This window comes from Condylostylus longicornis, unplaced genomic scaffold (genome assembly GCF_029603195.1).
Source record: "Condylostylus longicornis isolate FDR11 unplaced genomic scaffold, ASM2960319v2 ptg000003l, whole genome shotgun sequence".
Taxonomy (NCBI): domain Eukaryota; kingdom Metazoa; phylum Arthropoda; class Insecta; order Diptera; family Dolichopodidae; genus Condylostylus; species Condylostylus longicornis.
In genome coordinates, this window is record NW_026577972.1 from 3434676 (window position 1) to 3578854 (window position 144179).

Genomic DNA, 144179 nt, shown 5'->3' on the forward strand with positions numbered 1-144179 from the left:
TTGCGCTATTTCACAGCCACCTGAGTTATGCAATAAATTTATGAGGTACATTTACAGCACAAATAATTAAGGAATTACAGGTAATTCAGAACAAGGCACTTAAAGTACTTTATAACTACAGTTGGCGGGAAAGTACAGAACTCATTCATGGAGAAAAAGCAATTCTTGGAGTCGATGTAAATTTAGTTTGCGTGTATTATTCATATTTCATTTCATTTGATTTTTCATTTTTATTTTTTTTGTATACTCGTATCTAATGAAAAATTTTCTTTCCTTTTTTTTTCTAATTTGTAATCAAAAAAAAAAGCTACTTAATTTCTAATTTTCCGCTGTAAATTTGGATTCCATTTAAGTTTTGTAAAAAAGTTTAAATTTTATTTTTTCTGTTTTTTTTCAACCTAAAATTAGATTATAATAATCAATAGTATAATTTAACTAAACTTGTAACTTTTGTACTATATGCAGCCAATTATGAGAAATTATTCTCTTGAGGCATTAATGAATAAATAAATAAATAAATAAATAAATAGATATCATGCACTAGCCCTATACTCCTTATAGGTGTGAAGAAGGAAAAAAAAAAAAAGCAACAACTAAAAAAGGTTTTGTGTTCTAACTTGCCATAATTTTCGTTTAATTGTTTAATTATAAATTTCTGGTAGTCTAGTTTTTAAAGTTTAAGTATTATTGTATTATTGCATTATTGTAATTTAAATATTTAATATTTAAATATGTTGTATACATGCATATGTACTTATATATGTAAAAGTTTTAGTTTTAAGCTGTTTTATATTATGTTTGAATTAAACATTAAATAAATAAAATAAAAAAATTGTTTCACAAGTTTTGTCTCTGATTTTTTTTCACAGTGTTATTCACTTACACTTCTCACAACCTAGATGTTTGCTGCTCGGGCGCCAATTAAATTTCTCTGGCGTCCACCTGGGTTCTGTCCTTTACCTTCACTTCTTTTATAATATTATTTTATCAGAAAATATTACTTTATTTTATTTTAATAAAAAAACACAATATTTTAGTTTAATTTTACAAACAAAAATTTTATTAGTTATCTCTTCTAATTATCAAATATTAATAATCAAATTTTATAAAATTTTAATTTTTATTAATGATCGCTCTACTTGCAATATCAGCATAATTGTTGTAGGTGCAACGTGACCGTTCAACGAATTTTTATGTAAACCAAATTTTAAGGTAGTTCACACCGAAAATTGCTGTGTTGACGATTTCGCAATTTTTAAATTAAAATTTTTTGGTGAAAGGTGATGGGTTAATATCTGAAAATATGTTCAACGTTAACTTATTCAAAGTGTCATGAAATTTATTGAATAAATTATATTAAATAGTATAGTCAGGGGGATGGCCCTCACTTGCAATAAAAAGCTTAACACCTAAGCTAGTTTTATCATCGTGGTAGACATTTTCCGCCCCGTCATGAAGATATGCAATTCAACATTCTCATGTACAGTCCGATCTCTGAAGCGCGGTAGTACATAAGTACTATCGCCATCTTCAATGAACCTTTGGTCATACGAACGATCAGAGGAGTCAGTGGATCTACAAAGTTAGTAGGCGGATGTGTTTTCAATTAGCGAGCATCGGGTAGGTTGTGCGTGTTGAGTATAGATATAGAAAATTGAGTGTTAGGTATGAATGCTTTACCCTGAATGAAATTTGGGTATTTGGTGTCATTACAACTATACAACTTGCGGCTAGTTTGTGGTGGTCACTGGGAATTTTGAAAAAGTAGGTTCGAACATCGAGGCAAAGGGTTGAGGGAAGACCTAGCAGCTGGTTGCTTAAAAGTCTTACGTAATTGCATCAGACTTTCTAAGCAAGATTTTTCATTTGAGCAATTAGCCTCAGCAACGACGAGCGTCCTGAAACTTGCAGGAGGGTCAGAACAGGTCAATTCATCCTGCAAAGATGCACCTTTGCCAAATGTTTGCTTGAAAATAGCAGGACATGGAGTTACTGTTGATCCCAGAAAAGACTCATAACTACATGGTTCGCTAGTCTGGCACCACGCATCCTTCGTGTTTAAACATATATAAGTCTGGTTGAACTTATCCTTATCAAACATCGACGCATAATTTGTTCTAGTCGCCCTTAAAAGAACTGATTGAATCCTTGAGAGATTCCATGCCTATGCTTTTAGAGTTCATAAGTTTTTGAAGTTTATCATTGAGGGAAAACCCCAGTCTTTTTTGTAACTCCTCTAGATCTATGGACGATGGCTGCTTCTTTCTAACTAGTTTACTTAAAGTACATTTCAGGGCTTCGTAGTCCTTGGCCATTTCATTGAAGCATGCCGAATTACTCCTAACCATGTCTATACATTTCGCAGCCAGTCCGATGTACTAATTTTTGCGCTTATTGAGGGATACATTAATTTCTTTGAATAAGTCGCTCAGTTTAGAATGATAGTTCATGCATCCTTCACACACAAAAAATTGCGCCAGGAAAGAGGAGTACCGCCCTCCAAGGGCACTGAAACAGATCCCATAAAGTCTTTTGATGCAAAATACATTGCAGGTAAACAACTCGCTTTTAGCGTCGGGTACAGAGCATATTGAACTATCACATCTTTAATTTAGATAGTATAACATTCACGTTTGCAAAAAAAAAAACTATTCCTATTAATTTTAAAGAAATTCCTATTAATATATTCTTACTATTTTGACCAAAGAGTTTTGGCAAACTATTAGAAAAAAGTTGTTGGTATTTTTGACAAGTTCGTGTACTCGTCGCATAATACTTCAAGTCGTTAGATTTTGTGTTGAATTCATAAAACAAATCTGACGAATTCGCTGAATAAAATACCAAACTGATACATTCGCTTGATTACTGGGCGAATTTACCATATTTAATAAATTAGTTGACATTGTCATAAATTTGATAAAAATTATAAATAAAAATACAAGAAAACATGCTACCTTCTTAAAAATAGTCGAAATTGTAAAATTAAGCTTTTTATTTAAAAATTGGACATGCAGAATTTTATACCACAACACAACATATCTTTTTGATTTGAAACATTTTTGATTCGTATCAGGAATAATGTCGAGAATCGAATAAAAATACTTCAAATTTATCAAGCCTATCATAAATTCTACTCATAGAATTCTAGGAATTACGAACTTAGCTACAACGGCGAATTTTGAATGACCACAAATTTCAGTTTTTCGAGTGTATTTTATTTTAACTGACAATTCTTTAATAAAACTTATATTTTTTTTAAAAATTTACAAAATTTATATTTTTTGTTGCTATTTGACAACTTTTATACAAAAAATTATTCTTCAAAAGTGGAGTGGAAAAATTTTTTTATTTTTTGTGAACTCATGGTCTTTTTTGAAAAATTTTTTAATTTTATATTTTTTATAAATTCCCGGTAGCGGTGCTAGAGGGAACTCAAACTAAAAAAAAAAATCTGATGTGGTCAGCACATAACCGACCGCAAAGTGTATTGTTCTAGTTAAGTGAAAATGTTACAAAATATTATAAAAATGTCTGTTAAATACTTCTTTCCAATTTTTAGGACATTAGTAAGCTTATAGTTAACATACTAAGAAAAATGTAAATTTGGCTCTTAGTAGAGTTTCGCTTTGTGCTACCCGAATTCCCTGAAATACTCGCCAGTTAGTTTCGGTAACAATCAGAACTCAAATATCAAATTTCAAGAACTTCCATCAATTTGTTCTGTGGATATGGTGAAAAATGTAAAATCGGCCCGCAAATCAGTTCTCGAGCCCTGATCTTTCCAAAAAAGTTATTTGTTCATTGCTTTAATATGAGGAATTCATATATTAAATTTCAATGAAATCGGTTGATTATTTCTCTTTATATACACAAAAGTGTATGTTTGGCCCGTAGTAAACGTCTAGTTGCCGATGCCTGATCTTTCCAAAAAATTTACATGTTCATTGTTTTAATACGGGGAATTCATATATTAAATTTCAATGAAATCGGTTGGTTATTTCTCTTTATATACACAAAAATGTATATTTGGCCCATAGTAAACGCCCAGTTGCTGATGTCTGATTTCTTCCAAAAGTTAGGAATTTTTGCGTATGATCGAGTAAAGCTTATATATGAAATTTCAAGTAAATCGGTTGAATACTTTCTTCAAAATGGTGAAAAATGTAAAATCGGCCCGCAAATCCGTTTTCGAGCCCTGATCTTTCCAAAAAATTTATATGTTCATTGTTTTAATACGAGGAGTTCATATATTAAATTTCAATGAAATCGGTTGATTTTTTCTCTTTATATACACAAAAATGTATATTTGGCCCGTAGTAAACGTCTAGTTGCCGATGCCTGATTTCTTCCAAAACATACGAATTTTTGCGGACGGTCGAGCTGAGCTTATATATAATATTTCAAGTAAATCGGTTGAATACTTTCTTCAAAATGTTCAAAAATGTAAAACAGGCCCGCTAAAAAGTACAGTTCCCGAGGCCTGATATATACCAAAAGTTGATCGATCCGTGCCATGGTGGAAACAAACTTACATATAAAATTTCATCAAAATCGGTTCAGCCGAACTTGAGATACACGCGTGCACACACAGACCGACAGACGGACAGACCGACAGACCGACAGACCGACAGACCGACAGGTTGCTAAAAATAGTTTATTTACACTTCCCCACTATGGAGAAGTACGTTCCCACCGAAAACTCGATATGCACAATTTGTTGCCATCACATAACCTACCTATTGTTTACACAATACGGTCGGTAAAAATAACTCAAAACTTGAAAATTTAAAAACGGACGTTCTTTTTAATTTGCTTGTTAAGTTATGCGTGGTTTTTCTTGATTTTATTTTATTCGAAGGAGAATCTTAGTAGTTCCGAATCGACAATAGACATTCGTAATTTCCCGAATTTCAGGGCTATGAATGGAGTTCATGTCATATTAGTAGATGTATCTCGTGGACAAAGTAGCTTTTTAGTTGTAATTCTTAGGGGCTAATAAAAAAAATAAACAATTTTTTTGTTTTTAAATTAACTACGAAATTTAATACAATTTCCAATTATTGAATAATTTTTTATTTTTTTTTTATTTTCTTTCTTATTTTTTGTTAATTTTTCCGTTTTATACATATAATTAAATATTTTAAATATAGATAATTTTTTTTATTGTTTTTTATTTTTTTGATTTCTTATTTAATTTTTTTTTTCCATTTTTATTTTTCAGAAAAAAAGAAAGAAGAACACAGTTAATCTTTTTTTTATCAAACATTGATATTTTTTTTTTTTTGAACATTAAATTATTAGGAAAGAAAAATCAAATTGAGAATAAATAAAAATTAACTTAAACGTGACTCGAAACTTCAATTTTTTACACTACAAATTATAATATAAAAAGTTGTACTATGAAAGTCGGAGATTTGTGGTTTGTAAATAAATGACAATTTGAATATTTCGTGAAATGAAACTTCTGAAGTCACTTTTACTTCACTTCGTGTCAAAACTGTTCACTTTTTACAATGCATTAGTTTTTCCAGATACCTAATTAAACCTCAATTGCCTTGAGTTTACTATATGTACTGTGAATATTACTAGGAAGAATATTATGGACTCTGTATTACCATTGTCGCAAAACGGTGAATGAAAGCAAAAATGAATGAAAAACCGACACCGAATTTTTTCTTCATATAAAATTGCAATTCACAATGGAAACTATTTTTGACAGTTCATCTTGTTTTTTGATGAAGACATCAAAAATGATAGGTTCACTATAACGTAAGTGACAAAAATAATGATAACAACTCCCTATTTGTATTTTCGAAGGGATTTTGATTTTTGCTACCTCTAAAGTTTTGAACTTAATATAGAAGCGATTATATATAGTAGAGAGTTGGTGCGATGGGGGTTGAGTATGAACTCAATAAATTGATCGTTATTCCACACAAATTACTAAGAATTTTGGAGTATGACGTATAATAAATAAAGAAATTTGAAATTCCACAAGTTTCACATGAATTGAAAAAGATCAGATTTAAAATTATGCCTTTATTGGCACACATTTATTTAGATTGGCATACAATTAAAATTTAAGAAGGTTTAAAATGTCCTTAGTATTCAAATTTCTAGTTAACAGTTAATAATTAGTATTTTTGAAAGAAAACAACCTTATTCTAATATGCAGAATTTTGAAAAAAAAATTGATAATTTAAATAGCACTATACAGTGACAACAAATTTTGGGGATTCTACATGTATGTTTCAATATTTTGCATAATATGTGAATTTAATATTGTTTTTGCGTCAATGTAACTGAGGTAGAATTTGGTTTTGAAAAAATTTATCCATGTACGTAAATTAAGCTATAATTTTTTAAGATGTGACTGTGTAAGCTTTTTTTGTTTTTTTTTTTTACTCCCAGACTAATTTATTACTAACAGACAATTAGTGTTTTTTTTCTACACAAAATAGTTTTATATTTTCAAGACATTAAATTTCTTTTTTTTTGTTTTTTAGGTTTTACTAAACTTTTCAAGCACAATATTAAATTTTTTAATAATTTCTTTTGTGAAATAAATGAGAATATAAATTTTAATTCACTTACAATGTTATGATATTTTTTTAGGTTTTCCTTTTTCTTTTTGTGAATACATAAAGCACAAATAATTAGTTTCAAAAAATATATTTTAAAATTGAAATTAAAAATTCATTGAAAATTTAAATTTTCAATTTTTTTTTTGGATCAATTACAAAAAATAATCTGACTTATTTTAAATATAACAATAAAGCGCAATTATGGAATACAAACAACAATACATTAACATTATTGTGATTTATTATGTATTTTTTTTTATAATATTAATTTGACATTTAGTTTTCGATGAAAGTAAATTTTTATTTATTTTATTTTATTTTTTGTTATGGAAGAATCAAAATTGAAAAGTATATAGTTTATTTAATAAAGTAAAATAGAATTACTTTTTTAATTATTTTTTTTAAATACTTAATTAAAATTAAACAAATTTTTATTAGTTAAAAGTACACATGCCGTTGTTGCACCGTTATTTATTTAAAAACGGTTTTTATGAACGCGACTTTTTCTTTATATTTTTATGACATAAATATGGTATTCTTAACTATTCAGTTCATAAAATTAGAACTGCAAAACTTCCAAAGTTACATGTACGAAAAAGCTTTTAATGTTTTACAGTTTTAACTTTAGAGAACTGCATTCCCAGAAAGACCCATGCATCAGTTGCGTTTTAGCAAAACATTAAAAATATATTTGGTCTAATTTTAAAAGAATTTTTAGTATAAAATAATATTTTAATTATATAAAATGTCTTAAGTTGATTTAAAAAAAATTCAAGCCAATGTTTTGTTAAAATATCATAGATGAAAAAAGCATGGTAGTATTACTTTATTATATTACTATTATTATTAATTATTACTTTATATTTATAATACAGTCGCAAATAGTCGCAGTACAGTTGAAACAGACAATTAATAAATGCATACTTTAAAAAACGAAAATTTAAAAATGTAAAATCAGTATTCAAATAAAAACAAAAAAACAATTTCTAATGTAGAATCAAAAGCCCTAATCGAGGCCAGAAATTTTATAAACTATAAACTATTTTTGTGACAATAAATTTTGCAGCATAGATTCGGTCGTCTTTGCATTTTAAAAATATTACATTCAAAAACGAGTGACGATAATTATTTTTTAGAATCAGATGACAATACTGATAGTGAGTTAAACTAAGTGTTTATTTGTATTATTTTTTGTATTTAGAAAAGATTATTTAAGTTTTATAAATAAATAGTGAAAATTCTTGGACATCACAAAAAATACAACTTTTAATTACAATATCAAATGGTGATTTATTTTAAGAGTCGAATATTAAAGTCATGTAACGACAGAGTTAGTTTTCAAACAGCAGTTGTTTTCAAAAAACATTTGATAGTCATGTGACATTTTTCAATAATATTTATGAGAATCACTTTTGTTCAATTTATGTGGCGATATGAGATGTAAAAGAAATTTTCACTCTTTTCTTTACTGCTGTAAAAAGTATGGACACTAACTTTGTAAAAAGATTTATTCGACAATCGAAGAAAAGTCAAAGTTTAGAGGAAAAAAAAAAAAACTGTGTAAAAAGTTGGTGTCTACAGTTTATTCAAATATCAAAAGATCAAAATATGGCAACTTTTTAGACCGTTTTACTAAATTTTATTACAGATACCTGAAATGAATTCCTTTGCATATTAGAATGTCTCTTAATATTTTCTTTTTATTATAGATATTTAAAATCATTTTCTCTGGATATTAGAATGCTCCTAACTATTTTAATATAAATTTTAAGTCTAGTTTAAGTTTTCGTAGAATACTTAAGTTTTATGAATTGGTTATTACTTTGAATTTATGTATATTTAATAATTCTCATTTTATTTTTGAGTTCTTTTCCTAAATAACAGTTTAAGTTGATAAAAACAAACTTTAATTATTATTATTATTTTAAATTAATCCCTGTGAAAAAAGTAAATAGTTTATAAATGGGAGTAAATAATTTATAAATTTATAATAGGTACATTTACTTCTACATATGCATGAAAATCCGTTTTGCGACTGTTTTTAATATTTGTTTAAAGTTTCAATAATAATTCTTCAATACTTTTGATGGTAAAAAAATTTACTTGTTCTAGTTTTTGTATGACTAAAAATATATACATACGTATATGTATATGTTACATATATTAAAAATGAATTAATACAATATTATTTTTGATAAATGAAAACATAAAAATAATAATGAAAGAATCAATGCATTCTTATATAATTATTTATATGTATATATGTAATATTATATACATGAGTGCGTATATGTTTGTTTATTAAATGAAATAGTATGTATAATTATAAAATATGTTTTAATATTTTATTCGATATCATGGAATCGTAATATTGCCCGTCCTGGTATCTCCGAAGCGCATAATTTTCTTACAACTTCAGGCGCTTGATCAGATGGAAACACAGAATATGGTGGGGGCTCAATCTGTTAATAAAAAGAAAAAATAAAAAAAAATAAATAAATTTTAAGTATATATAAAATCAATATGATATTAAAATTTATTTATTAGAACTAATTGCAATTATCTACAAGTGAAGATATTGAAGTTGAAAAACTGAAAAAAATTTTTTTCAAAATTATTTCTTTATGATTTTAGAAAAAAATCATAAAGAAATAATCATATTTTTTTGTTAAATTTTTATTTTTTGAAATGATATTTTTGTGCTAACTAATAATGAAATAAATATTGATTTTAGAGATGAACGCGCCTCTAAATAATTGTAAGGATAATGCCAAAAATAATGTTAATTATCAATAAGAAATGAATTTTAAGTGCTATTTCCTTAGATAATTCAATTAATTAGTATTTAAAGATTACTATTATCAAAATATATTGAACATGTTGGAGTTACTCTTGCACATGAACTTATTTTTTTATTCTACTAGAACTATTGTTTTAGAACTATTGTTTTAATTATATACTCTAAATTGTCACCGTACAAATTCCTATCAGTATTATAAAATACGTTATATTCAAAATACATAAATATATAAAAATCAATATGAGAATTAAATGTAAATATTTAAAAAATAAAAACTTTCATAATATACTCGTATTAAGAATTGCTGAATAAATTAAATGACAAGCTAACACATAAATGTTTAAAAAAACAAAAAATAAACTATGGAATATAAATTTAAATATAATTTTTTACCTTCTTGGAAGCAACTAATTTTACTAGCTCATGAAATTGTTCAATTGTACCATTTGATACAGCTGTTATTATTATTTTACTTTCTTGTGCAAGACGAGCAAATTTTGGTAATAGTTTTTCAGCAACCTCATCATTAATTAATACAGTGCCACCCTTTTCTAAACATTGCATTGATCTGTGTAAACTACGTGATGTTGTACCAAAATCAATAACTACATCAACTGGACCATCGCATGCATCTTTTGTTCTTTCAATTAATTGTTTTTCGTAGAGATCCTCATTCCACTGAACAACATTTATACTGTGTTTCATAGTATTATAAATAAAAAATAAACATATTTTGAATTTAATTAATTAAAATATTTTGCTAAACTTAAATGTATAGATATTTTTCCTGTTATACAGGGTGTCCGAGACTCAATTGTATTCCCGAAGCAGGGTACTAGAATGACATCCGATGAACAAAAAACAACTAGTGACATTTTTCTTTCTGGGCCCTTATTTTCGAGTTATATATTTATAAAATGTCACTAGTTGTTTTCAGTTCCTGTGAAGTTATTCTACCACCATGGTTTGGGATACCATAGAGTCCCGGACAGTTTGTTTATAGATTCAATATTGAAGCAATATTATTTGTGAAAGTTCAGTAATCTCTTCTAGTAAATGCATTTGTCAATGTATAAAATATCTCAAGATTAAATATTAAATGTAAATATTGCATATTAAATGTACTTAATTAAAAAAAAATAATTGAAAGAAAAGAGTATTTCATTATTTTCAACGGTAATTTTAAATTAAATTAATTTTTTAACCTTTTAACGAAACCTTTTAACGATTTTAGCATATGTGTTACTTTTATTTTTTTTTTAGATATATCTATGTGTGTATATGTAAGTAAGTAAGTAAGTAAGTAAATAAACTTTATTCATTCTAGTTACAATAGTAATACAATTATGTGCTTTTTTTAGAAATTTTCCACAAAAGTGCTTATTAGTTTCACGTTGTCTTTAGAATAGTTTCACTCTGTCCGTAGAGATGTTTCAAAATTTCTACATCCTTTAGGATATACAGCTAAAATTTTAAATATAAGTAGACTTTTAGTACAAACTTTCGAAATTTTTCAAACGTAAAAATGCGGTGGCTGTTTTTTTCTACTACGCCACAGCATTAGGGAACTTAAAAAAACAAAATATCCGTTAACATTAAGCGTTCTCTGTGTGAGATATTTAAAGTTTACACTTTTTTTTCAAAAACACACAAGTAATATACATATAGATGTTTTTTTTCCTAATAAATAACAATATAAAACTTAAAATAGCAAAAGCTCTTAAAAATAATTACAAAAAAGTAAATAACTAAAAAAGTAATGAGATTATTTTAAGATCTAATATTTTTTGAGTAATTTTTTTTAGAAATAACCCTAATTTGAAGAGATAATTTTTCTTTTACGAAAACTCGGTATGAACCTTATTTTGAGTTATGTCGCATATAATCGACATTATCCTTGACAATAAGCACTTTAAGCGAGGAGTTACGGCATACACATAAGACAACACGGTAATAATAAGACTTTATGTACATATGTAATCGGATTCTAGAATGTATACGAATAAAATTAGGTAATACTAATAATATTTATTATGTTATCATATCACTTATCACCAACAATCAGTTATGGGATGTTACAATATAGTATTTACAAATCCATTGTCAATTTAATATATTTAATAATACCGTATATGGTTCTCATGTCATTATTACGCTGTATAGGTATTTTATATAAATGAATGCATAAAATAAAGCTAGCTGGTACAATAAAATCATCCAAATTTATATATTTATCAAAAAACAAAAATATTCAAATTTATATTCTAAATCACAAAATTTCATATATAAGATATAGTTATATGGTAAAATTGATCCACTGAATTAGAATAAAAAAGTAATGCATATACCATACAATTTTTATACAAATGGTCATGTTCGAAATTTGCAAATTGTCAGGTAAACTTTTTTCTTTATTTTTCTTTATTTAACTTTTTTCTTGTTCTTATTATATATATAATATAGCTACTTCTCAGGCGTCATAAAGTACGGGTACTTCTGAAAGGGCTAGAGACGTGGGACAAAAGGCATTAGATAGGGTTTTGCTTCTAGGGTTTCAGAAAAATCTGAGATTGGAACTTTTTAGGCCCGAAATAGCTCTTCTTTAAGATTTTCTGAAAAAGTTTTTGTATAACAAAAGCACGTTATTCTTTTATATTTTATATTTTTAGAAACACAAACCAAGAAATTAACAATACGTTTTCGTTATTACTAGAAACACAAACCGACAAGTAAATAATATTTGTAAATATAATGATCTCACATATTTTTGGTTCGAAAAATCGAAACGTAAATAAATGTCAGCTTTTATCAAAGACATCCAATATTTTTTAGCATCTGAATATTAATGCTTCATTTGTTATTGCTTTAAATATTATGTTTCGTCAGCAAGCTTCAAATAATATATATACACAATTTATATATGTATGTACTTAAAATTTCATATTTATAGTTCGAGCGAAAAACTCTAAAATGCTTAATTCTAATACATTCATATGTACATATGTACATATATTATTTTGTTTATGCTTAAACCTTTTCCTTATTTGAAAAATTTAATTCTATATGTTCACCCACAGTTTTAAAAAAATAGGTGTACATTCATAATTATGTATGTACTTAAAATTTTATTTCTAATTGTTCCTAAAAAAAATTTATCAAGCGACATATCCTAAGCGACAATTTCCAAGTTTACCAAATTTTTTTTTTTTATTATTGTAAAAAAAACGAGGTACATTAATATTGACCAGGTGTACAGATATTGATTGCATCCTTCGAGCAATCATGCCGTCAAAAAAAGAAAAACAGATTGCATTCTTTTAAAAGATACAATCAGCGAAAAGCTCTGCAATCTAATTGACGATAGTGTTATATCAAAGAAACGCAAAATAAATGCGGAAGATAACTTCAAAAAAGAATTAATTAAACTTAAAAAAGAAAATGAGGAGCTAAAAGAATTATTAAAAAAGTTCTTGCCATCTACATAACAGAAAAATTCTAATGAAAATGAAAATTACTTTTCACCACTAATGGATTTAACCAACACAGAAGATGATATGACTGATGCGGATACTCTTGACAATATAAACAATAAATTAGACCCGTATAATCTAAAAAAACCTTCAAAAAGCAACAAAGAAAACAAAAAACAACTCAACACGAAACAAATATTTCACCCCACGTGGTATCATCAGACAGAACAAAACAAAATAACAAAAAAATGCCCCCTATAAATTTATTCAACACTGAAATCAATAAATTAAAAAATCTTATTAACAATAATTTAAATATGATATACTTTCTGGTTAAGGAGCACAATGATACACATGCTACTGTGCGCACATATAATATTGAAGAATTTAACAAAACACGAAATTAACTTCAATAAGCTGGTATTGATCACTACACCTTTACACCTAAACCGGAAAAAAAAATTACGTATGTATGTAATAAAAGGGCTGAATAATTTATATACTCGTACTACCCCTGAAGAAATATTACATCTGTTAAAAAATTGAGAAAATGAACGTACAAAATTTGAAAAAGTTACTCGTTTAACAACCAAATATTCCCTAAAAAATTATATTAAGCTACCACATCTGACCATTGGTGCAGTGGTTATGGCACCGGTCCTTTAACCGAAGGGTCTCGGGTTCAAACCCCGGTCAGGTCACTATAAAAATTATATTCAATATTATTATAACTTAATATACAATACTAATAAATATTATACAAGTAATTTTCAAATATTCGTAATATTCCATATTAAAAAAAACTAAGAAAAATAAACAGTAAATATTAATAACCTAAAATAATTAATATAAATAAAACTACGGCAGATATGAGAAATCATGCACTAGCCCTATGCTCCTTCTAGGAGTGAATAAGGAAAAAAAAAAAAAAAAAAACCACATTATATAGTCCAAGCTGCACCAGGCAGTTTGGTTAACGAAATAGAAAAAATACGTGGCATTGATTATCAAGCTGTACACTGGAAAAAAATACATAAACAAGACATATTACAATGTTTAAGATGCCAACGAACTGGACATTCAGCCGCTAATTGCTCTATGCAATTTCGTTGCGTAAAATGCGGAATAATCACCCAATTGGACAATGCAAAGTTACACCAAATGACCCAAGAGAAAAACTATGTTGCATCTTATGCGAAAATTATGGCCATCCCGCTTCTTACAGGAACTGTCCCGTACTTAAAAAGAAAATTGAAATCCGGCAAAAAATAGTTAAAAATATGCAGCAAAAAATTGTAAGTAAACACAATATGACACAAAATTTTATTAATAAGAACGTTTCATTTGCTAATACTATAAAATCCAACTTAATTAATGCTAACACTTCTACTCAGCATAAAAATAATTTTTTTAGTAATAATATCACTAACAATGATTTAAATAATAATGATGTATTAGATATAAAAAAAATTTTGTTAGATATTCATACAAATTTAATACGAATTTAATAATATTGAAAACATATTAAAAAAACATACAGAACAGATTATTTTTTGTTACAGTATGCTTGGAATGCCGTGTAACCAACAATATGACTAACCTAAAAATAATTTGATATCAATCAATATCAATTCTCTTATCTCCAACAACAAAAGACTTTCTCTTACCCACTTTCTCAATAATAATGAACCTGACCTTTTATGTGTAAGCGAGACAAAGCTAAAACAAAATAATAATGTTATTTTTGATAATTATGAGATGATTAGACGAGATCGGTGTCATAATAATGGAGGTGGAGTTGCCATATGTATAAAAACAACATTGAATACAAATCAATTATCAGAGAAATTTTTGACGAGTTCACATGTATTGAACCATGTGTACTATTTTTGGAATTGAGAATATGAGTTATATATAATAAAAATTTCGTATATAATAAAAAATTCGTGCAATTTTATCTATGAATTAAATAAAATTTTTGAAACATTAAATCTTGCCGATGAAAATAATTTTTTATAGTAAGTGGTGATTTCAATGCCAAGCACCGTAATTGGTGCAATTTGTACAATGATTCTAGAGGAATACAATTAAATAATTGGCTAAAAAACAAATGCATTCCGTACAGGTTACAATTGCACAATACAGATGGACCTACATCGACAAGGCCTGGCGCATACATTGACCTTATATTTAGCGATACAAGGGTAAATATAAAATATCCAAATGTTGATAATAAATTGGTAACAATACCTTATGATAGCGACCACAATGCCATTAAAATCGAATTTTCTTTAACAAATAATGATATACTCTTAAGAGAATTGCCAGATAACAATAACTTTATGTTTAAATGTGCAAATTGGAAAAAATTTAAAAGAAAATTAGATCAAAATTTTGAGCTACAAAATTCAAATGATTATAATTCTATATGTTCTATATTATAATTCTATATTTTGTCAACAAAATATTTGACAATTTTAATCTAATAGAGAAAATATTGAATACCACTTAGAAAAAATAGATAGTATAATTATAAAAACAATGGGTGAAATGGTCCCAAAAATGGAAATTCGAAATAATGTCGCTAAATATTATTCCACGACTCTAAAGAAACTGTTAAAGAAAAAAAGTAGTTTGATGAATGACATACACAAAACTAGAAAAAGAAATTTAAATTTCTTGCCACAACAAGTTCAGCTCCTAAAAATCCTTTTAAATAATGTTAATATTTTGATAAAAGAACAATTAAAAAATGAAACTAATAAATATTGGCAAAATAGACTTAGCAAAATATCACCAAAAAACTCTAACATGTTCCCAGAAATAAATAAAATATTTAAACCAAAAAACTTTTCAAACATAAATAATTTACATGTGGATTTTTGTGCAATTGTAACAGCTAACGATGTCGACCATATTATGTTAAAAAAAACTAATGATAACAAATATATTATAAAAAATCAGAAAGACATATACAATATACTTAGTTCATGCATTGAGAACACACATAAAACTACCGTGCCTAACAACAGTTTTCCTATAAGAGTAAAAAACATAATTAATGAATTTACAAATCGCAACAAAACAAGTAATGCATACACTCTCACCAACTTTAATGAAAATAATAAGGCTTCTCAGCAAAATGACACAAAAAGCTACTTCACAAATATAAAAAAGATCAAAAATATAACAAAAAACCTCGAAAATAAAACATTATTTGGAGCAAACGAAATTGCTAATATAGTAATAAAAAACTTAAGTAACAAGATCATAAATAAATATGTTATGTAATAATTTTTAACAATGCGCTTAATCGTATTTCCCAAGCCTGTGGAAAAAAACGCTAGTTATTTTGATTAAAAAGTCAGGTAAGGATCCAACCTATCCTAACAGCTACCGTCCAATAAGCTTGTTGCCAAGTATAAGCAAGATATACGAAATTATAGTCAATGAAAAAATCAAAAACTTCATCATCGAAAACAATATAATGCCTGAAAACCACTTTGGCTTTAGGCATAAGGATAGTACAACACATGCAATCACAAAAGTGACCTCTGACATATGTTGGTATATCAACGACGATTTTGCTGTTGGAAGTTGCCTCGTTGACCTAGAAAAAGCTTTTAACTCTGTGTGGATTGATGGTTTGATTTATAAGTTGCTAAAATTGCATTTTCCTAAACATTTCATAAGTTTAATACATAGTTTGACAAATAACAACATATTTTACATATCAAATAATAAAGAAAGCGTTTCTAATACAAAAAAACATATCCAATGACCTACAACAAGGAGCAGTGAATTCTCCAATATTGTTTTCGATCTATATATTGGAACTACTAGAATTATTAAACAGAACGAAAGGTGCAAACTATAGAGTTGCTTCTGCTGACGATATAATAATATATTCGGCAAACGATAAATTGCAAGATATACAATCAAACATTCAAAAAATGCTAAATATAAAGATTATGCTAAATATAGATTATTGTCAAATCTGGCTTCTCAAAATAAATTATGAAAAATGTCAAACGATTCCCTTTCGTAATAACTACGACCATTTAAACTCCAACTTAAAAAATAATTGGAAAAACTTTAAAATAAAGGGTCCAAATGACATAACAATAAAAAATGAAGAAACTGTAAAATATATCTAGGTGTTTACTTACAAAGAAATTTAAAATATATTGAGCATGTCAAAAAACACTAGAAAAGGGTAATAAGGTATTTTTCGCATGTCAGAGATTATTTTACTTGACACCAGGGTTAAAGTAATAGCTTACCAGAGTCTAGTAAGACCAACATTAACGTATGGCGTACCGGTGTGGTACAATATAAGTTCTAGCTTGATGGAAAAACTTAGGGCATTTGAGAGAAAGTGTGTAAGAGCATTTATTAATAAATCAAGAAAGCCGGAAACTGATTACAAATATTTTTACTCTAATAAATATTTGTGTGAAGTATCTAACATAAACAGGATCGATAGTTTTATAATAAAACTAATTCGAAAACATTATGAAAGAGCATTAAATACTTCAGAATAAGTTTTAATATCACATATATTCTACCACAATGACGAATACATTAAAAAGACGCTACTCACGGGGTTTATAGCCCCTGAGCATTTTATCTACTTAGATAAATATGGTTTTATCTAATTTTTTCTTCTATATCATTATAATTAAAAATTATTGATTATAGTCCGGCTAATATTAACGGAGAAAATCTTAAATATGATGTGAACATTCGGGTTAAAGACAAACTAACCCGGGGATTCTGGTAGTTAGACGAGTCATGACAGGTATTTTGTGAAGGGGGTTAAATAATGTTAGTTATTAACTAAAATTAGTTGTAAGATAGGTTAGGATAGGTTAAGTAATTTTATCTAAATAAAGAGTTAATTATTGTTTTTGCTTGCATATTTTCAATAATTTAAATATAACATTAAGTAAATCCTCAAAAAAGGAAATTATGTATAATATAATCGATAAGACCAACTATTTCATAAATTTAACAAAAAAAAAATTTCTATTTTAAATGTTAAAAAATAAAACTGAAATAAACCCTGTTTTTGTTAACTTTACACTACTTTAAGCTAAAATTAGAATTTTTTTAAATGCAATAAAAGAAAAGTTAAAACAAAAAAAAAAGACTTAGCACTTGTAGTGTTAAAAAATCTGCTACTCTCATAGCAAAACTATAAAAAATTTTAGTTCTCATAAAGTATTTTTTAAAATATGTCAACTCTTTTAGAATTTTATTCTTAAAAGAATTCCTTTATAAGTCTAGCAGTTAGGAACGGCCATTTTAGTATCGTCATTTTTCCTTATCTAAATTTCAACCGTAATGAGACTGAGAATTCTTTTTTTTGGAAAGAAGTTCAAAAGATGTTTATTGTACAGAAATTATTAAATTAAAATTAATGAAATGTAAAATTATAGTTTTATTTGAATATACTCGTAATAAAGCTTTAGTTAGAATTCATGCACATAGTATAATTATTTTTTGCTTAACAATTCTTAATTTTTAACGTTTATGTAAAAAAAAAGAAATACGTAAGATATTATAAAGTTAAAAAATATGCATAAAAATTTTTTAAATTTTAATTATTTTTAGTTGGAGGTGTTTTTTTTTGAAGTACAATATCAACTTTTATCAGTAAAATTTTAATGCCAGCAACTTTTTGATTTATAATCATGGCAAAAAAATTATTTTAATTTCCCATTTTTATAATTTTATAATATTAAATTTTTGAATACAAAATAATATTTGTTGATTACATATCATATACGTAAACATATGTATATTTTATTCATTTTTGTTAAAAAATAATTATTAAAAGCGGAATAGATATATTTTTTATAAAGTTCGAAGTAAGACCGATTAATTTATTCTAGAACGTATTGTTTTCTCTTTCTAGCAACACTATTATAAATGGCTTGTGAGAGTTTTCAGTACTCTCATACTGGTTTTGGTATGAGAGTTATATGCTTTAAAAACTCTTAATGGGAACTTAACTCTCATTATAAGAATTAATAACTCTAGTAATTGCACTCTTTTGTTCTTATAAAGATCTCACTAGGGTATTTTAGTGTTCTACAAGACTGAAATTACAAGGGTAATATTCTTAAAGAATTCCTAATATAGCTCTACAACAGTCTTATGAGATAAAAATTGTTTCTTGGGATGCACGAACGAAAAATTTTAAAATGTTCAATTATAATACATATTTGAATAAAAATATTACTTTTTTTATGCCTAAACCTTCTTTTTATTCGAAAAATTTATTTCTGTACTATTTACCCCAATGATTAAACAATTATGTGTTTACTATTTATTTCTATACATATGACAAACCACAGTTTTGAATATTATTAAATTCATATAGAAAGCTTAAAAAAAAATTAGTTAAGAAGCTTTAAAAAAAATATACATGCATGCTTATGTACTTAAAATTTTTTCAAACTATTATAACAATATTTTTTTGGAAATTTTCTTTCAAGCAGCGGTTCAATGACCTTCTGGTTATCAGACTATCGCGCTACCCACCAGGCTACGCATTACCTTGAATTTCCCTTTATAATTCTATATTGTATTCACATTTCGTATAACTTATTAAAAACCATCTTATTTTACATTATATATCTAGCTACTTCTCAGGTGTCAAAAAGTACGGGTACTTCTAGAGGGGTTAGAGACATGGGACAAAAAATATTAGATAGGGTTTTGCCTCTAGAATCCCAGAAAAAACATTAATTCCACCCACCCTCCCCCTACATCGCTCAAGATGATTTGTGACCGCTTTTTACAAAATGGTACTACATCCTGTAGGAGTAATTGTTTTTTTACTTTTGGTGCTATATATGTAAATTCATTTAAATACACTTTTGGAAGAAAATGTTATTCGATTGCACTAAACTTTTTTTAAACACGGTATTTCCAAAAAAATATTTAGAACGGAAACTCGGTGATATTGATTTGTAAGGGTAACGTTTTTTTAATTTCATATTTAAAATAAATAAAATTATCAATAAAAAATAAGTTCATCTGGGAAAACTCATTTTTCAGGGTTAGAACCTGGGATTTTTTGCATAAAAATCGCATGCTATACGCATTACCCTATATTATAGTATTAGTGTTAACTTTAGTAGTGTTAACTGATTATACTTTCACGCGTTTTATTCGCATTATAAAGTCCAAATACATATGTGCATGGATGCTAGTAGCGAATTATTTTATGCCTAAACAGTAATTGGTCGCCTAATGTGCTTATTGTCAAAGGTATTTTCCAATTTTATGCGATATAAGTCAAAGCGAGGTTCTAAAATAAATTACTCAAAAGATATTAGATCTCAAAGGAACTACTTATTTGTTTAATTATGAACTTTTTTGTATTTAGTTTTAAGAACTTTTCTTATTTTAAGTTTTATCTTATTATTTATAATATCCATATGACGTTATTGTGTTTAAATTAAATATAAAAACTGTTTTTTTTTTCCAGATTTAGTCACAGTTTTCTTTTTATGTAGCCAGATTTTTCAGATTTTTTGGCAAAATTTACCACATTTATTGTGAAACTGATATGGTAATGCTTCTTTCACTATTAGGCAAAAATATGTTTATCTGTTACTATTACCGTGTCTCATTTTTCTTTTTTTGATATAAACTTGTGAAGTACGATATTATAACATGTTAGTTAAATTTGAGTTGAAAACAGAACAATAGCCATTTTCCGCGGCAAAATGTCAAAATTCATATAGATGAGAATAGAATGAAATGGGAATAAATGGGAATATAGGATGAAGTGAAAATACCGCCACGGATTTTACCGTTTCCGTTAAAATATCTTAAAATCCCATTTGTTTCTTCTGTGTGCGGTTTTGTATGGAAAATACTAAACATTCGATGTTTGTTTTAAAATTTAAGTTCATGTTCATTTCAAGTTATTAATCATTTATATTACAGTTATTGACTACTGATGGTATATGGATGTAATTTTTTATATTATGGCAGTGAACGACTTATTACCTTATTAAAATTTTAAGTTTCCTTCTTCATTAAATTAAATATTTATGCACACATTATGCACACTTTGAGACCCATCCTGAACCGTGAGCATAAAAATAACCTTATTCAAATGTGAACATTTTTAAAACATTAATTTTTTAAAGTTAAATCACTAGAAAGATAAGTTAAATTTATTTTGAACAAGAAAAAACCTAACATTTTATAGCTTTTTTAATTATTTAGTTTCTATAAATTTAAGGATTTAACCTGTGATACAAAGACTTGTGGTAAGTTTTTTTGATTCGCTAACTTTTTAAAATGCTGCAATATACTTAATGTTTCAAAGTATGTATATACAGTGGTTTGGAGAACCGATTAAATAATCAGAAAAGTAAAATTACTTAAAAAAAATTTAACTTTCGATTGCACAAATACCAAAGACAGGTACCTTTGACGCCCTTAAACATGCTAGTATTATTTTAATATTTTACGAAAATTTCGCAAAAACTAGTGGTACATATGTACATACATGTGCATGTACGCTTATTTTTTTAAAGCTTCTTAACTAAATATAATATTCAAAACTGTGCATAGATATATAGCAATAAGTTTTAATAATTATAGAATAATGTGGGTAAACCTCTAGGAATAAATTTTTCAAACAAAGAAAAGGCTTAGACATAAAATAAATATGAATTTCATTCAAATATATGTATATGTACCGTCTCGTGAGATTCAACTTTGACGTGGTGAGGTGACTTATGTATGGCCACTGAACTCGATAGCAGTGTTGGCAGATCTGGTAGGTTCACCCATGCCGAATAGGTCGAGAGCGAGGTCTGAAAAACCAAGAGAATCTCAATGGACATGAACCAATGACACTGGCCTATCTTCAATAAGTCCCTCCCTTCAATCTAGTGGTGTTATTCGACTCGTGCGCAGTAGACTAGTTGGAAGCCGGGGGTTATACTGGTTGTCGCGAACCGAGTCTCCCTGATGCCAGGTCCCCTCAGGGAGTATTATGACCTTACTGCGTCATGCGACACATTTTTTTTTTAGACAGAACAAATTTTTGCCTTAAAAAATAAATTTAATAAAGTTGGGTCAAACCAATGGTTGTATTTTTCCCTTCAACAAGTGAAAATTCTGCTTTTAAATAAAGCAAAAATTAATATAAAGAGGGGTTAACATAATGCTCGATTTTAAGGGTTAATTGTGTGAGTTAAGAAAAATAATTATATTTTTTAATGTCATGGAATTTACCGCTAGCTTTTTATGTTTATAGAAATTTGAAAACGTTTGCGGTTTCGGAAATATAAGGCGCCAAAAACTCAAATTTTACAAATTTCAAGAGGCGATAACTTGAGAGGGGGTGGAGATGGAAAAAAATTTTCTTCTAACAAAATGAACTATTTGTTAATGTCTATAAGCCCCTAAAATTTCAAGCTTCTACAGGCTGGGGTCTAGAAGAAAAACGAAATCAAAAATTTGGAAAAAAAAGACTTTAGATAACGGTAAATTTGAACGGCCGTTTTGTTTTTCTAAAGTTTAACTATAGTATACCCTGCTAAGGGAAGCAAGCCGCTGCCTTTATGCGTTTGCAAAATTTCAAAAATGCTTTTGGTTTCATTGCAACAAATAGTTAAAAAGGCCATTTTTAGGGTTTTGGGGGGGTATAACTTCTAGAGCGAGGGGATAGGTAAAAATTTTGTTCTACGGAAATAAGTTTCTAGTAAAGATCTATGTACATACAAAATTTCAGCTTTCTATCTTGAAGGGTGTAGAAGTTTTGTAAACAGACACACGGACAGACAAACGGGCGGACGGACGGACGGACAGAGTGAAACTAATAAGCACTTTTCTTCAAAAATTTTTTGGAAAAGTGCTAAAAATTATGCAAAATAGAACTTATTAGTATAAATACTCTATATGAATATAAACAATGAAAAACTAAAACAAGAATTTGTTAAAATAAAAAAAAAGGTTACACTTAACTATAAATAAATAGAAGCTTTTGAACTGGGTCTTTCGTCAGTGAAAAGTCAAGTCTGAGTTTGTACTTGTTATATAAATGCAGCATTCTAATGACAGGTTAATGTTTGCAATAATTGGTCTTAAAAAAAGGAACCATGAAAAGATCAGGGGAACAAGACCTACAGTTAGAGTTAGCCACAATTTTACTTAAAATGTCGGGAGAGGTTAAGTCAGTTTTTATAAGCTGAAAAATGAATAACAAATCCACAACATCGCGTCTGTTGCCCATTGTGGGTAAATCAATTAACTTGAGCCTGTGTTCATAAGGTGGAAGAAAGATGTTTCAGGTCTTCCCAAGGAAGAAGGCGCCGTACGAACCTCGAAAAATTTTTTTGATTAGATAGACTCAATCCTATTAATATATAAATCGTAATAGGGTGACCATACTTGCGAAGCATATTCAAGATGTGGACGGACCAGGCATGTGTAAAGCGATTTTAAGATATAAGGATCATTAAACCCCTTTGGTCAGCGTTTAATGAAACCGAACATCGAGCTTGATCTGCATATGATATGAATGTAGTGGTTTTTAAATGATAACTTGTTATCAAAGCAAACACCTAGGTCCATTTTTGAATCAACTCGACTAAGAGCTTGGCCATTCAAAGTATAGATTGTTAAAATTGCTCGTCTTTGACTAGAGTAACACATTTATGCACATTTACTTACATTGATTTTTCGGTTATTACTTGAACACCACCCGTAAAAGCGATTATGATCTTAACATCACATCACATCATTTGCAGAGCTTTACTTTTTGAAAATTTTCAGGTTATCAACATATATTAATACCTCACTGTGCGTGAACATGGAAACAGCATCATTAATTGAAATTATGAACAGCAGTGGAACCAAGTGACTCCCTTAGGAGACTCCAGAAATAGACGAAAGAGGCGAAGAAATTGCTGAAAGGACTCCGTAAGTCCTGTTAGAGAGATATGATTTTATTTAGGCTAAGAAATTATCAGGGAATTTTAAAATAATAATGTCTTGTGGTTGACTGTAAAAGGTTTTGCTAAATTACGTTCGTCTGACACCCATTTTCCATATTATTTTGGAAAACTGTTGTGGCTTCCACTAGGTTAGTCACCGTGGATTTCTTTTTCAAAAAACCATGCTGACACCCACTATTGAATGGCATACAATGGAAATAAATGAAACTCAAAAACCTTAGGAATTGGCTTAGGAAAAACCTTAGGAACGGGGCTCATCAATATATGGTTGGTCGTCAATGCAATAAGAGAAAGATATCGAAGAATGATAAATATCAACGTTAACCAACGGATGTGGGACAGTTATAGGTAAATAATTATACCAATTGGAAGTAAAGGCTAGATCCAGTTCCTTCGATTGATGGTTTGTTATTCAGGATATTTCTTGCAAATTATTTAGATAAAAGGTATCTATAAAAGAAAACTCCAACTCACTAGAACAGTCAATTGGAATCAAAATAAATCCTCATCATGAGCAATTCACCCAATTTTCGGGACGTTAAAATCACCGAAAACAAAAGCCTCATTCTCCGGTTTAAGAAATTTTGCATATAACTCATTACTTGAATTAGGCTACGATTTCAAGATCATCGGAGTCTTGAATGTATATAATACTGGTTGATAACGATATTTTAACAGCGATTAATACCCCACCTCCCTTTGGTGTGTGTCCCTGTGAGAGAAGTCCATGTCGATCCTTTCTAAAAACAGAAAATAAAGAGTTGAATAATTCAAGATTATTGGACATGTAAGTTTCCGTTAGAGTATAAATGTCACAGTCAAGAAGAGAAGAGTTAAACAGAACGGTGTTGGTTTTAGCCCTTAGGTAACGAGCATTTTGATTGTACAGAGAAAGTTCTTCCACAGTCTTTGTCATACTATTTCCAAAAGCAGTTAATTGGACCGAGTTATTGGTGTTACGAAAGCTACTTGCACCATCTAGACAATTGGGCTGAGGTCGTTTGCAGTAAATCAATTCATGTGCTGTTCATATGGTCCCTAAATGTTTGTAAATTTTATCAACACTGGCAGCAGATATATTTAAAGCGTCATAAAATTTTTAAAAAAGTTATATAAAATAGTATAGTCAGAGCAAAGGCCGTCATTTTCAATAAAAGCCTTAACACCTAATTTAGTTTTACCATCGTGGTGGACATATATGCCAAGTACAATTTAACATTCTCATATAAAGCCCGATCTCTGCAGAGAGATAGTACATAAGTACTGTCGCCATATTCAACGGACCTTTTGGTCATACGAACGATCGGAGGAGTTAGCGGATGTACAAAGTTTGTAGGCGGATGTGTATGCAATAAGCGAGCGTTGGGTAGGTTGTGAGTGTTGGGTATAAAAATAGAAAATTGGATGTTAGCTGTGAATGTTTTACCCTGAATGAAATTAGCGTATTTGGTTCCATTGCCAATATTTTCGATCTGATTATTATTCGTATTGTTGCTATTGTCTTTCTCATTAATTTTAGCGTTATTATTATTATTGTTATCGAGATTTATGTCAGTATTACTATCATTATTATTATTATTATTATTACTATTATTATTTATTATATATTATTTATTATTAATTATTTATTATTTATCATTTATTATTTACTATCTATTACTTATTACTTATTATTTATTATTTATTATTTATTATTTATTTTTTATTATTTACTACTTATTATTTATTATTTATTACTTATTATTTATTATTTATTATTTATTATTTATTATTTATTATTTATTATTTATTATTTATTATTTATTATTTATTATTTATTATTTATTATTTATTATTTATTATTTATTATTTATTATTTAATATTTATTATTTATTTTTTATTATTTATTATTTATTTTTTACTAATTATTTTTTATTATTTATTATTTATTATTTTTTACTTATTATTTATTATTTATTATTTATTATTTATTATTTATTTATTATTAATTATTTATTATTTATTATTTATTATTTATTATTTTTTATTTATTATTTATTATTTATTACTTATTATTTATTACTTATTGTTTATTATTTATTATTTATTATTTACAATATATTATATATTATTTATTATTAATTATCTATTATTTTTTATTTATTATTTATTATTTATCATTTATTATGTACTTATTACTTATTATTTATTATTTATTACTTACTTTTTATTATTTATTATTTATTACTTATTTTTTATAATTTATTATTTATTATTTATCATCTATTATTTATTATTTATTATTTATTTTTTATTATTTACTATTTATTATTTTTTATTTATTATTTATTTTTTATTATTTATTATTTATTTTTTACTAATTATTTTTTATTATTTATTATTTATTATTTTTTACTTATTATTTATTATTTATTATTTATTATTTATTATTTATTTATTATTAATTATTTATTATTTATTATTTATTATTTATTATTTATTATTTATTATTTATCATTTATTATTTACTATTTATTACTTATTACTTATTATTTATTATTTATTTTTTATTATTTATTATTTATTTTTTATTATTTATTATTTATTATTAATTATCTATTATTTTTTATTTATTATTTATTAGTTATTATTTATTATTTATTATATATTATATATCATTTATTATTTATTATTTATTATCTATTATGTATTATTTATTATTTATTATTTTTTTATTATTTATTATGTATTATTTATTATTTATTATTTATTATATATTATTTATTATTTATTATTTAATATCTATTATTTATTATTTATTACTTTTTATTTATTATTTATTATTTATTATTTATTAATTATTATTTATTATTTACTATATATTATATATTATTTATTATTAATTATCTATTATTTTTTATTTATTATTTATTATTTATTATTTATTTATTATTTGTTGTTTATTATTTATAATTTAGTATTTATTATTTATTATTTATTTATTATTTATTATTTATTATTTACTATATATTATATATTATTTATTATTAATTATCTATTATTTTTTATTTATTATTTATTAGTTATTATTTATTATTTGTTATATATTATATATTATTTATTATTTATTATCTATTATGTATTATTTATTATTTATTATTTATTTATTATTTACTATATATTATTTATTATTTATTATATATTATTTATTATTTATTATTTAATATTTATTATTTATTATTTATTATTTATTATTTTTTATTTATTATTTATTTATTATTTATTATTTATTTTTTATTATTTATTATTTATTATTTATTATTTATTATTTATTATTTAGTATTTGTTATTTATAATTTATTATTTATTATTTATTATTTATTATTTATTATCTATTATTTATTATTATTTATTATTTATTATTTATTCTTTATTATTTATTATTTGTTGTTTATTATTTATAATTTAGTATTTATTAATTATTATTTATTATTTATTATTTACTATATATTATATATTATTTATTATTTATTATTAATTATCTATTATTTTTTATTTATTATTTGTTATTTATTATTTGTTATTTATTATTTATAATTTAGTATTTATTATTTATTATTTATTATTTATTTATTATTTATTATTTATTATTTATTATTTATTGTTTATTATTTATTATTTATTATTTACTATATATTATATATTATTTATTATTTACTATTTATTATTTCTTGTTTATTATTTGTAATTTAGTATTTATTATTTATTAATTATTATTTATTATTTGTGGTTTATTATTTATAATTTAGTATTTATTATTTATTATTTATTATTTATTTATTATTTATTATTTATTACTTATTGTTTATTATTTATTATTTACTATATATTATATATTATTTATTATTTATTATTAATTATCTATTATTTTTTATTTATTATTTATTGTTTATTAGTTATTATTTATTATTTATTATTGTATATATTATATATTATATATTATTTATTATTTATTATGTATTATTTATTATTTATTTATTATTTATTATATATTATTTATTATTTATTATATATTATTTATTATTTAATATTTATTATTCATTATTTATTATTTATTATTTATTATTTTTTATTTATTATTTATTATTTATTTATTATTTATTATTTATTATTTTTTTATTTATTATTTATTATTTATTGTTTATTATTTATTATTTATTATTTATTATTTGTTATTTATTATTTATTATTTATTACTTATTATTTTTAATTATTATTTACTATTTATTATTTACTATTATTTTTTATTTATAATTTATAATTTATTATTTATTATTTATTTGTTATTTATTATTTATTATTAATTATTTATTATTTATTATTTTTTATTTATTATTTAATATATATTATTAATTTTTTATTATTTTTTTTTTATTATTTATTTTTTATTATTTATAATTTATAATTTATTACTTATTTTTTTTTAATTATTATTTATTATTATTTATTATTTATAATTTAGTATTTATTTATTATTTATTATTTTTTATTTATTATTTGTTATATATTATTTATTATTTGTTATTTGTTATTTATATAGGGGGACAAAAGTTGGCATGGGCCCTAGTCAGTCTCACATTTTCCTAACATGTGAGGCTGAAAATGCTAGGAAATGCCCTCTGAAAACATCAGCTCTGCCAACAAATCCGACTCTCACCTCCTAGAAGGTAGGTAAAATAGTTATCTACCGGGTGTCTCCTGGGCAACTTACTTAGTAAGGCTGACGAGAGCGGGTGAAAGCGAGTACTCGGCGCTTAATCTGGGTTTCGTTGGTAAGGAAGCGCGCGGGCGGTAAATCCAGAAGCGACTGACCTAGAATAGGCGGCTCCCTGGTCTGCGTCTGATCCCTGAGGGACGGAAGTTTTTGAATCCTGGCAGTAGGTATAAAATGCAGAATTTAATCATTTGTGCAATGGACAAAACAAAAGGATTTAGTATCCCAGGTGGTAATTCATCTACGTTGGAGAATTCACCCTCTTCGGAGGTCGGCTCTACGGATTCTGGGGAGAGCCATTTATTGCATTTGATTGATCCGTTCAGGAGGAACGCGAAAACCCGGCGTTCACCACCTACATCTGATGTGCGGATTTTAGAAAAGAATGGAAATAAAGAAGGTGGACTACCGAACATTCAAGCTCCACAGACCAATAAGGGTATAAACATGAGTAAAGCTCAAGACAAAGAAAGTGATGATCAGAATGCATACACAAAAGGATTAGCCAACTGGAACAGCTCTGTGTGGCTTTGAAAAGCGAGGTTCTTCAACTGAGGGCTGAAAATGAGAAGCTAAAGAAAGAGAAGCATACGCAAATTACAAACAATAAGGCTAATGTGGGCAGTCATAAAGAAAAAGAGGCTGCGCCACGAGCAAAGCAGGTGAGGTCAGTCTTAGACGCCTACTCAACAGATGAGGAGGAACTCGCCAGAGAAACGGATTGGATCCTAAAACTAAAGAGGTCCAGTAAAAAAAGAAAAGCGGAATCGTCTCCGGAAGTGGTTCAGGTGACAACCAACGCTGAGAAAGCGGATGTTCCTGATTCTAAAAGTCGATGCAATGTCACGAAAAACTCTAGGCCGCATCCAGTAGTCATAAGTAATGTGGTTGACTATAATAAAATAGAGTCAACATTAAAAAATAAGCACATCAATTATAAGGTTAAAATGATGAACAACAATCAATTTAAGCTTATTGTAAATTCCGAAATGGACTCTTACCAGAGCCATGAATGGATCTGGACTAGAATGGCATACCTATGAAAACAAGCAGGCCAGACCAATAAAAGTCATGGTAAGAGGTCTTCACCCCAGTTGTAAACCAGAAGATATAAAGGAAGACCTAAGCTCTAGGGGTTACAAGATCTTAGATGTAACCAATAAAATTAAAAAAATGAAAGAAAATGGAAAAAACATTATTGTGCCTCTACCGCTGTTTATGTTAACATTCTCAAATGAAGAATAGATGAAAAAAATTTATGAAATCGATTACATAAACAGGATGAAAGTTAGGATAGAGGCACTTTGAAAGGATAGGACCATTCCGCAGTGTAAAAGGTGTCAAAGGTATACACAAAAATTTTGCCAGAGAGAACCGAATTGTGTTAAATGTGCAGGCAGGCACTTAACATCAGATTGCAGTAAGCCAAAGAGTACTGCAGCAAAGTGTTCCAATTGCTTGGAGGCCCACCCAGCAAACTATAGGGGTTGCCTTGTAGCTAAGGAACTGCAAAAACGTAGAAAATTAAACAGCAACAACAACCTGAAGAATTCTGAACGGCCACCGAGGAAATTCACCTCGAGAATAGTCTCAAAAGATGTAACATACAGGGACGTTCTCCAAACGAAAACTGATGACGGTGGCACGAGCAATAAAACAAGGGCCAGTGACGTGAATGTTTTGTATAAAATGCAAAATATGATGCAGAACATGCTAGATATGATGGACAAAATCTCTCAGAAATTGAGTATTTTAGAGAGCCAAGGGAAAAAATCGAATACCAAAGGACCTGGTAAATGATGGCACGAGGTAATTTTAAAATAGCAACATGGAATTGCAATGGTATTGCAAATAAAAAGGACATGCTTGAAGTTTTTCTGTATACACAGAATATAGACGTGTGCCTCGTAACTGAAACACATATGACCTTAAGAAGCAGGATTCGGTTTCCGGGTTATAGAATTTACAACTCGAACCATCCTGGAAATATAGCGAAGGGCGGAACGGCGATAATAATAAAAGAAATTTTATGCATTGCGATCTGCACCAGATGCATACCGAGGGAATGCAAATGATCCTTTTGATAAAACCAGATATAATCATGAATCGCAGCAACTAAGACGCTGTATTAGAAAATACAAAGAGGATTCGGTTGCTGATTATGTTCAAAATTTGACGGCGTGTGAGAAAACCAATTACTCACTGTGGAGGGCAACAAAGAAAATGAAGCAACCTAACAAACATCTCGCTCCTATTAAAAACAAAGATGGAACGTAGGCAAAAACTGACAAAGACAAGGCAAATGCGTTTGCGGATCATTTGGCCGATATATTCTGCCCGCATGACAGCCGGAGCGTGTATGAAAATGAGGAATCTGCTTTTGTTGGGGATAGCGTGACTATTCCAATTGTCAAGGAAAGAGAGGTCATAGAAGAAATTAGGACTCTTAAACCTAAAAAGGCCCCAGGATTTGACCCAATAACGGCCGATATTTTGAAAGAATTACCCAAAAGGGGTATAACGGTGCTTACACGCCTAATAAATGCGTGTATAAGGTTCAATTACGTGCCTGAAATTTGGAAAGTTGCAGAGATAATCATGCTGCACAAACCTGGCAAACCTATAGACAAGGCGACTTCTTACAGACCAATCTCATTGTTGCCTATGATTTCAAAACTGCTAGAGAAACTTTTATTGAGAAGACTCCAGCCTATAATTGAAAGTAAAAGGTTAATCCCGAATCATCAATTTGGTTTTCGCCGCAACCACTCAACGATAGATCAGATTCATAGAATAACTGACCTAATAGAAAATTCACTGGAAGAAAAAGCAGTATGTTCTATCATATTTTTGGACGTAGCCCAGGCCTTCGATGAGGTTTGGCATTGTAGATTAATAAAAAAACTTGGGCGATTACTACCAAGGCAGTATGTTGACCTACTCGAATCTTACCTGGCTAATAGGGTATTTCGAGTTAAACAGGAAGAGGAGTACTCTTCGCTTAGGGATATCAAGTCGGGGGTACCACAGTGGAGTATATTGGGCCCGATACTATACTTGCTATACACGTGTGATATTCCTGAATCGGAAGGAGTTACAACAGCTACATTTGCTGACGATACAGAAGTTATCGCAATAGGACGAAATGAAAATGAATCTACACAAAATTTGCAAAGGGCCAGTGATGAGATCTCAAAATGGACTAGAAAGTGGAATATAAAACTTAACGAGGTGAAATCAGTACACGTAAATTTCACTTATAGGAAAATTGACAATTCATTTTCGGTTCGAATAAATGGCGTCTTGATTCCGTCCGCAAACACAGCGAAGTATTTGGGAATGACGTTGGACGCGAAGCTCAGATGGAAGGAGCACATAAAGAAGAAGAGATCTCAACTAGAGGAGGAATACAGAAAGTTCGAATGGCTTTTGGGGAGGCGTTCCAAATTGACAATATACAACAAAGTTTTGATATATAATCAAATATTTAAGCCTGTCTGGGCTTACGGTATTCAGTTATGGGGCTGCACTGCGCAGACTCATATTCAATCTATTCAAAGATTTCAAAATAGGGTATTACGGGACATTGTAAACACCCCTTGGTATGTCCGTAATGCCGATATACACAGGGATCTCACGATCCTAAGTGTCACAGACGAAATTAAAAAGCAAGCAGCCAATCATAAAATGCGTTTATCCAATCATGTCAATATCGAGGCGGCTCGATTGGTTGACAATCAAAACTTTGTTAGGAGACTTAAACGCACGAGACCTCTCGAGTTAGTGTAGAGTTTTTTATCTGGAACAATGAGTACTTAGTACACTATTGTGCCAGATCAAAAGCTTGTAAATAATCAAAAAGGTTAGAGCAAAATTAATGGTTAATCGTTTTCGACTAGTTTTATAGTTTATTTTGAGGAGGGTGTTTTTTAGTGGATTAAAGTTCCACACTACTGCTTTTCGTCTGGCAGTGTCTTTCGAGATTTTTCACCCTTCCTCTCGGGAAAAAAAAAAAAAAAATTTATTATTTATTATTTATTATTAATTATTTATTATTTATTATTATTGTTATTATCGTTATTATTATTATTAATTTTTTTATTATTATTATCATTGTTACTATTATTATAATTATAATCGCTATTATAATAATTATAGTTATTATTATGATTAAAGTTATTTTTATTGTTACAATAAGTATTGGTACTGTTACTATTATTCTTATTATCTTTATTTTTAGCACTTTTACAAAAATTAAAAAAAAAGTGCTTTTTAGTTTCACCCTGTTTTTCGGTGCGTCCGTCTATCCGTGTGTCTGTTTACAAATCTTCTACATCCTTGAAGATAGAAAGCTGAAATTTTATGTGTGTGTATATAGATCTGTACTACAAACTCTTTACCGTGGAACAAAATTTTCCCCTATCTCTCTCCCTCTAACTGTTATACCCCCCCCCCCCCCCCAAAAACCCTAAAAATGATATATTTTAACCACTTATTGCAGTGAAACCATAAGCATTTCTTCTATTGCTGGCTTTTTCTATTGCGCCATACCATTTCTGGACTGTCGAAAAACAAAATGGCCATTAAAATTTACCGTTATCTAAAATCCGCTTTTCCCAAATTTTTGATACCGTTTTTCTTCTACACCGTACGTTACAAGAGTCTGAAATCTTAGATATTCATAAATAGTTTATTTCGTTACAAGAAATGTTTTTCCCATCTCCACCCCCTCTTAAGTTATCAGCTCTCGAAATTTGTAAAATTTGAATATTTGCCATCCTTTACACCACAAGTTTTTTCAAATTTGTATAAAAATTGAAAACTAGCGGTAAATTCCAGGCCATTAAAAAACATAATTATTTTTCCTAACTCTGGAGTGGAGTCTGGATTCCTGCCTTTCGTAGATCGAAGTAATTTATTTGCCGGCAAATTTATACACAGGCAGTTTTGTGATATTACTCAGCCCTTATTCGGACTTATCACCGCAATTGCGAGAAATGATATTAATATACCTAACCTACCTGAAGGTGTTCACTTCAAAGCGAGTATGATAATTATCGACTGTGCAGATCAGGAGACAGCGGAGTGGCTGATAGAACGAGCACCAGTGCTGGACAAATGGGATGGGCCCCCACTGCCCCAGAAGAGCGGGACAGGACTTAAGTAGAACGCTGGCGATTTTTCAGCCCCAGAACGAGGGAATTCACACCCGGGTCTGGAAACTCATGGGCCAGCGCGAGGACGGTGGTGGCCAGATCTTGAAAATCGGTGTTGAACACGCGTCAGGCGAGGCCATCAGACAGAGCGGTCATATTCTGAGGAGGGGGACTTCCATCGCTAACAACGATAGATGAGATGATTGAAGACCTGGAGCTTACCCTTCTCAGTCTGAAAGAGCCAACTCAAAAGGGAGATGCTCCGATAGCAGAAGATTCTCCTCTCGGCACCCAGGAGCGATGAAAGGCAAGGACACCATTGCTGACGGTATCCACCGTCCTGGGAAGGATGTTCACAAAACTACATCTGAGTATAGCTATGGTGCAAGAACCCTGGGTATATAGAGGACAAATGAAAGTCCTTTCCGGGAGACGAGACATTTGATATAGTTGTCCAAGCATACGCTGATAATATTGTTACCATCGCAAGATGGAAGTTTGAGAAGGCTCTTTGCGACATAGTGCAAAGAGGCCCGCGGGTAACACAGGCCTGGTGTGGTGCAGCAGTGTGGGGCTTTAATTCAATCATAGCAAGACGACCCTGGTGTCCTTTGCTAGGAGAATAAAGCTGGAGGATTTGCGCATTATACAGGTGTTCGGAGAGACAGTAGAAAGGAAAACGGAAGTAAAATACCTTGGTGTGATGTTTAACAGCGGGCTTCTTTTTTGCGTCTGCATCACTGTGGCTATGAAGACATATCCAACCACAGCAATGGAGGTAATTTTGGGACTAACACCACTGCATCTCGTTGTCGAGTTTGCGGCGAAGGCGGTCATTAAGGTCAGGAAAGAATGGGGTGGGAGTGGTCGGAAGAGGAGATCGGGAATGTCTCACCGGCCAGGCTCCGCTCATTCCAGAGATGACATGCTTAGAAGATTAAAATAAAACTGTATTGAAATAAAACTGAGTAGTACAAAACATCAAAAATGGTCAACATAATTTGTAATTCGTGCAGGAAAAAAATTACTTTAAAAAATTAGGCTGGAATACAGAACGATGCAGAGTTGCAAAATATACTACTGCAATCAATGTGCTTCAATGGACATTGATAGTATTAAGGAAATTGCGGCAGATGTGGAAAATATATGGTTTTTCCAAAATTGCAAAATAAACCGCCATAAAAGAAAATCTTTAAATATTACTGGAAATAGTGAAACACCAAAATCGGGTTCTGATTTTGGTGTTTCACTATTATCCAGAATTATAACGACTCTATCTCAAGTAAGTTGGATAAAATATTAAATTTTCAAGAAACATGTAAAATCGACATACAAAATTTGAAAAAGGAAGTTACTGACCTTAAGGCTTATATTGATAATTTTATTGATGAAGACTTAAATCTTACAAATGAGAACAACTTACTTTGATATAAAATGCGTAATAATGAAGTTGAAATACAGAAAATTAGACAAAATAAACTTATTTAAAACATTGAAATTCAGGGGATAGATGACTCGGTTGCAAAAAGTTCTGTAGCTTTTGTAATGAAGATAGTAAAAGAGGTGGATATTGATTTGAGTCATAATGATCTTAAATATGCTACAAGAACAGAAATAAAATATAAAAAATCAGGTGAACCAAGTAAAATTAATGTAAAATTTAAAGACTTAAAAGTAAAAATAATTTTTTGAAAGCTATAAAAACAAAAAAAAATAACTACAAAAATTTTTAACACACCAAATCATACACCGATCTACATTCATGAAAAATTGACAGGCTACTTTTTTTTATTATATAAAAAAGAAGGAATTATACAATATGTGTGGGTAAAAAATAGTTATTTAAATATTAACTATTAATAATTAATAAAAAAATCCTCAGAGGGCAAAATCATTAGGATTTTGCATGAAAAACAATTTAGTGATGTCACTTAAAATAGATATTGATGATATTATGTTTTCATTTGAAACCCATATAAAAATAAATATAAGTAATGTTAAGGAAATACAATTTGACGGAGATTTCTCGCTTAAAATTATGTACCTAAATATTAGAAGCCTTAAATATAAATTAGATAGTATAACTTACATATTAAATGCGTTAGAATCCACTATTCATATTCTATTTTTCACTGAGACTTGGGTACAGGAACAAAATAATGATACAATTAAAATTCCATACAACCCCCAGTATTTGCTAGCAGAAAGAATCGTATAAGTGGAGTGTATGTGCATTTGTACATGAAAATGTTGCATATAAATCACCAAATGCATGTTGTGACGAATACAATCGTTTTAGAAGCTTAAATATAATAAGTATCAGTGCAATATATAGACCACCGCAAAATTCAATTCACCAAATGAACAATTTCTTTGACCAATTAGAAGTACATATGGATTCACTGCCCACAAAAAATAGCTTAATTTTAGGAGATTTTAATTTTAATATTAGAGATGAAACCGATCGACATGTAAATGAGTTTAAAGCTAAAACTCACTCAAGTGACTTTACGTATATGATGAATGAAGTCACTAGATCAATAAGTAAAACATGTATTGACAATATTTTATTTAGAAACTTGAACTCTAATTACAACATATTTATCTTCAACCACGACTTATCAGACCATTTAGGAATACTACTAGAAACAAAAAATTTTAAGACGTGCAATATGAAAATAAACAAAACCAATACAATGACAATATTAAATTATAAAAACATAAAACAATCGTTGAATGACATTGTAAGTAAATTATCAAATCTTGACAAGGTTAACCCTGAAAAATTAATAACAAAACTGACATCTGTGATTAAAAAAGTAACTAAAGAGAGTATAATAACTAGAAAAATAAAAAATAAAACATTAAAATATTCTGCACTATGGATGGATAACGAATGTATAGAGTTAATTGAAAGAAAAAATTATTGGCACGACAAGCACAGAAAAAATCTTAACTCCATTACCATAAAAAATAAATATCGTTTCGGGTTACACAAATTAACGAGTTAAACTTGGCCATGACAACTTGGTCATTGTATACTCTGTCGTACATTATAAGAATTTAGAATTCAAAATTAACCAAGATAATAAAACGACAGCAAAATGGACGTAAATTCACATTAAATATTAATAAAACAAAATATATGCTAATAAAAGACTCTAACGACGCTTGTATAAAAGTTACATACAAAGGAAATATAATTGACAAAGTAGATACATATAAGTAATTACTTAGGAATCATTGTAGACTCCAAACTATCTTGGAAAAATCAAGTCGACAATCAGCTAAAAAAGCTAATAAAATTGCTGGATTATTTAAAATTATTGGAAACCGTATACCAGATATACACAAAAGGACGGTATATTACTCCATGCACCACAGTACAATTAACTACGCTATATACAAATCCGGGGGAACGTACATAATAAGTATATAGACTAACTACAAATATCACAAAATAAAGCAATAATAAACTTATTTGGCTATGAACGCAGAACATCTACTGCAATACCTTTATTCATAAAAGGAGCAAAATTAAATCTTTTTACAGGGACAGGGAATCTTTCCCTAGGGCATTGGGAAACGAGAAAGTATCGATTGGATGGGAACGCTGTAACGTTTTTGACGCTTTAAGAGTTCTTAGATGCCTCAAGTGTAAAGGGTTCAATCATAAAGCTAAAGAGTGTAAAAATGAAGAGACTTGCTTAAAATGTCTTGGCAATCATAAAACACCACAGTGCAAAAAAGATAAAGTCGAAAAATGCATCAATTGTACAACGGCAAATAAAAAACTTAACTTGAAACTTAACGAAATTCATGAAACCCTAAGCAAACTTTTCCCAATTTATCTTAATAAACTTAATGCTACCAAAAAGAAAATGGGTTATTAGCAATTACAGCAGCCGAGTGTAGATAATTATATGACTGCTCTTTCTAAAAGAAACGAATCCAACAACAACTTAACTAATGTCATAATGAAAGAACAACGTCTAACTTCAAGTCGACTTGAAGCTGATTCATCAACCTTAACTAATCTCAACGAGAAGCAACCAAATCTCACAGTAGGAAAAAAAGTTAATGGCAAAAAATTGAGAAAACACCTTTCGAAAATATGGAACAAACAAACAATATGGAACAAACGAGAGTTAATCATAAAAAGTAATAATAAAAATAATACCGAAAAGAAGACCACCATCAATTCCAATAAAAGTAGTTCTATTGAAAATAATAATAAAACTAATAATAATAAAAATATTGGCAATAATAATAACAATAATAATAATGATAAGAATCGTGATAAAAATAGTAATAAAAATAATAATAATGCCAATGAAGATTTTAATAACAATAATAATGGTGATAACAATAATAATAATAACAGTAGCAATAATAATAATAGCAATAATAATAATAGCAATAATAATAATAACAATTATAATAACAACAATAATAATAATAATAGTAATTACAATAACTGGGTTAAAGGAGAAATATTAAACCCATATGTAGATGTCGAAAAATCAACGAAAAGCCAAGTACGAAATGTTTTGATCCAATGTCTCCACCAATTGTAAAATTAACAAAATACAATATATAACAACGTTCGAACATTCCTTGCATATTTCCATGATCAAGACGATATTTGTTATGATGGTATGACACAAACCAGATTCAAAGTACTTATCGATCAAGAAGGCTTACCCACTGACGCGCAGGAACTGTGCAAAATATGATATAAATATCATGAGACAATAGGAGTCAAAGAGGAAAAGTCATAAAAGATCTGAAAATGTATAGACGCCACATCGATAATAAATACAGAGACTACCTCCAGAAAGTACGAGTGGATTGGCAAAACTATATGATAAGTATTCCATATTGTTGACACCTAAAAATATGAATCAAACAAGCAACCTTAATATTCTATACTTAAATATATGTAGTATTAGACAGAAAATTCTACAAATGTAGATATTGTTATCCTTACAGAAGTTTGGATATTTGAAAAGGAAATAAGCAGCTATAATATTCAAAATTTTTCCGCTATTTATAATTGTAGAAATGAATGAAGGGGTTATGGTACCGCTATTTTTGTAAATAAGAAATTGAATTACAACGAAGTTGAAAAAAATGAGAAATACTGTAATTGAAATTTTAAACACACAACCTAAAATTAAGATTGGTACTTTTTACAAAGCCCCTAGTGAAAACAATATTTTGTTTATTGAATATCTGGAAACAAAAATTGATCATTTTTCACAATGTATATTTTTTGCCATGTTAATATAAATATATTTGAGAAAACAAATACAGTTATCAAATATATAGATATGATTAAAACTTCTGGATACAATTTCATAAACAGAAAACATAGCAAATGGCAAACAGTATCTACCAACACATTAATCGATCATATTATGTCAAATACAAATGAGCAGCATCAAATTACATATAAGATTGAACATAATGACATATCCGACTATAAAACAGCTCTTGGAAGTTTAGAATTGAAAAAACACAAACTAAAGCCTTACAAAAACCTCTCATATATTAGAACGGACTATGTTAAAATGAAATAGTGAGTAATGAGCTGGCAGCTAAAAGTATCATGGAAGTTGAAGATTTAATTGCTATAAAACAAAAGGCGAAATAATATAATGCTACAACAAATATAATGAGATCAAGAAGCAATACATGGATTACTCCAACAATCATCAAGCAGTTAAAGATTAGACGCTCTTTATACACAGAACATAAAAAAGACCCTAGCAATTCAATAAAAAGGATAAGTATGTGAAAATGAAGAAGAAAGTGAGTAAACTCATTGTTGAAGCAAAGAAAAATCATATAAACCATTGCGTTGAAAAAGCTGGGAATGACAGCAGAAAACTATGGAAGGTTATAAATTACACAATAATAAATACCGACGATGAAAAAAACGACAGCATCTGTAACTTATTTAAGCCAAATGGTGATGTAACTAATTCCGACATATAAACTGCAACCCTTTTAAATAAATATTTCAATGAAATTGGTGAAATGATTATAAATAATAACAGCACTAATAATGCTCCAGATACTGTACGTAATACAATAAATCAAAAATTTGTATTTTTAGTATCAGTAACAGAAAATGAAATTGTTGGAATTGTTACAAATTTAAATAGTCATGCTGCACCAGGGTCGGGTAGAATAAAGGTTAATGATACCCAGCAACTAATACATATTATTAAGAAACCACTTTGCAATATGATAAATTCATGTCTCACTAATGGAACTTATCCTAAATGTTAGAAAAAGGCTGTAATTGTACCGATACACAAAGGTGGACAAAAGTCGGACTGTGGAAATTATAGACCAATACCATCGCTAAATGCAAAAAGTAAAGTATATGAAAAAGCAATCAATACAGGAATCCGAAATTTTGTAGAAACGACAATTGGCTTTGACGAAAATCAATATGGTTTCATAGAAGGAAGTGGTACTGATTCTGCTGTTTCGGTAACATTAGATCATGTTTACGAGGCTTTAGATAAAGGTATTTATGTGGCAGGAGTATTTATTGACTTAAGTAAAGCTTTTGATTTGGTTAATCACATTTATCTTCTAGACTTTCTTGATGATTTAGGAATTCGAGGTACAGCAAATAATTTATTTAGGAGCTATTTGTCGAATAGAACACATTGTGTGCGAATAAAAAATACGACAAGTGTTGAACTACTCATAAATACTGGCGTACCTCAAGGATCTCTACTGGTGCCACTTCTGTACTTTCTATATGTTATTAATCTTTCTAACTGTAATTTAGAATGAAAGTAGACTATATATGTTGATGATACAAACCTCATTGCAACAGCGAAAACCTTGAGAGAATTAGAAGATACTCTACATAAAGATATTGTAGCATAATGGATTGGCTTCATGAAAATGGCCTCTCTATGAATGCCAAAAAAACGTATTATATGGTATTTAAAAAGCCGAAAAAAATACCACGATATTACAATAAAAGCTGGAGATGTTGCAATTCAAAGAGTGGGATATATAAAATACCTTGGTATCTTTATAGATGAATATTTGAAGTAGGATGAGCATGTGAAACAATTAAAAAAAAGTATTATTCCAATCACCATGGCTATAAAAAGGGCAGGTGGTGTCGCTGTTAAAGCAGCTAAATTTATATATAACGGGCGCATATTGTCAAAAATATGTGCAGCTGGAGTCATTGTACCAAATTCCATGTCAGTCAAATGGATACTGCTATGTGCAAAACCTTAAAAACATTATATAATTTTAACTCGAGGCTGAATACTAAGGAATTATACATGAGAACAAATGAGCTAGATATAAATCAACTCATATACCTAGAGAAGTGTAAATATGTATACAAGATCATGAACAAGCAAATGAAATCAACATTATCACTCCCAACCAGAGGCACCGTACAGGACTATAACACCCGAAATAGGGGGCATCTAATAGTTTCTAAGGCGACGTCAACTATGAAATTAAATGGATTGAAATACAGTGCAATAAGGATGTACAACACCTTGCCAGATGAAATAAAAAATTGTAAAAAATTAAATGAATTTAAAAATAAGCTTAAAAAGCATTTAAAAAAATTTAGATATTAATGCACACATGTATATCTAACAAAATATAATAATAGAATATAAAAAAATATAATGTAATAAATTTAACTCTATGTATGTTAAATTAAAAAAGATTTTGGAGTAGTATAAAAAATTAGTTGTAAGATTAGTTTGTAGTTTTTAATTTCTTATACACAATTTTTATAAATTGCCTGAAATTAATTGATAAATAAATACGTAAATAAATAAATAAAAAAAACATGACATACTTCCTGTAAAACTGACAATTCAACAACTGCTAACAAATCATTTTCACAATATAATAAATAATAACGTAAACACGAATGTAAAGTTCAAATTTGTACCCGAAAGCCACAATTATAATAATCGTGCAGCAAATAACATACAACTAGAAACGTCGACTACAAGATTAAACGGTGAGGAAATGATATATAACTAATCAACGAAACTTTATAACGAGTTACCTGAAAATATGCGTCAAATGAATCCAGAGCAATTCAAAAAGTCAACAAAATATATTTACCTTAACAAAATTTAGAAATCTATTGATATATATACGAGTATGTATACAAATTTTTTTTTAACATTATTATGTAACAACATTTTAAAATAATCCTTCTTTAGTAAAATAATCTAATTTTTTGTTAATTGTAATTTAGTTCTATTATAGTACATTTTCATTTTATTTTTATTATGATATATGATTTTCTTTTATAAATCTTTTGTACTTTCCAGTTTAACTTAAAATTATATCTTTTTTCCGCTAATTAAAAAAATTTTCATAAAAAATGTATTATAAACAGACTCTGTACGAGCTTAATGCTCCTTTTGAGTACAATATTTCAAAATGAATAAAAAAAAATAAAAGAAGATAGATCTTCGAGAAAATTTTCACCCCGTTGCTGAGCGACAGAAGGAACTGAGATATATGTGTGTATAGAATTGAAAATTTTAAAATTTTTCGTCGAACAGTAAAAAATTAAAATTTAAGTACATACATACATACATAATTCGCTACCAGCAAGGCAAAACATCTTAAGTCGACTTAAGATGTTTTGGCTTGTCAGACGTTTTTGAACTTTTGAATACTAGATCTATATCTTGACTACTGACTCGGGTGTCTCTAGCTCCCTCCGTTTCTATTTTATGGACCTGGTAAAACCATCTTAAGTCCATATTGTTCAATTCTTCACAAGCCAAAATATCTTAAGTCGGACTTAAGATATTATGCCTTTTTTATTTTTATGCCTTTGATATTTTTTTAATTATACTAAAAAGGCAAATAATCTTAAGTTGACATAAGATGTTATACTTTTTACAAAACCATGAAATTTTACTTTCTTAAGTCAACTTAAGATGAAATTCACTTGTAAAAACTTTTAAAATACACCATTTGTCAAAAAGACAAATCATCTCAATTCTACTTGAGATGTTTTGCCTTTTCACGTTTCATTCAGTTTTCTTAAGTCGACTTAAGATCTTTTGTCTTCTGCATTTTTCGGAATTTCTTGGAATATGTTTGTGACTTAAGATAATATTACCACGTTACATTTCATATCTTATGTGAACTTGGTGTCATATTTCTGATATTAAATTGAATTATGTAGACTAATTATTGTCATAGCATTAAGTAACAATATTTTAACAGATAATATAAATATATTGTGCTTTCCTTTGTGTTTTTGTAAGTTTTTGCAGGTATCAAAAACTACTTTAATATAAAAATACAATTAGCTTACTATAGCTAATAAACTAACATATTAGTTTAAGCAATAGTTTACTATTTTACAATAGTTTCTTAATATTGTTAAAATATCCATGTCATTTCTTGTTTAAGAAAGAGGTAAGTTCGTTATTCACACAAAGCGTCTTCAAATTAAAAAAAACCCAGGATCATAAATGTTAAAAACCAACTTTGTTTTTATTTCATTCAACAATTTACTAAACCTTGCGTAGCTGTTTGTATTCTTAAAACTGGAACAGGTAATTTGTTTACATAAATTATTTAACATAACTGATAAAATCATCACCCCGTAGTTACATATGCCAAAATTAGGCAGTTTTAAATTCTCGCCTGTGCCTCTAACAGACATTAAGCGGTTTTATTTTGCAAACTGGCAGTTTATTAAAATAAACTAAAATTTATTCATTTTCCACTATTGTTTGAATGTTTATTTGAATATGTAAATACACTTTATATACAAAGGGACAACAAAATTTAACTCAATATCTTTTTGGGCAACGTTTACAAAACTAAGTAGGTATAAAAAGAAACAGAAGAAAGTATAATAAAATGCTAATGCGAATATATAAATGTGTGCTGATTCTCATATGCAAGTGTAATGCGTATTGTCATGTACATGCATATGCAGGTAATACACGACACTATAGAACATTGTAGTATACACGATGACTTCAAGTACCTACAATATAGCATTTGAGTTATACACAATTTTGTTGCAAATATTATTTAGTAGGTCTATATAGGTATACAAAAACTGTGAAAGAATTGATATTTTTTACTATTTACCTGCGATAAATGAGTCTTCAAAGAAAGTTTAACTAAATTTTGGCTTGAAATTCTTTTGAAGTTTAAAAAAAGGTGAGAAACTATGTATATTACTTTAGTAATATTTAATTTGAAGAAAAAAATTTCATGTACATTACTTTTTATTGAAAATATTATACATTTTTCTTAGTATGAAGTATGAGACAAAATTTGTAATAATTGTATGGAAATTGCTGGTAAAATCATCTTAAGTCTTAAAAAAGATCAAAAATGCAAAGTAAAAACATCTTAAGTCGACTTAAGAAGGCAAAAAATTATAAAACAGAAAAAGAAAATACATGTTAATTCGGGTAAAAACATCCTCAGTCAAAAAGAAATTTCAAAACCTGTTTTGCAATAACATCTTAAGTCCTTAAATCTTCAATTCAGCGAAAATCAGTAAAGCTAAAGAAACGGTTTATTAATCCAAAAAAGCGGTCCTCCATTTATTTTCTTTGCGTGTATTCAGAAATTCTCTGACCCTGATAGAATTTACGCAGCATTGAATTGAATCTTCTTTTCGTCATACTGAAAAGTGAGTAAAAACGACTTAAGATGTTATGCCTTGCTGGTAGCGAATAATGGATGCATATTTTTCTTAAAGCTTCCAACCGAAACATAATATTCAAAACAATAAAATTTCAAAACCCTATCTTATGCCTTTTGTCCAAAGTCTCCAGCCTTTTTAGAAGTACCCGCACTTTTACACACCTTAGAAGTAGCTATATATATAATGAAAAATTTCGTACTTTTCTAACAATTTTTTACAAAGTTAATCCTACTTAAAAGATTACTCTATAATACACATTCTCAATGATAAAAATATACCTTACATGGTCGAATGAGAAACATCTAGTGACATTTTGGTTTTTAGCGATCTCGTTTTGTGTTATATGGTCTCAAAACTGCAATTTCTGAATTTTGTTCAATTTGTACCCATGATTACTTCTTTTTAACAATGTATTAGTGCTGATACAGATTTTTACCGACCGTATTGTGTAAACAATAGGTAGGTTATGTGATGGCAACAAATTTTGCATATCGAGTTTTCGGTGGGAACGTACTTCTCCATAGTAGGGAAGTGTAAATAAACTATTTTAACCGTCTGTCGGTCTGTCGGTCTGTCGGTCTGTCGGTCTGTCAGTCTGTGTGTGCACGCGTGTATCTCAAGTTCGGCTGAACCGATTTTGATGAAATTTTATATGTAAGTTTGTTTCCACCATGGCACGGATCGATCAACTTTTGGTATATATCAGGCCTCGGGAACTGCACTTTTTAGCGGGCCTGTTTTACATTTTTGAACATTTTGAAGAAAATATTCAATCGATTTACTTGAAATTTTATATATAAGCTCAGTTCGACCGTCCGCAAAAATTCCTTTGTTTTGGAAGAAATCAGGCATCGGCAACTAGACGTTTACTACGGGCCAAATATACATTTTTGTGTATATAAAGAGAAATAATCAACCGATTTCATTGAAATTTAATATATGAACTCCTCGTATTAAAACAATGAACATATAAATGTTTTGGAAAGATCAGGGCTCGAAAACGGATTTGCGGACCGATTTTACATTTTTCACCATTTTGAAGAATGTATTCAACCGATTTACTTGAAATTTCATATATAAGCTTTGCTCGATCATATGCAAAAATTCCTAACTTTTGGAAGAAATCAGGCATCAGCAACTGGGTGTTTACTACGGGCCAAATATACATTTTTGTGTATATAAAGAGAAATAATCAACCGATTTCATTGAAATTTAATATATGAATTCCCCGTATTAAAACAATGAACATGTAAATTTTTTGGAAAGATCAGGCATCGGCAACTAGACGTTTACTACGGGCCAAACATACACTTTTGTGTATATAAAGAGAAATAATCAACCGATTTCATTGAAATTAAATATATGAATTCCTCATATTAAAGCAATGAACATATAATTTTTGTTGAAAGATCAGGGCTCGAGAACTGATTTGCGGGCCGATTTTACATTTTTCACCATATCCACAGAACAAATTGATGGAATTTCTTGAAATTTGATATTTGAGTTCTGGTTGTTACCGAAACTAACTGGCGAGCATTTCAGGGAATTCGGGTAGCGCAAAGCCAAACTCTACTAAGAGCCAAATTTACATTTTTCTAAGTATGTTAACTATAAGCTTACTAATGTCCTAAAAATTGGAAAGAAGTATTTAATAGACATTTTTATAATATTCTGTAACACTTTCACTTAACTAGACAATACACAATGCGGTTGGTTATGTGCTGACCACATCAGATTTTTTTTTGTTTGAGAGATATTTAAGAGGAAATTGAAAATTTTTCATAATTTTTTCCAATAAATTTTCCTTACGTCGCTATTTACTAATTATTAGGCGTTACTGACTTATCTTTTTTTTACAAGAAGTAGTGCTCTGTATTCTGACCTTTATTTTCATATAATAACACAATGTCTATTAAGTAAAAACCTGAGGTCAAAACATTAAAAAAATAACCAAAAATTTATTCTATAAACACAAACTAAATTTTTTTAAGTTTTTTTACTCAGAATTATGCATTTGTAATTTTTTTCATTTAAAGTAGAAGGTTTTATTTTGACCTTTATTACACTAATAATTATTTTCTTAAATTCTATTCTTGAAAATTATATATTTAATTATTTAAAGAAGTGTCTTCCTTTGAAAATTGAATAATTAGTAAAATTAATTTAAACCCCATCTGTGCAGAATCTCAAGTTCTCAAATCAATTTCAAATTCTTAATAATATTTACAAAAAATTTTTTTGTAAATAATAAAGAGAAAATAAAATTTTTCCAAATACACAAAACAAAATAAATGAATATACACTTTTTGATTTAATTTAGCATTTTTTAGGTACTTACTTTCCAATTTCTTGTGCCAATTTAATGCCTTCATCTTTTAAACTAGCAACAGTAATTTGAACACGATCTTTACAATCAGAATTACCAAAATGATATTTTGCGATACGACAAGCCCATAATGCTAAACCACCAGTACCAACAATTAATATTTTACATTTTGAATCTTTACCACGTTCTGATAATAATTTATTAATTATTTCCTGTGCAGATATAACAGCATTCATTGCTAATAATGCACCAGACGGTAACATTGCTGCAACACTTATTGGTAATGTATCTGGTATTGGTACAATGTATTTTAAATCGGGTACAACCATTAATTCAGCATAACCGCTTGGTGCATCTTCAAATGGATACACAACAACACGTTGATCAACTTTCAATTCATATTCATTAGTAATAACATCAGATCCAAGAGATTCAATTGTACCAGCTACCTCGAAACCAGGAAATAATGCACCATCTCGAACACCCGATATGTGACATGGTGATGAAGATGTTGTTGATGTGATTGAAGTTTGATGTTGCAAACCTATTGGTCCTGTATAGTCACTCAGATCTGATGATATAGATGAGATTGACGTTATAGATGATGAACGATTTCGGCGATAGCATGCACCAGCACATACAATTTTAATTCGTGCACCTTTTGGTGGTGTATCTGGTACAGGGACCGAAAAACTAAATACACAATCTTTGCTCTGAGTTGCCGGTGACTCAATTGATACTTGACGAATTAGTTTATTCATATCTGGTTTTTTGTCTGTATTACTGTAAACAGAATATTAAAAAAAGTTTGTAATTACCAAAATTTTTTAAGTGTTTTAAGTTATATCAAAGAAGTTATAATTACAAGATAGTTTAACACGAACAAAAAAATTTCATAATCGGGGACCAAACATTGGCAGAACATAAAGTATTACATGTAAAAACACTAACAAAAATAATTTACTCTCTGTGAGTTATGAGTAGAGGAGTATAATAATATAATATCTTTCTTTTTAGCACTTTTCCAAAAAAAATTTGAAAAAAAGTGCTCAATAGGTTTCACTCTGTCTTTCCGTTCATGTTACATGTTAACAAAACTTTTAAACTCTTGAAGATAGAAAGCTGAAATTTTATATGTACATAGATCTTTACAAGAAACTTATTTTCGTAAAAGAAAATATTTACCTATCTCTCCCCTTCTAGGAGTTGTAGCGCCTCAAAACCCTAAAAATTCCATTTTTTAACTATTTATTGCAGTGAAACCATAAGCATTTTTCTAATTTCGCAAACGCAGAAAGGCAGTGGCTTGGTTCTCCTATTCCGGCATATTATAGTTGAACTTTAAAAAAACAAAATGGCTATTCAAATTTTCAGTTATCTAAAATCCGTTTTTTCCAAATTTTTGAGGTCGTTTTTCTTCTAGACTCCAAGTTGTAGTTTGAATGTTTAGCAGCTTTTGAACACAAGTAAATAGTTTATTTCGTTAGAAGAATTTTTTTTTTCCATCTCAACCCCCTCTCAATGTATCGCCTATTGAAATTTTTAAAATTTGAATTTTTGACGCCTTATATTTCCGAAACCGTAAGCTTTTTCAAATTTCTATAAACGCAAGTAGCTAACGGTAAATTCCATGACATTCAAAAATATAATTATTTTTCTTAACTCACGCAATCGAGCATTATGTTAACCCCTCTTTATATTAATTTATGCTTTATTTCAAAGACTGCATAAATCGTTCATCCTAAATATATGCAATCCTAGAAATAGTTTCGGTTATGAATGAAAATAATTTTAATAGTTTGGTAGTTATACATAGACTGTATTTAAAAGCAGTATTTTCACTTGTTGAAGGGAAAAGTGCTACAAGACCAACCATTGGTTTGACCCAGCTTAATTTTTTTTTGCTTTTTACTAAGAATTTAAAAAACAATTGTAGAGCAAAAAATATATAAGTAATGGTGTTACAGACTGTACAAATGTGTAAGCAAATGTTTATTAGGTATAAAATGTATATCTGTTTTATATGTACACAAGTAAACATGATGTATGTAGTTATTTTGCTTTTAAAAATGTCAGTTGTATGTACTTATTGATATTTTCTTATATAGCAGTGTGCCTTTAACTGTATGTGCATATACTGCTATGTGTGCATGCTATTGCATGCCTGAAATAAGTAAAAAGCAAAAAAAACATTAAAATTGTGGAAGTTTTACGGTTTTTAATCTTTTTTTTAAGAATTACTTCAGGAATTTTATTGGCCTAAAGTGGCGTAACTTTTGACATTTTCATGCTACTCTGTTTAAAAATATTTATCAAAATAATTCAAATAGAAAAAAAAAAACAAAAACTGATTTTTTGATAATAAAAATTTTTTTAATTTTTCAAAATATGGAGCGAACTTTTGAATTAGACACAGTGTTACTTTTTAAGTCTTTTGTTATCCAGTAGCAGTTCATAAAAAGTAATTTCAAGATCTCTATGATGGCAACAAATTTTGCATATCGAGTTTTCGGTGCGAATGTACTTCTCCATAGTAGGGAAGTGTAAGTAAACTATTTTTAGCAACCTGTCGGTCTGTCGGTCTGTCGGTCTGTCGGTCTGTTGGTTTGTCGGTCTGTCGGTCTGTTGGTTTGTCGGTCTGTCGGTCTGTCGGTCTGTGTGTGCACGCGTGTATCTCAAGTTCTGTTGAACCGATTTTGATGAAATTTTATATGTAAGTTTATTTCCACCATGGCATGGATTGATCAACTTTTGGGATATATCAGGCCTCGGGAACTGGGATTTTTTAGCGGGCCTGTTTTACATTTTTGAACATTTTGAAGAAAGTATTAAACCGATTTACTTGAAATTTCATATATAAGCTTTTCTCGACCGTACGCGAAAATTCCTAACTTTTGAAAGAAATCAGTCATCAGCAACTGCACGTTTACTACGGGCCAAATATACATTTTTGCATATATAAAGAGAAATAATTTATCGATTTCATTGAAATTTAATATTTGAATTCCTTGTATCAAAACAATGAACATATAAATTTTTTGGAAAGGTCAGGGCTCGAAAACTAATTTGCGGGCCGATTTTACATTTTTCACCATATCTACGATGGAATTTTTGAAATTTAATATTTGAGTTCTGGTTAACTGGCGAGCATTTCTGGGAATTCCGGTAGCACAAAGCGAAACTCTACTAAGAGCCAAATTTACATTTTTCTAGGCAAGTTAACTATAAGCTTACTAATGTCCTAAAAATTGGAAAGAAGTATTTAAAAGACATTTTTATAATATTATGTAACCCTTTCACTTGACTAGACAATATACAATGCGGTCGGTTATGTGCTGAGCACATCAGATATTTTTTATTTTTATTTTGAGAAATAACCTTGTTTGGTTTGTTATTTTTTAGTTTTGATATGTTTATTGCCAATAACACGTTTTAATTGAGAATACTACGTTAATACTAATACGAAAGTAGTTACGCAGCATCGATATAAAATCATCTAAAAGTTTGGTGTGCAAATATTATGTTAACAATTCGAATCGTATGCGTATCACATTAAATCAGCTATGCTTTTTTTTTTGTGATTTTGTATTGATGCAAAGTTTTTGAAATGGAAACTAAGAAAAAAATAATTTATTATTTTAAATAAATAACTAATAAAGTTAATTATTTTTTGATAATATTAATTTCTAATAATGAATTAACTAAAAAAAGTAAAAATTGGACTGTATTAATATTTTTAAATGTTTTATTATATTAAAATTTCCTAAACTTAATACTTAATTTTATACTTTTAAACGAAACCTTTTCAAAATGGACACCAAAAGACATATGATTTAGAAAGTATTAAAACATCAGCATAACATCCGTAACTTTTTTTGCGTCGATGCTGTACCGATTCACATTTTTGATTACGTTCCGATTATACGAGTACCGCTACTCTTTGTTTTATCGCAATGTAATTCCATGAATAAAAGATCTTACTTGAAAAGAACTCTGTTAATCTTGCATATTTTCAGGGTTTTTAGAAAAAGCCCAAACATTGTATTATGAAGGATTTGACAACCTTAAATAGTTTTAATTTTCGAAAATTTCGGTAACGTACATAAGTTTGTAAAATCTTACATTTTAAAAATTTTAACCTTAGTTTGTGATTAAAAATCAATTGCATCGCTGGATCATTTTCATATTTCTTATGAAAAAGTTAAATTTGCACGCAAAAACCATGGCGGATTCGAATTTTTACTTTATAAACGCATCCTTTGGAACTAGAAAATTAATATTAATGTTTTATATATTTTTATATGAACATCACTCCTGCAATTAGAACACAATTGAACGCCTAGCTATTTTTTCGGTACGCCGTAAAGGTTCTGATAAATTTAAACTTGCAATAAGTCAAAGTACGTATACATTAAAAGATCCATAATTTTTTTGAATACTTAGTTCATATATAAAATAGAATTGCAGAATGCGTAAGTGCGGTCTGTCAAAATCGGTGAACAAAGAACTTCAACTAAATTTCAGGATTCTACTGTCAAAATAAGGAATTTCTGTACGACGCATAACGCGTCCATTTTATGGATAATTCCGAATAAATTAAATGTTTGCAATAAAATTGTGTATGGGAGCCACGGATGACGCTGCATATTTTTCAATTTTTAAATAACGGTTGCTTTGGTTCATTCATTTGCCATAATATATTACCAATAAGTGGAATTAGAGAACATAACCACAGAAAAAAAATTCATTACAAGATATTGTTTCATATTCCATTCCTCTGTATTTCCTTTGAGATATTATATAAACAATCCATTCTGAACGAATAAGAATTCTATGCAAAATATGTATTTCGAAAGAAGACTGAGTGATGCGGCAAGTTTTTACCAACCGCATTGTGTACGCAATAGGTAGATTATGTGATGGCAACAAATTTTGCTAATCGAGTTTTCGGTGGGAACGCACTTCTGCATAGCAGGAAAGTCTAATAAACTATTTTTGGCAATCTGTCGGTCTGTCGGTTTGTGTGTATTCGTTTATCTCAAGTTCGATTGAACTAATTTATTGATGAAATTTTATATGTAAGTTTATTTCGCAAGGCAATTTTCGTTTTGTCAGAAAACTGTAAACAATAGAAACAATATTTGAACAAATATTTTACAAACCGCAATATTTGCTTAGAAACAATTTTAACAATTTACTTTTAGTCGAGATTTCGCAGGTCTTAATGCAAAACCTTGTATTTGTAGTTTTAAATGTATTCTGCATAAAACAATGCGTTTTAATTTATAGTTCTTTAAACGCAGAGCTTTCTGTACGAAATACATTTGTAAATACTACTAAGCATAAAAATCAATACTACTTTGCAGCAACTGTTTTACCGACCGTATTGTGTAAACAATAGGTAGGTTATGTGATGGCAACAAATTTTGCATATCGAGTTTTCGGTGCGAATGCACTTCTCCATAGTAGGGAAGTGTAAGTAAACTATTTTTAGCAACCTGTCGGTCCGTCAGTCTGTCGGTTTGTCGGTCTGTCGGTCTGTCGGTCTGTGTGTGCACGCGTGTATCTCAAGTTCTGTTGAACCGATTTTGATGAAATTTTATATCTAAGTTTATTTCCACCATGGCATGGATTGATCAACTTTTGGGATATATCAGGCCTCGGGAACTGCACTTTTTAGGGGGCCTGTTTTACATTTTTGAACATTTTGAAGAAAGTATTCAACCGATTTACTTGAAATTTCATATACAAGCTTTTCTCGACCGTCCACGAAAATTCCTAACTTTTGAAAGAAATCAGGCATCAGCAACTGCACGTTTACTACGGGCCAAATATACATTTTTGCATATATAAAGAGAAATAATTTATCGATTTCATTCAAATTTAATATTTGAATTCCTCGTATTAAAACAATGTATGTACATATAAATTTTTGGAAAGATCAGGGCTCGGAAACTAATCTGAGGACCGGTTTTACATTTTTTACCATATCTACGAAACGAATTGATGGAATTCCTTGAAATTTGATATTTGACTTCTGGTTGTTACCGAGGCTTGAATTCGAGAAAATTTCATCAAAATCGGTTCAGCTGAACTTGAGATACACGCGTGCACGCACAGACAGACAGACCGACAAATCGATTATCGAGAAAATATTAAATTACAAGGAGATTGGTTAAAAAAGATTCAGTTTCAGAGTTCTGATACGTCCCAAAACTTAATCAATCCGTCTCACAGCCAAAATAAACTCACATATAAAATTTCATAAAAATCGGTTCAGTTATATTAATATTTAACGATTTTTATATTATAATAATATATAGGCCGGATACCTATATTATTATAATAATATATGGGAATAAAAACAAAAAATATGATAATAGCGCTTATGATTATTTTTGTAATAAAAAAGTAAAAATAAAAAAAAATATTACCAGAACACTGAAGAGTAGACAGCTGTCGTCATAATTTTGTTTTCTGTTAGTGATTTTTCTTCTTTTAGTTTAGGAACTACTAGTGTTATTTTGACTTTTTTTTTCGTTTTTATTTTCTTTCACAGCTAAAAATTTCATTTATGCTTTTTTTTAATGTATGATAAACAAATTAGTTTTATACTCATGTATTTGTTATTCATGAGATAAATATTTTAACTTTAAATTTACTTATCGAATATGAAAAACTTTATCTTTGTGTTTATTTTTTTTGTTATGATTTACAAATAACTAAGAATTTAAGTTCATTTATTATTCTATAAATAGTACGTCCACATGGGAAAGAGTTTAATAAATAAACAAAAAATAATAATAATATTGTTGGAACTTATATTAAATTTAATTGGAACTTACATTTTTAATAAATTGTTTTTTATTTTTTATTTTAATAACTGTATAAAATTTTTTTCGAGTTTACATCTATACTTATATTGACTTTATTATACTTTAATTAATCAATAGAGTCTTCAATTATTATTTATTTTAACTATAACAAATATTTTACAGTGATTTACATTGATGTGCAAAATATTCTATTATCTAATCATTATTAACTACATACCAGCAATAAATAAAAGCATTGTACCTTATTCTGATATTTGCTTGTATAATTATACCCGTACGAACGTATGTTCTATGGGTATACTACATTTGCCTAACCGTTTGTAACGCTAAGAAATAATGGTCTGAGATATGGATACGAGTGTATGTTTTTGATCAGCTTCGAATTCTGAGCCGACTTAGCTTAGTTTGTCCGTCCGTCCGAACGATAACTTAAAAAGCAATTGAGCTTAGTTCGCCTAATTTTCACAAATGATTTATTATAGTAAACGCCAGAACCCTATTTAAATAGCATATGATCGAAATAGTGGTTCGGCTGGCTGCCATAAAACTGAAAGTGATTCGGCTATATCTCAGAAACTATAAAAGCTGTGATATTGGAATTTCGCACAAGTAAATATATTAGTAGGGCCGATGTGTTTGAAACTGTAAAAGATGTGATATCAAAATTTCACACTAGCGAACTTGAAATTGCTTGGCTCGTTTCGGAAGCAGCCGTACAACTTCAATAGTAGTTTGACCATTTTGTAGAGATTATTAAAAACACTGAAATTTTGCATAAATTAATATGGAAATACAACAACTTAAATTTATAGTCAGTCTCATAGTCAGCTATGGCATCATTATTCGCACGTAGGATAACGAATTCGTACGGGTATCAAAGAGTTGACACGGGCAACTCTATTTTTTCTCGCTTTTTTCTAAAATTGTAAACCTGTACAATTATTAGATATTAGTAACGAACTAATTATCAATGTATCCTTAGTATTCGATTAAATTTAAGGAAAATTACGGCAACTTATCATCGGCATGGCTCCAGATAGAAAGTGAAGTAATCACCCAAGTGGTGTAAGAAAATAATATAAAGACGGGTCAAATCAACCCTCCAACAATTGAAAATACAGCTTTTAATGACAATGTGGTTATGTACAAATTACATTATTAAAATTTCTTTCATTCATATACGAAACTACTTTAAGGATTGCATACATTTGGGATGACTAATTCATAAAATCTTTGAAATAAAGCTAAAATTTAAATAAGAAATAGTTATATTTTTTAGTGGTATGAAATTATTGTTAGCTTTCTGCATTTATAGAAATTTGAAAAAGTTTGAAGTTTCGGAAATATAAGGTGCCGAAAATTCACATTTTACAAATTTCGAGGTGCGATAACTTCCTAGGGGGTGGAGTTAAAAAACAAATTTCTTCTAACGATAAAAACTATTCATAAGTGTATAAAAGCTGTTAAAATTTCAAACTTTTACAAACTGGAGTGTGATTTTTGAATTTCTAAAAATAATGTGATTACATTTTTTTGCTTTAATCAGATATACCAAAAGTCCACTTGTGACCAAAACTGATTTTACTACTATTTTTGTTGTTGATGCCATTTTTGGCTTTTTATTGTAGCGAAACTACAAAATTCTTCGAATTTTGCAAAGACAGAAAAATTGTGGTTGGTTTCTTCCACCGCGGTATGCCATATTTAAAGTTTAAAAAAACAAAATGGCCGTTAAAATTGATCATTATCTCTAATCCGCTTTCTTTCATTTATATATGAGACTCCTTCAAGAATTGATTACATTTGAAATGAACATTTTATGCAGTTTTTGAAATAAAACAAAAATTTAAAGAAGTGTTAACAAAACACTCGATTTTAAGAGTTAACCGCGTGAGCAAAGAAAAAAAATTACATTTTTTAGTGGCATGAAATTATTGTTAGCTTTCTGTATTTATAGATATTTAAAAAAGTTTGCAGTTTCGGAAATATAAGATGCCAAAAATTCACATTTTACAAATTTCGACAACTTGCTAGGGGATGGAAAAACAAATTTCATCTAACGAAATGAACTATTTATTAGTGCCAAAAGCTATTTGTAAAAATTTTAAACTTTTACAACCTAGAATCTAAAAGAAAAACGCCGTAAAAAATTTGAAAAAAAAAAAAAGGATTTTAGACAACGGTAAATTTTAACGGCCATTTTGTTTCAAGCCACTGTTCTGCGTTGGCAAAATTTTAAAAATTTTTATCGTTTCACTGCAGGAAATAGTAAAAGAGGCATTTTTAGGGTTTTGGCGGGTAAGAGTTTCAAAGGGAGGAGGGAAAGTAAGTAAAAATTTTCTTCAACGGAAATAAGTTTCTAGTAAAGATTTCGGCTTTCCATATTAAGGAGTATAGTTGTTTTTAAATAAATGACTAGGCGTGTCAAATAGAGCAGGCGAATCGAATGATATTTTATATTATGATCAGCGAATGCTTACATTTCCAGATCCAAAATGTTGCTACCGCAAGACATCAAAAAACCTACCAAAAATAATAAAGTTAATATCACACATATGTACATTGTTTTTGCTTTTTCGCAAGAACAACTGAATTTTTCTATCCTTTAGCAATTACAGGGTTGTTGTCCATTAATTTATTTAAATGCTCGAATTGTTTTGGTTTTCGCGCTTAAATTAATAATAACCAATCAATATTTTTTACAATAATTTGTAGAATTTTATGAACCTACTTTTCATGTTTAGATTTTTCTATTATATGCTGTAAATAAATGCTATAAATAAAAAAATCTGATGTGGTCAGCACATAACCGACCGCATTGTGTATTGTCTAGTTAAATGAAAGTGTTACAGAATATTATAAAAATGTCTGTTAAATACTTCTTTCCAATTTTTAGGACATTAGTAAGCTTATAGTTAACATACTTAGAAAAATGTAAATTTGGCTCTTAGTAGAGTTTCGCTTTGTGCTACCCGAATTCCCTGAAATGCTCGCCAGTTAGTTTCGGTAACAACCAGAACTCAAATATCAAATTTCAAGAAATTCCATCAATTTGTTCTGTGGATATGGTGAAAAATGTAAAATCGGCCCGCAAATCAGTTCTCGAGCCCTGATCTTTCCAAAAAAGTTATATGTTCATTGCTTTAATATGAGGAATTCATATATTAAATTTCAATGACATCGGTTGATTATTTCTCTTTATATACACAAAAGTGTATGTTTGGCCCGTAGTAAACGTCTAGTTGCCAATGCCTGATCTTTCCAAAAAATTTACATGTTCATTGTTTTAATACGGGGAATTCATATATTAAATTTCAATGAAATCGGTTGATTATTTCTCTTTATATACACAAAAATGTATATTTGGCCCGTAGTAAACGTCTAGTTCCCGACGCCTGATATCTTCCAAAACATAGGAATTTTCGCGGACGGTCAAGCAAAGCTTATATACGAAATTTCAAGTAAATCGGTTGAATATTTTCTTCAAAATGTTCAAAAATGTAAAACAGGCCCCCTAAAAAGTGCAGTTCCCGAGGCCTGATATATACCAAAAGTTGATCGATCCGTGCCATGGTGGAAACAAACTTACATATAAAATTTCATCAAAATCGGTTCAGCCGAACTTGAGATACACGCATGCACACACAGACCGACAGACCGACAGACCGACAGACGGACAGACCGACAGACCGACAGGTTGCTAAAAATAGTTTATTTACACTTCGCTACTATGGAGAAGTACGTTCCCACCGAAAACTCGATATGCAAAATTTGTTGCCATCACATAACCTACCTATTGTTTACACAACACGGTCGGTAAAAAATACTTAAGTACCTATTATTTTGATTTTAAGCTTCATTTGCCAAGCTTGTCATCCTGAATTTTCATTAATGCTCACTCGCCTAAAATTTAGGCGAATTCGCTAATTACAATACCAAAAATTTATATTCGCCAAAAATTTCATTCGCTTTGCCGATCACAATAAGGGCCTAAGGGTAACTAAGAGAAATAATGTATAATTTAACTAAAATTTCCCTTAATTATACTCATAATTTTTTCTTACCTCTGCACCAAAAAACCTAATTAATAACTCTTTCTTAATCACTCTTTTTCTTATTTTTTGATGTAGAATCTACAAATATATATCTGGACATAAACGTATGTTTATATTTGATTAATCTCATAATTATTGTGTCAATATCTTACTATTATTCGTACATTAAATTTAAATTTTTTCTGGGGTTTTAAAAGAAGAGTACATGCAGTTTTGTCGTAACAAACTATAGGAATACTATAAATGATTCGCTAACTAGGAAATGATGAGCAATTCAAGGTTTGTTGAAATACAAAAACAAATTCTCGTTATTAAAAAATATTAGAGAATTATGAAAAATTATTAGAGCAATAATATGAAAAGAAAAGTATAGCATTCTGAAAGAACTATCATTACTACTTTCAATCAAACATGTGTTGTGGTATAAAAATAAAAATTTTCAAATTTGTTTTGAAAATTATCATAATTACCTTTACCTATTCTCCTAACTTTATCGCAATATTTGTTTTTTTTTCAAATTTAAAAAAAAATGATTCGCTAGATTTGTCAGTTTCATTTTGGAAATTTATCTATTTCCCTACACAAACAATCAAACATTTAACATTATCTGAAGTGTTTTACTAATATTTTTCTCTAGCATTTTTTACAGAAATTTCTTTTTATGTTGAGTCTTTTTAAATATGTGTCATTTAATTTTTTACAATAATCCAGAGCAGCTTGGGGCAGTTGGAAATGTATACAAATTCTATAAATGAAATATTGATTTGTATAAGTTGAAATTCTGTTGTAAAGGTGAAAAAACTAAAAATTGAGTTTAAATATCGAAGATCTGATATACTTATATTTATCATATAAGTATTTGCACAAAAGTTTACCTGAGAAACGGCAAGTGTAACATGAAAATTATGTATGACAAAATTGTAGAGAAGGTTTTTTTAAAAATAAATTCAGTTTTCTAACCCAAAGTGTTGTGTTTGTATAGTCATTACTCGACAGTTGTAAGTCGTACATCAACCAATAATATACCATTATGTAGATATATTTATTTCAAAAAATGTTGTGAACAATACTTAAGATTTAAAAGTTTCTTCTGATTTTCTTTAAACCCCGAAACTAGTTCATATTTTTCATAAAAATTTTTAAGTAATCACCCCCCTAGAACTTTAACACCAGAACAAGCCTGTTTACACGTAAAATGAAGTCCGAATATAAAAGTCTAGTATATTCAATACTCGTATATACATAAAGTCATCAAACTTTTTAATATTTCTGGATTCTACAAATGCAATTATGTTTACAAATTAAGGTCTTAATTGCTAATTTGATAATTATTGCAAAACAGATAAATATTTATGACTTTTTTCCTAATTGTAATTGTAAAATCTTAACTTAAATTATCATTCAATACTCGTAATCAAATGATTATAAAATTTTTTAGGCACTTAATATACTTGAATGTTTTATGATAAAAGTGACAACAAAATCATATAATTTTCTTTCGATGCATATTCTATGCACGTACGTGTATGACAAATTATGTATTGACAAATCATATGAATAGAAAATATCTTGTTTTATAACTGTAAGCGTATAACATAATTTTTATATGGTCATTTAACAAAAAAAAATTTTTTTAATTTTAATTCAAAAATATGTTTTTTCGACCTCTATATTTTTAAAGTTTATTGTATGTATTGTTTAAACACGTTTGTACATACCGATGTGTGAGCACTGTGAACACACTATGAATAAAAAAGTGTTGTTATAATATAAAAAAAATTATCTCAAGAATTGTAATGTTTTTTTTATAAAATTTTTTAGAAATAAGATATTAAATAAGAAAACTCTAAATTCTTTATGAATATTTATGAAATAGCAAACTGAATTAAAACCAGAAAAAATAGAGTTGAGTTGGGACAGACTATAACTTTACGTTGCCGTTTTACCATATTAATTTATGCAAAAAGTACTGTGTTTTTCAAAATTTCAATATTTTCTATGAGAAGCGAGCCAAGAAATTTCAATGATTTTTATCACATATAACAGCCCTAATAACACTCTTGTGCTGACGAGATTTCTATATTACAATTTCAATAACTTCTGAGATAACGCCAAATAACTTTTACAGTTGTATGGCTACTACCAGAAAGAGCCAAGCAATTTCAACAACATTTATCAAACACGTTAACCGAACTAATATATTTGTTTGTGTGAAATTTCAATACCATAGCTTTTATAGTTTATGAGGTATAGTCAAATAAATTTTGAAGTTGTATGGCAGCTACCCGAACCACTACCCCGATCATGTCCAATTTAAATAAGGTTCTGGCATTTACTATAATAAATCATTTGTGAATATTTGGTGAACTTAGCTCAATTAGTTTTTGAGTTATCGTTGGGGCGGGCGGACGGACGGACAGACGGACAAACTAAGCTAAGTCGACTCAGAATTCGAAGCTGATCAAAAACATACACTCGAATCCATATCTCAGATCATTATTTCTTATAGCGTTACAAACGGTAAGGCAAATTTAGTATTCCCTTCGAACACGCGTTCGTACGGATGTAATAAAAATCAAAAATGACAATTGTTGTTAATGGAATTTCAAAAAATAAAGTTTGTTAGTTATTTCGTTGCCTTTAATCAGAACTATCAAAAGTCCACTTGTGACCAAAGCTGATTTTACTACTATTTTTGTTGCTGATGCGAAAACATGTACTCTGTTAGTGATACTTTTAAGCATTTTCCAAAAAAAATTTGAAAATAGTGCTTAATAGTTTCACTCTGTCTGTCCATCCATGACTATGTTTACAAAACTTCTACACCCTTGACGATAGAAAGCTGAAATTTCATATAATCATAAATCTTTAACATTGAAACTTATTTCCGCAGAAGAAAGTTCTTACATATCTCTCATAATCTAAAAGTTATAGCCCCCAAAATCTTATAAATGCCATTTTTTGACTATTTATTATATCGAAACACAGAAGAGTAGTGGCTTATTTCTTCCACCGCGCTATGTCATATTTGAAGTTTAAAAAAACAACAAAATGATCATCAAAATTTACTGTTATCTAGAATCCAGTTTTCCAGTTTTTTATCGTTAATCGATATCCTTTTTCTTCTAAAAGTTTATCGACATAGTTTTCCTTCTATAAATTTACATCGATATCGTTTTTCTTCTAGACCGCAGGTTCGTAAAAAGAAAATTTTTCTCCACCACCACTCCCTCACAAGTTATCTCACGTCGAAATTTGTATAAGTAGTATATTTGGCAATTTATATTTCCGAAACTGCAAGCTTCTTAAAATGTAGAAAGCTAACGGTAAACGCCAGAACATCAAAATATATAATTATTTTTCTTAACTCAGGCAATTAAACATTAAATTTGAGCATTACGTTAATGCCAATTCAATTTTTTTTGTGGTTTATTTCAGAGATTAAATACATTGCTCATCTTAAATGTATGCAATTTTTGAAATATATTCGTATATGAATAAAAGTGCTGCTTCGCAAACCATTGGTTTGACCCAACTTTATTGTTTTGCTATAGTTAGTAAGTACAAACTTTAAGAAATTCTTATGAAGTCGTCATTTGATTTCTAAATTTAGAGAATGGTAACCGAAAAAGAGGCAATTTAACAAAAAACAAAATCTAATCGGTCTCTTACAAAGTTTTTAAAATGTGCTTTGGTTTAGTTCTAAGCTGACGCTCTGTACATACTTTTTTGTATGTACATATAATCATATTATTATTAAGTATTATTAATATTATTAATTATTATTATTATTTTTTATTAATATTATTTATTATTAATATTATTTATTATTAATATTATTATTATTTATTATTAATTTTATTGGTAATTATTATTATTAATTATTATTATTATTAATTATCATTATTATTAATTATAATTTATTAATTATTGTTAATAATAATAATACGTAATAAAATAATATTATTATTTTATTATGTATTATTATTATTTATTATAATTAATTATTGTTATATGTTATAATTATTATCAATTATTATTATAATTAGTTATTATTATTATTAATTATTATAATTAATTAATGTTATATGTGATAATTATTATCAATTATTTTAACATTATCAGTTGTTATTATTAATTAATTTTATTTTTAATCATTATTAAAATTAATTTATATTATTATTATTAATTATTATTAGTATAGATTATTATTATTATTAATAATTATTTGTATTAATTGATATTATTTTTAATTATTATTATTAATAAATATTATTTAGTATAATTATTTTTTTTTCTTCTTCACTTCTAGGAGGAGCGTAGGGCTAGTGCATGATATCATGCCTTAGTTTCACAGTGTCATAGAGTTAACTAGGTAGGTGACTAGCCTGCCGAAGTTTTATTTATATTAAATATTTAAGTTTATTAATATTTACTGTTTATTTTTCTTAGTTTTTAATATCGATTATTGTGAATATCATAAAATTACTTGTATAATAATAATTAGTATTGTATGTTAAGATATATAATATTGAATATAATTTTTATAGTGACCTGACTGGGATTTGAACTCGAGACTTTGGTTAAAGGACCGATGCCATAACCACTGCAATGGTCAGGTTATTATTATTAATTATTATTATTATTATTATTATTATTATTATTATTATTATTTTTATTATTATTATTATTGTTATTATTATTATTATTATTAATATTATTATTATTATGATCATTATTGTTGTTATTATTTATTATTATTACTAGTCATTATTATTATTATGATCATTATTGTTGTTATTATTTATTATTATTACTAGTCATTATTATTATTATTATTATTATTATTATTATTATTATTAATTATTATTAATTATTATTATTAAGTATTATTATTAATTATTATTCTTATTATTATCATCAATTATTATTGTTATTAATAATTGTTATTATTATTAATTATTATTCTTATTATTATCATCAATTATTATTATTAATAATTATTATTATTACTATTAATTGTTATTATTAAAAATTGCTATTATTAATTATTTTCATTATTATTTATTATCATTATTAATTATTATTATAATTACTTATTATTATTATTGTTATTATTATTATAAATTATTACTATTCTTATTATTAATTATAATTATTAATTATTATTATTATTATTATTAACTACGGTCATTATTATTGATTAATGTCGTTATTATTAATAATAATTATTATTAATAATTATTATATTAAATTTTCAAAATGGCACAATTGTAAAAACAATAAATTATGCTGCTCCTGTAAAAAAGGCTTCAAAGGACAATCAAAGCGAGTAGAATGCGATGGTAATTGCAAAAATTTATTTCACATCGCTTGTATAGGTATGGAAAGTGAAGACTACAAGAAACATATGGATAATAATGATATTTTCTAGTTTTGCGAATTGTGTGAAAAGCAGCGCCAAGATGGCAGATTAACAATTGTTAATCAGCCTATATAAAAGTCTATAAAACTGATAAAGTGGATAGCCGTAGCTTGGAAACAAAAGTTGGAGAGATTCTAAAAATTTTGATAAGTACTTCTCAGAAATATCTAACGTGATAAATAAATTGAAAGAAAATTGTGGACACTTTAGTTGATGAAAATATAAATTTATGAAACGAAAATGATGTCTTAACAAAAAAAAATCAGAAAAATAATTTGGAAAATGAACGATTAAAGCAGAAAAAATATGATAACACAATCGAGATTAGTGGAATCCCAGATAATATACAAAATAAACTCGAAATAACAAATAAAGTGTTTGCGGAATTAGGTTTACAAATAAAACCAGAGGAAATTGAAAATGCCTATATAGAAGAAGGAAGATGTCGAAAGCATTCTGGACAAGCAAAAGTGATCACGGTAAAGCTGACTAATAACAACATAAAGAACAAAATAATGGAACATAGAAAAAAGAAAAAAATCAGACTATCCGAGGTAAGTCTAAATTTAAATACTAACACAATAGATAGTTACATTTTTATAAATGAAAAATTGACGAATTATAATAAGTTTTTATTTAAGAAAGCTAGGGACTTCAAAAGACAAAATGTAATAATATTTGCATGGGTAAAAAATGGCAAAATATTTTTAAAAAGGGATGACAACGCAAGAATTGTCAGAACCTATGATGACACATCAATAAATGACTCTTCGGAAAATACAAAAAATTGAATTTTCTCTGCCATTTTACCCAATTCACAATGAAGTTAAGTCTCTGAATGAAATTAGATTCCAAAAAAATGGCTCTTTAAAAATATTGCATATAAACATAAGAATCTTAAACCATAAAGTTGGCGAAATAGCGTATATACTTGATACCATTCCTAATATTATACATTCTATTTATTGAAACGTGGACTGTTCACGGCGATAATGATCACATAAATATTTGAGGATATAAAAAAATTCTATGTTCTCAAGTAAATAAGGGAGGTGGTGGTGCAGGAATATTTGTGCATCATAAATTAAACTTTAAAAGCGAAAAATAATATTGCGAGAATTTCACTAGCTTGATAAATATAAATTTGTACTTAAGTCATAACATAAAATACAATATATCTATTGCATATCGTCCACCTGTTAAAAATAGTCACCACTAAATAATAAAAAAGCTATATATAGATTTTTTAGGGTTTTGTGGGGTATAACTTTTAAAGGGGGTGAGATATGTAAAAATTCTAATGTTTTTTTCCTAATAAATAATAAGTAAAACTTAAAATAAGATAAGTTCTTCAAACTAATTACAAAAAAGTTCATAATTAAACAAATAAGTATAACAAATAGTATAATTTAACATAATTTAACAAATAGTTCCTTTGAGATCTAATATCTTTTGAGTAATTTATTGTACCTCGCTTTGACTTATGTCGCATAAAATTGGAAAATACCTTTGACAATAAGCACATTAAGCGATCAATTACTGTTTAGCCATAAAATAATTCGCTACTAGCATCCATGCACATATACATTTGGACTTTATAATACATGCGAATAAAGCGCGTGAAAGTATAATCATTTAACACTAATACTATATAGGGTAATGCGTATGGCATACGATTTCTATGCCAAAAGTGCCAGGTTCGAACCCTGAAAAATGCGATTTGCCAGATGAACTTATTTTTATTGGTAATTTTATATTTTTTTAAAATGAAATTAAAAAAACTTTACCCTTACAAATCAATAACAGCGAGTTTCCGTTCTTAATATTTTTTTGAAAATACCTTTTTTGTAAAAAGTTTAATGCAATAGAATAACATTTTTTCATAAAATTTTGTCCTAAAAATATATTGTCAAGAAATTTAATGTACACTTATGTTTTGCTTACGAATACATTTTGTAGCAAATCGGGAAAAGAATACATTAGTAAATGCTTACGTACATACTTATTATAAAACAATGTAGATTTTATTAAGTCTTTAGCATTTTCTTAAGAAAGTGTTTACTTTTTGTTATAAATCACACTTCCAAATATGAATTTACATACAATATTTATACCTCCAAAGGTAAACAAAACATTACCACAAAGGATGTAGTGCCATTTTGTAAAATGCGGTCACAAAGCATCTTGGGCGGGGGTGAAGGAAGGTGGGTTGAACTAACGCTTTTTCTGGGACCCTAGAGGCAAAACCCTATATAATGCTTTCGTCTCATGTCTCTAGCCCCTCTAGAAGTACCCGTACTTTTTGACACTTGAGAAGTAGCTATATATAAATATGATGTAAAATAAGATGGTTTTTAAATAGTTACTGGATTTTCAAGCTACTGCGTAGCTTAGTGGGAAGGTTATCGGATCAATGCTTGCCTGAATGTTGTCGTATTCTTCTTTTTTTGGATTCTTTTTAAAAATTTTTTTTTATTTTGTTTAAATTTTTTGTTTTATTTTTTTTAAATATGTTATATAACATATAAATATTATTATAAAAGTTTAAAGAAAATTTCCAAAAAAATATTATTATAATAGTTTGGAAAAATTCGCAAAAATTTTAAGTACATAAATATGTGCGTATATTTTTTTAAAGCTTCCTAACTAATTTTTGTTAAGCTTTCTATATGAATTGAATAGTATTCGAAACTGTGGTTTAGCATATAGAAACACATAGTTATTAAAATCTTGGGGGTAACATACAGAAATAAATTATATAATATATAATTTATTTAATAAATTATATATTATATAATTTAATAATAATATTTTTATTCAAATATATCTATGTACATATAAATGTATTAGAATTGAACATTTTAAAATTTTTAGTTCCAACAATTAGAAATAAAATTGTAAGTACAAACATACATAATTATGAACGAATACATATTTTTTTAAAACTGCGGGTGAACTTATAGAAATAAATTTTTCAAATAAAGAAAAGGCTTAGGCAAAAAGAAAATCATAATTTTATTCAAATAGATGTATGTATATATAAATGCATTAGATTTTAGGATTTTATATAATTATAAATTAGGATTTTAGTATAATATCCTGAGATTTTTTAAAATATTAATCTCTTTTTTACGTAAAAAAAAAGAAAAAAATAATAAAAAATATGACACGATCAGTGGCATTTAAAGAAAAAACCAACAACGAGGCCAAAAATTCGTAACATTTCGTAAAAAAAATTGAGTATTGGGACTTGTTAGATATAAAGACATTATGAGATTTTTTAAAATATTAATCTCTTTTTTACTTAAAAAAAAAAGAAAAAAATAATAAAAAATATGACACGGTCAGTGGCATTTAAAGAAAAAACCAACAGCGAAGCCAAAAATTCGTAATATTTCGTAAAAAAAATTGAGTATTGGGACTTGTTAGATATAAAGACATTAGTTCATATGTTCGAGCGAAAAACTCTAAAATCCTAAATTCTAATGCATTTATATATACATACATCTATTTGAATAAAATTATGATTTTCTTTTTGCCTAAGCCTTTTCTTTATTTGAAAAATTTATTTCTATAAGTTCACCCGCAGTTTTAAAAAAATATGTATTCGTTCATAATTATGTATGTTTGTACTTACAATTTTATTTCTAATTGTTGGAACTAAAAATTTTAAAATGTTCAATTCTAATACATTTATATGTACATAGATATATTTGAATAAAAATATTATTATTAAATTATATAATATATAATTTATTAAATAAATTATATATTATATAATTTATTTCTGTATGTTACCCCCATGATTTTAATAACTATGTGTTTCTATATGCTAAACCACAGTTTCGAATACTATTCAATTCATATAGAAAGCTTAACAAAAATTAGTTAGGAAGCTTTAAAAAAATATACGCACATATTTATGTACTTAAAATTTTTGCGAATTTTTCCAAACTATTATAACAATATTTTTTTGGAAATTTTCTTTAAACTTTTATAATAATATTTATATGTTATATAACATATTTAAAAAAAATAAAACAAAAAATTTAAACAAAATAAAAAAAAATTTTTAAAAAGAATCCAAAAAAAGAAGAATACGACAACATTCAGGCAAGCATTGATCCGATAACCTTCCCACTAAGCTACGCAGTACCTTGAAAATCCAGTAACTTTTTAAAAACCATCTTATTTTACATCATATTTATATATAGCTACTTCTCAAGTGTCAAAAAGTACGGGTACTTCTAGAGGCTAAATTTAAATACTAACACAATAGATAGTTACATTTTTATAAATGAAAAATTGACGAATTATAATAAGTTTTTATTTAAGAAAGCTAGGGACTTCAAAAGACAAAATGTAATAATATTTGCATGGGTAAAAAATGGCAAAATATTTTTAAAAAGGGATGACAACGCAAGAATTGTCAGAACCTATGATGACACATCAATAAATGACTCTTCGGAAAATACAAAAAATTGAATTTTCTCTGCCATTTTACCCAATTCACAATGAAGTTAAGTCTCTGAATGAAATTAGATTCCAAAAAAATGGCTCTTTAAAAATATTGCATATAAACATAAGAATCTTAAACCATAAAGTTGGCGAAATAGCGTATATACTTGATACCATTCCTAATATTATACATTCTATTTATTGAAACGTGGACTGTTCACGGCGATAATGATCACATAAATATTTGAGGATATAAAAAAATTCTATGTTCTCAAGTAAATAAGGGAGGTGGTGGTGCAGGAATATTTGTGCATCATAAATTAAACTTTAAAAGCGAAAAATAATATTGCGAGAATTTCACTAGCTTGATAAATATAAATTTGTACTTAAGTCATAACATAAAATACAATATATCTATTGCATATCGTCCACCTGTTAAAAATAGTCACCACTAAATAATAAAAAAGCTATATATAGATTTTTTAGGGTTTTGTGGGGTATAACTTTTAAAGGGGGTGAGATATGTAAAAATTCTAATGTTTTTTTCCTAATAAATAATAAGTAAAACTTAAAATAAGATAAGTTCTTCAAACTAATTACAAAAAAGTTCATAATTAAACAAATAAGTATAACAAATAGTATAATTTAACATAATTTAACAAATAGTTCCTTTGAGATCTAATATCTTTTGAGTAATTTATTGTACCTCGCTTTGACTTATGTCGCATAAAATTGGAAAATACCTTTGACAATAAGCACATTAAGCGATCAATTACTGTTTAGCCATAAAATAATTCGCTACTAGCATCCATGCACATATACATTTGGACTTTATAATACATGCGAATAAAGCGCGTGAAAGTATAATCATTTAACACTAATACTATATAGGGTAATGCGTATGGCATACGATTTCTATGCCAAAAGTGCCAGGTTCGAACCCTGAAAAATGCGATTTGCCAGATGAACTTATTTTTATTGGTAATTTTATATTTTTTTAAAATGAAATTAAAAAAACTTTACCCTTACAAATCAATAACAGCGAGTTTCCGTTCTTAATATTTTTTTGAAAATACCTTTTTTGTAAAAAGTTTAATGCAATAGAATAACATTTTTTCATAAAATTTTGTCCTAAAAATATATTGTCAAGAAATTTAATGTACACTTATGTTTTGCTTACGAATACATTTTGTAGCAAATCGGGAAAAGAATACATTAGTAAATGCTTACGTACATACTTATTATAAAACAATGTAGATTTTATTAAGTCTTTAGCATTTTCTTAAGAAAGTGTTTACTTTTTGTTATAAATCACACTTCCAAATATGAATTTACATACAATATTTATACCTCCAAAGGTAAACAAAACATTACCACAAAGGATGTAGTGCCATTTTGTAAAATGCGGTCACAAAGCATCTTGGGCGGGGGTGAAGGAAGGTGGGTTGAACTAACGCTTTTTCTGGGACCCTAGAGGCAAAACCCTATATAATGCTTTCGTCTCATGTCTCTAGCCCCTCTAGAAGTACCCGTACTTTTTGACACTTGAGAAGTAGCTATATATAAATATGATGTAAAATAAGATGGTTTTTAAATAGTTACTGGATTTTCAAGCTACTGCGTAGCTTAGTGGGAAGGTTATCGGATCAATGCTTGCCTGAATGTTGTCGTATTCTTCTTTTTTTGGATTCTTTTTAAAAATTTTTTTTTATTTTGTTTAAATTTTTTGTTTTATTTTTTTTAAATATGTTATATAACATATAAATATTATTATAAAAGTTTAAAGAAAATTTCCAAAAAAATATTATTATAATAGTTTGGAAAAATTCGCAAAAATTTTAAGTACATAAATATGTGCGTATATTTTTTTAAAGCTTCCTAACTAATTTTTGTTAAGCTTTCTATATGAATTGAATAGTATTCGAAACTGTGGTTTAGCATATAGAAACACATAGTTATTAAAATCTTGGGGGTAACATACAGAAATAAATTATATAATATATAATTTATTTAATAAATTATATATTATATAATTTAATAATAATATTTTTATTCAAATATATCTATGTACATATAAATGTATTAGAATTGAACATTTTAAAATTTTTAGTTCCAACAATTAGAAATAAAATTGTAAGTACAAACATACATAATTATGAACGAATACATATTTTTTTAAAACTGCGGGTGAACTTATAGAAATAAATTTTTCAAATAAAGAAAAGGCTTAGGCAAAAAGAAAATCATAATTTTATTCAAATAGATGTATGTATATATAAATGCATTAGAATTTAGGATTTTAGAGTTTTTCGCTCGAACATATGAACTAATGTCTTTATATCTAACAAGTCCCAATACTCAATTTTTTTTACGAAATATTACGAATTTTTGGCTTCGCTGTTGGTTTTTTCTTTAAATGCCACTGACCGTGTCATATTTTTTATTATTTTTTTCTTTTTTTTTTAAGTAAAAAAGAGATTAATATTTTAAAAAATCTCATAATGTCTTTATATCTAACAAGTCCCAATACTCAATTTTTTTTACGAAATGTTACGAATTTTTGGCCTCGTTGTTGGTTTTTTCTTTAAATGCCACTGATCGTGTCATATTTTTTATTATTTTTTTCTTTTTTTTTACGTAAAAAAGAGATTAATATTTTAAAAAATCTCAGGATATTATACACATTTTTTAAAAAGCTTCCCATTTAAATTCTATTGCACGAAAAAGAAAGAAAGGTAGGAGGAAAGAAAAAATGAAAAAAAATTTCAAATTCATATTTCAGTATGGTTTCAAATGTTAATGAGGAAGGATGTATGATTTTTTATGCACATTTTGTATTTCCCAATAAGGTAAGTTGAGTAGTGTCGACTAACAAAAATGTTATTAAAAGTAATATAGGTTGACACATTTCAACAATTTGAATTATCTCATTTCGATTATTCATACGTAACTTATAAAATTGTTTCAAATAATTTCAGTTAGTTTTTAAATTATTAACAAGTAAAAACATTTCAGTCGGTATAAACCGATTGAATTATACCCTGCATCTTTCGTTATTGTGTAGCAATTACTCGAACCTGCAAAATCATTCTATAGAAAACTCACGGATATGTCGGACCTATAATTGGACATCCGACTGCCAAGTTTCATGAATCTGACTTTATTATTTTCCCAAATATTTAGAATAAGCTTTTGGGCTTGTATGGGAGCTGCTCGAACCTGTCAAGCAATTCCATCAAAACTTCAGAAATATGTCTGACATATAATTGGACACACAACTGCCAAGTCTTATGAATCTGACTTTATTATTTTTCCAAATATTTAAAATAAGCTTTTAGACTTGTATGGGAGCTACTCGAACCTGTCAAGCAATTCCACCAAAACTTCAGAAATATATCTGACCTATAACTCGACAAACAACTGCCAAGCTTCATGAATCTGACTTTATTATTTTTCCAAATATTTCAAATTAGCTTCTGGAGTTGTACGGCAGGTACCCGAACCTGTCAAGCAATTCCTCTAAAACTTCAGAAATATATTTGACCTATAATTGGACACATGACTGCCAAGTTTCATGAATCTGACTTTATTATTTTGCCGAATATAAAAAATTTGCTGTTGGAGTTGTATGGCAGCCACCCGAACCGGGGCAGCTATCCCATTATAATTTTTAGAGCATATGTAGAATATAATTGGACACATGTATACAAAATTTTATATTTACTGCTTTATTAGTTTTTGAAATATTTAAAATAAACTCTCGGAGTTGTATGGCAGCTACCCGAACCCGTTGTCCGAATTAGTCCAATAACAATAGGGTTCGTCCTTGGCACAAAAGAAAAAACTTGTGAAAGTTTGGTGTCGATTGCATTATTCGTTTTTGAGTTATCGTGCGATCGGACGGACGGACGGACGGACGGACATGTCTAAATCGACGCAGAATTTTACGCTGAGCAAGAATATATATATATGTCCATACCGCAGATGACTCCTTCAAGTAGTTACAAACTCCATACCAAAGTTAATATACCCTTCACGAAGTGCAGGGTATAAAAATAAATATGTATGTACCTACTTCCAATAAATTTTTTTTTAAATAATTATTTTAAAACTATTTCAAACATGTTATATTGAGTGCTTCATATTTTATTAGCAGGTAAACAAGAGCAATCTATTTATAAAATGTCCCTGCATGTGTATGTATGATCTACCTTAATTCTAAACGGAAAGAATATTACATAAAGAACAAAAATTTTAAAATACCTGTTATTTTACAGTCGGAATTTTTTGAGTCATTTGGTAAAATACCATTTATTTCAAAAATAAAAAGATATTCAAATCCGGTATCAAATAAAAATATATGATTGTTTTTTCCAAACATTTTAAATATTTTTTTTTCTTAGGTAATTGATATAAATGATAGTAAGTTTTTAATATTTTTTCAAATAAAAATAGAGGTAAAATTTTGAAGTTTATATAAAATTTGTATTTAATAATTAATATTTGATTGTATGTTAGATATTATTTTCTAATTCCCTCTTCAAATTTTTTCTTTTACGTATTTATATCAATATTTAATAATTATCTTTCATTAATTATATTTTCAACTTGACACCACAGGTACTTCCCATATCTTGAGTTAACTTACCCTATGAGAAAAAAAAGCTGTTCACTTAAAAATAATGAAATGCTTTCAGTAACATATAAAACGTTGAAGGCGAAGGTTGTGTTTGTTGTTTTTCCGCTTTTTTTAAAATTTTAAAATAATTATCAATGAAAATATTAATATATTTTTTTGATTTTTCAAATATATGTTCTAAATTTTACCTGCTTTATAATAAGCGTGAATTTATTTTAATATTTCTTCTCAAAAAGTAGCCACTTCGATTTAAAAAAGGCCATATAAAATAAGGTCGTGCTTTCAAGTTTCTCTCTGAGCATTGGGACTTGTTAGATATAAAGACATTATATGAACGTATGTACATATTAACAATAAAAATGAAATTTTATGTACATATACGTACATAAATTGTGTATCTATATTTTGTTAAAGCTTGCTGACAAAACATAATATTCAAAACAATAACAAATAAAGCATTAATATTTAGTTGCCAGAAAACATCTGATGTCTTTCATAAAACCTGATATTTATTTAAGTTTATTTCGATTTTTCAAACTTAAAATATGTGAGATATTATATTTTCGAATATTATTTATTTCTCGTTCTCGTTTTGTTTTTCTAATAATAAAAAGTATTATTTATTTGTTGGTTTGCGTTTCTAGTAATATAAAGTACAAAAGAAAAATGTCCTTTTTCTGGAATCCTAGAGGCAAAACCTTATCTAATACCTTTTGTTCCATGTCTCTAGCCCTTCTAGAAGTACCCGTACTTTTTGGCATCTGAGAAGTGGGTATTCACAAAATTCTAAATAACAATAGCCATACAAATATTACTTCTATTGCTAGATTCAATAAGTTTAACACGCGATTTAGGTATAATGTACGTATTGGGAGGAGTCGAACTTATATCGGTCAAGATTATATAATCGGCTACTTGAGAACATAAAAAATATACCTAATATAAAAAACTTTAAAAAGAGGGTTAAAGAATTACTGTTATCGTCGAGTTACTTGAATCAGCTTATGTTATTAATTTCAAAATTATAACTTAAATTGTAAATGAATATATATATATAAATAAAATTGCAGTAGTAATTTATAAATACAAGTGTTAATTGAATATTTTATGAAAAATGATTTTAAGTTTAACTTTTATTAATGTCAGAAGTGTAAGTTCCTATAATGCCCAAAGGGCGCAGGAATGATATTTTATGATTTTATGATTCATAATAAATTAAATAAAAATAATATAAAAAAAACATTTGGTAGCGCTGCAAGTAAAACTTTAGGTGGAATATGAAATTAATTAGAGCCAATAAAATTTTAGAGTCTCAAGTATATTTCTCTACTTAAAAATTATACTGGAACTTTATTAATACCGTATCTGTAATATTAAAATAAGGAATATCGTTAACAAGGTAAACTATAAGATGTACAAACTATGTATCATAATTCTAAATAACATTTGCAACATTTATAAGTAATTATAATATATTATAAGTAAAAACGAGAAAAAAAATAGAGTTGACCTTGTCAACTCTGTGATACCCGTACGAATTTGTTATCCTATGCGCGAATAACTAATGTGCCATAACTAACTATGGGGCAGACTATGACTTTAAGTTGCCGTATTACCATATTAATTCATGCAAAATTTCAGTACTATATGTGTTATTCAAAATACTGGTTGTGCCAAACTACTATTGATGTTGTATGGCACCTACCAGAAAGAGCCAAGAAATTTTAGCGAATTTTATCAAGCACATCGGCCCTACTAATATATTCACTTGTGTGAAATCTCAATATCACAGCTTTTATAGTTTCTGAGATATAGCCAAATAACTTTTGAAGTTGTATGGCAGGTACCAGAAGGAGCCAAGTAATTTCAACGACTTTTATGTGACACATTGGCCCTACTAATATATTCGTTTGTGTGACATTTCAATATCACAGCTTTTATAGTTTCTGAGATATAGCCAAATAACTTTTGAAGTTGTATGGCAGGTACCAGAAGGAGCCAAGTAATTTCAACGACTTTTGTGTGACACATTGGCCCTACTAATATATTCGTTTGTGTGAAATTTCAATACCATAACTTTTATAGTTTCTGAGATATAGCCAAATAAATTTTGAAGTTGTATGGCGGCTACCCGAACCGGTACCCCGATAATGTCCAATTTAAATAGGGTTCTGGCACTTACTACAATAAATCATTTGTGAAAATTTGGTGAACTTAGCTAAATTAGTTTTTGAGTTATCGTTCGGACGGACGGACGGACGGACGGACGGACAGACAAAGCTAAATCAACTCAGAATTTGACGCTGATCAAAAACATACACTTGAGTCTATATCTAACACCGTTATTTCTTAGCGTTACAAACGGTAAGGCAAATTTAGTATACCCTTCGAACATACGTTCGTACGGGTATAAATAGAAATTTTATAAAAAATCATAGTTCTATACATAGCAAATAGTACCGTTAATAATTTAAAGGCATTTTTTAATTAAATTAAAAATTACAATGCTCTTCCTCTTGTTTTCACAATTTTATTTTAAATATTCACAATAAGTACTTGTATGTAATTTGTTTTAAGAAAACAAGTAAAAACGTTTCAGTCGGTATAAACCGATTGAATTATACCCTGCACCTTGCGTTATTGTGTAGCAATTACTCGAACCTGTGAAGTCATTCTATAGAAACTTCACGGATATGTCTGACCTATAATTGGACATCCGACTGCCAAGTTTCATGAATCTGACTTTATTATTTTCCCAAATATTTAAAATTAGCTTCTGGAGTTGTATGGCAAGTACCTGAACCTGTCAAACAATTCCATCAAAACTTCACAAATATATCTGATCTATAATCGGACACACAATTGCCAAGTTTCATGAATCTGACTTTATTATTTTTCCAAAAATTTAGAATAAGCTTTTAGACTTGTATGGAAGCTACTCGAACCTGTCAAGCAATTCCACTAAAACTTCAGAAATATATCTGATCTATAACTCGACACAAAACTGCCAAGTTTCATGAATCTGACTTTATTATTTTTCCAAATATTTAAAATTAGCTTCTGGAGTTGTATGGCAGATACCCGAACCTGTCAAGCAATTCCTCTAAAACTTCACAAATATATCTGATCTATAATCGGACATCCAACTGCCAAGTTTCATGAATCTGACTTTATTATTTTCCCAAATATTTAAAATTAGCTTCTGGAGTTGTATGGCAGGTACCCGAACCTGTAAAGCAATTCCTCTAAAACTTCAGAAGTATATTTGACCTATAATTGGACATATGACTGCCAAGTTTCATTAATCTGACTTTATTATTTTGCCGAATATAAAAAAATTGCTGTTGGAGTTGTATGGCAGCCACCCGAACCGGTGCAGCTATCCCATTATAATTTCAAGAGCATGTGTAGAATATAATTGGACACATGTGTACAAAATTTTATATTTATAGCTTTATTAGTTTTTGAAATATTTGAAATAAACTCTTTGAGTTGTATGGCAGCTACCCGAACCCGTTGTGCGAATTAGTCCAATAACAATAGGGCTCGTCCTTGGCACAAAAGAAAAAACTTGTGAAAGTTTGGTGTCGATTGCATTATTCGTTTTTGAGTTATCGTGCGATCGGACGGACGGACGGACGGACGGACGGACGGACGGACGGACGGACGGACGGACGGACGGACGGACGGACGGACGGACGGACGGACGGACATGTCTAAATCGACGCAGAATTTTACGCTGAGCAAGAATATATATATATGTCCATACCGCAGATGACTCCTTCAAGTAGTTACAAACTCCATACCAAAGTTAATATACCCTTCACGAAGTGCAGGGTATAAAAAACTTATTATGGATAAAATATTTTTATACGATTTTTATTAATTAGAAAATTGAATCTTTTATTGGTATAACCTTTGTTATCAAAAAAGCAAAACATTAAAGAACCTTTTCATTGAACAAGAACAAAAAAAAATCCGCAATTCTTTCGGGATATTTTTAAAGTTGTTTAATTGTTCGTTTTTTAATTAATTGTCTTTTCTTGTTATTAAAAATTTTTTTTCTCTTTTTCTTGAATAATTTTTAACAATTCAAATAAATAAAATGCAATAATTTAAAAAATAAATAGAATGCCTTGCGCGACTTATGTACATATAGCTTTGTCAATTAATAACTGAACTGAACGATGAGCAAACCAAAGTAAAATGAGAACACATATTTAGTATACTTTTTTTTCAATTATTGCAGTTTTACAGAAAACCAAATTTTTTTGTTGTTTTCTTTTTTTTTTTGTGTGTCTCTTTCTTTATACCTATTTATTATCACTATTATTTACCAGCCTTGCTATTTAAAACATATGTAGGCACATACATATAAGATATATATAAAAGTTGTACAGGTATAAATTATGTTATGTTCGGCCTGATATATATTTACATATGTTTGTGTGAACTTATGTGGTATATAAATAATAATAACGCGTAAATGCAAAATTCATATGTACGCCTAGTTATTATTAGTTATTATTATCATACATTAGTTATTATTATTATTATTAATTAATTATATTATTATTATAAATTAAAAAACTTTGTTAATACCGTATCTGTAATATTAAAATTAGGAATATCGCTAACAACTATAAGATATACAAACTATGTATCATAATTCTAAATAGCATTTGCAACATTTAGAAGTAATTATAATATATTACAAGTAAAAAATATAAATTTTATAAAAAATCATAGTTCTATACATAGCAAATAGCACCGTTAATAACTTAAAAATATTTTTTAATTAAATTAAAAATTACAATGCTCTTCCTCTTGCTTTGTTCACAATTTTATTTTAACTGTTCACAATAAGTACTTGTATGTAATTTGTTTCAAGAAAAAAAAAACTTATTATGGATAAAATATTTTTATACGATTTTTATTAATGAAAAATTTAATCTTTTATTGGTATAACCTTTGTTATCAAAAAAGCAAAACATTACAGAACCTTTTTATTAAACAAGAACAAAAAAAAATCCGCAATTCATTCGGGATATTTTTAAAGTTATTTTATTGTTCTTTTTTTAATTTATTAAGTGTCTTTTTTTTTAATTTATTAAAAAGTTACTTATTCTTGTTATTAAAAACTTTTTTTTCTCTTTTTCTTGAATAATTTTTAACAATTCAAATAAATAAAATGAAATACTTTAAAAAATAAAAAGAACGCCTTGAACGACTTATGTATAGGTTTGTCAATTAATAACTGAACTGAACGATGAGCAAACCAAAGTAAAATGAGAACAAATATTTAATATACTTTTTTTCAATTTTTGCAGTTTTACAGAAAACAAAATGTTTTTTGGTTTTTTCTTTGTGTCTCTTTCTTTATACCTATTTATTATTACTATTATTTACCAACCTAGCTATGTAAAATATATGTAGGCACATACATATAAGATACATATAAAAGTTGTACAGGTATAAATTATGTTATATACGGCCTAATATATACTTACATATGTTTGTATGTACTTACAAATGTGGGATATAAATAATAATAATGCGTAAATACCAAATTCACATATACGCCTATATCATTTTATGTAAAAGGTATATGTAAGTATGTAGTGATTTTAAGTAGATTGCCAGATTTGTATGGAATTTCCAGATTTCCGGCCTTTTGGGAAGATTTTTGTCAGATGAGGGTTCTTGCCAGAGTTCTTACGTGCGTGACTTTTAATTGTAAAATGATTAATACAATAAAAATAATACAGTAAAATGAAAAAATTACAAATTAGTATAATTATTGGGAGAAGAGCATTTGAAAAACTTGGTGAACCTGATTTCCCAAATTAATATTAACAGAAACAAAGCAAAATAAGAACCGCTTAAAGATATACACAAAAAATTATATGAAGCTATAAGGCTGTTCTTGTTATAACTTAGAAATTGACAACGATATTTCAGAAAGATGTAATTTAATATACTTACGATACGACAACTCAATTGGGAAAAGTCAAAATTAATTTGTTTAAATAGTAAAAAAAAATATGCTTTTGCTCTACAATGTAAGGTTTTGTTTTCAATATAAAGAAAACAAGCTGTGGTATGCCCAGAAACTTGTCCAATTATAATGGAAAAAAAAGAAATAGTAAAAATTTAAAAAAGATATTTTGTACGACAAAATCCTTTTATTTATTGAAACAGAAACTTTATAGACTACATTAGTTTTGTATCAAACAATAAATTACAAGAGTTCAAATTAAATGTTCACTTTTTTAAAAAAACTTAGACATGAAAAATTTTATTTATTAAGTTATAGAAAATAAAAGTTAAAAGTGATTTAAAAATGATTTGATAAATTTATTACACGCGCTTTTGAAAACTAAATTATAAAATTTTACTAAATAAATTATAAACTGTTATACTTCTGTTGATTTAATCAAGTGATAAATAAGAAATAGATTAAAAAGCACCAGATGTTTGTTTTTCACAAATACGTTCAAAATAATATAAATGATAACCTCTGCTTGAAAATGTGAAATTCTAAATAATTAGTCTTTTTTATACCCTGCACTTCGTAAAGGGTATATTAACTTTGGTATGGAGTTTGTAACTAGTTGAAGGAGTCGTCTCCGGCATGGACATATATATATATATTCTTGCTCAGCGTCAAATTCTGCGTCGATTTTGACATGTCTGTCCGTCCGTCCACCCGATCGCACGATAACTTAAAAATGAATAATGCAAGTGGCACAAAAGAAACAACTTGTCAAAGGACGAACTCTATTGAAATTGGACTAATTCCGAAAACGGGTTCGGGTACTGCCATAAAACTCAAAGAGTTTATTTTAAATATTTCAAAAACTAATAAAGGGATCAATATAAAATTTTGTATACATGTGTTCAATTATATTCTACATATACTTTAAAAATTTTAATTGGATAGCTGCACCGGTTCGGGTGGCTGCTATACAACTCCAAAAGCAAATTTTTTATATTCGGCAAAATAATAAAGTCAGATTCATGAAACTTGGCAGTCATGTGTCCAATTATAGATCAGATATATTTCTGAAGTTTTAGTGGAATTGTTTCACAGGTTCGGGTACTTGCCATGAACTCTAAAAGCTAATTTTAAATATTTGGAAAAATAATAATTTTTAAATTTAATTTATGTGAAGCAAACTCCTTGTGTTGAAAAAACCTTTCCGTGACCGCCCATATAATAGTTTTATCAGGCAACGTTATTTTTCTTGTTGTCATGCCGCAACAAGTTGTGCCCTTAGTGTGAATAATAAAAGTAAGTGTGAATAACTTTAATTTAATTAATAATTTTAGCTAATGCATGTTTCAAATTCTTTACCTATACTTTCTGAGAAAAGCGTTTTCGTTTTTGAATTGACCTTTATTGAAATATATTTATTTTTTTAAACTGACCCTTTATTTATACTTTTTTATTATCAACTTTAAATTAAGAAGAAAAATGTGTTCTTTTATAAACTTTCTTTTGCGTTGATCTATTTTGTTTATGTTCCTACATATGTATGTATGTATGTTAATATGATTTCACATTCAATCGCAAGTCCAATTTTTTTACTAAATGCGTTTTATTGTGTTAATTATTTACAGCACATACCCATGTATATGATGTCAGATTTACACACACAAGTATATTTTTATGTAAACAAACTTTTATGCTGGGTTAGAATAGTGTTGCCATAAAAACGAAATTTTAAGGGGTTTTTGGGAAAAAAAATTTAGTTTCTTGAATTATTTTTAATTCAAAATTGTTTTAATTCATTATTCAATGAATATAAGGTAAAAGTTTTAAATGCACATACTTACATATATAAGGAAATTATGAATGTATGTAAAATAGTTGTTTAAATTTTAAACTCATAATTTTTTGCTAGGGTGGTCCTCTACTTTTACCTATACTCATTGCGTTATTTACGTTATTATAACGTATGATATACGTATGATGCCGTGATTTTCTGAGCGAATATTCATTTATTTATTCAGTTAGGATTTGTTTTTTGTATTGTGAGATGTATTGAATTAAGCTTTTAAAGTAAAATTAATGAAAATATTAAACAATTTATCATGCATATTAATTATGAAAACTGAATTTATTTTTTAGGTGGTATTTAATATTCAGTCATTTTCAGCCGGAAAACAATTAACTTTCTAGTTATTTATTACTAATTATGTAATAAATATAAATTGCAAATTGTAGGAAATACTTAATAATTTGCAGTGTGAATATTTAAAATTTAATTTATTTAGGTTCACTTTTTTGTTAGTAAAAAACGGAAAATTATGTTGTAAAGCCAAAATTTTGTAGTACAAAAATTCACACCAGATTTAAATATATTTCTGATAATTTAATCTGGTATCAATTTTTATACTACAACACATACTTATTTATTATATTATAATAATGATTTCAATTTTGTTTTCTTACTAAATACGTATGTATAAGTAGTTCACTTTGGAAATTTTTCTAGATATCAAGTTTATGTATTGTTTTTGTTTCAAATTACGTTATAATGTATGTAATATAATAATGTAATGTAAAATTGTTTATAAAGCACACATCGTAACATATTTTAGAATATAAATGTATAATACAAGCATTTGTGTATACAAGCACAAATCCCTATGCGAAATATCCTATATTAGGCACTGTTTACTTTATTTTGGGTTCTCTTTTTTCTGTTGTACTTGGATTTTTTTGCTATTATTTATGACTTGCGGCATTGTTATTATTTTTTGTACTCAGTTTGGGTACTGAATTACATTTTATTATTTTATTGAACATAGGGTTGTCGTTTGATTTTTTAAATGGGGAGCCCAAGTATTCAAAAACGGGAGCCATTTTCAAAAAAGTGGAGCCAATTTCTATATTACATATAAGAAAAATTTATTAACATAAAAATACAAAAAAAAAATTGAAAAACAAAACTTTTGCTTTATTTTATACAAAAATTATAAATAAATAAATTCATATGAAAAAAAATATCGCAATAAAAATTTAAATTTAAAATAATATTTTTTACATGAAACTTCATATACTTTATGCGGACATCCATTTCTACATTTTATGAAGTTGAGGCTTTAGTTATAGTGATCAGAAAAAGGACGTAATAAAATGCGGTTTGTTTTAATATTTTAATGTAATTTTTCGTAACAAATGCGAGTAGTTCTAATATGATATAAAATTTTTAAAATTTTTATTTTTATTTAAGTGAAATTATGTTTAAGATAGTTTACCAACAAAAACAGCATTTTAACTTTATGAGAATCAGAACATTTTTTTCTGAATAAAAAAAATTTTAAATGCAGCTTTTCTTTGACAACTGTTTTGAATATACTGTTATTTAATTAAAAATTTGTTATTATATTACATAAGTTACTTGTTACGAAAAAATACCTTAATTTATTGAGTTAAATAAATTATACTAAAATCTAATATTAAAAAAGTCTATTAAAAAATTTTTATGACTTTTTTCTCTGGTAATATAGCCTTATTCACTTTTTTGTATATTAAAATGGTATTAAAAAAACGTACCTCAAGGAAAAAAATTAAATTTCATAAAAGAGATGACATCGGTTGACGTCGACTTGTTTTAACAAGTTTGGTTATTTGATACTATGACTGATTTATTGATTAACTTAACTACTAAAAAAAAACTCGCGGCTTTTAAAATTATGAAATTCGCGGTATGAAAAAATATATTTTCACAATTTCGTTAGCCACAGTTTTGACAACAAATTTTTATTACACAAAAAGTTGCTTTTATTTAGAATTTACATTTTTCAACTGATAAAATTTTCTAAGAATAATTATCAATACTTTTTCTGAGTTTTGAGTGAGGAAAAAACTAAATCGGAACCAAAATGCAAAAGAAGTCGGGAACATAAATTTTCCAAACGAAACTTGATCGGAGCCAAACGACAGCCCTGGTTAAACATTCGCATAGAACGTGATATTTTGGTTTTTTATTTATTTTTTTTTTTGTTTTTTCTTTGTAAATATATATCATCTGTTTTGTTTTCATTTGTTATTATGTATTTGTTTTTTTGATTCAAATATTTTTCTGACGGTCCGTACATGCGTACCATTAAAAAAATGTACAAGTTTACCCTATAAGAAATGAAATGAATGAACTGATAAATGGTAATTCCGATTTCCGTTTGTTATTTTTCTTTTTTTAGTTTTTGACGGAAAATGTGAAGAGAGTATTTCATCATTACCTCTTTTATATATCATGCAACATACATAAGAACATGTAACATAGGTATATAAATCACGGAAAACAGAAACGTGATTTATATTTAGACCCTACTAGAAATTTACAGTTCGAATATGGCCAATTTAAACGCATTCTTATGGAAACTGGAGGACCTTTTTAACATCATAAATATTCGAAAAGATCAAGAATATCAAAAAATAACCAACTTGAGAAGCTCACTTTATAACTCTGATGTTAGGAAGTAAACGAAAGTATTTTTTCAAGTAGGAACAAATTAGGTACACACACTCATACTTATGTACATCTGTGGATGTAAAGCAAATTTTATATACATGTTGATAGATAGGTACATATGTGTGTATGTATGTATATTTTTCAAGGTCTTTTAGTGAATTTACATAAGTATGTATATGTGCACATACATTAATAACTGATTAATAACTGACCAACAACGGATTAATAACTGGCGTTGCTATAGGACTATGCAAACATAATTTTTTTTTCTAAAAAATTTAGAGACTATTTAATTTTGCACTTTACTTCAACCTATAATGTATTCTATTTTTGATAAAGTGGAATAACCTATTATCGTTGATGTTTTTTTTTTAGATTCAAGGTAAATTGGGACTCTACTTTGAAAAAATACATATTCACAGAAAGCATTTCCTTTCTTATAAAAAACTCAACAGTCAATCTTGACTAATAATAACAAGTCTAATAAAAAAACCGGTGGCCTACTATGTATTACGGAATGCTACTTTCGCTAAATGATTCTCGCATTTTAAAGTATGACACTATGTAAATCGAATATCGCGAATTTGCGTACGCGAAAGTGGTACTACAGAATGCTACTTTCACATACTTTTAATTCACTTGCCATTTTGTTTTTAGCACTTTTCCAAAAAAGTTTTGAAAAAAAGAGCTTATTAGCGTCTTTCTGTCCATCCGTCTGTCTTTGTGTCTGTATACAAAACTTCTACCCCCTTGAAGATAGAAAGCTTAAATTTTATACGTACATAAATCTTTACTAGATAAGTCTCTAGTAGAACAAAATTTTTACATATCTCCCGCCCTCTAGAAGTTATACCTCCCAAAACCCTAAAAAATGCCTTTTATAACTATTTGTTGCAAGGAAACCGTAAACATTTTTGAAATTTTTCAAACGCAGAAAGGCAGTGGCTTGCTTCAAAATGGCCGTTTAAATTAACCGTTATCTAAAGTCCTTTTTTTCCAAATTTGATTTCGTTTTTCCTCTAGACCCCAGCCTGTAGAAGCTTGAAATTTAAGGAGTTTTTAGATATTAACAAATAGTTCATTTCGATAGAAGAAAATTTTTTTCCATCTCCACCCGCTCTCAAGTTATCGCCTCTTGAAACTTGTAAAATTTGAATTTTTGACACCTTATATTTCCGAAACCGCAAACTTTTTCAAATTTCTATAAACACAAAAAGCTAACGATAAATTCCATGACATTAAAAAATTTAATTATTTTTATTAACTCACACAATTAACCCTTAAAATCGAGCATTATGTTAACTCCACTTTATATTAATTTTTGCTTTATTTCAAAGATTGCATAAATCGTTCATCCTAAATATATGCAATCCTAGAAATAGTTTCGTATATGAATAAAAATAATTTTAATAGTGTGATAGGTATACATAGACTGTATTTAAAAGCAGAATTTTCACTTGTTGAAGGGAAAACTGCTACAATACAAACCATTGCTTTGACCCAACCTTATTAAATCTTATTGCAAAAGTCTAAGTTTTTGAAGAAATAAAACTAAACAATGTAAGTTTATTATTATTTTCCTTAATTAAATTAAAAAAATTTTGCATTTCAAATTTTCTGCAATTAACTAAATTTGGTAAATAATAATTATAATTATAGGTTAAAATAAAATACAAAACCATTCCGGTTTAAGAAAATAGTAAAATAGCACTATGCAAATTTTGTTTCGTTTTTCTTTTCTCGAATTTGCTTTCCTCTAGTTTTATTTTTGTGGAACTGAACTTTTTATCTATAGGCTTACAAACTTCGGTTACAATAAGTAAAATGATTTGCTGAGCAAGAACAAAATTCAAATCTTAACCTGCATAAAAATCTTCTGCTATCCATATTTGTTTAAAAAATTTACAATAATCGCCTCCCTAATGTTATACATACATTTAAATGTATGACTATTTTAATATAATTCAAATGTTTACTTTGAAAAGACTGTTAGAATTTTTTAAAACAAAAAATTTTAGAAAGTGCTACCAGTTTAAATTTTTTACTATGCTATTTTATTATATGGTACCAAACCACTTCCGAATCGCAAATCAACTTACGCAAATTTGCGACTTTCATATTTTTACATAGTAGGCCACCAATTTTCCAATATTCCGTCGTTAAAATCTATATTATATACATATAAATAAAAATATTTTCGTATAACTATGTTAAAAATATTTCGTGTTGATAAATTTATTTTTACATTAACTTCGCAGCTTATAATTTAATAATTTTATTGATTTTTATCATAGTTATAAAATAATTTTTATATACGATTTATTAAATCATAATTTTTGAATACTTGGGTAATTGATAAAATCATAATTTTTTGTTTTTCCAATCAATAAATCAAAGCTCTTAATAAGCTTAAAATAAAATAAATTATCCTAAGCGTTCTAAAACAAAACCCTGAGGGTGGTCAGCAATATATATTGTCCAGATTCGAATTATACGAAAGGTCCGAATTATACGAAAAGTTTGTCAGTAACTTCTGGTAATAACCAGAGCTCAAATATTAAATTCTATCAAGAAATTCTATCAATTCAATCCGTAGATATGAAAAAAACTGTAAAATCGGCCCCCAGAGCAGTTTCCGAATACTAATCTTTACATAAAAATTATAGATTCATCATCTTAACATCTCGAATATAAATTTTAAATTTCAATGAAATCAGTTGATTATTTCTCTTTATGTACACAAAATTGTATATTTGGCCCGTAGTAAACGTTCTGCTGCTGACACCTGATTATTTCCAAAATTTAGAAGGTAGCGCGTAAGGTCGAATGAAGCTTACGTATGAAATTTCAAGTAAATCTGTTGAATATTTTCTTCAAAATGGTCAAAAATGTAAGTTGTAAGTAACAAAAGTAAAGTTGATCAATCCGTGCCATACTCGAAATAAACTTACATACAAAATGTCATCAAAATTGGTTCAACCGATCTTGAGATACACGCGGACACACAGACCGAAAGACCCACAGACCAACGGACCGACAGACCGATAGACCCACAGATCGACAGGTTGTTAGAAATAGTTTATTCATACTTTTCTACCATGAAGAAGTGCGTTTCCACAGAAAACTCGATATGCAAAATTTGTTGCCATAACATCACCTCTCTTATTGTATACACAATGCTGTCGGTAAAAACATACTAATAATAAATGAACAAAACATACATAAACATATGTATGTACATATTGATATAGAACCACACGAAGAATATTGTAATTAAATAAAAACTAAAAAAGAAAACTAGATATAAAGTTTAATTTTTAATTTGAATTACTCGTATAAAAAAATATGTTTCCAGAATTAGATTTTTAAAGCTATTTGTGTTATTTATAAAAATAAAGATTTAGTCTTTCGAACTTTCAATACATATACTGTGTGGAATTGTCTGACCCAACGTATCCAACACATAACATAACAAAAATATTCAGCAAATATTTCATATAAGTTCAGTAAGGTGGATTGATAGAATTTTTCTCTGTATCTTAAAGATCAAGAGTAAAATCTTTTTTCACTGTAGATAGCACTGATGAAAATAATTATGCTCAGGGTGGTGTTACCATGTCAGAGGATTGGCTCGTATCATCTCTGACCGTTTACTTTACAATCAAATATTTTTGGCTAGATTTTATTAAGACACCTGCGTTTCTAAGCCGCCGACTTGATTAACACTATCTTCTTTTCATTTTACGTTTACTTTGTCCAATTGTCCACTCTTAGTTGTATTCGAATAGCCTGAGTATGCTTCAAACATATTTTTTTATGTGACCCAGAAAACATACTTATTTTTTCTCTAATCTATCACTTACTTATACGAGTACCTTAATCTTTTCTATTCATATTTAATTTTACTTGTAGCCCAAAAACAAAAAAGAAAAACAAAATTTGAAAAACAAAGCAAACGAGAAAAAAAATAGAGTTGACCTTGTGTCACTCTGTGATACCCGTACGAATTTGTTATCCTATTGGCGAATGAAGATGCCATAACTGACTATGGGACAGACTATGACCTAAGTTGCCGTATTACCATATTAATTTATGCAAAATTTGTATTATATGGTAATTATTTTGTAATAAATATTATGCAGTGCTATGTGTTTATATATTTGTAATAAATATTATGCAGTGCTATGTGTTTTTCAAAATATTGTATGTGCCAGACTACTATTGAAGTTGTATAGCAGTTACCAGAAAGAGCCAAGAAATTGCAACGACATTTATGAGACCCATTGGCCCTACTAATATATTCGTTTGTGTGAAATTTCAATAAAGCAGCTTTTATAGTTTCTGAGATATAGCCAAATAACTTTTGAAGTTGTACGGCAGTTACCAGAAGGAGCCAAGGAATTCAAACGACTTTTATCAAACACATTGGCCCTACTAATATATTCGCTTGTGTGAAATTTCAATACCATAGCTTCTATAGTTTCTGAGATATAGCCAAATAAATTTTGGAGTTGTATGGCAGCTATCCGAACCTGTACCCCGATCATGTCCAATTTAAATAGGGTTCTGGCATTTACTACAATAAATCATTTGTACAAATTTGGTGAACTTAGCTCAATTATTGTTTGAGTTATCGTTGGGACGGACGGACAGACAGAGAAAGCTAAATCAGCTCAGAATTTGATGCTGATCAAAAACATACACTTGTGTCTATATCTAAGACCGTTATTTCTTAGCGTTACAAACGGTAAGGCAAATTTAGTGTACCCTTCGAACATACGTTCATACGGGTATAAAAAGAAACAAATTTAAAATTGCCAAATTTTTTTCCTTCATTTCAATTTTCATGAAATTGCTACTTGCTGAAGGAAAGAAACTAAAAATTACTAAAAGAGAATTCCATCATCTTCCTTTTAAGTCTAATTTAAATTATTTTAAACAATTTGCGAGCAACTCGAATTAGCCTGAAGCACTTTCCAAATAATTTTTAAGGTAATTGAGGGCAAAGTTTTTACGCACAAATTTTTTTCTGGCATTAATTTTTATGTAAAATTTTTTATTTATATGATGACATTCCAGTGTGATGTCTGAGTTGTAATCTATTTAGGAAAAAGTTAGGGCAAATTTAGGAGTGCGTGGAAATATTTTTCATACAAAATTTTTCTGATAGCAAAATTATTGACAAAATTTTCTCTTAAATACTGTGATTTTTTCTTTATTAGTACTCTGACAAAAAAAAATTATATTTAGAAGAATTTGGGAAATTGAGTTTTCAAAAATCATATTTCAATTTGATAACCAAATTTGAAATTTTTGGAGACTATGCTTGTTATCTGGTGGATCCAAATAACGGCTTCATGGCTTGTGACGTGGTAACGTATGATGACATAAAAAGCTTTTGTTTTACCACTGTTGGGCAAATTGCGTTTGAAATAGTGGTGTGCGAGTGCTAACTACTCGTTATTTCAATACTGCTTGATTTACTCTCTGATTGACTCCTGATTCACTCTCTCTTAGGGTCCAAGCCCGTATTTCTGTCAGCCGTAGTCCAGGCCTTGATTTTTTGTAATGTCAAGATATCACATTAAAATATTGTACTTATGGGTATGTGAAAAAGTGTGGCTGGTTCCTTGTAGATCGAGAATATTCGTTGCTCAACACTCGCACATAATTCGTCATATTGTTACACCATGTACCTAGTATTAATATTAGTATTATGTTTGTTATATACATATAGTTAATGGAATAATCAGAGTATGACAGATTCGCATTAGAGTTGATTCATGGGTTGTTGTTTTATAGACGCGATGTTCATATTAATATATTGTTCTTATGTAGAAGTGAAGAGAATTAATGATTATACCCTGCACTTCGTGAAGTGTATATTATCTTAGGTATGGAGTTTGTTACTACTTAAAGAAGTCATCTGCGGTATGGACATATGCATATATATTCTTGCTCAGCGCAAAATTCAGCATTTATTCTCCGTCCGATCGCACGATAACTCAAAAACGAAAAATGCAATCGACACCAAACTTTCACAAGTTTTTTCTTTTGTGCCAAGGACGAACCCTATTGTTATTGAACTAATTCGGACAACGGGTTCGGGAAGGTGCCATACAACCCAAAGAGTTTATTTTAAATATTTCAAAAACTAATAAAGGTATGAATATATAATTTTGTATACATGTGTCCAATTATATTCTACACATGCTCTAAAAATTTTAATGGGATAACTTCACCGGTTCGGGTGGCTGCCAAAAGCAAATTTTTTTTATTCGGAAAAATAATAAAGTACGATTCATGAAACTTTGCAGTTGTGTGTCCAGTTATAGATTAGACATATCCGTGAAGTTTCTATAGAATGGTGCCACAGGTTCCAGTAATTGCTATTACAATAACGAAAGGTGCAGGGTATAATTCAATCGATTTATACCGACTGAAACGTTTTTATTTGTTTTACGTTTAAATTTGAATTATTAACGTATAAACTATATATATTTGTATTATTAAAAAAATGTATTACTGGATTTTGATAAAGAACTTCAATATGCTCTTATTAAAGAAGTTCTCAAATCTTGGGAACCATAGCTTCTATCGATTTAATTCGAAAAACGTGCTCTTCGGTCCTGTAATAGAAGCTTAAAACAAAAGAAAAGTCCCAAAAAGTGGCGCAATAGTTTTTTGGGCCCTATTCTTTGGGCAAAGTCGAGCGGGTTTACTTTTCAATTTTTTTTTCGAAAATTGATATTCTTTATCAAAATGCAGTAATAGGCTTTTTAAATCATGTTGCCCGACTTCTAGTTCCCAAGATACAAAACTTCATCAACGAGTCTTAAATGAATGCCTTAACAAAGAATATTGGTCACATTTCTCTGATCGATCATTGTATGGTTCATTATCATAATAAAAGTAATACGAAAGACGAGTCATTGGAAACAGTGTTCTTCTTTACTATGGTTTGAACTGATCAATCACAGTCAATTACTGTTATTAAAACGTCACAGATTTTTCCATCTCGACTCGGAATATTCTGAATATGTCAATAAAAAAAATTTTAGAAGTACCTAGTAACGAGTATTCATCAGTGAAGTAACGAGAATTCATGAATACAAAGTAATTGGATTGCACATCCTTACTTTGAAGAGCTTTACGGACCTTTAAAGATAAAAATTTTAATACTTGTAAGAGGGAATACTTACTTTTAAACCAACGAAAGTGTCAAGGCCAAACAAAGGTCAAATCAAAGCCATCTTTGATATAAAAATTTGAATTTTATTTTGATTTCTTATAAATGAAAACTTAATATTTTTTCGTGGTATTTAATTTACTCCTTTTTTAGCACTTTTCCAAAAAATTTTTGAAAAAAAGTTCTTATTAGTTTCACTTTGAACGGACGGTCCGTGGACATGTTTACAAAACTTCTACACTCTTGAAGATAGAAAGCTGAAATTTAACATGCACATCTATACTTACATGCACTAGAAGCATTTTTCAAATTTTGAAAACGCATAAAGCAGTGACTTGCTTCTCCTATCGTGGCATATTAAATCCGTTTTTTCCAAATTTTTGATATCGTTTTATCTCTAGACCCTAGGTTGTGGGAGCCTGAAATTCTAGCAGCTTTTAGACACTAATAAATAGTTAATTTCGATAGAAGAAAATTTTTTCCATCTCAACCCCCTCTCAAGTTATCGTCTTTTGAATTTGTAAAATTTGAATTTTTGGCACTTTATATTTCCGAAACCACAAGCTTTTTCAAATTTCTATACATGCAAAAAGCTAACGGTAAATTTCGTGACATTAAAAAATATAATTATTTTTCTTAACTCACACAATTAACCTTTATGTATTGAGTATTATGTTCATATCACTTTAAATTAATTTTTGATTTATTTCGAAGACTGCATAAATCGTTCATTCATCCCAAATATATGCAATCCTAGAAGTAGTTTCGTATATGAATGAAAATAATTTTAATAGTGTAGTAGGTATACATAGACTGTATTTAAAAGCAATATTTTCAATTGTTGAAGGGCAAAGTGCTACAATACAAACCATTGGTTTGATCCAACTTTATTTCTTATGCTCTCTTTTTCCCTAATTTTTCTAATTCTCGAAGTTTATTGTTTTTTAGTAAAATAAATTTAATTTTCTTTTATTTCTTTTTCGGAAAAAGCAAAAAATGCAAACGTCCATAAAAACTTAAAAGAACGATGTGTACACAAAAACTTGCGAACAGGAAAAATAAAGGAATACAAATTTTTAAAAAAAGAATAAATTGAAATTTAAATTAATGGAAACTTCTTCATGCAACTCCAGAACTGATGGATGACGTAATCAAAGGAACGAGTTAAAGGCAGAAAAATTAATTAAAAAATTTTTCTCCTTGAACTGGACTCGAACCAGTGACCTACGCTCTACCAACTGAGCTACAGAGGTATGAAGAAATTGCCGACGGAATGTTCTCTACATTGCTCTATACTGTAATCCACATGATCACTAAGTATATGACGTAATCAAAGGAACTAGTTAAAGGCAGAAAAATTAATTAAAAAATTTTTCTTCTCGAACTGGATGAAATGAACCAAAATGCGTTTTGTTTTGTTTTTGTTCACTTCATACGTTTTATGTTTTGTAGAGATAAATAGATTTTTCCAATGCGTCGTATTTAAGATTTAGGTATTTCTATAAAATATTTTCTTATAAACACAGGAAGTAAAAGTAATTTTTGGGACCCAAAATCATGAATGTACATAGAGATCATGAAAAAAAAGTTATTTTATGTACCTATAGTAAATAATTTTATGAATAGAAAACTTAAGAAATGACAACCTGTTTCATTATTAAGGTAAATTCATTGGTATGTCATATAAATACGCTCTCATTTCTATCATAAATGTTTATCGATTCCTTTGAAAGTGCAGAACCATTTAATAGTACATGGATAGCCAGCGCTCATATAGCTTTTAATGAACCAACATAAAGTACACTCCCATATAACGCAGTGTACCTTTACGTCAAATTGATAATGTCAAATATTGAGCAATTTTGAGCATTACCATAGTGTCTTGTTTCCAATGCAACCCGCAGTAGGAATATTTGTGGTAACAGCCCACTAAAATACAGCATAAATCCAGAAGCGTCTGATCTAGAATGGACGGCTGTCTGGTCTGCGATTGATTACTGAGGGACGGCAGAAATTGGGCGTGCTGCCTTGCACGAGGTATTTATTGCCAAAGGCTAGGAGCAGTAAACTCCGAAATAAAACAAAAACAATGCAATGAACAAAACAAAAGGATTTTATACCCCAGGTGGTAATCCAGTAAATCTTCGGAGGCTGGTCTCACTGATTCTGGGGAAGACTACCTATTGCATCAAACTACTACTACCGACTCTTTTAAAAGAACACTTCGGACACCACCATGTGGTAAAAGCAAAGAAAATATGTCCAAAGGCGACGCACAGAAAAATACTAATATGGGTGCAGTAAATGAAATAAAAGTTCAGAAAACTGATAACTGCCACTTAAATATAAGAATAAGTGAGCTAGAAGAAAAATTAAAAAATTAAATTCAGTATCTCAGTGATGAAAATAATTAGCTAAAATTGGAATCAAGCGATGAAAATGCAATAAAAGAAGCAAATGAGAAAAAAGTTGCGACTACAAGGAAGATCAAACCCCCTCCTGTTATATAAAGCAATGGGCAGGAATATCCAAAAATAAAGAAGATGCTAAAAGAAGTCAAAATGAACTTTAGGGTCAACATGATGAATAATAATCTACTTAAAGTCAATGTTGACCAAGAACAAGATTACAGAGAATTAACAAAAAAAAATAAATGAATCTAAAGTAGAGTGGCGTACCTACGAAAATAAAATGACAAGACCCATCAAGGTGATGGCTAGAGGCTTGCATCCTTCGTGCCAACCTGAAGATATTAAAAATGAGCGAATAGAGAGGGCTTTAAAGTTATTGAAGTCGTTAATAAAATTAGAAAGCACAATAAAGAAAACAAGATCACTATGATCCGACTCCCCTCTTCATGTTAATCTTTCAAAATTCGGAGGACATAAATGAAATTTACGAAATTGAGGTTTTTTAGCACATGAAGATTAAAAATGAGTCATTAAGAAGAAATAATTTGGTTCCTCAGTGGAGAAGGTGGTAGAGATATGGGCACACACAAAGGTTTTATCAGCATCTAGCTCAATGTGTCAAGTGTGCTGGTATTCATTTAACGATAAATTGTAGTAAGCACAAAATCGAAGCTCTAAAGTGCGCAAATTGCTCTGAGGCACATCCTGCGAATTACAGGGGTTGTATAGTCGCAATCGAATTACAAAAAAAGAAAAATAACCTTAAAAAACAGAAACAAATAAAAATAATACCGAAAAGCACTCTCAAAATTCCAAGGACCCAAAAACAACTACATTGAGTAAAAGAGTGCAGGGAATACAATATGCCCAAGTGGCGAGGGGTCAAACATATAACAATACCAAAGAACGAAGAGATTTACCACCTCAAAAACCTGATGAAAGTAATATAAATGTAATGCAAATGATGCAAAATATGATAAAAACTAGGAACGAAATCTAATTGAGGTTGAACAGATTACAACACAAGCATGATAATGTTTATGTAGGCACGCCAAAAACAATAAAAAATATTGGACGAAGATAAAATAAGAATTGCGGCGTGGAACGCAAATGGCGTTCTAAATAAAAAGCGTGTATTAGAAAAATTCCTAAGGACTTAAGGCTCTTAAATCCACTGGCAACCAACATATCGGCTAAGTGATAGAAATAAAATACCAGATCTGCTAGACTTCTTTATTGTCAAGAAAATCTCCCCAAATTTTATTAGTTAAGAAAGTAACTATGTTTTGGATTTGGATAATTCTGCAGTTATATTTAATTTAACTGAGACCAAAATAAGCCCATGTTGATTAATAAATCCACTGACTGGACTAGTTTTAGAGAAGAGATAGAGAATAAAATAAACTTAAGAATTAAAATACGAACCCAAGATTAAACATAATATTCAAAACAACAACAAATGAAACATTATTATTCAGATGCCACAAAACATCTGATGTCTTTGACAAAAGCTGACATTTATTTACGTTAAAATTATTTCGATTTTCCGAACTAAAAATATGTGAGATCATTATATTTTCAAATATTATTTATTTCTCGGTTTGTGTTTCTAATAATAAAGTAAAACGTATCATTTATTTCTTGGTTTGTGTTTTGAATTATAAAAAGTATAAAAGGAAAACGTGGTTTTGTTATACAAAAATTTTTTCAGAAAATCTTAAAATAGAGCTATTTCGGATATAAAAAGTTCCAATGTCAGATTTTTCTGGGACCCTTCAGGCAAAACCCTATCTAATACCTTTTGTCCTATGTATCTAGCCCTTCTAGAAGTATCCATTGTTTTTGACACCTGAGAAGTAGCTATATATAACTAAGCTATATATCACTGTATAACTAAGCTTACCTAAAACTTTGTTCCAATATGGTTTGATTAATTCTTTATTTTAGCTTAAATCAAGCATAATTTGATAGTTTGTTAGGGCCTAATTATTGTAAGAAATGTAATTGTTAGCAGCAGCTAATATTCTACAAATGGTCTCATTTTTCGTATAATTTTTATGACGGTAAAATTAAAAGTCTTATTATTACGAAAACGACTGACACTGTTCAAATGAGTGTCTATAATACCGTTGGCATATGCAAACTCCATGTGGGTAATAAACATCTGCAAAATGAACAAGATATCAGAAACAATTCTTTTGCTTTCTGGAGTTCTCATTTTAAGTAAATATTGTTATAAAATTAAAAAAAATACGAAATATTGCAAAATTTTTTAAATATTTCTTCAATTGCAATTTTTGTTAATTAACAAGGTGAAATTCATTTTAATATCTTATAATGTCAACAAATTTTGAGTAAATTTCATACGAAATTTTATTATGTGTTGTTATTTTGATTTCAATATAATATAACCTTAGACGAGAATAACTCTAATAGAATTATAACAATCGGATTTTTAAATTTTAATTACAATTGGGTTTTGAGATTTTCTATTTTGTTTTGTGTTTTATTATTGGAATGATAATTATACATCGTTCATTTAAAACTAAATATATATACACATATAATTTTCAAGCATTTTTATACCCTGCACTTCGTGAAGGGTATATTAACTTTGGTATGGAGTTTGTAACTACTTGAAGGAGTCATCTGCGGTATGGACATATATATATATATTCTTGCTCAGCGTAAAATTCTGCGTCGATTTAGACATGTCCGTCCGTCCGCCCGATCGCACAATAACTCAAAAACGAATAATGTAATCGACACCAAACTCTCACAAGTTTTTTCTTTTGTGCCAAGGACGAACCCTATTGTTATTGGACTAAGCCGGACAACGGGTTCGGGTAGCTGCCATACAATTCCAAGAGTTTATTTTAAATATTTCAAAACTAATAAAGCTATAAATATAAAATTTTATATACATGTGTCCAATTATATTCTACACATGCTCTAAAAAATTATAATGGGATAGCTGCACCGGTTCGGGTGGCTGCCATACAATTCCAACAGCAAATTTTTTATATTTGGCAAAATAATAAAGTCAGATTCATGAAACTTGGCAGTCATGTGTCCAATTATAGGTTAAATATATTTCTGAAGTTTTGGAGGAATTGCTTGACAGGTGCGGGTACCTGCCATACAACTCTAGAAGCTAATTTTAAATATTTGGAAAAATAATAAAGTCAGATTCATGAAACTTGGCAGTTGTGTGTCGAGTTATCGGTCAGATATATTTCTAAAGTTTTGGTGGGATTGCTTGACAGGCTCGGATACCTGCCATACAACTCCAGAAGATAATTTTAAAATATTCGGAAAAATAATAAAGTCAGATTCATGAAACTTGGCAGTCGTGTGTCCATTTGTAGGTCAGATATATTGTTGAAGTTTTGGTTAAATTGCTCACCTATAATTGGACACACGACTGCCAAGTTTCATGAATCTGACTTTATTATTTTTCCAAATATTTAAAATAAGCTTTTGGAGTGCTATGGCAGGTACCCGAACCTGCCCAGAAATTCCACCAAAATTTCAGAAATATATTTGACCTATAACTCGACACACAACTGCCAAGTTTCATGAATCTGACTTTATTATTTTTCCAAATATTTAAAATTTGCTTCTGGAGTCGTATGGCATGTACCCGAACCTATCAAGCAATTCTTCTTAAACTTCAGAAATATATTTGACTTATAATTGGACAGATGACTGCCAAGTTTCATGAATCTGAATTTATTATTTTTCCGAATACAAAAAATTTGCTTTTGGAGTTGTATGGCAGCCACCCGAACCGGTGGAGTTATCCCATTAAAATTTTTAGAGCATGTGTAGAATATAATTGAACACATGTATACAAATTTATATTTATAGCTTTATTAGTTTTTGAAATATTTAAAATAAACTCTTTGAGTTGTATGGCAGCTACCCGAACCCGTTCTCCGAATTAGTCCAATAACAATAGGGTTCGACCTTTGCACAAAAGAAAAAACTTGTTAAAGTTTGGTGTTGATTGCATTATTCGTTTTTGAGTTATCGTGCGATCGGACGGACGGACATGTCTAAATCGACGCAGAATTTGACGCTGAGCAATAATATATATATATGTCCATACCGCTGATAACTCCTTCAAGTAGTTACAAACTCCATACCAAAGTTAATATACCCTTCACGAAGTGCAGGGTATAAAAAGAGGTAAAAATTTTTAGATTCAGTAATATATCATTCACAATACATGTACGTTATACCAGTTAAATTCTTTACTCATGTAAACTAATTTACAAGAAAATCCAGAAAATGGACAAAAATATTAAACGCTAATAATAATTATTAAAGAGATGGAAGGAAAAAATTTTGCATACATTTCTATAATGGTAGAAAAATGTATTGCTTCTTTTTTACTGACCGTATTGTGTAAACAATAGGTAGGTTATGTGATGGCAACAAATTTTGCATATCGAGTTTTCGGTGGGAATGCACTCTGTCCGTAGGTCTGTCGGTCTGTCGGTCTGTCGGTCTGTGTGTGCACGCGTGTATCTCAAGTTCTGCTGAACCGATTTCATTGAAATTTAATATGTGAATTCCTCGTATTAAAACAATGAACATATAAATTTTTTGGAAAGATCAGGGCTCGAAAACGGATTTGCGGGCCGATTTTACATTTTTCACCATATCTACGGAACGAATTGATGGAATTTCTTGAAATTTAATATTTGAGTTCTGGTTAACTGGCGAGCATTTCTGGGAATTCGGGTAGCACAAAGCGAAACTGTACTAAGAGCAAAATTTATATTTTTCTAGGTATGTTAACTATAAGCTTACTAATGTCCTAAAAATTGGAAAGAATTATTTAAAAGACATTTTTATAATATTCTGTAACCCTTTCACTTAACTAGAAAATATGCAATGCGGTCGGTTATGTGTTGACCACATCAGATTTTGTTTTTAAATAATCGCTTACTTTTCAGATTATCCGCTTTTTTTAGCATTTTTCCAAAAAAAATTTGAAAAAATTAAGGCTTATTAGTTTCATTCTGTTCATCCATCCGTCCGTGGACATGTTTACAAAACTTCTATACCCTTCAAGATAGAAAGCTGAAATTTTATATGCACATAGATCTTTACTATAAGGTTAGTGATGTAAATGTTTTGGATAAAATGCAAAATATGATGCAAAGCATGCTAGATATGATGGACAAAATTTCTCAGAGGTTGAGCATTTTGGAGGGCGAGGCAAAAAAATCGCATACCAAAAAGCCAATAGAGGCATGGAATTGCAATGGTATCGCAAATAAAAAGAACATGCTTGAAGTTTTTCTACCTACCCAGGATTTAGTTTTCAGACTATAGAATGTACAACTCTAACCGCCTTGGAAATATAGCAAAGTGCGGAACGGCGATAATAATAAAAGAAAAAATAGTAACAAGCACACTGTTTGGGGTTCAAGGCATACTTCAATCAGAAGGAGAGAACTTAGGACTTTGCACTCTACTGCGAATAGCGAAAAACTTCATTGAGGTACATGGTAAGTATGACCGATCATTCGGTGGTTATTCTTAAACTTAAGAAAAATATTGTAATGAGAAGAACGAAACCTGCGCTGACAAATGGAACTACAGATGCTTCAAGATTTCGTTTAGAGATTGAACGACAAATAGATCTAAGGAAAAGAATAAAAACGACCTAGCATATAGATAAGGGGGCCGAAAATTTTACTATATTCTATATATTCTGCGATATATTCTGCCCGCATGACAGTCAGGGCGTGCATGAAAATGAGGAATCTGCTTTTGTTGAGGATAGCGTGACTATTTCAATTGTCAAGGAAAGAGATGTTATAGAGAAAATCAGGCCTTAAATCTAAAACAGCTCCCGGCTTTGACCAAATAACAACCGATATTTTGAAAAAAATTACTTAAAAGGAGTATAACGATGCTCACGTCCCAAGTAACAACTTTTATCTCATAAGACTGTTGTAGAGTTATATTAAGAATTCTTTAAGAATATTACTCTTATAATTTCAATATTGTAGAATTCTAAAAGACCCTAATGAGATCTTTATAAGAACAAAAGAGCGCAATTACTAGAGTTACTAATTCTTGTAATGAGAGTTAAGCTCCTGTTAAAAGAGTTTTTAAAGCATATAACTCTCATACTAGTTTTGGTATACGAAAACTTTCACAAGCCATTTATAATAGTGTTACTAGAAAGAGAAAGCAATACATTGTAAAATAAATATATCGGTCTTACTTCGAACTTTATAAAAAATATATCTATTCCGCTTTTTATAATTTTTTGTTTAACAAAAATGAAACAAAATATACATATGTTTACGTATATGATATGTAATCAATAAATATATATATGTATTCAAAAACTTAATATTATAAAATTATGAATAGGGGAAATTAAATTAATTTTTTTGCCATGATTATAAATCAAAATAAAGTTGCTGGCATTAAAATATTATTGATAAAAGTTGATTTTGTACTTCGAAAAAAAGCAACGCAACTAGAAATAATTAAAATTAGAATTAAAATGGCCGTGCCTAACAACTAGACTTATAAAAAAATTCTTTTAAGAATAAAATTTTATAAGAGTTGGCATTTTATAAAAAATATTTTATGAGAATAAAAATTTTTTATGGCTTGCTGAAAGTAGTTTTGCTATGAGGGTAGCAGAATTTTTAACACTACAAGTGCTAAGTCTTATTATAAGAACTTTACGAGAGTTGCATAAAAACAAAAAAAGAAAAAAAAAATTATGAGAGTATTGGAGTGTGGTATGAGTGTTTTATGACAGTTTTTATCAATTTTTTAGGGTATTATTCTTGGAAATTGCTACTTTGGGTGCCCAATAAATGCGTGTAGAAGGCTTAATTACGTGCCTGGCATTTGGAAAGTTGCAGAGAAAATTATGCTGCACAAACCTGGCAAACCTATAGAAAAGGCGACTTTTTATAAACCAACCTCATTATTGCCGCATGAATTCAAAACTGCTAGAGAAACTTTTATTGCGAAAGCTTCAGCCAATAATTGAAAGTAAAAAGTTTATCCTGAATCATCAACTTGGTTTTCACCGGAATTACTCAGCCATAGATCAGATTCATCGAATAACTGACCTATTAGAAAATTGGACTGGAAGAAAAATCAATAAGTTCTATCATATTCTTGGACGTAGCCCAGGCCTTCGACAAGGTTTGGCATTGTGGATTAATAAAAAAACTTAGACAATTACTACCAAGGCAGCATGTAAGCCTGATCAAATCTTACCTGACTAATAGGGTGTTTCGAGTTAAACAAGAAGTCTTCACTTTTCTTTGTTTCTGCCGGTAAAGAAAAAAAAAAGAAAAAAAAAAGATAGCGCCATACCTTGAGTATTAAAGAGACTTTTTGGACAAAATGTTTTTTTGTGAACTTTGGAAAATATGGAAAAAATGTAAAAAAATCCAATTCTGAAAATTTTCGTTAGCATTCAAAAACTTTAATTTTGAAGATATTTTTGTATGTAAAATTTAAAAATTCAAAAAATGTTATTTTGAAGTTTTGCACAAAAACTATGATGAAAAATTCGTTATTTTGAAGATAACCCATCACTTTTGCATCTGAAAATACTGCTTTCAAAAATAATCTGGCTGTGTACTACATTGTTGAGATTACTCCCATTCAAACCAAGCACTTTTCCCATCAGCAAGTGAAAATAGTGCTTTTAAAAACAATTTTGTGGTGTACTACGTTTTTTAAATTACTCTCATTCGTATACTAATATATTTCAAAGATTGCATACATTTAGGATTAGCAATGTGTGATTTAATTGTATGTATGTACGATCTTCGAAATAAAACAAAAAAAAACAATTTTAAGGGATGTTAAATTAATCCTCAAATTTAAGGGTTAATTTCGTGAGTTAGCTTTCTGTTTTGCTGCAATTTGGAAAAGCTTGCTGTTTCAAAAATATAAAAAGCCAAAAATTCTAATTTTACAAATTTTCAAAAAAAGAGAAGAGATAATTGCAAACATGAACAACACAAAAGCAAATTACAATAAAAATTAACCTGACATTTTTAATACTTACGAAAATTTTTAGATTAATTTTTTTAACTCTCCGAAATCAAAAATAATAATTTCGCGGCAATTGGTTGTGTATTACTCTTTATATACGCAAAAATGTAAAATTGGCAGGTCCAGAGGTCTGATATATCCCAAAAGTTGACCAATCCGTGCCATAGTTAATATAAACTCACATCAAAGTCGGTTCAGCCGAACCTGAGATACTCGCGTGCACACGGAGACCGACATCTTGCTAAAAGTAGTTTATTAACGCTTCCCTACTATGGAGAAGGGCCTTTCCACCGAAAGCTCGTCATCCAAAATTTGGTCATCACATGACCTATCTAATTGTATACAATGCAGTCGGTAAAAATGGAAAATTTCATTTTTTTGAAATTTCAGTTGTTAAAAATGTAAACAAAGTTGGGTTTTTTATTAGTCTTGTATTGAAATACATTGTTAAATATATATGTATGTATGTATCTAATTTACATGCATACACACATATGTATAAATCGCAGAATTATTGATAAATTTCAAAAACTTCTGTTCAAAAATTCAAATATAGCCATAATTTTTTTTCAGCGGCCATTTATGTACAAGGTTTCATTCTCACTTTCTCCTTTTTCATCGAATACAAAAAAAAAAAAGTGATTGAATGTTATATATTGTTCAGATTGTAAAGTAATTTTCAAATGAAAAAACTATTTTTCGTATTATGCACATACACATATACATACTGACTTATGCATATACATATATCGTCTTTCCAAAAATGTACAAAATTAGGTTCAATTGAATATTCCAGGCTATTCAACCATTCATTTTCTTAGTTTTTGAAGGTTAAAATGTTAGAATAAATGAATTGAAAATGAGTAATCGAATTGTGAAAGCAAAAAGTCCAATTAAAAAAAATCTGATGTGGTCAGCGCATAACCCACCACAATGTGTATTGTTTAGTTAAGTGAAAATGTTGCAGAATATTGCCTTTTAAATACTCTTTCCAATTTTTAGGACGTTAGTAAGCTTTTAGTTAACATACCCTAAAAAAATGTAAATTTCGCTCTTAGTAGAGTTTCGCTTTGTGCTTGCCAGTTAGTTTTGGTAACAACCAGAACTCAAATATCGAATTTCAAAAAATTCCATGAATCCGTTTCATAGATATGGTAACAAATGTAAAATCGGCCCCTAGATCGGTTTTCGAGTTCTGATCCTTCCAAAAAATTTATGAATTCATAGTTTTAACACCTCGAATTTAAATATTGAATTTCAAGGAAATCGGTTGATTATTTCTCTTCATAAGGGCAAAAATCAAAAATTGATCCGCAAAAAAATCCTGTTCCCAAAGCCTGATACATCCCAAAAGTGACACTCATGCACACACAGACAGACAGACAGACCGACAGACTGATGGACTGACAGACCGACAGATTGAAAAGTCGCTGAAAATAATTCATTTACACTTCCCTACTATAGAGAAGTGCGTTCCCACCGAAAACTCAATATGTAAAATTTGTTGCCATCACATAACCTAATTCATTGTATACAACGCGGTCTGTAAGAAGAATGCAGATTGTTATGTGAAAATGGCTGATGAGAAATATAGAATGAAGTTATTAATATCACTTGATATTACAACACAGTAGAATTATATTGACTGTTCATTTCATATAGTAAAATTAATTTGCATGAAATTATTTAAATAAAGTTCCAATCCAATAGTTTGTAAATCAGAACTTTTCCGTACAACAAATGAAAATACCGCTTTTAAAAACAATCTACTATTATTAAATTTTCTTTCATTCATATACGAAACAATTTCAAGGATTTGAGACATTTAGGATAAATGATTCATGCAGTTTTTAAAATAAAGTAAAAAAAAATAAGTAAAAACGTTTCATTCGGTATAAACCGATTGCATTATACCCTGCACTTTTCGTTGTTGTATAGCAATTACTCGAACCTGTGAAACCATTCTATAGAAACTTCACAAATATGTCTGACCTATAAATAGACACACAACTTTCAAGTTTCATGAATTTGCTTTATTATTTTTCTAAACATTTAAAATTAGCTTTTGGAGTTGTATAGCAGGTACCCGAACCTATCAAGCGATTCCACTAGAACTTCAGAAATTTGTCTCGCCTATAATTGGACATACGACTGCCAAGTTTCATGAATCTGACTTTATTATTTTTCCAAATATTTAAAATAAGCTTTTGGAGTGCTATGGCAGGTACCCGAGCCTGTCCAGAAATTCCACTAAAACTTCAGAAATATATCTGACTTATAACTGGACACATGACTGCCAAGTTTCATGAATCTGAATTTATTATTTTTCCGAATACAAAAAATTTGCTTTTGGAGTTGTATGGCAGCCACCCGAACCGGTGGAGTTATCCCATTAAAATTTTTAGAGCATGTGTAGAATATAATTGAACACATGTATACAAATTTATATTTATAGCTTTATTAGTTTTTGAAATATTTAAAATAAACTCTTTGAGTTGTATGGCAGCTACCCGAACCCGTTCTCCGAATTAGTCCAATAACAATAGGGTTCGACCTTTGCACAAAAGAAAAAACTTGTTAAAGTTTGGTATCGATTGCTTTATTCGTTTTTGAGTTATCGTGCGATCGGACGGACGGACGGACGGACGGACGGACATGTCTAAATCGACGCAGAATTTGACGCTGAGCAATAATATATATATGTGTCCATACCGCTGATAACTCCTTCAAGTAGTTACAAACTCCATACCAAAGTTAATATACCCTTCACGAAGTGCAGGGTATAAAAATTAAAGAGGCATTAACATGCTCGATTTTAAGGGTTAATTGCGTGAGTTAAGAAAAATAATCATATTTTTTAATGGCATTGTATTTACCGTTAGCTTTGTGCTTGAAATTTGAAAATCCTAGAAGTTTCGAAAATAAAAGGTGCCAAAAATTAAAATTTTACAAATTTCGTGGGACAATAACTTGAGATGTGTTTTAGGTGGAAAAGAATTTTCTTCTTACGAAATAAACTATTTATGAATCTAAGAGCTTCTAAAATCAAGACTTCTGCAACGTACGGTGTAAAAGAAAAACGGTATCAAAATTTGGAAAAAACAAATTTTAGATAAAATTTTGACGGCCAATTTGTTCTTTTAAAGCTCAAGTATTGTATGCCGCGGTAAAAGAACCAAGCCACTATTTTACTGTGTTTGCAAAATTTGAAAAATAAATAGTTAGAAAATAGCATTTTTAGGATTTTGAGGGACAGGTAAAAATTTTTTTCTACGAAAGTAAGTTTCTAGTAAAGATCATTATACATATAAAATTTCAGCTTTTTATCTTGAGAGCTACAGAAGATTTGCAAACATATTCACGGAGGCACAGACAAAACGAAACTAATAGGCACTTTTTTCAAATTTTTTTTGGAAAAGTGCTAAAAATCAACAAAATGCTATTTGTGCTTTTTGGAATACTTTTAAAATTATCATATAAGCACTACTATCAAAGTGAAATTATAGCGGTGCCGGATTATTATTCAACAGGTTTTGCTTTCAACTTTAATTTGAAATTTAAACGTTTCCAATTGGTATGTAGTAATTTAGTTCATATTTTAAAATGTGAATTAAATTTAAATTTTTATTAAACTATAAGATAACTCAGGAAGCATAACAGAAAAAACGAAAAAAAATTTACATTCTTTGCTTACCTTCACAGTTTTCTGATTTTTCGACACTAATTTCGATCGAAGTTCCAAAAAAAAAGCATATAGTAATCATTTTCTTTCCCAAAATAATACTCTTTCTGGACTATAATTTAACTTGATTTACTACACTAGGATAAATTTTTTAAAAATTCTTGTGAAAAAAATTACATCAAATTTTCGTTTTCATTACACTAATATCTAAATCTACGAGTTTATGTAGAAATTTTAAACTAAAATTTGTTGAAGGGAAGTGCGCTATTTTACAAATTATGAACTTGAATTGACTAAATTTTTAAGCAAAAAATTGTTAAAAACTAAAGAGCTTTTAGAACAGTTTAAGAATAACAACAAATATATATAATTTTTTTTAGATACCTCCTAAGGACATCAAAAATTATTGCATCGAAACTAAAGTAATTTACTCATATACTGAAGCGCAATGATATGCTAAGTAGCAAATTTAAAATTTTATGTGGGAGCGTTTTGAAAAAAATTTGCGAAAAGAAGTAAAATAATTACAATAACTCTGTATAATTTAATTTTTATTCTTTGTTTTTTTCTAATCAAACTTTTTAAATTAGTATTTTTTATAAAATTTAAGTTTTGACGACAATGGCCACTTAGCATAGTGTTATAATTGCCAACTGACTAGCATGTCAACTGATGTATATTTAGCACATTTGTGTTTAAATTTAAGTAATTTTTAGATATAAGTAAATTTTTTATTTAATTACAATCATTTCTTTTTCTGTACTTTTTTATACAATTTTTATAAAAGCATAACCATCATTTCAAATTTTTATAAAAGCATAACGAAAAGTAGCCATCCACATATTATATTCAAAATTATATATGTAGGTAAACCTTCATGTCTTTCCAAAAAAAGGACGGAAACGACCGGCACATAAAAAGGAATTTTGTCATTTGTTATCTTTACATAATAGCAGTCTAAAAGCTATAATACTAAAAGTTAACATTTAACTGTCCTTTATATGGGTATAAAATTATTATTAAATAAAAATTAGGAAAAGCAATATAAGAATCAAAAGAGGCATTAAGATATTAAGAATACAAGTAAGAAATAGAAGAGAAAAATATTAAAAACAAAAACAAATTAATATCGTAAAAATATTGAAATTTTTGTTTTTTCTAACAAAACCATAGTATACTTTGAAAATTTAAAGATTTTCTTACCTTTTTTTTGATTTTCACGCCCTTTTCTTGTTCTTATATTTATGATTTAAATTTTTTTTTAACTCGATTATAGGATGTTAATTTTTTGTTTTCACAGTTTTTTGTCTTTTGTTTCTTTTTTATAATTGCAAATAAAAACAGAGTAAAACTGAAAAGAAGAAGAAAAAATAAAGTTATAAAAATAATTCAAAGAATTGTCAAGGATTTTCTTTTCAGTTAAAAAACTGAGCTTCTTTCAAACTTTGAGCTTTGATTGTTATTGTTATTTTTGGAATCCTTACAAATTTACAGTGCGTAGATTGCTATGTGTGTATGTTTTGTTTGAATTCACTATAATCTTAGTTTTTTTTCGGTATTTTATTTAATATTTCAGAATTGTTCTTTAATTTTTAATATTTTTATTTTTTTTTTCACTTTTCTTGTTTAGAATTATTTATATATATATTTTTACTTTTTTCGAAATTTTATAATATTAGTGGTTTCATAATATCTTTCGTGAAGCGGCACCGCGATCAGTAATGAGATTGATAATAAATTTATATATATAAAAAAAAAACAACGGTAATAGAAAACAATCAACAACTAAAACAATAAGAAAAATTTTAGGGAAAACCAAAAGTCCTTTACAATGTCGTTTATATATTTTTCTTTTTTGTTTTGCTGTTTTCTGCTGTTTTCGCTGAATATGTGTGCATGTATGATAACTGAAAATTTTTCCGACTTTAAAGAATACCGATGATACCCATTCTGCTTGCTGCTGCTCTGTTTTTCATTATTTCTTTTTTTCTTTTTGTTTTTATATGTATGCCAGATTTTACGTTTACATATATAAAGCACACACGTAAATGTATATATATAATTGTAAACGTAAATACATACATATATATAGTATCACTTGCATAAATATATACATATATTGTAATTATATATGCATTATTTTCACAGAGTGTCCTTTATTTTGCAGATTGTAAAAAAATCAATGATTTTATACATCGCATTTAAACACCTAATTAAGTTTTATTATTTAAATGCAGCAGTGTATAAGGTTTACGGACTATATGTACTTGCATTATAGAACAAATTTGAAATTTAAGTTTTCAAAGTCGTATGTAGGTTTCATACGTATGTTTTGATATTCACAAATTATGACTTTATCGTTTTCTAAATTATTTTAGAATTTACAATTGGAAAACTTTTTTGAAAAATATTTTCTCATAAACCATATGGAAAGCTATATTTCACTAAAGTTAACGCAGCAAAAAAATTCGAACAACTTTTTTTATATTTAAAGTTGGAAATAAAGTCCATATAAATAATATTGGGTCAAACCAATGGTATGTAATGTAGGACTTTTCTTTCCAACAAGTGAAAATACTTTTTTAAAAACAGTCTGTGCATTACATTATTAAAATTAGTTCCATTCATTTACGAATATGTTTCAAAGATTGCATACATTTAGGATGAGCAGTGCATATAATATTTGAAAAATAACAAAACAAATTGAAAGAGGCGTTAAAATAATGCACGATTTTAAGGGTAAATTGCCCGAGTTAAGAAAAATAATTATTTTATTTAATGGCATGGCACTTACCGTAAGTTTTCTGCATTCTTGGAAATTTGGAAAAGGTTTCAGTTTCGGAAATATAAGGTGCAAAAATTCAATTTTATTAATTAACAAATTTCGAAAGGCGATAACTTGAGAAGGGGTGGAGGTGGAAGAACATTTTCTTCTAACGAAATGAACTATTAATGAATATCTAAGGGCTACTAAATTTAGACCCCTACAAGCAGGAGTCTGGAAGAAAACTGATATCAAAAACTAGGAAAAAACGGATTTTAGATAACGGTCTAGGGACGGACGGACGAGTGAACAGACAGACATAGTGAAACTAATAAGCACTTCTTTTTTAGAAAAGTGCTAAAAAAAGCAGTATGAAAAAAAGTCCCTCATTTAGTATATGACAAATAATATTGCGAAAATTGCGATATGACATATATGGCGAAATTTGAGTACATATAGACGCATAGTTTATTAAAATAAATTTTGAAAATTTGGTAGTGTTGATTTTGGAATTTTGAGTTTATTCATGATAATTTGACAGCATGGTTCATAATTAATATCAGTAAATTACCACAACATGATCAAAACATCATATGACTTGCTCAAAAGTTGCCGTTCTCATTTAAAATTGCTTTACGGTACAAAATAATAGAGAGAGAGATAATTCTGTTATAATTGCAGATGTCTATAGCACAAATTTGTATTGAATTTTCCATATCCATATATTAATACATACATAACTACATCGTTTCTTGTATGAAACACTTATTGTAATAATTATCGTTTCGAAATTTTCAGTTTTATTATTTTGAATAAAATTTGTAGTATGTTTTCGTAATTTTATAAGACATGTAAATCACTATGTACATTTAATATGTTCTTATGGTGCATATATACGTAATTTTTTCGTAATATATTAAAACCTAGCGACCATTTGTGCCGTGTTTCATAATAGTGTACGTACATATGTTGAAAATATAAATGTTCTACTAGCTGCATTTGGTTTAGAAATATTTACTTTTGAAAAGTTATTTATATTTCATAGGAATCAAACAGTTAAACAAATTGCTTTTGCTTTCTTGTGAATTCTTCAAAAGTACGCGTATTGACGAAGCATGGTATATAGAATAAAACAATAAAAAGATGATTTCTTGGTGACGTATTTTACTGGATTTTTAGTGATGTGGCAAAACTATAGCGGGTTCGAATGAAACGCCATCGTTCGGATTAAATGTTTTTATATTTTTTACCACTATACCCATTATTGTTTAACCTGGTGTTATAATAAGTCAGTTATTGTTCTAGAGTTCAGCGTTAAACTTATTACAATTTTAAGAAAACGTAATGTATTATATTTTTCCAAGTGGAAAAATATCTCAAATTAAGACGTTTGGTATTAGTGGTTTAACTTTTTGGATTTCGCTATTAAGGTCACTCTATTTTGCATGTTATTAATATACAAAAATTTTTACTGTTGTTGCAAACGTTTTTGTTTTGTAAAACAAAATTTTTTTTCAATTTTCTATATTTATTTTTTTAAAACAATTAATGCGCAGGCTCTATAAAACAAGCAATTGAACAAAAACAAAAACAGGTAATGAAAGTTAACAAATTCATCGTAAAATGAATTGCCAAAAAACATCTTATGCAAAAACGTCATGGCTTACTTTTATCTTATATCTATATTACAATCATAAGGTTCTTTCCGTTTCTCTCCTTTTACCGAAAGCATTGTGTATATAATAAGGTAGGTTATGTGATGGCAACAAATTTTTCATATCGAGTTTTTGGTGGGAACGCACTTCCCCGTGGTAGGGAAGTATAAATAAACCATTTTTAGCAACCTGTAGGTCTGTCGGTATGTCTGTGTGTGTATGCGTTTCTCAATTTCGGCTGAACAGCTTCATGAAACTTTATATGTGAATTTGTTTTTTCCCATATAAGGCGGATTAATTAACCAATTTTTTTGAAATTTAATATTTAAATTTGGGATGTCAAAACAAAGAACATATAAATTTTTTGGAACGATGAAGGCTCGGAAACCGAACTAGGGACCGAATTTATATTTTTTATTATATCAAACTAATTGAGGGGATTTCTTGAAATTCTGAGTCCTGGTGGTTAACACAGCTAACTGGCAAGCATTTCAGAGAACTCGGATGGTATAAACCCAAACTCTACTAAGATCCAAATTTACATTTTTCTAGGTATGTTAACTTATAGTTTGCTAACACTCTAAAAATTAGAAAGAAGAATTTAGCAGGCATTTTTATAATATTTTGTAATACTTTCACTTAACTAGACAGTACACATATTGCGGTCGGTTTTGTGCTGAGCACATTAGAATTTTTTTTTTTGTAATTTTTTGTAACAAATAACGTATTATATTATGTGTTATGTTGAATTGTGCACGTGATAGCCTCGTGATACTCATCATTGTATATACATATGTGCATATATTATACCATAAAAATAAACCATAAAAACGTAATAATATGATATAAAAATATTTATGTGAATGAAACTTTTATATTATTATTGGCGGGATGGATGGAGAGAGAGGAAAATAAAAGACAAAATTAAGAAAAGAATAATCTATTTATGAGAAGAAATAATTAACGTAAAGTAAAAACTTTATATGACTGAAGAATAGTGAGTTATGCATGCTTTTATTTGAAAAAAAAAATGTTTTGTATTTTTTTAGTATTGTATAATTTTAGAAAAAACAAAATTATAATATAAAAATACATAATTCTTGGTCACTTTGTATTAAAGCGAAAGTAAAATTTTCTTGACCAAAAATTAATAAACAAAATTAATTTAGAACCAGCTTTTTCCAATAGAATCTTGCTTGATTGTATTCTATTACTTGCGTTGACATCATTTTTCGGTCCTCATTTCGAGAACTTAAGTTTAAAAGCTCTCAGAGAATTTTTCAACGAAATGCGTATTTATCAAGTGTTTACAAATGTGAAATCAAATGTCTTACAAATGTGTATTTATCAATGTTTTTAATGTATTTACGAGTATCAATGTTTTTAAAAAATTGACATTTTTTTAATTATTTTATGAGCGTGTATATGGAAGGTATATTGCAACACACGCATATTGATTGTGATATTTATATTAGAAGAATGAAGATCTCAATTAAAGAGTTCAGTAGCTTTACACTATTCTTAAAAAAAATAATAAGGGTGACATACAAATAAGTGTTTGATAATGAACCGAATAAGTGGTTATTTGGAATCTAAACAAAATCTCCTCAAAAATTTCTTTAAAATTCTTTAAATCAAACTTATTTCTTAATATGAAATGTTGCTATAAAAATACCTCATAAAATAATTTTGATTTACGCTTTACTTATACTCGTATACCATGGAATAAATTTTGCAATGTAAACATTATACATAATAATTATATATATTTTACTAAAAACATATAATACAATTTCCTGGTTTTCTATTTCTTCGGACATTGTCAAACTTGTAACAGGAACGTTTTTTACCGACCGTATTGTGTAAACAATAGGTAGGTTATGTGATGGCAACAAATTTTGCATATCGAGTTTTCGGTGGGAACGTACTTCTCCATAGTAGGGAAGTGTAAATAAACTACTTTTAGCAACCTATCGGTCTGTCGGTCTGTCGGTCTGTCCGTCTGTCGGTCTGTGTGTGCACGCGAATTAAATTATAAGTTTTTACTTTACACAAAAAAAATATTTTAAGATTTATAAAAGTTCTTTTTATTTCATTTATTAATTAATTACACTTTAATTTCCAATTCCAAACTTATTAAATTAAACTATAAGTTTTTACTTTACACAAAAAATATTTTAAGATTTATAAAAGTTCTTTTTATTTCATTTATTAATTAATTACACTTTAATTTCCAATTCCAAACTTATTAACTTTATTTTTAAATCTTTATTTTCTAAACGGCAAAACGATTTAATAACTAACGAGCTACTGAATTACCAACCAAGCAAAGCTGCTATTGAATTTACTCTATTTATAAGAAATAACTGTTTAGTAAGCAAAAAATTGTTTAGAATAATTCTCATGGGAAAGTTTTAATATTGTAATTTGAATATTTGGAACTTTGCTTTAGTTTTGTCTGTAAAAGTTCAATCACGTTGCAATTAAATGATTTCATATAGGAGTTTAATTGCAACGTTGAATTTTAATTTTAATTTAAAATAAATATTTTGTTTTTGTCAAATCACGTTGCGATTAAATGATTTAGAATAGGTTTAAGTAATAAAGTATGGAAATTTGATCGCAACGTTCGATTTAATTTTAGTTATAGTTAAATTTTATTTTTTGGTGTTCCGGGCGTAAGCGAATATATAACTCCCCCCTCGTTAAGCTGGAAGCTCTCCTGAGCTCCAGAGATTATATTTCCTTTACTATTATTTTCATTTGTATCGTTTGGCCGTTTTTTACATTTATAAAATTTTTTCATATAGTATTTTGTAATAAAAATTATTAAAAGCAATACAATAGAGATATTTGACAGTATTAAAATATAATGGTTTTTAATTTCAAATTTTACAAATTCTATTTCATTGTAATTTTCAATTTGCTTCAAATTAATATTTTCTAAATTTGGTATATAACTAACATTATAAGGTTCTAAATAGTTTGGTATTATTATGTGGTTGTTAATTTTTCTCTCTATGTTTTTGAATATTACGTCATCTATTTTTATAGTGCAATTATAATATGTAATTAAGTTAGTTTTAATTAGTTTGTATTGTATGTTATTACAAGTATTTTCTAACATTACATTATTTGCATTTTTTACTAAGATAATATTAGATAAAACTTCCACAATCTCAAAATTAATATTTTTCCTTTTTGTACAATTCTTAAAATTATTATTCATTAAATTTTTTATACAACCATTTATTACTTTTAGTTTATTTTCACAATTCTGTTTATTATTAAAGTAAATTTCATTTTTAAATTTCAATATATTAGTAGATTCAATGTTTATTTCCTCGAAATTTTTGTTAGGTACTGGAATAATTTTATATCCAACTGCAAGTTCCTTTGCAACGTTAGGAATCAAAATGGCAAAAATAATATTATTATCTAGACTAATAAGTGAACTTTTTATTTCTTTATATTTAAAAACATCGATTTCAAATTCATCAATTTCTTCATTGGATAAAATGGAGTGAGTCATGATACCATGTTTAGCGAAAAGAATGTTTTGTTGGACTTTGTCTATTTCTGAATTTAGTAAGTTAATATTTGTGTAACTAGAAAGAAACTGTAAACTTTTTATGCTTTTGCTAAAGGTGTTGTTTTGTTCTCTCAGTGTAATATTTAAAATTTCTTGGTTTTCGTTAATTCGTTTCTGTAGAATATTTAGGTTTTTCTGAAATTGGTCGTTTATTTTAATCTGTTTATTTATGGTCTGAATGGAGTTGTAATTTCCCTGTTCAATAAGTTTTATGTTTTCTACAATTTCAGCTTTGTCATCATCGTCTAAGTTTCCAAATAACCATTTTAAAATTTTGCCACCTAAATTAATGAGTCCTCGTTTTTGTCTGTGTGGTAGTAATGTTTTAATGTTATGTCGAGTTTTTTCGATTTGAATTTGTAATTGTTTTAATGTGGTATTGTCTTGGTTAAAAGTGTTGTAAATATTATTTTCAATTTGTGCTAAAGTATTTTCTAGTTCGCTAATATTTATAAAGTGAAGAATTTTAGAATAGTTTTGAATTATAGGAATTTCTTCCCGTTTGATTAGTTGGAATCCACCCTGATTTTCCAATACCTGAACGTCAATATTTGCAGAACAAGTATTTGAAGTGAGGAGTAAAATTAGTAGTGCTAATTTAAGTTTGTTGTGGTAGTGGTTGAGTGGAGTCTGTTTCTGGGTTACCTGAGGAAAATTTAAAATTTCTTTTTAATCTACTTGGGTGAATATTTCTATTGTTATCATGAGAATCTTGGGTGAATATTGTTATTGTTATTTGTTTTGTCTATTCTATTGTTTCTTGGGTGAATATTTCTATGGTTATCTTTTAATTTACCGTTAATTAATTTAGATTTAATATACGTATATTTCTTTTTATGTTTATATCTTAGAGCTTCGGGATTTTTTACAAGAACTTTGTCTCCTTCTTTATAGTCAGGGTCTATCCTATCTTTGTTTAGTTTTTCAATCGTTTTAAGTTTATTTTCATCAATTAATTTTCTAATTTTTTCAATATCGGTTATTTCGTTATTTACAAAGTTTATAGGCTTAACTTTAGTTACAGAGTGAATGGAATTATTATATTTTTCGACTGCGAATAATATTTTTTCATACGGTGTTAAATGTGATTTTTGTGTATCTAAGATACGAAGGTGTTCGCTTAAAGTTCCGTGAGCTCGTTCGATTGTAGAATTTCCGGTATGGCTTCTGGGTGACGTAAAGTGAGCGTTTATATTTTCTGTTCTAAAGAAGTTTTTGATATTAAGACTATCGAACTCATTGTCGACAACGATTTTATCTGGCCTACCGAATAGTGCAAACCTGTTGCGAAGTGCTTGTATAATAGTAGTTGCATTTCGGTCATTAAGACGTTGGACCATTAAATGCTTTGAGAATTTGTCAATTATTGTAAGAAATATTTCCTTATAACAGAAAAATAAATCGACGTGTATTATTTTATTAGGAGAGCTCGGGGTTTCGGAAATTTCGAATCTATATTTATTTGGTTTGCGATCATATTTTGGTTGATTACATATGTCGCAATTGTTTATATACTTATGAAATAGTTCCTTAAGTTTAGGGAAGAAAAACTCATCTTTCACTTCTGTATAATTTTCAACGATACCTCGATGGTTTGATTCTTTATGAATTTTTTCTATTAATTTTAAAGCCTCTTCTTCATTTTCTATGTCTATTGCTTTTTTAGTACATTTTATGAATTTCATTTTATTATTATTAGAAAAGAGTTCCGTGAGTTTCTGTTTTACTATATCAAATTTTTCATCATTTAATTCGGAATAGATAGCAGTTATTCCATTTCTAATGAATCGTCTAAGTATGTCATTTAAATAATGGCTATTATTGATTTCATTTTCACTAATAAAGATTTGTCTAAATTTTTTATATTTTATAATTATTTCCCTTTCTTTTTCTTTTGTCAAATACAGCTGCGTCAAATATTTATTAATTATTATATCGGATGTTGGGAATTGATTTTCATGGCGACTATGGTTTGTTGTTATAACTGAATTATTAGAAGGTGTTTCGTTAGGGTCATCTATATGATTAATTTCATTATTTGTAGAATCCATTCTACTTAAAAAATCAGCAACACGATTTTCCTTTCCTTTTACATAGTCTATTTCGAAGTCGTATTCGTTTAATCTGATTCGCCATCTTTGTAGTTTGGCGTTCGGTTCTTTTAGTGAATGCAACCATTTTAAGGGTTGGTGGTCTGTTCTTATTAAAAATTTTGTACCATATAAGTATGGCCGAAAATATTTAGTGGCCCATACTATGGCAAGAAGTTCCTTCTCTATAGTAGAGTAATTGCATTCATGATTATTAAGGGTTCTGCTAGCGAAGCAGATTGGGTGGTTTTCTTGTGATAGGACCGCTCCAACTGCAAAGTTGGACGCGTCCGTTGTTAATACAAATTTCTTTTTAAAATCAGGGTAACGAAGTATAGGATAAGTTGTAATCAATTCTTTTAATTTTTGAAAGGAGTCTTTATATTGTATATCATTTTCATTGATTTTATTTCCCTTTTTCAAATATTTAGTCATAGGCTGAGCTACTTTCGCATAGTCCTTGATGAACTTGCGATAGTACCCCGTAATGCCTAGGAAACTTTTTATCTGCTTGGGAGTCTTAGGCAGTTTGATTTGTTTAATTACATTAATTTTATCTTCGTTTGGCTTTATTCCCTCTGGTGTTAATATGTGTCCTAAATACTCTGTCTCTTTAGAGAAAAATTTGCACTTATCCACTTGGATTTTTAGATTGAACTCTCTTAATTTTGAAAATATTTTATTAATAGCTGAGAGGTGTTCTTGTAGTGATGTAGAGAAAATAAGGATGTCATCTAGATAGACAACGCAAATTCGCCCGATAAAGTCCTTTAAAACGTAATTGATCATCCTTTGAAAAGTTGCCGGAGCATTCTTTAGTCCGAATGGCATCCGTACAAACTCAAAGTGACCCTGCGGTGTAGAAAACGCGGTCTTTAGACGATCTTTTTCATCCACCAATATCTGGCGAAACCCCTTTGCGAGGTCCAGAGTGGTGAAATATTGAGCCCGACCCAATTTATCAAATATAGAATCTATATTCGGTATCGGGAATTTGTCATCAACCGTAATTTCATTTAATTTACGGTAGTCGATGACAATGCGCCATTTTTGTTTCCCTGAGTAGTCCAATTTTTTGGGTACTACCCATATAGGGCTATTATAAGGGCTACTGGATGGTTGAATAATATTTTGCTCTAACATTTCCTGAACTTGCTTATTTACTTCCTCTTCATGTATTTTTGGAAACCGATATATTTTACTATAAATCGGTTGGGAAGTAGTTGTAATTATTTGATGTTTTACACTTCTGACACATGTTAATCGATCTCCTTCTTTATAGAAAAGATCCTTATTAGAGTTTAAAATATATTTTAATGATTTAGTTTCTTCTCTATTCATATTTTTATTTAATAATTTTTCAAATAATTCATTATGGTTGATTTGTAAAGGTTCTATTTGACAAGTGTTTTCAAAAGGACAAGCTGAATTAAATTTAATATTACGGTTGTTAATTTCTAACCGCTCCTTTGAAAGATTAATATTTGCTCCTATTGGTTTTAAAATATTTTGGCCTAAGAGAGCGTCAAAGTTTTTATTGCTAAGATCCATTACTTTCCAGGACATAGTTGAATTTTCATTGAACTCGTCAGGTACTTTTGTAGTTATTTCGTATTTAATGGCTTGGTTTCCTGCGAGTGTTTTTAATTGAATTGGATTTTCTAATTTGTTTTGTTTAGATCGATCAAAAATATTGCCGTTTATAATTGAAGTAACTGATCCTGTGTCGATCAGACAGGTCAGCCTTTTGCCTTCTATTGTTAAGTCTACTAAGGGTAATGTCGGATAGGGGGACCACAGTGAAAATTTTCTGTGGAACCCGAATCCACATCCATTGGAACTGGACTTGACCGATTTTCGTTATAAGATGGTCCTGGTAGATTATTACCTGTACCACCAAACTGTTGGTTGGGCCTAAAATTCCTAAACTTTTCGTTAGTAGTGTAGTTTCTGTCCATTGGTCTATTTGTGTAAGTGTTTCTTATGTTGTTATTGTAATTGTTATTGTTGAAAGTTCTATTTGCGTTTCTATAGCTATTTCTGGAATTTGTATTATTACTACTATGTCTAGAATTTATGTTATGGTTATTTCTGTAATTTGTATGATTATTGTTCCTATACTGAGAGTTGGTGTTTGGAACCTTGCTGTCGGATATATTGGTTTCTAATAAGCTTCTATAAGCGTCTTCTAATGTTGTTACATTTTTAGTTCTAAGGTACATTGAGTCTACTCTATTTAATTTATTCAAAAATTTTTTTAATATTGAATTTTCATTATTAATTGGATTAAATTCTGAAGATTTATTGTCATCCAAATCATATTTTAAATTTAACAAATTTAATATGGAATTTAATTTAACATAAAGATCACTTACATTTCTAAAAATTATACAGTCTGCTTCTTCTTTTAATTTCAAATAAGATTTCTGTACTCCGAAGGTAGCTTTCAGTTGTTGTTTTACTTCGTCCCAAGTTTTTTCCTGAATTCTCCGGATTGCTGCCGCTGCAGGACCCTGGATCTTGCTGTACAAAATTCTGTATAGATAGTTTTTTGCATCGGCATCCGCTGCTAAGGCAATTAAACTTTCGACTTCTTCGATGAAGGATTTTAGACTGTAGGCGTCTTGTCCAGTAAAAATTGGTACTGAACGAGCTTCGCCTATCAAGTCTTTTAATGTAATTGCAGCAAGTGACATGTTAAAATTTTTTTGTATATTTTTTAGATTATCAAAGTATTTTTCTTTTTCACTTTTCTTCATAAATGTTAAAAAAAAAAAAAAATATTTTGGTTTTTTTTTTTTTTTTTTTTTTTTTTTTTTTTTTTTTTTTTTTTTTTTTTTTTTATAATTTTTGTTTTATCAATTTAATTAGTTGTAAAATTTGATTTGATTAAAGATCTTTTAATAGATATTTTATTTGTGTTTTACTTATAATTTTTTTGTTCGTTTATTTACCGAATTAACTTTTTGAAAAAAGTTCTCCGCCTTTACACAACTAAACTTTTATCACTCAGTTCACCACAAAATTTTTTTTTTATTATTATTATTTAATTTTGCTTAATGGTTTGAGCATTACACTATTTTATTTTCTAGTTTTTTGTTCATTTAAATTGACTTAAGAAAAATGTTAGTGTTTTCTTTTTTTTGTTTAGATTTTTTTTTTTTTTGTTTTTATAGACGGAGTCGGTATCCTACCGACTGCGCCAATTAAATTATAAGTTTTTACTTTACACAAAAAAAATATTTTAAGATTTATAAAAGTTCTTTTTATTTCATTTATTAATTAATTACACTTTAATTTCCAATTCCAAACTTATTAAATTAAACTATAAGTTTTTACTTTACACAAAAAATATTTTAAGATTTATAAAAGTTCTTTTTATTTCATTTATTAATTAATTACACTTTAATTTCCAATTCCAAACTTATTAACTTTATTTTTAAATCTTTATTTTCTAAACGGCAAAACGATTTAATAACTAACGAGCTACTGAATTACCAACCAAGCAAAGCTGCTATTGAATTTACTCTATTTATAAGAAATAACTGTTTAGTAAGCAAAAAATTGTTTAGAATAATTCTCATGGGAAAGTTTTAATATTGTAATTTGAATATTTGGAACTTTGCTTTAGTTTTGTCTGTAAAAGTTCAATCACGTTGCAATTAAATGATTTCATATAGGAGTTTAATTGCAACGTTGAATTTTAATTTTAATTTAAAATAAATATTTTGTTTTTGTCAAATCACGTTGCGATTAAATGATTTAGAATAGGTTTAAGTAATAAAGTATGGAAATTTGATCGCAACGTTCGATTTAATTTTAGTTATAGTTAAATTTTATTTTTTGGTGTTCCGGGCGTAAGCGAATATATAACTCGCGTGTATCTCAAGTTCGCTGAACCGATTTTAATGAAATTTTATATGTAAGTTTGTTTCCACCATGGCACGGATCGATCAACTTTTGGTATATATCAGGCCTCGGGAACTGCACTTTTTAGCGGGCCAGTTTTACATTTTTGAACATTGTGAAGAAAATATTCAACCGATTTACTTGAAATTTTATATATAAGCTGAGCTCGACCGTCCGCAAAAATTCGTATGTTTTGGAAGAAATCAGGCATCAGCAACTGGGCGTTTACTACGGGCCAAATATACACTTTTCAGTATATAAAGAGAAATAATCAACCGATTTCATTGAAATTTAATATTTAAATTCCTCGTTTTGAAACAATGAAGGGCTCGAAAACTGATTTGCGGGGCGATTTTACATTTTACTGGCGAGCATTTCAGGTAATTCGTGTAGCACAAAGCGAAACTCTAGTAAGAGCCAAATTTACATTTTTCTAGGTATGTTAACTATAAGCTTACTAATGTCCTAAAAATTGGAAAGAAGTATTTAACAGACATTTTTATAATATTCTGTAACACTTTCATTTAACTAAACAATACACAATGCGGTCGGTTATGTGCTGACCACATCAGATTTTTTTTTTATCTGGTGTCCACTAAAAATCAAATTGTGTTGAATATTTAAACAATAATAAGTTAAAAATTTTTATTTGAAATAAAAATTTAAAAATTTTTTAAAATATTTATTATGTTAAATAACTATTTGTAAAATAGTTATTTTTTCATTATTTTTTCACCTTCGAACAAGAGGTGGTACGATATAATCTTCAATAGTTAAGCAATATTGAATTGAAAAAGTTTGTTGAACTTTTATTAACTTTTATTAACTTTTATTAATATTGAATTGAAAAAGTTTGTTGAACTTTTATTAACTTTCCTTATTGCAGAACTACAAGATGATATTGAAATATCTTCTTCCGGTATTCGTATGTTTCACAATTGGTCAATAGTTTTCCGTTTACAGTAGTCCTTACTGCTGAGCAGTAGGATTATCCAAACAGTCTAGCATAGTAGGATTATCATTGATTTTAAGGCGAAGTCTTACAAAATATTCTTGCGAAAGTTTAACATTGATAAAAATTTTTGCATTGGTACTTCCTCATTGAGTTTCACATACTAAGTCATTTTTAAACGATATGTACGTTTTATAGATAATTCATATAGGATTTCATTTTACAGACGTCTAACATTTTATTTCCTAAATTTCTTTGAGGGTTAAATTTACACACTATTCTAAAAAGTGAATTATTAACAGCGATTCATATTTCATTTTTTTTAATATTTATTTCATTAGAATTACGTACAGCATCCTCTGGTCTTTAGAATCTCTTCTGTTTATCCTTAGAATCTGGTACAGGGATTACATAAATTCTACCACATAGTTTAATATTTTGTATTCAAAATATTTTGAACACATACTTAATAAAACATTTGAAACTAAAACTTTTGAACTCATAAGCGAAATTCACTTTCTTTTCCTTTAATTGTTGCCATAAAAACTGTAAATTTATATGATGTAGCCCATTTTCAATATCGTATGGGCATACGTATGTATATTTCATTAAATATAAACCAATTTTGACTGAAAAACTGAAAAAAAAAAATCATTTTGTTATCTTAAAAAAGTCCTCTATTTTTTTCTAAATTCGCTATTATGTAATTGAGAAAAAGTTTCCCAACACAACTTTGCTTTAGCTTCAACAGTTTCGAAGCTATAATAGGTGTCGTCGTCAAACAGATTTTTTTAATCTTTAAAAACTTCCCTAGCCTTTTGTACGACCTAAAGTTCTAAAAAACCTGTGTCACTACTTAAGTTTATAAATTAAAGCAATAATTAAAAATAAAGCAAAAGAAAGTTTAATCTGTTCTTACCTTTAAGTATAACTTTATTTCATAAATGCATTATGAATTTTGATTAGTTATGATCAAAATGTAAAATAAATATTGTTATTAATTATTGTATAAATATTATTACTAAAAAGATAATATACTTTTATGTTATATGCTTTTTATTTTATTATTAAAGTGATAATATGCTATACAGCGATATTATTCGGTTTAAAGAAAATTTCAAAAAACATAATAATATTAAGAATCAATAATATATAATGGCTTATACTTGGTGGCAGGGTTATATAATTTGTAAACAAAACTTATATACACCTTTTAATTGCACGATACGATTCTACGAATACGATATGGATATACGATTGAACGAATACGATATACATTAGTACGTTATTTCTTTTTGTCCTAAAACTAGCCACAATTTCGGTATTATATATATATTCGCTCTATTATCTGTCTGCGTATGCACGTGGGTATCCCAAGTTTGGACGAATCGATTTTCATAAAATTTTATATGTGAGTTTGTTTTGGCTATGCCACGGATTGATCAACTTTTGGAATATATCAAGCCTTGGGAACTGGAGTTTTTAATGGACCAATTTTAGATTTTTGCCCATATAGAGAAAAATAATCAACCAATTTCTTTGACATTTTATATTTAAATTTGGTGTTTTAAAAAACTAAACATGTAAATTTTTTTGAACGATCAGGGCCCGGAACCCAAACTGGATGCCAATTTTACATTTTTACCTTATCTATGGATCGAATCGATAGAATTTCTCGAAATTTAATATTTGGGCTCTGAGTGATACCAGAAGTTACTCACAAACTTTTCGGACGGCGTGAAATGAAAATCTCCTAAGAGCCAAATTCACATTTTTCTAGGTATGTTAACTAAAAACTTATTAGTGTACTTTAAATCGTAAAGAAGACGCATTTTGATAATCTTCTGGAATACTTTTACTAATCTAGACAATATACCTTGCGGTCGGTTATGTTCTGACTATATCAGATGTTTGTTTGTTTTATTTCTAAGAATGCACACGTTGAATATAATACAAAGCTAGATTGCTGCAGCAGTAAAGCAGCATTTCCACTTGAGTGGAAAAGTGTTATTTTACAAGCCATTAGTTAGATCGAACTTACTCTTTGAATTTAACAATATCGAAGATTCAATTCAATTCAATTCAATTCAATTCAATTCAATTCAATTCTATTCAATTCAATTCAATTCAATTCAATTCAATTCAATTCAATTCAATTCAATTCAATTCAATTCAATTCAATTCAATTCAATTCAATTCAATTCAATTCAATTCAATTCAATTCAATTCAATTCAATTCAATTCAATTCAATTCAATTCAATTCAATTCAATTCAATTCAATTCAATTCAATTCAATTCAATTCAATTCAATTCAATTCAATTCAATTCAATTCAATTCAATTCAATTCAATTCAATTCAATTCAATTCAATTCAATTCAATTCAATTCAATTCAATTCAATTCAATTCAATTCAATTCAATTCAATTCAATTCAATTCAATTCAATTCAATTCAATTCAATTCAATTCAATTCAATTCAATTCAATTCAATTCAATTCAATTCAATTCAATTCAATTCAATTCAATTCAATTCAATTCAATTCAATTCAATTCAATTCAATTCAATTCAATTCAATTCAATTCAATTCAATTCAATTCAATTCAATTCAATTCAATTCAATTCAATTCAATTCAATTCAATTCAATTCAATTCAATTCAATTCAATTCAATTCAATTCAATTCAATTCAATTCAATTCAATTCAATTCAATTCAATTCAATTCAATTCAATTCAATTCAATTCAATTCAATTCAATTCAATTCAATTCAATTCAATTCAATTCAATTCAATTCAATTCAATTCAATTCAATTCAATTCAATTCAATTCAATTCAATTCAATTCAATTCAATTCAATTCAATTCAATTCAATTCAATTCAATTCAATTCAATTCAATTCAATTCAATTCAATTCAATTCAATTCAATTCAATTCAATTCAATTCAATTCAATTCAATTCAATTCAATTCAATTCAATTCAATTCAATTCAATTCAATTCAATTCAATTCAATTCAATTCAATTCAATTCAATTCAATTCAATTCAATTCAATTCAATTCAATTCAATTCAATTCAATTCAATTCAATTCAATTCAATTCAATTCAATTCAATTCAATTCAATTCAATTCAATTCAATTCAATTCAATTCAATTCAATTCAATTCAATTCAATTCAATTCAATTCAATTCAATTCAATTCAATTCAATTCAATTCAATTCAATTCAATTCAATTCAATTCAATTCAATTCAATTCAATTCAATTCAATTCAATTCAATTCAATTCAATTCAATTCAATTCAATTCAATTCAATTCAATTCAATTCAATTCAATTCAATTCAATTCAATTCAATTCAATTCAATTCAATTCAATTCAATTCAATTCAATTCAATTCAATTCAATTCAATTCAATTCAATTCAATTCAATTCAATTCAATTCAATTCAATTCAATTCAATTCAATTCAATTCAATTCAATTCAATTCAATTCAATTCAATTCAATTCAATTCAATTCAATTCAATTCAATTCAATTCAATTCAATTCAATTCAATTCAATTCAATTCAATTCAATTCAATTCAATTCAATTCAATTCAATTCAATTCAATTCAATTCAATTCAATTCAATTCAATTCAATTCAATTCAATTCAATTCAATTCAATTCAATTCAATTCAATTCAATTCAATTCAATTCAATTCAATTCAATTCAATTCAATTCAATTCAATTCAATTCAATTCAATTCAATTCAATTCAATTCAATTCAATTCAATTCAATTCAATTCAATTCAATTCAATTCAATTCAATTCAATTCAATTCAATTCAATTCAATTCAATTCAATTCAATTCAATTCAATTCAATTCAATTCAATTCAATTCAATTCAATTCAATTCAATTCAATTCAATTCAATTCAATTCAATTCAATTCAATTCAATTCAATTCAATTCAATTCAATTCAATTCAATTCAATTCAATTCAATTCAATTCAATTCAATTCAATTCAATTCAATTCAATTCAATTCAATTCAATTCAATTCAATTCAATTCAATTCAATTCAATTCAATTCAATTCAATTCAATTCAATTCAATTCAATTCAATTCAATTCAATTCAATTCAATTCAATTCAATTCAATTCAATTCAATTCAATTCAATTCAATTCAATTCAATTCAATTCAATTCAATTCAATTCAATTCAATTCAATTCAATTCAATTCAATTCAATTCAATTCAATTCAATTCAATTCAATTCAATTCAATTCAATTCAATTCAATTCAATTCAATTCAATTCAATTCAATTCAATTCAATTCAATTCAATTCAATTCAATTCAATTCAATTCAATTCAATTCAATTCAATTCAATTCAATTCAATTCAATTCAATTCAATTCAATTCAATTCAATTCAATTCAATTCAATTCAATTCAATTCAATTCAATTCAATTCAATTCAATTCAATTCAATTCAATTCAATTCAATTCAATTCAATTCAATTCAATTCAATTCAATTCAATTCAATTCAATTCAATTCAATTCAATTCAATTCAATTCAATTCAATTCAATTCAATTCAATTCAATTCAATTCAATTCAATTCAATTCAATTCAATTCAATTCAATTCAATTCAATTCAATTCAATTCAATTCAATTCAATTCAATTCAATTCAATTCAATTCAATTCAATTCAATTCAATTCAATTCAATTCAATTCAATTCAATTCAATTCAATTCAATTCAATTCAATTCAATTCAATTCAATTCAATTCAATTCAATTCAATTCAATTCAATTCAATTCAATTCAATTCAATTCAATTCAATTCAATTCAATTCAATTCAATTCAATTCAATTCAATTCAATTCAATTCAATTCAATTCAATTCAATTCAATTCAATTCAATTCAATTCAATTCAATTCAATTCAATTCAATTCAATTCAATTCAATTCAATTCAATTCAATTCAATTCAATTCAATTCAATTCAATTCAATTCAATTCAATTCAATTCAATTCAATTCAATTCAATTCAATTCAATTCAATTCAATTCAATTCAATTCAATTCAATTCAATTCAATTCAATTCAATTCAATTCAATTCAATTCAATTCAATTCAATTCAATTCAATTCAATTCAATTCAATTCAATTCAATTCAATTCAATTCAATTCAATTCAATTCAATTCAATTCAATTCAATTCAATTCAATTCAATTCAATTCAATTCAATTCAATTCAATTCAATTCAATTCAATTCAATTCAATTCAATTCAATTCAATTCAATTCAATTCAATTCAATTCAATTCAATTCAATTCAATTCAATTCAATTCAATTCAATTCAATTCAATTCAATTCAATTCAATTCAATTCAATTCAATTCAATTCAATTCAATTCAATTCAATTCAATTCAATTCAATTCAATTCAATTCAATTCAATTCAATTCAATTCAATTCAATTCAATTCAATTCAATTCAATTCAATTCAATTCAATTCAATTCAATTCAATTCAATTCAATTCAATTCAATTCAATTCAATTCAATTCAATTCAATTCAATTCAATTCAATTCAATTCAATTCAATTCAATTCAATTCAATTCAATTCAATTCAATTCAATTCAATTCAATTCAATTCAATTCAATTCAATTCAATTCAATTCAATTCAATTCAATTCAATTCAATTCAATTCAATTCAATTCAATTCAATTCAATTCAATTCAATTCAATTCAATTCAATTCAATTCAATTCAATTCAATTCAATTCAATTCAATTCAATTCAATTCAATTCAATTCAATTCAATTCAATTCAATTCAATTCAATTCAATTCAATTCAATTCAATTCAATTCAATTCAATTCAATTCAATTCAATTCAATTCAATTCAATTCAATTCAATTCAATTCAATTCAATTCAATTCAATTCAATTCAATTCAATTCAATTCAATTCAATTCAATTCAATTCAATTCAATTCAATTCAATTCAATTCAATTCAATTCAATTCAATTCAATTCAATTCAATTCAATTCAATTCAATTCAATTCAATTCAATTCAATTCAATTCAATTCAATTCAATTCAATTCAATTCAATTCAATTCAATTCAATTCAATTCAATTCAATTCAATTCAATTCAATTCAATTCAATTCAATTCAATTCAATTCAATTCAATTCAATTCAATTCAATTCAATTCAATTCAATTCAATTCAATTCAATTCAATTCAATTCAATTCAATTCAATTCAATTCAATTCAATTCAATTCAATTCAATTCAATTCAATTCAATTCAATTCAATTCAATTCAATTCAATTCAATTCAATTCAATTCAATTCAATTCAATTCAATTCAATTCAATTCAATTCAATTCAATTCAATTCAATTCAATTCAATTCAATTCAATTCAATTCAATTCAATTCAATTCAATTCAATTCAATTCAATTCAATTCAATTCAATTCAATTCAATTCAATTCAATTCAATTCAATTCAATTCAATTCAATTCAATTCAATTCAATTCAATTCAATTCAATTCAATTCAATTCAATTCAATTCAATTCAATTCAATTCAATTCAATTCAATTCAATTCAATTCAATTCAATTCAATTCAATTCAATTCAATTCAATTCAATTCAATTCAATTCAATTCAATTCAATTCAATTCAATTCAATTCAATTCAATTCAATTCAATTCAATTCAATTCAATTCAATTCAATTCAATTCAATTCAATTCAATTCAATTCAATTCAATTCAATTCAATTCAATTCAATTCAATTCAATTCAATTCAATTCAATTCAATTCAATTCAATTCAATTCAATTCAATTCAATTCAATTCAATTCAATTCAATTCAATTCAATTCAATTCAATTCAATTCAATTCAATTCAATTCAATTCAATTCAATTCAATTCAATTCAATTCAATTCAATTCAATTCAATTCAATTCAATTCAATTCAATTCAAAATTCAATTCAATTCAATTCAATTCAATTCAATTCAATTCAATTCAATTCAATTCAATTCAATTCAATTCAATTCAATTCAATTCAATTCAATTCAATTCAATTCAATTCAATTCAATTCAATTCAATTCAATTCAATTCAATTCAATTCAATTCAATTCAATTCAATTCAATTCAATTCAATTCAATTCAATTCAATTCAATTCAATTCAATTCAATTCAATTCAATTCAATTCAATTCAATTCAATTCAATTCAATTCAATTCAATTCAATTCAATTCAATTCAATTCAATTCAATTCAATTCAATTCAATTCAATTCAATTCAATTCAATTCAATTCAATTCAATTCAATTCAATTCAATTCAATTCAATTCAATTCAATTCAATTCAATTCAATTCAATTCAATTCAATTCAATTCAATTCAATTCAATTCAATTCAATTCAATTCAATTCAATTCAATTCAATTCAATTCAATTCAATTCAATTCAATTCAATTCAATTCAATTCAATTCAATTCAATTCAATTCAATTCAATTCAATTCAATTCAATTCAATTCAATTCAATTCAATTCAATTCAATTCAATTCAATTCAATTCAATTCAATTCAATTCAATTCAATTCAATTCAATTCAATTCAATTCAATTCAATTCAATTCAATTCAATTCAATTCAATTCAATTCAATTCAATTCAATTCAATTCAATTCAATTCAATTCAATTCAATTCAATTCAATTCAATTCAATTCAATTCAATTCAATTCAATTCAATTCAATTCAATTCAATTCAATTCAATTCAATTCAATTCAATTCAATTCAATTCAATTCAATTCAATTCAATTCAATTCAATTCAATTCAATTCAATTCAATTCAATTCAATTCAATTCAATTCAATTCAATTCAATTCAATTCAATTCAATTCAATTCAATTCAATTCAATTCAATTCAATTCAATTCAATTCAATTCAATTCAATTCAATTCAATTCAATTCAATTCAATTCAATTCAATTCAATTCAATTCAATTCAATTCAATTCAATTCAATTCAATTCAATTCAATTCAATTCAATTATTCAATTCAATTCAATTCAATTCAATTCAATTCAATTCAATTCAATTCAATTCAATTCAATTCAATTCAATTCAATTCAATTCAATTCAATTCAATTCAATTCAATTCAATTCAATTCAATTCAATTCAATTCAATTCAATTCAATTCAATTCAATTCAATTCAATTCAATTCAATTCAATTCAATTCAATTCAATTCAATTCAATTCAATTCAATTCAATTCAATTCAATTCAATTCAATTCAATTCAATTCAATTCAATTCAATTCAATTCAATTCAATTCAATTCAATTCAATTCAATTCAATTCAATTCAATTCAATTCAATTCAATTCAATTCAATTCAATTCAATTCAATTCAATTCAATTCAATTCAATTCAATTCAATTCAATTCAATTCAATTCAATTCAATTCAATTCAATTCAATTCAATTCAATTCAATTCAATTCAATTCAATTCAATTCAATTCAATTCAATTCAATTCAATTCAATTCAATTCAATTCAATTCAATTCAATTCAATTCAATTCAATTCAATTCAATTCAATTCAATTCAATTCAATTCAATTCAATTCAATTCAATTCAATTCAATTCAATTCAATTCAATTCAATTCAATTCAATTCAATTCAATTCAATTCAATTCAATTCAATTCAATTCAATTCAATTCAATTCAATTCAATTCAATTCAATTCAATTCAATTCAATTCAATTCAATTCAATTCAATTCAATTCAATTCAATTCAATTCAATTCAATTCAATTCAATTCAATTCAATTCAATTCAATTCAATTCAATTCAATTCAATTCAATTCAATTCAATTCAATTCAATTCAATTCAATTCAATTCAATTCAATTCAATTCAATTCAATTCAATTCAATTCAATTCAATTCAATTCAATTCAATTCAATTCAATTCAATTCAATTCAATTCAATTCAATTCAATTCAATTCAATTCAATTCAATTCAATTCAATTCAATTCAATTCAATTCAATTCAATTCAATTCAATTCAATTCAATTCAATTCAATTCAATTCAATTCAATTCAATTCAATTCAATTCAATTCAATTCAATTCAATTCAATTCAATTCAATTCAATTCAATTCAATTCAATTCAATTCAATTCAATTCAATTCAATTCAATTCAATTCAATTCAATTCAATTCAATTCAATTCAATTCAATTCAATTCAATTCAATTCAATTCAATTCAATTCAATTCAATTCAATTCAATTCAATTCAATTCAATTCAATTCAATTCAATTCAATTCAATTCAATTCAATTCAATTCAATTCAATTCAATTCAATTCAATTCAATTCAATTCAATTCAATTCAATTCAATTCAATTCAATTCAATTCAATTCAATTCAATTCAATTCAATTCAATTCAATTCAATTCAATTCAATTCAATTCAATTCAATTCAATTCAATTCAATTCAATTCAATTCAATTCAATTCAATTCAATTCAATTCAATTCAATTCAATTCAATTCAATTCAATTCAATTCAATTCTATTCAATTCAATTCAATTCAATTCAATTCAATTCAATTCAATTCAATTCAATTCAATTCAATTCAATTCAATTCAATTCAATTCAATTCAATTCAATTCAATTCAATTCAATTCAATTCAATTCAATTCAATTCAATTCAATTCAATTCAATTCAATTCAATTCAATTCAATTCAATTCAATTCAATTCAATTCAATTCAATTCAATTCAATTCAATTCAATTCAATTCAATTCAATTCAATTCAATTCAATTCAATTCAATTCAATTCAATTCAATTCAATTCAATTCAATTCAATTCAATTCAATTCAATTCAATTCAATTCAATTCAATTCAATTCAATTCAATTCAATTCAATTCAATTCAATTCAATTCAATTCAATTCAATTCAATTCAATTCAATTCAATTCAATTCAATTCAATTCAATTCAATTCAATTCAATTCAATTCAATTCAATTCAATTCAATTCAATTCAATTCAATTCAATTCAATTCAATTCAATTCAATTCAATTCAATTCAATTCAATTCAATTCAATTCAATTCAATTCAATTCAATTCAATTCAATTCAATTCAATTCAATTCAATTCAATTCAATTCAATTCAATTCAATTCAATTCAATTCAATTCAATTCAATTCAATTCAATTCAATTCAATTCAATTCAATTCAATTCAATTCAATTCAATTCAATTCAATTCAATTCAATTCAATTCAATTCAATTCAATTCAATTCAATTCAATTCAATTCAATTCAATTCAATTCAATTCAATTCAATTCAATTCAATTCAATTCAATTCAATTCAATTCAATTCAATTCAATTCAATTCAATTCAATTCAATTCAATTCAATTCAATTCAATTCAATTCAATTCAATTCAATTCAATTCAATTCAATTCAATTCAATTCAATTCAATTCAATTCAATTCAATTCAATTCAATTCAATTCAATTCAATTCAATTCAATTCAATTCAATTCAATTCAATTCAATTCAATTCAATTCAATTCAATTCAATTCAATTCAATTCAATTCAATTCAATTCAATTCAATTCAATTCAATTCAATTCAATTCAATTCAATTCAATTCAATTCAATTCAATTCAATTCAATTCAATTCAATTCAATTCAATTCAATTCAATTCAATTCAATTCAATTCAATTCAATTCAATTCAATTCAATTCAATTCAATTCAATTCAATTCAATTCAATTCAATTCAATTCAATTCAATTCAATTCAATTCAATTCAATTCAATTCAATTCAATTCAATTCAATTCAATTCAATTCAATTCAATTCAATTCAATTCAATTCAATTCAATTCAATTCAATTCAATTCAATTCAATTCAATTCAATTCAATTCAATTCAATTCAATTCAATTCAATTCAATTCAATTCAATTCAATTCAATTCAATTCAATTCAATTCAATTCAATTCAATTCAATTCAATTCAATTCAATTCAATTCAATTCAATTCAATTCAATTCAATTCAATTCAATTCAATTCAATTCAATTCAATTCAATTCAATTCAATTCAATTCAATTCAATTCAATTCAATTCAATTCAATTCAATTCAATTCAATTCAATTCAATTCAATTCAATTCAATTCAATTCAATTCAATTCAATTCAATTCAATTCAATTCAATTCAATTCAATTCAATTCAATTCAATTCAATTCAATTCAATTCAATTCAATTCAATTCAATTCAATTCAATTCAATTCAATTCAATTCAATTCAATTCAATTCAATTCAATTCAATTCAATTCAATTCAATTCAATTCAATTCAATTCAATTCAATTCAATTCAATTCAATTCAATTCAATTCAATTCAATTCAATTCAATTCAATTCAATTCAATTCAATTCAATTCAATTCAATTCAATTCAATTCAATTCAATTCAATTCAATTCAATTCAATTCAATTCAATTCAATTCAATTCAATTCAATTCAATTCAATTCAATTCAATTCAATTCAATTCAATTCAATTCAATTCAATTCAATTCAATTCAATTCAATTCAATTCAATTCAATTCAATTCAATTCAATTCAATTCAATTCAATTCAATTCAATTCAATTCAATTCAATTCAATTCAATTCAATTCAATTCAATTCAATTCAATTCAATTCAATTCAATTCAATTCAATTCAATTCAATTCAATTCAATTCAATTCAATTCAATTCAATTCAATTCAATTCAATTCAATTCAATTCAATTCAATTCAATTCAATTCAATTCAATTCAATTCAATTCAATTCAATTCAATTCAATTCAATTCAATTCAATTCAATTCAATTCAATTCAATTCAATTCAATTCAATTCAATTCAATTCAATTCAATTCAATTCAATTCAATTCAATTCAATTCAATTCAATTCAATTCAATTCAATTCAATTCAATTCAATTCAATTCAATTCAATTCAATTCAATTCAATTCAATTCAATTCAATTCAATTCAATTCAATTCAATTCAATTCAATTCAATTCAATTCAATTCAATTCAATTCAATTCAATTCAATTCAATTCAATTCAATTCAATTCAATTCAATTCAATTCAATTCAATTCAATTCAATTCAATTCAATTCAATTCAATTCAATTCAATTCAATTCAATTCAATTCAATTCAATTCAATTCAATTCAATTCAATTCAATTCAATTCAATTCAATTCAATTCAATTCAATTCAATTCAATTCAATTCAATTCAATTCAATTCAATTCAATTCAATTCAATTCAATTCAATTCAATTCAATTCAATTCAATTCAATTCAATTCAATTCAATTCAATTCAATTCAATTCAATTCAATTCAATTCAATTCAATTCAATTCAATTCAATTCAATTCAATTCAATTCAATTCAATTCAATTCAATTCAATTCAATTCAATTCAATTCAATTCAATTCAATTCAATTCAATTCAATTCAATTCAATTCAATTCAATTCAATTCAATTCAATTCAATTCAATTCAATTCAATTCAATTCAATTCAATTCAATTCAATTCAATTCAATTCAATTCAATTCAATTCAATTCAATTCAATTCAATTCAATTCAATTCAATTCAATTCAATTCAATTCAATTCAATTCAATTCAATTCAATTCAATTCAATTCAATTCAATTCAATTCAATTCAATTCAATTCAATTCAATTCAATTCAATTCAATTCAATTCAATTCAATTCAATTCAATTCAATTCAATTCAATTCAATTCAATTCAATTCAATTCAATTCAATTCAATTCAATTCAATTCAATTCAATTCAATTCAATTCAATTCAATTCAATTCAATTCAATTCAATTCAATTCAATTCAATTCAATTCAATTCAATTCAATTCAATTCAATTCAATTCAATTCAATTCAATTCAATTCAATTCAATTCAATTCAATTCAATTCAATTCAATTCAATTCAATTCAATTCAATTCAATTCAATTCAATTCAATTCAATTCAATTCAATTCAATTCAATTCAATTCAATTCAATTCAATTCAATTCAATTCAATTCAATTCAATTCAATTCAATTCAATTCAATTCAATTCAATTCAATTCAATTCAATTCAATTCAATTCAATTCAATTCAATTCAATTCAATTCAATTCAATTCAATTCAATTCAATTCAATTCAATTCAATTCAATTCAATTCAATTCAATTCAATTCAATTCAATTCAATTCAATTCAATTCAATTCAATTCAATTCAATTCAATTCAATTCAATTCAATTCAATTCAATTCAATTCAATTCAATTCAATTCAATTCAATTCAATTCAATTCAATTCAATTCAATTCAATTCAATTCAATTCAATTCAATTCAATTCAATTCAATTCAATTCAATTCAATTCAATTCAATTCAATTCAATTCAATTCAATTCAATTCAATTCAATTCAATTCAATTCAATTCAATTCAATTCAATTCAATTCAATTCAATTCAATTCAATTCAATTCAATTCAATTCAATTCAATTCAATTCAATTCAATTCAATTCAATTCAATTCAATTCAATTCAATTCAATTCAATTCAATTCAATTCAATTCAATTCAATTCAATTCAATTCAATTCAATTCAATTCAATTCAATTCAATTCAATTCAATTCAATTCAATTCAATTCAATTCAATTCAATTCAATTCAATTCAATTCAATTCAATTCAATTCAATTCAATTCAATTCAATTCAATTCAATTCAATTCAATTCAATTCAATTCAATTCAATTCAATTCAATTCAATTCAATTCAATTCAATTCAATTCAATTCAATTCAATTCAATTCAATTCAATTCAATTCAATTCAATTCAATTCAATTCAATTCAATTCAATTCAATTCAATTCAATTCAATTCAATTCAATTCAATTCAATTCAATTCAATTCAATTCAATTCAATTCAATTCAATTCAATTCAATTCAATTCAATTCAATTCAATTCAATTCAATTCAATTCAATTCAATTCAATTCAATTCAATTCAATTCAATTCAATTCAATTCAATTCAATTCAATTCAATTCAATTCAATTCAATTCAATTCAATTCAATTCAATTCAATTCAATTCAATTCAATTCAATTCAATTCAATTCAATTCAATTCAATTCAATTCAATTCAATTCAATTCAATTCAATTCAATTCAATTCAATTCAATTCAATTCAATTCAATTCAATTCAATTCAATTCAATTCAATTCAATTCAATTCAATTCAATTCAATTCAATTCAATTCAATTCAATTCAATTCAATTCAATTCAATTCAATTCAATTCAATTCAATTCAATTCAATTCAATTCAATTCAATTCAATTCAATTCAATTCAATTCAATTCAATTCAATTCAATTCAATTCAATTCAATTCAATTCAATTCAATTCAATTCAATTCAATTCAATTCAATTCAATTCAATTCAATTCAATTCAATTCAATTCAATTCAATTCAATTCAATTCAATTCAATTCAATTCAATTCAATTCAATTCAATTCAATTCAATTCAATTCAATTCAATTCAATTCAATTCAATTCAATTCAATTCAATTCAATTCAATTCAATTCAATTCAATTCAATTCAATTCAATTCAATTCAATTCAATTCAATTCAATTCAATTCAATTCAATTCAATTCAATTCAATTCAATTCAATTCAATTCAATTCAATTCAATTCAATTCAATTCAATTCAATTCAATTCAATTCAATTCAATTCAATTCAATTCAATTCAATTCAATTCAATTCAATTCAATTCAATTCAATTCAATTCAATTCAATTCAATTCAATTCAATTCAATTCAATTCAATTCAATTCAATTCAATTCAATTCAATTCAATTCAATTCAATTCAATTCAATTCAATTCAATTCAATTCAATTCAATTCAATTCAATTCAATTCAATTCAATTCAATTCAATTCAATTCAATTCAATTCAATTCAATTCAATTCAATTCAATTCAATTCAATTCAATTCAATTCAATTCAATTCAATTCAATTCAATTCAATTCAATTCAATTCAATTCAATTCAATTCAATTCAATTCAATTCAATTCAATTCAATTCAATTCAATTCAATTCAATTCAATTCAATTCAATTCAATTCAATTCAATTCAATTCAATTCAATTCAATTCAATTCAATTCAATTCAATTCAATTCAATTCAATTCAATTCAATTCAATTCAATTCAATTCAATTCAATTCAATTCAATTCAATTCAATTCAATTCAATTCAATTCAATTCAATTCAATTCAATTCAATTCAATTCAATTCAATTCAATTCAATTCAATTCAATTCAATTCAATTCAATTCAATTCAATTCAATTCAATTCAATTCAATTCAATTCAATTCAATTCAATTCAATTCAATTCAATTCAATTCAATTCAATTCAATTCAATTCAATTCAATTCAATTCAATTCAATTCAATTCAATTCAATTCAATTCAATTCAATTCAATTCAATTCAATTCAATTCAATTCAATTCAATTCAATTCAATTCAATTCAATTCAATTCAATTCAATTCAATTCAATTCAATTCAATTCAATTCAATTCAATTCAATTCAATTCAATTCAATTCAATTCAATTCAATTCAATTCAATTCAATTCAATTCAATTCAATTCAATTCAATTCAATTCAATTCAATTCAATTCAATTCAATTCAATTCAATTCAATTCAATTCAATTCAATTCAATTCAATTCAATTCAATTCAATTCAATTCAATTCAATTCAATTCAATTCAATTCAATTCAATTCAATTCAATTCAATTCAATTCAATTCAATTCAATTCAATTCAATTCAATTCAATTCAATTCAATTCAATTCAATTCAATTCAATTCAATTCAATTCAATTCAATTCAATTCAATTCAATTCAATTCAATTCAATTCAATTCAATTCAATTCAATTCAATTCAATTCAATTCAATTCAATTCAATTCAATTCAATTCAATTCAATTCAATTCAATTCAATTCAATTCAATTCAATTCAATTCAATTCAATTCAATTCAATTCAATTCAATTCAATTCAATTCAATTCAATTCAATTCAATTCAATTCAATTCAATTCAATTCAATTCAATTCAATTCAATTCAATTCAATTCAATTCAATTCAATTCAATTCAATTCAATTCAATTCAATTCAATTCAATTCAATTCAATTCAATTCAATTCAATTCAATTCAATTCAATTCAATTCAATTCAATTCAATTCAATTCAATTCAATTCAATTCAATTCAATTCAATTCAATTCAATTCAATTCAATTCAATTCAATTCAATTCAATTCAATTCAATTCAATTCAATTCAATTCAATTCAATTCAATTCAATTCAATTCAATTCAATTCAATTCAATTCAATTCAATTCAATTCAATTCAATTCAATTCAATTCAATTCAATTCAATTCAATTCAATTCAATTCAATTCAATTCAATTCAATTCAATTCAATTCAATTCAATTCAATTCAATTCAATTCAATTCAATTCAATTCAATTCAATTCAATTCAATTCAATTCAATTCAATTCAATTCAATTCAATTCAATTCAATTCAATTCAATTCAATTCAATTCAATTCAATTCAATTCAATTCAATTCAATTCAATTCAATTCAATTCAATTCAATTCAATTCAATTCAATTCAATTCAATTCAATTCAATTCAATTCAATTCAATTCAATTCAATTCAATTCAATTCAATTCAATTCAATTCAATTCAATTCAATTCAATTCAATTCAATTCAATTCAATTCAATTCAATTCAATTCAATTCAATTCAATTCAATTCAATTCAATTCAATTCAATTCAATTCAATTCAATTCAATTCAATTCAATTCAATTCAATTCAATTCAATTCAATTCAATTCAATTCAATTCAATTCAATTCAATTCAATTCAATTCAATTCAATTCAATTCAATTCAATTCAATTCAATTCAATTCAATTCAATTCAATTCAATTCAATTCAATTCAATTCAATTCAATTCAATTCAATTCAATTCAATTCAATTCAATTCAATTCAATTCAATTCAATTCAATTCAATTCAATTCAATTCAATTCAATTCAATTCAATTCAATTCAATTCAATTCAATTCAATTCAATTCAATTCAATTCAATTCAATTCAATTCAATTCAATTCAATTCAATTCAATTCAATTCAATTCAATTCAATTCAATTCAATTCAATTCAATTCAATTCAATTCAATTCAATTCAATTCAATTCAATTCAATTCAATTCAATTCAATTCAATTCAATTCAATTCAATTCAATTCAATTCAATTCAATTCAATTCAATTCAATTCAATTCTATTCAATTCAATTCAATTCAATTCAATTCAATTCAATTCAATTCAATTCAATTCAATTCAATTCAATTCAATTCAATTCAATTCAATTCAATTCAATTCAATTCAATTCAATTCAATTCAATTCAATTCAATTCAATTCAATTCAATTCAATTCAATTCAATTCAATTCAATTCAATTCAATTCAATTCAATTCAATTCAATTCAATTCAATTCAATTCAATTCAATTCAATTCAATTCAATTCAATTCAATTCAATTCAATTCAATTCAATTCAATTCAATTCAATTCAATTCAATTCAATTCAATTCAATTCAATTCAATTCAATTCAATTCAATTCAATTCAATTCAATTCAATTCAATTCAATTCAATTCAATTCAATTCAATTCAATTCAATTCAATTCAATTCAATTCAATTCAATTCAATTCAATTCAATTCAATTCAATTCAATTCAATTCAATTCAATTCAATTCAATTCAATTCAATTCAATTCAATTCAATTCAATTCAATTCAATTCAATTCAATTCAATTCAATTCAATTCAATTCAATTCAATTCAATTCAATTCAATTCAATTCAATTCAATTCAATTCAATTCAATTCAATTCAATTCAATTCAATTCAATTCAATTCAATTCAATTCAATTCAATTCAATTCAATTCAATTCAATTCAATTCAATTCAATTCAATTCAATTCAATTCAATTCAATTCAATTCAATTCAATTCAATTCAATTCAATTCAATTCAATTCAATTCAATTCAATTCAATTCAATTCAATTCAATTCAATTCAATTCAATTCAATTCAATTCAATTCAATTCAATTCAATTCAATTCAATTCAATTCAATTCAATTCAATTCAATTCAATTCAATTCAATTCAATTCAATTCAATTCAATTCAATTCAATTCAATTCAATTCAATTCAATTCAATTCAATTCAATTCAATTCAATTCAATTCAATTCAATTCAATTCAATTCAATTCAATTCAATTCAATTCAATTCAATTCAATTCAATTCAATTCAATTCAATTCAATTCAATTCAATTCAATTCAATTCAATTCAATTCAATTCAATTCAATTCAATTCAATTCAATTCAATTCAATTCAATTCAATTCAATTCAATTCAATTCAATTCAATTCAATTCAATTCAATTCAATTCAATTCAATTCAATTCAATTCAATTCAATTCAATTCAATTCAATTCAATTCAATTCAATTCAATTCAATTCAATTCAATTCAATTCAATTCAATTCAATTCAATTCAATTCAATTCAATTCAATTCAATTCAATTCAATTCAATTCAATTCAATTCAATTCAATTCAATTCAATTCAATTCAATTCAATTCAATTCAATTCAATTCAATTCAATTCAATTCAATTCAATTCAATTCAATTCAATTCAATTCAATTCAATTCAATTCAATTCAATTCAATTCAATTCAATTCAATTCAATTCAATTCAATTCAATTCAATTCAATTCAATTCAATTCAATTCAATTCAATTCAATTCAATTCAATTCAATTCAATTCAATTCAATTCAATTCAATTCAATTCAATTCAATTCAATTCAATTCAATTCAATTCAATTCAATTCAATTCAATTCAATTCAATTCAATTCAATTCAATTCAATTCAATTCAATTCAATTCAATTCAATTCAATTCAATTCAATTCAATTCAATTCAATTCAATTCAATTCAATTCAATTCAATTCAATTCAATTCAATTCAATTCAATTCAATTCAATTCAATTCAATTCAATTCAATTCAATTCAATTCAATTCAATTCAATTCAATTCAATTCAATTCAATTCAATTCAATTCAATTCAATTCAATTCAATTCAATTCAATTCAATTCAATTCAATTCAATTCAATTCAATTCAATTCAATTCAATTCAATTCAATTCAATTCAATTCAATTCAATTCAATTCAATTCAATTCAATTCAATTCAATTCAATTCAATTCAATTCAATTCAATTCAATTCAATTCAATTCAATTCAATTCAATTCAATTCAATTCAATTCAATTCAATTCAATTCAATTCAATTCAATTCAATTCAATTCAATTCAATTCAATTCAATTCAATTCAATTTTCAATTCAATTCAATTCAATTCAATTCAAATCAATTCAATTCAATTCAATTCAACTCAATTCAATCAATTCAATTCAATTCAATTCAATTCAATTCAATTCAATTCAATCAATTCAATTCAATTCAATTCAATTCAATTCAATTCAATTCAATTCAATTCAATTCAATTCAATTCAATTCAATTCAATTCAATTCAATTCAATTCAATTCAATTCAATTCAATTCAATTCAATTCAATTCAATTCAATTCAATTCAATTCAATTCAATTCAATTCAATTCAATTCAATTCAATTCAATTCAATTCAATTCAATTCAATTCAATTCAATTCAATTCAATTCAATTCAATTCAATTCAATTCAATTCAATTCAATTCAATTCAATTCAATTCAATTCAATTCAATTCAATTCAATTCAATTCAATTCAATTCAATTCAATTCAATTCAATTCAATTCAATTCAATTCAATTCAATTCAATTCAATTCAATTCAATTCAATTCAATTCAATTCAATTCAATTCAATTCAATTCAATTCAATTCAATTCAATTCAATTCAATTCAATTCAATTCAATTCAATTCAATTCAATTCAATTCAATTCAATTCAATCAATTCAATTCAATTCAATTCAATTCAATTCAATTCAATTCAATTCAATTCAATTCAATTCAATTCAATTCAATTCAATTCAATTCAATTCAATTCAATTCAATTCAATTCAATTCAATTCAATTCAATTCAATTCAATTCAATTCAATTCAATTCAATTCAATTCAATTCAATTCAATTCAATTCAATTCAATTCAATTCAATTCAATTCAATTCAATTCAATTCAATCATTCAATTCAATTCAATTCAATTCAATTCAATTCAATTCAATTCAATTCAATTCAATTCAATTCAATTCAATTCAATTCAATTCAATTCAATTCAATTCAATTCAATTCAATTCAATTCAATTCAATTCAATTCAATTCAATTCAATTCAATTCAATTCAATTCAATTCAATTCAATTCAATTCAATTCAATTCAATTCAATTCAATTCAATTCAATTCAATTCAATTCAATTCAATTCAATTCAATTCAATTCAATTCAATTCAATTCAATTCAATTCAATTCAATTCAATTCAATTCAATTCAATTCAATTCAATTCAATTCAATTCAATTCAATTCAATTCAATTCAATTCAATTCAATCAATTCAATCAATTCAATTCAATTCAATTCAATTCTATTCAATTCAATTCTATTCTATTCAATTCAATTCAATTCAATTCAATTCAATTCAATTCAATTCAATTCAATTCAATTCAATTCAATTCAATTCAATTCAATTCAATTCAATTCAATTCAATTCAATTCATTCAATTCAATTCAATTCATTCAATTCAATTCAATTCAATTCAATTCAATTCAATTCAATTCAATTCAATTCAATTCAATTCAATTCAATTCAATTCAATTCAATTCAATTCAATTCAATTCAATTCAATTCAATTCAATTCAATTCAATTCAATTCAATTCAATTCAATTCAATTCAATTCAATTCAATTCAATTCAATTCAATTCAATTCAATTCAATTCAATTCAATTCAATTCAATTCAATTCAATTCAATTCAATTCAATTCAATTCAATTCAATTCAATTCAATTCAATTCAATTCAATTCAATTCAATTCAATTCAATTCAATTCAATTCAATTCAATTCAATTCAATTCAATTCAATTCAATTCAATTCAATTCAATTCAATTCAATTCAATTCAATTCAATTCAATTCAATTCAATTCAATTCAATTCAATTCAATTCAATTCAATTCAATTCAATTCAATTCAATTCAATTCAATTCAATTCAATTCAATTCAATTCAATTCAATTCAATTCAATTCAATTCAATTCAATTCAATTCAATTCAATTCAATTCAATTCAATTCAATTCAATTCAATTCAATTCAATTCAATTCAATTCAATTCAATTCAATTCAATTCAATTCAATTCAATTCAATTCAATTCAATTCAATTCAATTCAATTCAATTCAATTCAATTCAATCAATTCAATTCAATTCAATTCAATTCAATTCAATTCAATTCAATTCAATTCAATTCAATTCAATTCAATTCAATTCAATTCAATTCAATTCAATTCAATTCAATTCAATTCAATTCAATTCAATTCAATTCAATTCAATTCAATTCAATTCAATTCAATTCAATTCAATTCAATTCAATTCAATTCAATTCAATTCAATTCAATTCAATTCAATTCAATTCAATTCAATTCAATTCAATTCAATTCAATTCAATTCAATTCAATTCAATTCAATTCAATTCAATTCAATTCAATTCAATTCAATTCAATTCAATTCAATTCAATTCAATTCAATTCAATTCAATTCAATTCAATTCAATTCAATTCAATTCAATTCAATTCAATTCAATTCAATTCAATTCAATTCAATTCAATTCAATTCAATTCAATTCAATTCAATTCAATTCAATTCAATTCAATTCAATTCAATTCAATTCAATTCAATTCAATTCAATTCAATTCAATTCAATTCAATTCAATTCAATTCAATTCAATTCAATTCAATTCAATTCAATTCAATTCAATTCAATTCAATTCAATTCAATTCAATTCAATTCAATTCAATTCAATTCAATTCAATTCAATTCAATTCAATTCAATTCAATTCAATTCAATTCAATTCAATTCAATTCAATTCAATTCAATTCAATTCAATTCAATTCAATTCAATTCAATTCAATTCAATTCAATTCAATTCAATTCAATTCAATTCAATTCAATTCAATTCAATTCAATTCAATTCAATTCAATTCAATTCAATTCAATTCAATTCAATTCAATTCAATTCAATTCAATTCAATTCAATTCAATTCAATTCAATTCAATTCAATTCAATTCAATTCAATTCAATTCAATTCAATTCAATTCAATTCAATTCAATTCAATTCAATCAATTCAATTCAATTCAATTCAATTCAATTCAATTCAATTCAATTCAATTCAATTCAATTCAATTCAATTCAATTCAATTCAATTCAATTCAATTCAATTCAATTCAATTCAATTCAATTCAATTCAATTCAATTCAATTCAATTCAATTCAATTCAATTCAATTCAATTCAATTCAATTCAATTCAATTCAATTCAATTCAATTCAATTCAATTCAATTCAATTCAATTCAATTCAATTCAATTCAATTCAATTCAATTCAATTCAATTCAATTCAATTCAATTCAATTCAATTCAATTCAATTCAATTCAATTCAATTCAATTCAATTCAATTCAATTCAATTCAATTCAATTCAATTCAATTCAATTCAATTCAATTCAATTCAATTCAATTCAATTCAATCAATTCAATTCAATTCAATTCAATTCAATTCAATTCAATTCAATTCAATTCAATTCAATTCAATTCAATTCAATTCAATTCAATTCAATTCAATTCAATTCAATTCAATTCAATTCAATTCAATTCAATTCAATTCAATTCAATTCAATTCAATTCAATTCAATTCAATTCAATTCAATTCAATTCAATTCAAATTCAATTCAATTCAATTCAATTCAATTCAATTCAATTCAATTCAATTCAATTCAATTCAATTCAATTCAATTCAATTCAATTCAATTCAATTCAATTCAATTCAATTCAATTCAATTCAATTCAATTCAATTCAATTCAATTCAATTCAATTCAATTCAATTCAATTCAATTCAATTCAATTCAATTCAATTCAATTCAATTCAATTCAATTCAATTCAATTCAATTCAATTCAATTCAATTCAATTCAATTCAATTCAATTCAATTCAATTCAATTCAATTCAATTCAATTCAATTCAATTCAATTCAATTCAATTCAATTCAATTCAATTCAATTCAATTCAATTCAATTCAATTCAATTCAATTCAATTCAATTCAATTCAATTCAATTCAATTCAATTCAATTCAATTCAATTCAATTCAATTCAATTCAATTCAATTCAATTCAATTCAATTCAATTCAATTCAATTCAATTCAATTCAATTCAATTCAATTCAATTCAATTCAATTCAATTCAATTCAATTCAATTCAATTCAATTCAATTCAATTCAATTCAATTCAATTCAATTCAATTCAATTCAATTCAATTCAATTCAATTCAATTCAATTCAATTCAATTCAATTCAATTCAATTCAATTCAATTCAATTCAATTCAATTCAATTCAATTCAATTCAATTCAATTCAATTCAATTCAATTCAATTCAATTCAATTCAATTCAATTCAATTCAATTCAATTCAATTCAATTCAATTCAATTCAATTCAATTCAATTCAATTCAATTCAATTCAATTCAATTCAATTCAATTCAATTCAATTCAATTCAATTCAATTCAATTCAATTCAATTCAATTCAATTCAATTCAATTCAATTCAATTCAATTCAATTCAATTCAATTCAATTCAATTCAATTCAATTCAATTCAATTCAATTCAATTCAATTCAATTCAATTCAATTCAATTCAATTCAATTCAATTCAATTCAATTCAATTCAATTCAATTCAATTCAATTCAATTCAATTCAATTCAATTCAATTCAATTCAATTCAATTCAATTCAATTCAATTCAATTCAATTCAATTCAATTCAATTCAATTCAATTCAATTCAATTCAATTCAATTCAATTCAATTCAATTCAATTCAATTCAATTCAATTCAATTCAATTCAATTCAATTCAATTCATTCAATTCAATTCAATTCAATTCAATTCAATTCAATTCAATTCAATTCAATTCAATTCAATTCAATTCAATTCAATTCAATTCAATTCAATTCAATTCAATTCAATTCAATTCAATTCAATTCAATTCAATTCAATTCAATTCAATTCAATTCAATTCAATTCAATTCAATTCAATTCAATTCAATTCAATTCAATTCAATTCAATTCAATTCAATTCAATTCAATTCAATTCAATTCAATTCAATTCAATTCAATTCAATTCAATTCAATTCAATTCAATTCAATTCAATTCAATTCAATTCAATTCAATTCAATTCAATTCAATTCAATTCAATTCAATTCAATTCAATTCAATTCAATTCAATTCAATTCAATTCAATTCAATTCAATTCAATTCAATTCAATTCAATTCAATTCAATTCAATTCAATTCAATTCAATTCAATTCAATTCAATTCAATTCAATTCAATTCAATTCAATTCAATTCAATTCAATTCAATTCAATTCAATTCAATTCAATTCAATTCAATTCAATTCAATTCAATTCAATTCAATTCAATTCAATTCAATTCAATTCAATTCAATTCAATTCAATTCAATTCAATTCAATTCAATTCAATTCAATTCAATTCAATTCAATTCAATTCAATTCAATTCAATTCAATTCAATTCAATTCAATTCAATTCAATTCAATTCAATTCAATTCAATTCAATTCAATTCAATTCAATTCAATTCAATTCAATTCAATTCAATTCAATTCAATTCAATTCAATTCAATTCAATTCAATTCAATTCAATTCAATTCAATTCAATTCAATTCAATTCAATTCAATTCAATTCAATTCAATTCAATTCAATTCAATTCAATTCAATTCAATTCAATTCAATTCAATTCAATTCAATTCAATTCA

The 144179-nt window shown here is 27.0% G+C and overlaps 1 protein-coding gene across 3 annotated transcripts; it reads right to left on the reverse strand.

The window, feature by feature from the left end:
- Positions 1-5111: 5111 nt before the first annotated feature.
- LOC129606046 (uncharacterized) lies at positions 5112-105984 on the reverse strand. 3 transcript variants are annotated; one of them, XM_055516110.1, is made up of 5 exons: positions 105517-105984; positions 105236-105383; positions 46808-47578; positions 9778-10078; positions 5113-9046 (listed from the first exon to the last, which is right to left on the reverse strand). In XM_055516110.1, the coding sequence occupies exons 3-5, from the start codon at positions 47554-47556 to the stop codon at positions 8930-8932; spliced, it is 1167 nt and encodes a 388-aa protein (XP_055372085.1). In that variant the 5' UTR covers positions 47557-47578; positions 105236-105383; positions 105517-105984; the 3' UTR covers positions 5113-8929. The 3 variants fall into 3 exon arrangements, with proteins under 3 accessions (XP_055372094.1, XP_055372085.1, XP_055372076.1); XM_055516119.1 differs by lacking the exons at positions 105236-105383; positions 105517-105984 and adding an exon at positions 77023-77229 and having other exon boundaries at positions 5112-9046; XM_055516101.1 differs by lacking the exons at positions 105236-105383; positions 105517-105984 and adding an exon at positions 53230-53543.
- Between the last annotated feature and the right edge of the window lie 38195 nt (positions 105985-144179).

Excerpts from the sequence above, each read along its gene's own strand:
- LOC129606046 (XM_055516101.1), bottom strand. The coding sequence starts at position 53,261 with ATGACGACAGCTGTCTACTCTTCAGTGTTCTG. Across the intron at positions 47,579-53,229 it reads GTCTACTCTTCAGTGTTCTG|TAATACAGACAAAAAACCAG; the intron begins GTAATATTTTTT and ends TTCTGTTTACAG. Across the intron at positions 10,079-46,807 it reads TTGGCACAAGAAATTGGAAA|TATAAATGTTGTTCAGTGGA; the intron begins GTAAGTACCTAA and ends TATGAAACACAG.